General features: G+C 46.6%; 5 protein-coding genes across 11 annotated transcripts in view; 2 read left to right on the forward strand and 3 right to left on the reverse strand.

Moving 5' to 3' along the window:
- Positions 1-1,531: 1,531 nt before the first annotated feature.
- LOC142384912 (protein-glutamine gamma-glutamyltransferase 2-like) lies at positions 1,532-18,404 on the reverse strand. Its single transcript, XM_075471218.1, has 15 exons — positions 18,389-18,404; positions 18,119-18,289; positions 17,170-17,400; positions 14,287-14,405; positions 12,870-12,998; positions 12,584-12,761; positions 9,933-10,059; positions 9,737-9,840; positions 7,389-7,531; positions 7,202-7,301; positions 6,907-7,052; positions 5,338-5,467; positions 4,120-4,280; positions 1,832-1,968; positions 1,532-1,706 (listed from the first exon to the last, which is right to left on the reverse strand). Exons 1-15 carry the CDS (start codon positions 18,402-18,404, stop codon positions 1,532-1,534), a joined length of 2,067 nt encoding a protein of 688 aa, XP_075327333.1.
- Positions 18,405-29,012: 10,608 nt separating this feature from the next.
- cmip (c-Maf inducing protein) lies at positions 29,013-89,507 on the reverse strand. Of its 2 annotated transcripts, XM_075470748.1 has the most exons (21): positions 88,875-89,507; positions 66,613-66,738; positions 63,780-63,830; positions 63,342-63,503; positions 60,806-60,847; positions 60,521-60,583; positions 60,359-60,439; positions 57,830-57,933; positions 57,635-57,739; positions 54,251-54,706; positions 50,055-50,120; positions 41,119-41,145; positions 40,974-41,022; positions 40,780-40,887; positions 37,716-37,832; positions 36,819-36,959; positions 35,523-35,570; positions 35,289-35,435; positions 31,404-31,509; positions 31,253-31,323; positions 29,013-30,229 (listed from the first exon to the last, which is right to left on the reverse strand). In XM_075470748.1, exons 1-21 carry the CDS (start codon positions 89,187-89,189, stop codon positions 30,176-30,178), a joined length of 2,439 nt encoding a protein of 812 aa, XP_075326863.1. In that variant the 5' UTR covers positions 89,190-89,507; the 3' UTR covers positions 29,013-30,175. The 2 variants fall into 2 exon arrangements, with proteins under 2 accessions (XP_075326863.1, XP_075326864.1); XM_075470749.1 differs by lacking the exons at positions 66,613-66,738; positions 88,875-89,507 and adding an exon at positions 64,531-64,779 and having other exon boundaries at positions 29,014-30,229.
- Positions 89,508-95,349: 5,842 nt separating this feature from the next.
- gan (gigaxonin) lies at positions 95,350-115,287 on the reverse strand. 3 transcript variants are annotated; one of them, XM_075470750.1, is made up of 13 exons: positions 115,166-115,287; positions 114,509-114,729; positions 113,104-113,218; positions 112,673-113,023; positions 110,985-111,053; positions 108,830-108,981; positions 108,624-108,745; positions 108,423-108,535; positions 106,868-107,017; positions 104,680-104,816; positions 101,928-102,062; positions 100,085-100,194; positions 95,350-98,052 (listed from the first exon to the last, which is right to left on the reverse strand). In XM_075470750.1, the coding sequence occupies exons 2-13, from the start codon at positions 114,691-114,693 to the stop codon at positions 97,880-97,882; spliced, it is 1,812 nt and encodes a 603-aa protein (XP_075326865.1). In that variant the 5' UTR covers positions 114,694-114,729; positions 115,166-115,287; the 3' UTR covers positions 95,350-97,879. The 3 variants fall into 3 exon arrangements, with proteins under 3 accessions (XP_075326865.1, XP_075326866.1, XP_075326868.1); XM_075470751.1 differs by having other exon boundaries at positions 114,509-114,732; XM_075470753.1 differs by having other exon boundaries at positions 115,152-115,287.
- Positions 115,288-116,037: 750 nt separating this feature from the next.
- On the forward strand, positions 116,038-119,006 carry acd (ACD shelterin complex subunit and telomerase recruitment factor). Of its 4 annotated transcripts, none has more exons than XM_075471136.1 (2): positions 116,038-116,106; positions 117,269-119,006. In XM_075471136.1, exon 2 carries the CDS (start codon positions 117,359-117,361, stop codon positions 118,997-118,999), a length of 1,641 nt encoding a protein of 546 aa, XP_075327251.1. In that variant the 5' UTR covers positions 116,038-116,106; positions 117,269-117,358; the 3' UTR covers positions 119,000-119,006. The 4 variants fall into 4 exon arrangements, with proteins under 4 accessions (XP_075327251.1, XP_075327254.1, XP_075327255.1 ...); XM_075471139.1 differs by having other exon boundaries at positions 116,046-116,069; XM_075471140.1 differs by lacking the exon at positions 116,038-116,106 and adding an exon at positions 116,169-116,189.
- A 23,393-nt stretch (positions 119,007-142,399) lies between these two features.
- The window catches only part of foxl1 (forkhead box L1), a 1,737-nt gene continuing 499 nt past the window's right edge, over positions 142,400-143,637 (forward strand). The window contains exon 1 of the mRNA XM_075471141.1: positions 142,400-143,637. This exon is cut by the window's right edge and continues 499 nt beyond it. Coding sequence (XP_075327256.1) covers positions 142,604-143,637 — 1,034 coding nt within the window. The 5' untranslated portion in view covers positions 142,400-142,603.

Genomic DNA, 143,637 nt, shown 5'->3' on the forward strand with positions numbered 1-143,637 from the left:
AAGCAATAAAATACAACAAAAGATAAAATAAGATGAAAGCGCCATCATACTGGGTATTAAAAGCCATCCTAAATAAGTAGGTTTTTAGCCTAGATTTGGCCTGTGGGGAGTAGCAGGACAGAATGAACTCTGTTTTTACAATGACGAAGGTGTAGCAGCTTTCTCAGATACAGATTAGGATTGGGCCACATACACACAGAATGATATCAAGAGGTTTAAGAAGATCTCACAAGCTAAGGTCATTGGGAATTTCCGTGCGTGCTGAAATGTACATGTCTCTGTGACGGTAATGTTCAATAAATTCCCCATAAGAGGCTGCAAAGGTGAGTCCGACTCCTTTTCTCCACAACAACACCTTCCAGGGTTACAATGCACACAAAAAGTTGGATTTTGCATCTTTACATCGTTTTACTTCTGATGGAAATGAGATTCTGGTGCCTGACTAATGACTGAAATTAAAACCATCAGGGATCTCAGATATAATGTGGCTGTAAAGTCAGTCCAAAGCGAACTGACTGTGGGTTTGACGCACAGTGACGCACAGTGACGCACAGATGGCAGCGTTCGCTCAGTGGGTTCCACATGTGAGGGACCACGTGTGTTCCCCTAATTGTTTGGTCAGAATTGGCCCCATTGTGCCGCCCAGTTTGCTGTGTTTCATTCCCTTTGTGCACTGTTTCTAATCCTATTGGTGAAAATGTTTCAAACATTTTTCCTCAGATTTCATCCTAATATTTATGCATCTTTTTTTCATCGTATTATTGCATCTTTTGATTTAAAAGTGATTTATGAAATAATACTTTCAATAAACGAGCATTTATGTCTGAGTTGTGGTTTGTGTCACCAGCACATTACTTTAAATGCTGACGTTTACTGTATGAGGGAATAATCTGCTCTTTACCGCATTTTAAAATGAGGTAAATCCCAAAAGATGAACAAGAACACTTTATGAACTAAAACTGAGACAAAATGCAGAAGCAGCGTGTGAAAAACTGAGTCCACCCATCTGAAGAAACCACCCACTTCTGGAATAATATCCTTTTGACGGACAGATACACACATATTGGAACTGAAAGTGGACGAACTTCCTGATTCACATAGCAACAGTTCATTCGTTCCCATTAGAGTCTGTGATTCTGTGATGTTCTGTGTGTGCAAATCCCCTCTTTCTTTTTCATTTTTGGTGTAGAATTTCTACATTGAACATGTTAAACTTTGGTTTCAAATCAAATCAAATCAAATTTATTTATATAGCACATTTCATGTACAAACAATTCAAAGTGCTTTACATAAAATAAAAGCATTGCAGCAGGGAGTGGAAGAAGCATTAAAAATACATAAAAGAATATAAAGACAAACAAATAAATTCATTTAAATTTAAATGAATTTAAAAACAAGCAACAGTCAAGTTAAGTTAAAAGATACCATATATACCATATAATAAAACTTCTGCAGTTCTGTGTAAAATCAGACGGACGTCTGCCTTTGGCGTGCTGTTAGACCAGAATCAATGTGGAATCCTGCACTGTATCTAAGCCTGGCTGGAAATGCTTCTTCTTGTCTTCTTGTGAGCGACCACAGTGGCGACTCCCTTCACATCCCCCAGCTGGTCGGAGTCAAAGACCACCAGGAGCTTCCTCACCCCGGCTCGAGTCGGTGTGAAGGACAACTTCACGGACACCTTCTGCTCCGGAGCGACGTCATGACTGAGAAGAAGAACGTGAACATGTCCCGTTAATGAGCGGCGGTTCCTGTCAAACTCCGGTTAGATAGTTTTGATTTACATCAGAATGTCGACAGCAAAGTGTCAGGCTGGAATCTTATTTCTTACTTCACAGGGATCTGAGTGGCAGGCAGCAGGCCGCCCCCCTCCACGGTGAAGACGCCAGCCTTCAGAGGGACGGGCAGCGGATTGGTGAAGGAGATGCAGGCCGTCGCTTTGTCACCTTTAGTGACCTTCCCCGGAATCTGATGAAAAGCAGTTTTATGTTTATATTAGGGCTGGGCGAGTTAACTCCTTATTATTGCGTTAACTCGTTAATTATTTAACGCAGGTTTTATTATTTATTTTATTATTGTAAAATTCTGTTGCTCACAAGCTTTTATTTTGTAAAACTCTGTTGCTCACAGGCTTTTATTTTGTAAAACTCTGTTGCTCACAGGCTTTTATTTTGTAAAAGTCTGTTGCTCACAGGCTTTTATTTTATAAAAGTCTGTTGCTCACAGGCTTTTATTTTGTAAAAGTCTGCTGCTCACAGGCTTTTATTTTGTAAAAGTCTGCTGCTCACAGGCTTTTATTTTGTAAAAGTCTGTTGCTCACAGGCTTTTATTATTGTAAAAGTCTGTTGCTCACAGGCTTTTATTTTGTAAAAGTCTTTTGCTCACAGGCTTTTATTATTGTAGAAGTCTGTCGCTCACAGGCTTTTATTTTGTAAAAGTCTGTTGCTCACAGGCTTTTATTTTGTAAAAGTCTGTCGCTCACAGGCTTTTATTTTGTAAAAGTCTGTTGCTCACAGGCTTTTATTTTGTAAAAGTCTGTTGCTCACAGGCTTTTATTATTGTAAAAGTCTGTCGCTCACAGGCTTTTATTTTGTAAAAGTCTGTTGCTCACAGGCTTTTATTTTGTAAAAGTCTGTCACTCACAGGCTTTTATTTTGTAAAAGTCTGTTGCTCACAGGCTTTTATTTTGTAAAAGTCTGTCGCTCACAGGCTTTTATTTTGTAAAAGTCTGTTGCTCACAGGCTTTTATTTTGTAAAAGTCTGTCGCTCACAGGCTTTTATTTTGTAAAAGTCTGTTGTTCACAGGCTTTTATTTTGTAAAAGTCTGTTGCTCACAGGCTTTTATTTTGTAAAAGTCTGTCGCTCACAGGCTTTTATTTTGTAAAAGTCTGTTGCTCACAGGCTTTTATTTTGTAAAAGTCTGCTGCTGTCTGCTGTGGAACAGGAAAAGAAAGTAATCGGCGGATCCACCAAACATGGAGAAGGGTACGGAACTTTTACTCGGCCATTTTCATGTTAAAGTTCTTCCAGACGGCGGAGTCGACAGAACCAAAGTCATCTGTAAACACTGCCAAGTTGAATTGTCTTCTCAGCGTAGTAGTTCCAGTCTAAAATATCACTTAAAGGCAAAACACACAACTGATAGCAGCAAGTCATTCAAGGAAACAGACAGTGGAGCGAGGCTTCTATATAAAAACTACAGAAAGATGCTGATGTTAAAAGTCTGTTTGCACAACAAATGTTATGGCACTTTCATTCATATGGCAGCACATTTAAAATAAAGCTAAATGCTAAAAGCTATACACTACTTTTGGATTCATTTTGGGATTCTGCGTACAAATGCGATTAATCGTGATTAATCAGGGAAATCATGTGATTAATTAGATTAAACATTTTAATCGTTGCCCAGCCATAAAAGTAATCCTTGGTTTTAATTCTAATCTGTATGGAAAGATGTTATGGTATCACTTAATGCCGATCCTGTTCTGTCTGTGGACGGCTCAGCATCACCAAACACAGCCGCTGGGAAGAATCAAATTTGGTATTAAGGAACAAGTGAGAATTAAGCAGATTATGCTGAAATTTTCGATTTATCGAAAATTGATCAAGTGAAACAAACTGCCAGTGGAGATTAAACTTTCACCAAATGGAGACATTTTTAAATCCAGGTTAAAGACATTTCTGTTCTCATGTGTCTATGCATGAAATCTGCACGATATCTTTGAACTTATCTGGACTGTTGCTTGTTTTTAAATTCATTTAAATGATTTTATTTGTTTCTCTTTATATTCTTTTATGTATTTTTAATGCTTCTTCCACTCCCTGCTGCAATGCTTTTATTTTATGTGAAGCACTTTGAACTGTTTGTACATGAAATGTGCTACAAATAAATTTGATTTGATAATCGCGATTAATCGGGGAAATCATGATTAATTAGATTAAAACTTTTAATCGTTGCCCAGCCCTAGTTTATATGGAAAACGGTTCTGAAAAATATCGGTTTAAAATAAGCCATTTTGCAGCACAAACTCAAACAAACGTCCAAAGGTCCACAGTGTGCATCCTGCTGCTTTCACGTAATTTTTCTTTTTTCCGTGAGTTTCAGGGATGCGTTCCCACCTGTATGAGCAGCTCAGGCATTCTCAGTGGGATGGTGACCACAGTCATGACGGGTTCTGCGGGCCCTGGAACCTCGACCAGTGCTTTCATCCTGATCAGATGATGCTCAGAGACACACTCGGCGTAGTCCTCATAGCGCAGACGCAGCACTTCTTTGTTTTCTGAACACACACAACACAGAATAAGGTAAGCAGTTCATAAAAGTACAATTATTTGAGAATGAAATGGAAGAAGAGTGCAGTGAGACACGGCTGCTGCTCGATAAGATGCCACACTGGAAAAAATCAAAGTCTTACCAAGTATATTTGTCTCTTTTCTAGTAAAAATATCTCATTACACTTAATATAAGACACAACTGCCTAACAAGTTCTATTTCAGCCAGATATAGGGACGTGTTTGAAGACAATACATCTGGAATATCTTGTTAAGGCGAGACACTACAGGTGAATAGGGTAATATTTTAAAATAATAGATATCACCATGAAACTTCCTCAGTTGATTACTTATATAAGTATGAAAAGTAAATGTATTACAAGTTTTAGAAATTTGTATGTTTAATTATGCAAATTAGGCATTATCTCATTAATTATGCGCACATTTGCATATATTTCCGGAAGCTAGATCTGAACATGTGATAAAGCCAGGTGCTTGTTTACACACAAAATGAAAAGAAAGTTACAGAGGGATTTCAGGATATCTGCTTTCATTTCCTAGGAAATCAAAATATACTGCCCATAGCCTAAAAAACATCAATTTTCGCCATATTTTTTTTATTATAATGTCACATAAATCTGGCCAGGAATGATTTATCAACAAATCCTTCTGTAAATATCTTCAGAATACTGCTAAGTGTATAACTGGAAAGTTTGGTGTTAGTAGGTGCTCCATAGACTGAGATATTGATACTGGAAAAATACAAAAAAATGATTTAAATAGAGGAATTCATTTTGGTAAATTTGGGCGAAACGTATTTCCGCGATTAAACAAAATGTGATGAAATAAACATTTTAATTTATGTTTTGAAATAACACATATTGAAGGAGTAGACTGGCCCTAAATCTAAAAATTGACCACTGCATGAAAAATCCCTGTTTTTGCCCGCCGTGTCTCGCCTTAAATGAAAAAGTCTTGAAAACAAATTGTTTTGAGTCACATATCATATGAAACAAGCTTTTTTTTTTTACATTTACAGTTTTTACATTTCTGTGAGATGCTGACCTTGGTGAGCTGGCACCGTCACATCAATCACCTGCCTCTTACACTCCCCCCCGTGGAGAGAGTTGTAGGTTACAGCCATGGCCAGCATGTTCAGCTGAACTTGAACATCTTTGTCGGTGTAATTCTGCAGCTGTGAACAGAGCACATTCACCATCACTCAGACTGTCCGAGCAGCAGCTCCACATTCACTGTGAGTGAATCCGTCAACCTTTATCTGTCCATCAGTCCTTTTGTTCGGTTACAGCAGTGATGCTCACTGTTGTTTTCACAGAGCTAAATCAAGGGAAGAGCCACTTTTACCACAACATACTAAAGTCCCCTTTTGCAAATATGCATTTCTACATATAAAACATCCCACGAAAAAAGAAACAACACAGCCAGTACATTTTCAATTCAAACCACATTTGCCTTAAAATGTGGGGTATGAGATGTTTTCTGGAGCATTTTTTATCATATTGTCTGAAAACCTCCTCACAACCCCATTGCGCCCACTAAAATAGAATGTTTGGGGAAAAATATATATATTTTAGTCCATTGTAGAGGGTGTAGCAAGAGGAAATGTCTGACCAATAGAAGTAATGATGAGAGTTACTTCTATTGGATTCTGACATGCCAATCAACCGTCAGCCCCCCTCACACCTCCCCCCTGCGCGTTCACAGACTCGTGACTCGTTCATGTGTTTTGAAGGCGTGGTATCGAGGGGTGGGCTGAAGGGAGAGGCAAGGTTGTGTATTTTCAAAGATATAGCTTGCAGGAACCGTTTTTCCAAGATCTCAGACCCCACCTTTAATACTGGGATGAGCGGGAGCTGGCGTGCACGTCCTCGACTTTCTTCATGTTGTATTTGTAGTTTGTTGTTGTAATCATAGTGAGACATTCAGGATGAGCATGGTTTTTGTGCTGGTTTTTGCCCTTTTTCAATTAAAAAACTATTCATTGTGCCTGCATCTCGCGCCGGCTAAAGGAGCTAGCGTGCTCTGCAGTCAAGTGTGACGGTGGTTTAAAGGGATAGTTCGCCTCTTTTGACATGAACGGAATGACATCCCATATCAGCTGCGTCCTGTGAGCAGAGTTCCAGCCTCGTTTTGGTGTTGATGAAGGTAGTCCGGCTAGTTGGCTGGGGTTTAAAAAATAAAGCGTTTTGCTTCTCAAAACAATATGCGTTCAACAGAGTAATACATTTGCATCACAAAATGGTTCTCCAGGAAAAAGTCAGACCTCATTTTGTGATGCAAATGTATTACTCTGTTGAACGCATATTGTTTTGAGAAGCAAAACGCTTTATTTTTTAAACCCCAGCCAACTAGCCGGACTACCTTCATCAACACCAAAACGAGGCTGGAACTCTGCTCACAGGACGCAGCAGGGGGTAAGAAGATGTTCAGAAATGATGTTGCTGATATGGGATGTTACACAGCTTCATGTCAGAAGAGGCGAACTGTCCCTTTAATTAATAATTAATAAAAAATACTTAATACTGTGCAGTATTCGCTGTGTTATTTGAATAAATTTATTGTTATTGTTATAGCCACATGAGTATCTCTGGGTTACAGCCTGAGGTCGCCTACCTTTAGGATAATATCAAAGTCCGTTCCGAAGACAGGATGATCATGTTTGACTGAAAGTCTCAGTCGTCCTGGTGCTGCACTCTCATTGGTCGGCTCGGTGACCCGGCGACCCGCCTTCTCATACACTTCTCTCTCCTTCTCTGAGCCTGTGGAGAAAACAACGACCCAAGACTGTCAGCTCCACCTGGAGGTCAGCAGATGGAGGCTTCTCAGCATCAGTAAAGGTGAACCCCGGAGCTAAGAAACGTGATCATCACTGATCCGTCCGCTCCTCCCGCCCTGCCCTCCGGCTGACCTTCAGGATATTTGTACAGCAGAGTCACGTCTTCTCTGACGTCCCCGTAAACACTTTTGGTGCTGATGTTCCTGCCCACGCCTCTCTGATCCACGCTGATCTGTGAGGGGAACCACAGCAGCCTTCATTATTAAAGCTGTTTAACCATCTGAAACACATCAACTTAAAGTGATCCGACGGTGGAAACCTTTTCTCGCTGGCCGTCCGGTCGGACCCTCCAGTGGATGATGTCAGCGTTCACCTCAGCGAAGACAAACTTTGCATCGTACTTGACTCCCAGATTTCCCTCCTTGATGGCCGCCACAGGACACGGACCGCAGCGAAACTCACCTGAGGAGCAAAGATTCTGCCTTTTTAGTTTTTACCACTTTTTATTTGTTTTGTTCAGATGCTTTTTTAATGGATGTTTAATTCCCAATTGCACTAAACTACATAAAGATCTGATTGCTATTTATTTTGAAAGTCTACCATCCAAGCTGAAGCTATTGTTTTTTCTCTCAATTTTAGCTCCTTTATTATTTAATATTTAGTTTTACATTGGAGTTTTAATCCCTAACTGCACTGACTGAACCAGTTACACTTGTTATATTTTTAAGGTTAAGATTGTTTTACTGGTGCACAATTATTAAATAAATAAGTAATTCAGTACATTTATATGTGTTTATTTGTTTTTAAATAAATAGGAAAGAAATTCTTAAGTAAAGGCTGATGTTGCCTTGCACAGAAGAATGATCCACACAATGAAACTTAGCGTTTGAATCCATAATGCTGCGCTGTTTTTCTCTATCGATATCGGTATACTAAACCTCAGATATCGGTGTGGGATGATACTAAACCTCAGATGTCGGTATCGGACGATACTAAACCTCAGATATCGGTGTGGGATGATACTAAACCTCAGATATCGGTATCGGATGATACTAAACCTCAGATATCGGTATCGGCCGATACTAAACCTCAGATATCGGTATCGGACGATACTAAACCTCAGATTTCGGTATCGGACGATACTAAACCTCAGATTTCGGTATCGGACGATACTAAACCTCAGATATCGGTATCGGACGATACTGAACCTCAGATTTCGGTATCGGACGATACTGAACCTCAGATGTCGGTATCGGACTATACTGAACCTCAGATGTCGGTATCGGACGATACTGAACCTCAGATGTCGGTATCGAACGATACTAAACCTCAGATGTCGTATCGGACGATACTGAACCTCAGATTTCGGTATCGGACGATACTGAACCTCAGATGTCGGTATCGGACTATACTGAACCTCAGATGTCGGTATCGAACGATACTAAACCTCAGATGTCGTATCGGACGATACTAAACCTCAGATGTCGGTATCGGACGATTCTAAACCTCAGATGTCGGTATCGGACGATACTAAACCTCAGATGTCGGTATCGGACTATACTGAACCTCAGATGTCGGTATCGGACGATACTGAACCTCAGATGTCGGTATCGAACGATACTAAACCTCAGATGTCGTATCGGACGATACTGAACCTCAGATTTCGGTATCGGACGATACTGAACCTCAGATGTCGGTATCGGACTATACTGAACCTCAGATGTCGGTATCGAACGATACTAAACCTCAGATGTCGTATCGGACGATACTAAACCTCAGATGTCGGTATCGGACGATTCTAAACCTCAGATGTCGGTATCGGACGATACTAAACCTCAGATGTCGGTATCGGACGAGACTAAACCTCAGATGTCGGTATCGGACGATTCTAAACCTCAGATGTCGGTATCGGACGATACTAAACCTCAGATGTCGGTATCGGACGATACTAAACCTCAGATGTCGTATCGGACGATTCTAAACCTCAGATATCGGTATCGGACGATACTAAACCTCAGATGTCGGTATCGGACGATACTAAACCTCAGATATCGGTATCGGACGATTCTAAACCTCAGATGTCGGTATCGGACGATACTAAACCTCAGATGTCGGTATCGGACGATACTAAACCTCAGATATCGGTATTGGACGATACCAAACCTCAGATGTCGGTATCGGACGATACTAAACCTCAGATGTCGGTATCGGATGATAATAAACCTCAGATGTCGGTATCGGATGATACTAAACCTCAGATGTCGGTATCGGACGATACTAAACCTCAGATGTCGTTATCGGACGATACTAAACCTCAGATGTCGGTATCGGACGATTCTAAACCTCAGATGTTGGTATCGGGTGATACTAAACCTCAGATGTTGGTATCGGACGATACTAAACCTCAGATGTCGGTATCGGATGATACTAAACCTCAGATGTCATATCGGCCGATACTAAACCTCAGATGTCGGTATCGGATGATACTAAACCTCAGATGTCGTATCGGCCGATACTAAACCTCAGATATCGAGCGGATTGGTGCATCCCTAATTATCAGGTTAAACCAGCTTCCAGTCCCACTTTTAGATGTCAAGATCAAATGGACGGTGGTCAGAAGAGTCAAAGACGGGATGTGAATGTAAAAGTTAAAAGTCAGGACGGTACCATCACTCCGTTCTTGAGGGGTTGGGTCCAAAACCTGCCAGCCGTCATTTCCTTTTGGGAGATCATCTCTCCTCATCCAGGACTCGACCCAACAGTGGAAGTTCCTAAAAGCAGGAGGAGAGAAAAGACATCATAGAACGTTAAATAATGTGAGGTCTTCTACCAAATAATCATGTGTGTGTGTTTGTGATCTTACCAGCTGCTGTCTCGCTTATCTGTGCCCTCAAAGTTCTCCAGGACGTCCATAGAGAGGTTCCCATCAGTGTCATGGGCTGAAGAGAAGTTGGTGATGAGGCGAGTTGGGATTCCAAGACAGCGCAGCACTATGAGAAGATCACACATCAGACTGGTGGTTCTCTTTCTCTTTGAGTCTCACCTGCTGGTTAAATGTGGCTCCTTCATTGGCTGCAGGCTCCTGTTTTTGTTCAATATGTTTGCGTTTGATATGAATGGTTTAGATTAGTGCTGTCATGAGACTAAAAAAATTGAGAGATTAATTAATTATGAACTGTAACCAATTGATCTAATTAATCTCTTTTTTAATCTTACCTAAAAAATGCAGAGAAAAGCTTTCAATTTGATGTATTTTTAATTTAAACTCATTACATTATTGTAGCAGATCAAAAGATTGATAAATAACAAAAAAGTGGCTTTATAAAGTCATTTATTGTTTCTAACCCTAACCCTACAAATCCTAACCTTACCAACCCTAACCCTACTAACCCAAACCTTACCAACCCTAACCCTACTAACTCCAACCTTACCAACCCTAACCCTACTAACCCTAACCCTACCAACCCTAACCCTAACCCTTCTAACCCTAACCTTACAAACCCTAACCCTACTAACTCCAACCTTACCAACCCTAACCCTACTAACCCTAACCCTACCAACCCTAACCCTAACCCTTCTAACCCTAACCTTACCAACCCTAACCCTACTAACCCTAACCCTACTAACCCTAACCCTAACCCTTCTAACCCTAACCTTACCAACCCTAACCCTACTAACTCCAACCCTACTAACCCTAACCCTACTAACCCTAACCCTAACCCTTCTAACCCTAACCTTACCAACCCTAACCCTTCTAACCCTAACCTTACCAACCCTAACCCTACTAACCCTAACCCTACTAACCCTAACCCTACTAACCCTAACCCTACTAACCCTAACCCTATTAACCCTAACCCTACTAACTCCAACCTTACCAACCCTAACCCTACTAACCCCAACCTTACAAACCCTAACCCTACTAACCCTAACCCTAACCCTACTAACGCTACCAACCCCAACCCTAACCCTACTAACCCTAACCTTACCAAACATAACCCTACTTCCCTAACCCTACTAACCCTAACCCTACCAACCCTAACCCTACCAACCCCAACCCAAACCCTACTTCTCTAACCCTACCAACCCTAACCCTACTAACCCTAACCCTACTTCCCTAACCCTACCAACCCTAACCCTACCAACCCTAACCCTAACCATACCGTAACCCTTACTCCTTCTTACAAAGATCACTTTACATCTATCAATGGTGCCGTTGTGATGGGCGTTTGTGAAATTTTCCATTCATTGGACCGACAACTCTCACATGTTGGGGCGGCCGTGGCTCAGTGGTTAGAGTCGGTCGTCCAATAACCGGAAGGTTGGCGGTTCGATTCCCACTCTCGTCACTCAAAAAAGATTGGTGGAACTGATAGCTGGAGGGGTGTCAGTCCACCTCCTTGTCACGGCTGAGGTGCCCTTGAGCAATGCACTGTGACCCCATGCTACCTGGGGGCTTCATGGCTGCCCACTGCTCCAGTTTGGTATCTGTCTCTGAGTGTGTGACCCTGTGCATGTGCATGTGCATGTGCATATATGTGTGTCAACGATTAATCGCATTTGTACCTCGATGGGTTAAAAGCAGAGGACAAATTTCATGTGTATACATGACCAATAAATCAGATCTTAATGTTCCTCCATTTTCAAGTCTCCTCACCTTGCCCTCCCAAACACAACTGACCATTGCTGCCCACCCCCAACAACTCAAGAACAAGAAGCCCAACGCATAAAAACAGATTTTATAAAACGGCAACTCGCATACAGAAGCAGTAAAGTTAGAGATTAAAAACGAGATTAACGCAATTAAAAAACATAACGCGCTAAATATGACTGCAGTTAATTAATCGCGATAAACGCATTAATTTGACACGCCTAGTTTAGAGTAGTGGACACTTTAAGTGACATGTCTGTAAAGCAGAGTTCCTGTGGACTAACTATGACGGACTGCATGTTACCTTAACCCATAAGAACCCGGACCCATTTCTACTTAAATTAAAAATTAAGGGGGTCATAACACAGACTACCACCCCCCACTGTCACATTGGGCGTTAAGAACCTGGATAATTTCTCCATCAAGGAAAATTATGGGGGACATAAAAGAGACTAAACAGACTATATAGAACAAGTTTCTGACATTTTTCTCAAAATAACACTCCCTAGTGTCAAAGATGTGTCAAAGATGTCAAAGATGTGTCAATGGGTGTTAAATGGTTTAAATCTTTCCTTTAGCAACCAAAAACAAGCAATTTAAATTTAGCTAGCTCTGCCCGTAGCGGTAACCTGGCACACAGACATCTTGGAAATGTTATTATTATGGGAAGACTAAATCACATATAACCTGTCACATGACCCACCAGGATGTTAAGTATGGGTCACTCTGGCAATTCATGAGTTGAAATAAAGGATAAAGTTTTTCATGGAATTTTCCAGAACATTTAAAGGGTGGGTTCTTATGGATTAAAGAACGGTTCAGCCGTCCTCTGAGCGGTGCAGCAGTAAAACCAGAGAGAGTCTCACCTGTGCAAGCGACAGCAGCAAACACCCAGCACTGGCCATATTTCACCGCTCCGGTGCCGGCCTTGCTCCACTCTCGGAGGATCGGCACGCTACCGGTCCATCGATTCGGTGCAACTCCATCAGAGTACGGTGGCTGCCAGCGCCCGGCTAACACACCCCTGTCGCCGTTAGCGTTCACCTGCACAGGTGGAGGAGAGGCTTTAGATGTTCGTGTTACAGACCCAGGCTGTCAAAGTCATTTCCCTCCATAAGTGTCCCTGTGCTGTCAGTAAACTGCTGCCGTCACCATCGCAGTGATCGTCCTGCTGACGTAAACGGGGTCGGATCTGCGCTCCACGTCCATCTTTGAGCTCTTCAGAGCATCTTGGGAGTTGTCCAGAACTTCAAAACAGATGTCCATCACATAATCCTCAAACTGAGAAACAGAAGAAGGGAAAACATGAAAGTAAAGGTTGGGTGTTGACCTTTTAAGTCTTCAATTCCCTTCTGAGCGTTTTGTGTTGCTCTGATGCAGATTATGGTTCATTATATAATGTTAAATAATCAAATAATGTTATTATAATGAGCTCCAGATCGGGAGGACCAACAGTGATGAAAGTCCGTTTTGCAGGTTTTTGACGAATCCTTCTGCTTTAAAAGGCTTTTGGTCGACCTGTTTCCAGTCATGGTCTGAAGATAACTATCATGGTTTATGATGACTGAATCAAAGATTGAAAAGCTGAGGCCATTTTCATGTCAAGCCCCACAAAAAGGGTTCAAATAGGAGGAAATCATCAATAGTTGTCTCGAGGTCATGCAGCAAATCAGAAATGTATGTGTTTGTGGTAAATGTGACATTTGAGGCCAAACCCCTCAGCAAAGCCATTTTCAGTCACGACCTGAACATTTGTGCCTTGAGTTCCTGAAGATGGCATATTTTTAGGGCTGGGCAACGATTAAAGTTTTTAATCTAATTAATCACATGATTTCCCTGATTAATCACGATTAATCGCATTTGTACGCAGAATCCAAAAATGAATTCCAAAGTAGTGTATAGCTTTTAGCATTTAGTTTTATTTTAAATGTGCTGCCATATGAATGAAAGTGCCATAACATTTGTTGTGCAAACACACTTTTGGCCCCGCTCGTAGTGGGTTAAGTAGGCGCCTGTACTTTTGCTGTGCTGCATGTTGTTCCCCCTCTCTCTGCCCCCTGCTTCCTGTCTCTCTGAACTTTCCTATCCATTAAAGGCACAAAAGCCCCCCAAAAAATGTTTTAAAAAAATGTAATTAATTAATTAAAAAATAAATAAATAAACCTGCGTTAATGCGCGATAAAATATTTATCGGCGTTAAATAAGTACCGAGTTAACTCGATAATAACGAGTTAACTCGCCCAGCCCTACATATTTTTAAAAAAAGATTGCTGATGCAGGAAAAAAAAAAGAAGAAGTGATGAGATTTGACTGTATTTCAGATTGTGGAAGTTAAATTGTGCTGCAGATCTGTGTTTGTCTGGTAGTTTGTCTTCCTGTCCGTCCTCCAGCGAGCTGTGAAGGGAGCAGCTCGTGTTTGTGTGGTTTGGTTACATTCTGACACGTCTCATCCAGAGAAGTCTCCACTGTCACACTGCTGTGACACTTCACACGGGTCAGACACTGGGCTGACACGCCCACGTGCACGCCCACGTGCACACACACAGTGCATTCACACAGTAAATGGTACCTGGCCATAATTCCAGGGAATGCTGCGGATGTAATCCCAGGTCCCCATGTAAATGACTCCATCTTCATTCATGATGTACTCCGGGAGCAGACTCTCATCAGGCAGGTACACCACATCATCTGAGAGACGCACACGGAAACACAAAGTACTGACAGAGCTGTAAACATTACACTCACATCCTAATCTCTGCAGAGGCTTCGTGCCCTCGATGCTCACAACAACAAACACAAACAGCATCAGATCTGAAGCAGCTGGTGAGGATTCCTCTAGTTTCTGAAGGTGAAGAAAACAGGAGCTGCATGAACCCGCAGGGTGATGAGAAGCTTTTATAATATTCAGCAATTATGATAGCAAGAACTCTACGATCTTTCTGTGTTTCTTAGATGCCACAAAGGCCTTTGACCGGGTAAACCACAGGAAATTATTTCTGAAATTGAGTCGAGCTGGTGCCTAAATATATAGGCTACCTTTACACAGAAACGATCTGAAACCAAAACGCAAAAGTGGCGTTTCGTTTTCACTTTTAAATCTGCATTTAGACGAGCGTTTTAGGGTGAAACTCTGCGTGCATACGGAAACGCAAAAGTGTGTGATGTTTCATATTTATCGATGCAGTAAACACTTGGTCGTCTACCACTCCATTCATGAAGTTATCCCACCACTGAGAAGTCCTCTCAGGTCTCACCCACAGCTGTCTGGTCGCCTGCTCTCTCTATGAACTTCAAGAATTTCGAGAACGTAGTTCATATTTTTGGTCTGTTCTTTACTACTCTCGCTCATCATTGCTGTTATCTGATGAAATGACTCTTGAACGTCAATTACCGCGCCTTAGGCGAGTTGAAAGTCCGCAGGGACGGACATGTTGATGGCCTACTGATGTGTTTCCCACGGTTTTCTGGCGCTTTATTATGCTTGTCACGTCATTTCTATGTGACGAGAAACGCAGTTTTGCGGTTTCATCCTTTACACGGTGGCGCAACAGTGGAGCGTTTTCAAGATTTCCACTCTGGAGGGCGGTTTCACTTTTTTGCGTTTTCATGCCCCCAAAACGCCGTCACCATCTAAACTATTTAGTGCATCCGCAAAAAGGTTTTGCGTTTTTAACCCGTTTTCGTTTCCGTGTAAAGTGCCCCATAGTGAGATGTCTGTCTTATTGGTGTGCCAATCAAACCATGCAGGTCCAGTGGGACAGCTGTGTGTCTGCACCCTTCCGGGTCAGTAATGGAGTCAGACAGGGAGGCGTCCTCTCCCCTGTACTGTTTTATCTGAATGAGCTTTCTAAGCAGTTAAATCTGTGTAAAACTGGCCGTATGGTTGGACACACAGTTATAAACCACTTGATGTATGCTGATGACTCAGTGGTTTTTAGTCCAAGTTCAGCCGGTCTTCAGAAGTTGCTTAATGTGTGTTCGGTATGCGGTGAACTTCATGATGTTAAATTCAACCCATCAAACAGTGTCATTCTGATATGTCGCACTAAAGAAGACACATATAGGGTTTCCCCTCATTTTAAGCTGTCTGGGATCTGACTGAACATCTCAAATGAAGTAAAATATCTGGCTCATGTGCAGATCAGATGATGAGGACATTTACCGTCAGGTTCCAACGTTATACGCTCAAGCTGATGTTCTGGTTCTGAAATGTGGATATTGCTCTGCTGAAGTTAAACTGAACTTGTTTAGATCATATTGTAGCTCACTGTGTACGGCACACTTATGGTGCCATTATAAAAAAGCCAGCCTTCAGAGATGGAAGGTGGCTTATAATGATGCATTCAGACTTTAGTTAAAGAAGCCCAGATGGAGCAGAGCCGGTGAACTGTTTGTGTCTGTGAATGTCAGCTCTTTGATGGCTGCTTTAAGGAAGCTTATGTGTACATTTATTTACCGGCTAAATGAGTCTAATAATAGAATTATCCTACTGTTGACTAACATGAAATATAGTCCAGTAAGCTACACTTCTGTATATTGGAAACATTGGTATGATTGCCTCCTAAAAGATTAGGAGTGTTTTTATTATTATTTTTTTTCATGAATGTTCTTTTTATGTACTTTTATTATTGATTGTTTTTCTATGTGATCTGGACTACGAGTCTTTAATAAATAAAAAAATCTATCTTTCTGGTTTCCATTATGAAGTGTGTTTGAATGTAAATGAATATGATCGATGTGTCAGTGAACATGTGACGGTTGCTGCTTAGTGAACACAAACATCTGATGTGAAACTCTACACTGAAAAAAGTGACTTTTTGGTGAAGTAAACCATTAGAGTAACTGTCATAATTTCTACCTTGTATTTTTAAGATTCAGTAAGAACTCGAGCTTCTTAAGTCAAATTAAACATTTTATTAACGTAATACATGAATTATGGGGGAAGAGTAAGTTTGACTTTGGTTTCCTCATACAATTTAAATGTTTAATAGTTGTATGTACATAAACCTAGAAATACTACATAAACTTTACTCTGAAAGTGTATCGTTAAAATCTACTAAGTTACTTCATGACAGCAAATACTACAGATATATAACATTTACTTAAAATTTTGAGTAAAATGATGTTCCTGCCTATGAAAAACAAGTAGACTTTACTTAATTTGTTTAAATAAATATAACTTAAAACTTAGATGTAATTAAGTAAATGTTACTTAATATCTTCAAAACTGTTATGTTTTATGGTAAGTAAAATTTACTTGATATTGCAGCATTAAATATTAATTAAATCATTTGAGTGCAGATACTTATAAAGAGTTTTTTAAGTAAATCTTATGAGTTGTTTTTTTCAGTGTACAGAGCTGAGAAAGTGAAACGGTTTCAGTTTGGGACTGAAGTCGGTCCGAACTGTCGGAGGAAGCTGGACTCAGCCAGATGTGGGCTTCATCTCTCACCTCTGCACCAAGGGTTGAACAGCAGGTGGAAGCTGCTTTCATCCTTCTTATCTACAACCTGCCCGTCAGGTGACATCACCAGCACAGCGAGACGGTATTGGCCGATGACGGCGTCCGCTGGACTGTGCAGAGTCAGCAGCAGCTCATCCTGGGCCCCCTGCTGGTGGAGCCACCACCTGTTTCTGGCTCCACGCTCTCCCTGGAGCTGGATCACCACCTTGTCTCTTTTCCCTGAAGGAGCAGAAAGAGTCTGGATGAGAATCAGAAAACTCAACAGCACAAGACGAGCAGCAGGTCTTGATCTTGATTCAGCACTCAGCTGCAGAGATTCACTGAAACATGTTCCAACATGAACATAAACCCAGAATCTGAGGCAGAACCAGAGTTAGTTCAGTTCTGAGCAGCTTTAAAGTGAATATCTGCAGATGTTTCCATGGTAACAGCTGCAGAGATTCACTGAAACATGTTCCAACATGAACATAAACCCAGAATCTGAGGCAGAACCAGAGTTAGTTCAGTTCTGAGCAGCTTTAAAGTGAATATCTGCAGATGTTTCCATGGTAACAGCTGCAGAGATTCACTGAAACATGTTCCAACATGAACATAAACCCAGAATCTGAGGCAGAACCAGAGTTAGTTCAGTTCTGAGCAGCTTTAAGGTGAATATCTGCAGATGTTTCCATGGTAACAGCTGCAGAGATTTAACTTTGACCTGCCTCTCAGTCAGAAGTGCTGAAAATGTCTGAGAATGTGAACATTTCTGTCTTCTTTGGATCAGAAATGTCTCTGCAGCGTGAGTGTGTGTTTTCATAAAACATCCTGATCAGCATCCCTTCATCCAGAAGATGTGCCGACACAAACGAGTTTAAGACTGATGTGATGACCATCTGTTATCATAGAGCTGCGTTCTGCACATTCATCTGTGGGAACACAGTTAAACTGGACTCACCGAGGCGTAGAAGCAGCTCCAGGTGGTGTTCGGGGGGCAGAGGTCCAGAGCACTGCACAGTCATGGAGAAAGGCTGACCCCTGCGCACAATCAAGCGCTCCCCATCGATCTCCCTGGTGCGGTGAGCCGAGTTGTTCTCACGACTTCTGAGATCCACGTCGACAATCAGACCTGCTGAGAAAAGTTAAACTCTGTGAATCTGTTGCTGGAGTCAGGATGTCTTCACAGACACAACAACCTGAACATCTGATATCAAGCATGAGCACTTACTGCTGAGGTGGGCCATGGCTGAGGATGCTTCCAAAATGATGACTTCTTTCAACAGTCTTCTGCCACGATGTCCAACCCAGACCTGCAGTTATACAGGCTGACCGTCCCATGACTCCGCCTCCTGCTGTGACTCCGACACCACCCGCCGACACCCAGCAGGGTGAGAAATATGAACTGATAGTGAACCCAAACCAGTAAAAACGGCATTTCAGGTTTTTTTTCTTCTGAACCCGATGACACAAATAAATTATTTAAATTCAGAGAAAGAGACCGTGTGTCGCAATTTAGGGAAGTGTTTTTCATCTGAAAGAAACAGAAACGAAAGATAGATTTTACATGCACAGGAGCCCCACAAGGAGCCCTAAAAGGAGCCCCACAGGAGCCCCACAAGGAGCCCTAAAATGAGCCCCACAGGAGCCCCACAGGAGCCCCACAGGAGCCCCACAAGGAGCCCCACAAGGAGCCCCACAAGGAGCCCCACAAGGAGCCCCACAAGGAGCCCTAAAAGGAGCCCCACAGGAGCCCCACAGGAGCCCCACAGGAGCCCCACAGGAGCCCCACAGGATACATACGTCATCTGGTATAAGTGATACAATTGGCTATGAATCGCGCGCAAAGCAGCATGGGAAGAACCAGACGCCATTTGATAGAAATTCGTAGCGCCCAATAAACGGCTCTAGGCATTCGTAAACTACGCCTCAAACACGAGAAAATGCACACCTAGTTCCCAGACCACCATCTCATCGAGATGTGAACGCGTCAGCCAGGCTAGGTAAACACAAGAAACTTGTGCTGAAAAAAAATGGACCAAACACAGTGAATAATTCCCTATAATCCCTATAATATAGACCAGTGAGCATTGGGGTCATCAGATGGGAACCTCCTTTCATCAGTGTTTCGTCTAGTTGGGCCCACGACACCTCCAGGAGGCTAGAGAGTGATCAGTGGCGTCCCAGAGTCACCCCCAAAACCTCACGTATCTTTTTCTTTGGTTGTTTCTTTATTGACTAGATAAGACAACACTGCACATACCAGGGGATCCCTTGTGTTATACTTGTGAAGCACATCTTGAACATCTCTACAGCTTCCTGACGGGGGAGGCCACAGGTGGTGAGACTCGGTGACTGCACTTCAGCTACAGTGGTCACAAACACTGGCACTCCCCAGGGTTGTGTGCTCAGCCCCCTCCTGTTCTCCTTGTTCACACATGACTGTGCGTCAACGCACAGTTCCAACCTCATCGTGAAGTTTGCTGATGACACAACCATCGTGGGCCTCATCACTAACAGTGACGAGTCAGCCTACAGAGAGGAGGTTGACACCCTAACAACATGGTGTCAGGAGAATTACCTCTCTGTCAACATCAGCAAAACTAAGGAGATGATCGTGGACTTTAGGAGGCGGCAGGGAGTGGAGCATGCACCCCTTCACATCAACGGATCTGAAGTAGAAAAGGTCAGCTGCTTCAAGTTCCTTGGGGTTAATATCAGCCACCTGGTCTGCCCACACAGACAAGGTGGTCAAAGCTGCCCGGAAACGCCTCTTCTTCCTGAGGAGACTCAAGAAGTTTGGCATGAATCCAGTCACCCTCACCAACTTCTATAGGTGCACCATAGAAAGCATCCTGACTGGCAGCATCTCAGTGTGGTTGGGGAGCTGCACAGCCACGGACCGTAAGGCCCTACGCAGTGCGGTCCGATCTGCTGAGTGCATCATCGGTAGGAAACTCCCAACCCTTCAGGACATCTACCACACAAGATGTCTTCGGAGAGCTGGCAGAATCCTAAAAGACGGCCATCACCCATCCTTCAGACTGTTCACCATTCTGCCTTCTGGTAGGCGGTACAGAAGCCTCCGGTCTCACACCCGCAGAATGGAGAACAGTTTCTATCCTAAGGACATCAGGCTCCTAAATAGACTATAATGCACTCTCATCACTTACACACTCAACACTTACACTTATACTTTACACACTTTATACTTTTCACATGCTTACCTCCTCTGCTGTTTGCACTGCAACCTGCAATATTGCCCAACATTGTATTTTTTATTTTTCCTTATGTTATAGGTTAGTATAGGTCTTAGATTAGCATAGGCTATAATGTGTATTATTTGTTCAGTACAGCTCTTGTAATTAGCGTTAAAATGTATATTGTATATTGTAGTATCCACATTGCCTAACTATCTATTGTTACTGTCTTGTAAATATTTTTGTTAGAGTATTTATGACATGACATGCTACGGCATGTTGTGTCTTGTTATGGTAGCTGCTGTACGGTGTCCTGTCCTAAGAATTTAGAAGAATAACACTGATTGTGATCACCCAAGTACTCTGCCAGAAACGGGTCGGGTATCCACGCTTCAAAGGGTCAAAGGTGGAGCTCTGAACCTTTTCCACTGAACGTGACATTCAGACAGCTGAGCTTAGTCAGAGATATAGAGATATAGAATAAGGAAGTTAGTTTGTCAGCTCATACAGATGCGGTGTTGTGAAAGTGATGACCATGCTGCTGTTTCTTCATGTTTCCAGAGTAAGATCTTACAGTATGTGATCAACACACACACCCCGTGTATAACTGTAGAGCTGCAGAATAGATATGCACAGAATTATAAATATATACAGTTAGGGCTGGGCAACGATTAAAATGTTTAATCTAATTAATCACATGATTTCCCTGATTAATCACGATTAATCTCATTTGTACGCAGAATCCAAAAATGAATCCAAAAGTAGCGTATAGCTTTTAGCATTTAGCTTTATTTTAAATGTGCTGCCATATGAATGAAAGTGCCATAACATTTGTTGTGCAAACACACTTTTAACATCAGCATCTTTCTGTAGTTTTTGAGTGAAGAGAAGAGGTTGAGTGAAGAGAAGAGGTTGTATTCGCAGGCTTTGGGTGCGTCTGTGCATGTTCAGCCAATGGATCGTGCGTGACGCGTAGCGCACAAAATCAGAGTTGGAAGGCAAGATACTGCGGCCCGCACGTCATATTTATCAGCGGGAAGTCGCCCACACATTCTGCCAATCGAAGCCTAGTCGTCATGGACACAAGGAAATTCTCTCAGAGGAGAGTCAGAAGCAACAAGGAGAGCTGAGCATGAAGTGGGGGGAGGTGACAGATTGGTTTTCACTTCTACCTATAGGCCGCTGCCATTTCTCACACCTAATACACAACGTTTGTATTTAGGCTGAAACAGCGTCTGCTTCCATGGCAAACACAATATCTGCCTTTTATAGCCCATTTACTGAACCACCTTAGGCATTATAAATGGGTAAAATGTGGGTAGGCTAGTTTAAAAGGCTACTCAATCAGGGGAATAACTTATCAGACCATATCAGCTGCTCTTAATTTAAGATTCTGAGTTTTTATTTTGCATTATTCCCTCTTGTAGAAGTATTTATTGACCGTGCCGCAGTAAGATGAAAACATGTTCAGTACCTGGACTGAAATATTGTTCATTATTTTGTTGCATCCTGTGTTTTTTTTTTAGTAATATGTCCTCTTATTAAAGGCTGACTTGATTATGTTTGATGAGCTACAGAAGGAGGAATAGAAAAGCTAAATGGCTGAACTCAAAAGCACACTGGAAAAAATGCCCCTCCAAAAATAAGTAAAAAAAACAACAAATAAAAGTCGTTTTTTGCTTGAAATAAGCAAAAAAAATCTGCCAATGGAACTAGTGAAAATCGGCTTGTCAAGATTTCTTGAAATAAAATGTGATATTTTGGACTTTTGAGATAAAAGTGATCTTGAAATTAGCTTAAAAACCGCTTCAAACGTCCAAATAAAGTTGTTTCATATGATATGTGACTCAAAACAATTTGTTTCAAGACTTTTTCATTTAACAAGATATTCCAGATGTATTGTCTTCAAACAAGTCCCTATATCTGGCTGAAATGGTGCTTGTTAGCCAGTTGTGTCTTATAGTAAGTGACATGAGATATTTTGACGAGAAATAAGACAAATATACTTGGTAAGACTTTGATTTTTTCCAGTGTGTCTTTATTTGCTTAGATAGCCTGTAGCTCTGTTAAACCTGTTGAGGTTCGTGCACATTTGAATAAATGTTCTTTAGGCTCATTTTGTGTATATAGTAAGGTGGTGTTGGTGGGGGGGTTCTGGCTGGGGGCCTGTGCCCCCGTACAGCTGCATGCCCAGCAGCGCCCCTGCTCTGTTGCATTTCACTGAGGATCCTCTGCCTCATCTTCATCAGAGATACGACTCTCACAGTCCTACGTTTACAACCCAGCAGTGACCGAACAGCGAGCTTAGAATGTAAGAAAAGGCCCGAGGAGAAATCCAACCGTGCACTGAACAGCTGCTGAAACGGTCCAGTGAACCATTCATCGGACGGATATAAGCTCGCACACTTTTATGTCTTTAAATTTCTTTTATTTCTTTAAACTGAGAGACCAGATGAAGCTGTTTCTCATGCTGCTCAGTCCATCCGTGACACTTCGTCTGCAGTAAAGTGGTCGTGTTGAGACATAAAAGTCACAAAGTCATGAACTCGTTGTGAAATGTGGTCACATCCTGACCTCACTTTCTTTTTCGAGCTAAATTCTTTTGAAATTTCCCCTGATTGGGAAATTTCTCAGCTGCTGGTGTGATTGCTTTAGAATTTCCAGCTGTCGGAGGGTTTAAAGCTGAGCTGTTCGTCTCTGTGTGGCCCTATGATGGACTGGGCACCCATCCAATGTGTACCCCACCTCTCGCCCAATGGCAGCTGGGACAGAGTCCAGCCCCCCCTGCAACCCTGAATTGCATTTATTGGGTACAGAAAATGGGTGGATGGCTGTAAAATCCCACTCTATATGAAAGGTGCACTGGAAAAAATGCCCCTCCAAAAATAAGTAAAAAAACAACAAATAAAAGACGTTTCTGTTTGAAATATGCAAAAAAATCTGCCAATGGAACTAGTCAAAATGGGCTTGTCAAGATTTCTTGAAATAAAATGTGATATTTGGGACTTTTGAGTTAAAAGTGATCTTGAAATTAGCTTAAAAACCTCTTCAAATGTAAAAAAAAAAGGTTGTTTCATATGAAATATGAATCAAAACAATTTGTTTTCAAGACTTTTTCATTTAACAAGATATTCCAGATGTTTTGTCTTCAAACAAGTCCCTATATCTGGCTGAAATGGTACTTGTTAGGCAGTTGTGTCTTATATTAAGTGTAATGAGATACTCAATGAGAAAAATATACTTGGTAAGATTTAGATTTTTTCCAGTGTGGAGGACTGAGGCTTTGGGGTCCTCATCGGGGCTCCAAGCTCGTCCATTTTATCTGCCGGTGACCTCACATTTCCCCTGAAGAAACGCTTTAACTCTCTTTCAACTTTTTCTCTATTTTCTTCCCTTCTTTGTATTCTAGAAAATCTCCTCTTCAGCTTAGCTGCTCCGGCGGGTTAACTCTATCGTTGCCATCGTTACGCAGAATGTCTCAGAAGTCTGTGTTCTGCAGCAGGTTGAATTCATCACAGATATTACAGTTAGGCCTGGGCAACGATTAAAATGTTTAATCTAATTAATCACGATTAATCGCATTTGTACGCAGTTTTTATGTAGAAGCCTCGCTCCACTGTCTGTTTCCTTGAATGACTTGCTGCTATCAGTTGTGTGTTTTACCTTTAAGTGATATTTTAGACTGGAACTACTACGCTGAGAAGACAATTCAACTTGGCTGTGTTTACAGATGACTTTGGTTCTGTCGACTCCGCCGTCTGGAAGAACTTTAACATGAAAATGGCCGAGTAAAAGTTCCGTACCCTTCTCCATGTTTGGTGGATCCGCCGATTACTTTCTTTTCCTGTTCCACAGCAGACAGCAACAGACTTTTACAAAATAAAAGCCTGTGAGCAACTGACTTTTACAAAATAAAAGCCTGTGAGCAGCAGACTTTTACAATAATAAAATAAATAATAAAACAGGGGTGGTCCGTGGCGTAGTGGGCTGAGCAGGCGCCCCATGTACAGAGGCTATAGTCCTCGCTGCAGCTGGTTTGAGTCCCGCATCGGACGGCCCTGTGCTGCGTGTCGTTCCCCCTCTCTCTGCCCCCTGCTTCCTGTCTCTCTGAACTTTCCATTAAAGGCACGAAAGCCCCAATTTTTTTTTTTAAAAACTTGCGTTAATGTGCGATAAAATATTTAACGAGTTAACGCAATAATAACGAGTTAACTCATCCAGCGCTACTTAACATATTAATATCACAGCTGATAGTCTCTGAGTGAGGTTGTTGGATGGATGAGCTGTACTCAGATGTTCGTCTGTACTTTGGATTTTTACGATAATAAAATAAATAATAAACCCTGCAATAATGCGCGATAAAGTATTCATTGGCGTTAAATAATTAATGCGTTAACGCGATAATAACGAGTTAACTTGCCCAGCGCTAATTGTAACATCTAAACTCAATTCAGCTTCTCTGTTATCAACCTTTTGTGTGTTCTGTGATGGTTAAAAATAAATTAGTCTCCTGGAAAGACGTAAAAAAAAAATTAAAAAAAAAAAAAGCACACGAGGACACCCAACTGAAACATATTCACAGACAATTTATTTTTGAATGAAACTATTTCACATCATAGTTGTTATTTTTCCTCTCAAAGATCTTTTGAATTTTTTTTATTACAACAGCCACAGAGCAGCAGCAGCAGCAATAATAATAATAATAATAATAATAATATTAATGATAACAACCCAGCAGGAGAAGCAGATCAATGCGCCTGAAAAAAAGAGAGCAACACGATGGGCACCCCTCCTCCAGCTGCAGACACATTTCACCACAGGGAACGGGACACCTTCCGTCCGTCCGTCTTCAGTCAGCCACAGCTGTCAGGATGTGCCTCATCTGGCTGTTTTCCTTCCATTACAACCACCACAGCTGCACGCGACTCGGACGTTAGCAGAAACTCTTTACAGTTTGCGAAAAAAAGAAAAAAAGAGAGGGAGATGACATACGAGGGGGGAGGAAAGCGCAGTGAGCTCCACAGGATACCGAACAGGAGAGGCGTCTCTACCCAACCATTCTACAGTTACACTAAAACCAGCTCAGGCTCACAGTCTGGACAAGCGGCAGCTCAACATTCTGTAAAGGAATAGTTCTGGAAAATACGCCCGCTTGCTTTAAAAAGCAGGTTAAAAAGAGATCCGACCCCCAATGTCTGCGTGATGAGTAGAAGCTGCAGCCAGCAGCTGGTTAGCTGAGCCATGACAGGTTTAAACTCTACGGTACTGGCCTGAATGTAAGGGGGGGGGGGGGGGGGGGCTGCTCTGTATCAGCCCCTTCCAAGCCTCAGGTGTTTACCAGAGATGGGACCAAGTCACACATGTGCAAGTCTCAAGTCTTAGCTTTCAAGTCCCATGTAATTTTTTCTTGGTAAAGTCAAAGTAAAGTCACCTTATTATTGCAATTTTACCTGCAGAATCTGATCTTAATAAAGTGAAAACACAAAGATATACGTAACTGTCAGTAAACATCATTGGCCAATGTGCCCAACCTGTCCACCCCGTATCATATCAAGCTAATGTTAGCTAACTACCGGCTAGGCTAACAGGATAATATTAGCTAATATGACGAGCACTTACTGGTCAGAATGGATCTTTAAATGAGGAACAAAGTTGGAAGTTATGCTAGCTGCTTAACACTCAAGTCATTCAAGTCATCGTGTCTCAAGTCAAGTGCCGAGTCTTTAACTTCCAAGTCCGAGTCGAGTTTTAAGTCCTTTGTTTTTTGTCAAGTCAAGTCACAAGTCATTAAAACAGCGACTCGAGTCGACTTGAGTCCCCATCTCTGGTGTTTACCTCCACTGAAGCTTGTGGAACTACACCTTTTTGTAGTTTCCTCCCCAGTGGAGAGCGGTTACTTCCATGGGTCTGACTATCTTCATGAGCATTTCCATCCAGCTGATTTTGCAGCAGATTTCTGTCTACTGATTAAAACTCCCATTTAAAAAGGTGAAACTAACAGAAAACTGCTTTTATAGCTCCTCCTCCTCCTCTGACTGGAGAATTAGCTCCGCCCACTGTTGACCCGATGGCACCGGACGGAATCGGGCGTTCACACTTCAGTTGATTTTCTGGCTGAAATTTGCACATTTGGATGGAAACTGGCTGCTGGGAATTTGTCAATCAACACTTTCCACTTTGGTTTGAGGTAAATAAAGACTTCAAATGTGATTTAAAAGTTGTTTGTTGGAGGGTTTTGGATCACAGTTTCTCCCCGTCTTTAAGCTAAGCTAAGCTAACTGGCTGCTGGCTGTACTATAAACAATAAAATGATATTTTAGAATTGCTTTCCTTATCGATAACTCTATAAAAACTAAAGTATATTTCCCAGATGAAAGCTGTTCCTTTAAAACATTCACACTTAAAAAAAAACAAAAAAAACATCGGGGATAAAATGAAACTACAGTAAAGTCAGACATCAGCTCACTGACGTGTGGAACGACCAACTTTATTTAAAAAGGATTATGTCAGTCAGTGTGTTCCACATCTGATATGATTATCTGAACAACATTCTTGAGAAAACAAGAACTATTAGCATTTTCATATAAAAATGGCCACATATAAATGAATAAGTCTCAGCTACAGTCAAAAAGGTGCCAAGTGTGATTGGCTTCTTAGAAAATCAATATCTATCACACCTGAACAGCCTCGACCAATAGGTGCACGGGCAGATCCTGGCATGAAAACTGTTGAATAGGATCTCTCCACTTCAGTCTTTAACCTCGGCGAGATAGTGATCAAACCCTTTATCATATTTCAAAGCTTTTATAAAACAAAAATTACAAAATAAAAAAATATTAGACGACGCAGCGACATGTACGTGCAAAAAAAAGACGAACACAGGAAACACGTCTTCGATTAAACCGATCAAATCAAAGAAACACTGGAAACCGAGAAGATTAGATGCATTGAAAACAGTTTTTTAGATTACAGTGCACTTTGTGTGGAAAGAACCAAAAAAAAACAGAACCACACACACGTTAAGATGAAGGCAACAGCAGCCCGTCGATAAAAGCAGGCTGAGAAACACAAAAAAGGAATAAGAGAGGGCGAATACCGCTATATACACGTGTATGTACATCAGACAGGATATGAAAGAGAGCACGATGTCCTAAAGCGAGACCCGAAGACGGTCGAACATCCCCCGAGTCTGCAGGCCAAACAGAAGCTGTCATGGCACCCAATAAATAGGAAACAAAGCATCTCGTGGACGGCGTCCTGTCCTGTGATTGGACAAAACATCAGGAGCATTCTGCAGGTCGACACCAATAAATTACACAGATGGATGGATGCAGTCGGACTCGTGTTTAAAAGACAAAAATCCACCCAGAGCTTGTGTGGACGGGGAGGAAAAAGCGTCCGACAGGCCTGCAGCGAGTCCGGGCAGTCACTGCAGGGTGGGCAGTGTTGCCGGGGGCAACGCCGAGAGGGAATGTAGCGCACACGCCTCCTCCAATCGTTTGTCCCTTTGTAGCACGTGGAGATGGAACATGTTCATCAATTCTGTCCCATCTGCTGACGAGGATTAAAAAGTCTAAAAAGTGTCCGTTCCGTCCCCGTGTTGTAGCAGAGTATAAACACAGCAGAGCGTCTGAAAACAGGAGGTGTGAGAGTAGAAAGAGGGCGTGTCCACAAGAGGCCCTGCGAGCCGTCACCGGACCCCAGACACACGAACGGCGTCTGCGTTTCTGCACCGGTTGGGACGGAAACGCTTCGTTTCTGCACCAGTTGGGACGGAAACGCTTCGTTTCTGCACCGGTTGGGACGGAAACGCTTCGTTTCTGCACCAGTTGGGACGGAAACGTTGCGTTTCTGCACCGGTTGGGACGGAAACGCTTCGTTTCTGCACCGGTTGGGACAAAAACGCTTCGTTTCTGCACCGGTTGGGACGAAAACGCTTCGTTTCTGCACCGGTTGGGACGGAAACGCTGCGTTTCTGCACCAGTTGGGACGAAAACGCTTCGTTTCTGCACCGGTTGGGACGGAAACGTTGCGTTTCTGCACCAGTTGGGACGGAAACGCTGCGTTTCTGCACCGGTTGGGACGAAAACGCTTCGTTTCTGCACCGGTTGGGACGGAAACGTTGCGTTTCTGCACCAGTTGGGACGGAAACGCTGCGTTTCTGCACCGGTTGGGACGGAAACGCTGCGTTTCTGCACCGGTTGGGACGGAAACGCTGCGTTTCTGCACCGGTTGGGACGGAAACGTTGCGTTTCTGCACCGGTTGGGACGGAAACGCTGCGTTTCTGCACCAGTTGGGACGAAAACGCTGCGTTTCTGAACCGGTTGGGACGGAAACGCTGCGTTTCTGCACCGGTTGGGACGGAAACGTTGCGTTTCTGCACCAGTTGGGACGGAAACGCTGCGTTTCTGCACCGGTTGGGACGAAAACGCTGCGTTTCTGAACCGGTTGGGACGGAAACGCTGCGTTTCTGCACCGGTTGGGACGGAAACGCTGCGTTTCTGCACCGGTTGGGACGGAAACGCTTCGTTTCTGCACCGGTTGGGACGGAAACGTTGCGTTTCTGCACCAGTTGGGACGGAAACGCCGCGTTTCTGCACCGGTTGGGACGGAAACGCTGCGTTTCTGCACCGGTTGGGACGGAAACGCTTCGTTTCTGCACCAGTTGGGACGGATACGCTGCGTTTCTGCACCAGTTGGGATGGAAACGCCGCTCACGCTGGCCGGATGACACACGGTCGATCAACGGTGGAACTCAGCGAGGATGTTTGGCAGGCATCCTCTCTTTGTTTCCAAACGGTCCAAAGCAGAGCCAGAAAAGTAGCGGAGGATATGAAAATATACAACTCTCAGCTGGTGAAGGGGCGTGGCTTACAGGTCGTCGCCATGGCGTCGAACGGAGAACTCCGTAAGTGGCTGTTTGTCCTTGTTGGCATTGCAAAAAAAAAAAAAAAAAAAGGACTCCATCAGTGTGAGGAGAAAATCCAGGAGAGAAAGGAGGCTTGAACATAAATACGAGGCAGTCCCAGACCACCCAGCTGCTGCTACACACCGGTCCTGTTCATGGTGGTGGGAGTCATCGTCAGTATGTACACCCAAAGGAAAGGAAAACGCTGCCATGGCCATTTTACTTCCTCCAAAAATGTCATCAGACAGGGTCGTCTTCATATATGTTTTATATAGAAACACACGTAATATGAAAGCACAGATGTCTGGAAAAATATGTTAATTCAAGTTGATTAAAAACCTTTTTTTTCCTCCTTTTGCGTGCGTTGTGTGTGAGGTGTAGGCACTGTCTTCCTTTCTCAGAGGCGGAGCCTCGTTTTCCCAATGACAGACTTGAAAAGGCTGGAACCTGAAAGCCGGAGCCGAAGGGCTACGTCGTGGATCGGATCAGAGATGATCGGGAATGTGAACTGCTGTATTCAGCCGGCATCTCACCAGGGCAAAAAAAACAGGGAGGAATATTCCTCAGCGATGGGAGGGAAACTCCGGAGAGGCAGGCGGAGATCGGGTGGGAGAAACACCCAGAGCGTGTTTGAACAAGACAGAAAAGGGACCCGGTGCAGTCACAATACAGCAGGTCCGAAATGTTCTCTGACGTTGGTAAAAAGAAGCGAAGGATGAGGTCCGTGGAGCCGAGAAAAGCTCCTCCTCAGAGGGTAACAGGTGAGATGAGGGGGTCCTGAAGCCAGGACGGGGGGTGGCATTCCCGGCCTGATGATGCCGTTGATGCTGGTGTGTGTGTGTGTGTGTGTGTGTGTGTGTGTGTGTGTGTGTGTGTTATCATGCATGAGGGCTGAGGCACCGTGGACGATCACCAGGCCTCCGTGTACCGAACATCAACGTCTTTCAGGTTGGGCAGTTTGGCCTGCACAGAAACACACAGAGAACACGCATGTGAGGCAGCTTTATCTGTGCGGCACAATCCAACAACAAGGTGATTCAAAGTGCTTTAAAACAGTAGAAATAAAAAGCAGGATTTAAATTTTAAACAAAAAAGAAAGAAATAAGTACAATAGATAAAATCTGATAGAATCAGGAGTTAAAATGTGATTAAGTTTTGAAACTCGAGCTTCAGATTTGGAGCTTTATTCAAACAAAGCTGAAAATAGGTGTTTCTTCAACCTGGATACTAGACGCATACTAGATTCTCCTAAATGTTGGGTATGCATCATGAGGTTACTACTCATACTCAAACTACCCAAGATGCAACGTAACGTGACGTCGCCGATCGTCATTTCCTGTCAAAACAGCAGTTTCAAGTTAGCTACAACGAGGGTAGGTTCACTTCCTGTTTTCAAAACAAAAGCACCAATTGTATGGTAATGGCTTTCCCTATGACTTATGTTATTTTATCTTGTATTTTATTGCTTTCACTGTTCTTTTATTGTTTTTACTTTACTTTATTTATTACCTGCTGTAAAGCACTTTGGTACACCGTAAGGATTGTCTGTAAAGGGCTGTAAATAAATAAAGTACGTTTACATCGAAGCCTCATGTTTGTATCTGACTGGATGCTAAAAATAAATTTTTTTTAAAAAGGTTAAAACATTTATTTTCTCATGTGTCTATGCATGAAATCTGCACGATATCTTTGAACTTATCTGGACTGTTGCTTGTTTTTAAATTCATTTAAATGATTTCATTTGTTTCTCTTTATATTCTTTTATGTATTTTTAATGCTTCTTGCACTCCCTGCTGCAATGCTTTTATTTTATGAGAAGCACTTTGAACTGTTTGTACATGAAATGTGCTACAAATAAATTTGATTTGATTTGATAAAACAAGGTAAACTCCTGCGTCTTCTGCTGTGTGATACAAGCTCTAAAAGCTCTAAAAGCTGTAAAAGCTGTAAAAGCTGTAAAAGCTAATCTGGTTCGGTGTACGTTACCTTGAGGTCTTCGTATGTGTCGGCGGTGAGCTTGGTGCTGTTCATGTTCAGACTGCACAGACTCTTCATGGCTGAAACGACACGGTTAGTTACAGCATCATTCATCGGCACTTTATGTGGAGTTCAGCCATGTTTGTGCGTGTGCGCTTACAGCTGAGCGCCAGCAGACCGGCGTCGGTGACGGGGGTCTCACACAAGTTCAGAACCTGCAGACAGGCCAGGTGCTCGGACAACAACCTCAGTCCTGCGTCCCCAAACTGCAGAAGGAGACATGAGCGAGACCCGTGAGAGATCATGTGACCACACATGGGACGCGTTTCTGCACCAGTCGGGACGGAAACGCTTCGTTTCTGAACCAGTCGGGACGGAAACGCCGCGTTTCTGCACCAGTTGGAACGGAAACGCTTCGTTTCTGCACCAGTTGGGACGGAAACGCTTCGTTTCTGCACCAGTTGGGACGGAAACGCCGCGTTTCTGCACCGGTTGGGACGGAAACGCTGCGTTTCTGCACCAGTTGGAACGGAAACGCTTCGTTTCTGCACCAGTTGGGACGGAAACGCTTCGTTTCTGCACCAGTTGGGACGGAAACGCTTCGTTTCTGCACCAGTTGGAACGGAAACGCTTCGTTTCTGAACCAGTTGGGACGGAAACGCTTCGTTTCTGCACCAGTTGGGACAGAAACGCCGCGTTTCTGCACCGGTTGGGACGGAAACGCTTCGTTTCTGCACCGGTTGGGACGGAAACGCTTCGTTTCTGCACCGGTTGGGACGGAAACGCTTCGTTTCTGCACCAGTGGGGACGGAAACGCCGCGTTTCTGCACCAGTTGGGACGGAAACGCTTCGTTTCTGCACCAGTTGGGACGGAAACGCTGCGTTTCTGCACCAGTTGGAACGGAAACGCTTCGTTTCTGCACCGGTTGGAACGGAAACGCTTCGTTTCTGCACCGGTTGGGACGGAAACGCCGCGTTTCTGCACCGGTTGGGACGGAAACGCCGCGTTTCTGCACCGGTTGGGACGGAAACGCCGCGTTTCTGAACCGGTTGGGACGGAAACGCTGCGTTTCTGCACCGGTTGGGACGGAAACGCAGCGTTTCTGCACCGGTTGGGACGGAAACGCCGCGTTTCTGAACCGGTTGGGACGGAAACGCAGCGTTTCTGCACCGGTTGGGACGGAAACGCCGCGTTTCTGAACCAGTTGGGACGGAAACGCTGCGTTTCTGCACCGGTTGGAACGGAAACGCTTCGTTTCTGCACCGGTTGGGACGGAAACGCCGCGTTTCTGCACCGGTTGGGACGGAAACGCCGCGTTTCTGAACCAGTTGGGACGGAAACGCTGCGTTTCTGCACCGGTTGGGACGGAAACGCCGCGTTTCTGCACCGGTTGGGACGGAAACGCCGCGTTTCTGAACCGGTTGGGACGGAAACGCTGAGTTTCTGCACCAGTTGGGACGGAAACGCTGCGTTTCTGCACCAGTTGGAACGGAAACGCTGCGTTTCTGCACCAGTTGGAACGGAAACGCTTAGTTTCTGCACCAGTTGGAACGGAAACGCTTAGTTTCTGCACCGGTTGGGACGGAAACGCCGCGTTTCTGCACCGGTTGGGACGGAAACGCTTCGTTTCTGCACCAGTTGGGACGGAAACGCTTCGTTTCTGCACCAGTTGGGACGGAAACGCCTCGTTTCTGCACCAGTTGGGACGGAAACGCCTCGTTTCTGAACCAGTTGGGACGGAAACGCTTCGTTTCTGCACCAGTTGGGACGGAAACGCTTCGTTTCTGCACCAGTTGGGACGGAAACGCTTCGGTTCTGCACCAGTTGGGACGGAAACGCTTCGTTTCTGAACCGGTTGGGACGGAAACGCTTCGTTTCTGCACCAGTTGGGACGGAAACGCCTCGTTTCTGAACCAGTTGGGACGGAAACGCTTCGTTTCTGCACCAGTTGGGACGGAAACGCTTCGGTTCTGCACCAGTTGGGACGGAAACGCCGTGTTTCTGAACCAGTTGGGACGGAAACGCTTAGTTTCTGCACCAGTTGGGACGGAAACGCTTCGTTTCTGCACCAGTTGGGACGGAAACGCTTCGTTTCTGCACCGGTTGGGACGGAAACGCTTCGTTTCTGCACCAGTTGGGACGGAAACGCTGCGTTTCTGCACCAGTTGGGACGGAAACGCTTAGTTTCTGCACCAGTTGGGACGGAAACGCTTAGTTTCTGCACCAGTTGGGACGGAAACGCTTCGGTTCTGCACCGGTTGGGACGGAAACGCTTCGGTTCTGCACCGGTTGGGACGGAAACGCTTCGTTTCTGCACCGGTTGGGACGGAAACGCTTCGTTTCTGCACCGGTTGGGACGGAAACGCTTCGTTTCTGCACCAGTCGGGACGGAAACGCTTCGTTTCTGCACCAGTTGGGACGGAAACGCCGCGTTTCTGAACCAGTTGGGACGGAAACGCTGCGTTTCTGCACCAGTTGGAACGGAAACGCTTCGTTTCTGCACCGGTTGGGACGGAAACGCCGCGTTTCTGCACCGGTTGGGACGGAAACGCTTCGTTTCTGCACCAGTTGGGACGGAAACGCTTAGTTTCTGCACCAGTTGGGACGGAAACGCTTCGGTTCTGCACCGGTTGGGACGGAAACGCTTAGTTTCTGCACCAGTTGGGACGGAAACGCTGCGTTTCTGCACCGGTTGGGACGGAAACGCTTAGTTTCTGCACCAGTTGGGACGGAAACGCTTCGGTTCTGCACCGGTTGGGACGGAAACGCTTCGTTTCTGCACCAGTTGGGACGGAAACGCTTCGTTTCTGCACCAGTTGGGACGGAAACGCTTCGTTTCTGCACCAGTTGGGACGGAAACGCCGCGTTTCTGCACCAGTTGGGACGGAAACGCTTAGTTTCTGCACCAGTTGGGACGGAAACGCTTCGGTTCTGCACCAGTTGGGACGGAAACGCTTCGTTTCTGCACCGGTTGGGACGGAAACGCTTCGTTTCTGCACCAGTTGGGACGGAAACGCTTCGTTTCTGCACCGGTTGGGACGGAAACGCTTCGTTTCTGCACCAGTTGGGACGGAAACGCTTCGTTTCTGCACCGGTTGGAACGGAAACGCCGCGTTTCTGCACCGGTTGGAACGGAAACGCTTCGTTTCTGCACCGGTTGGGACGGAAACGCTTCGTTTCTGCACCAGTTGGGACGGAAACGCTTCGTTTCTGCACCAGTTGGGACGGAAACGCTTCGTTTCTGCACCGGTTGGGACGGAAACGCTTCGTTTCTGCACCAGTTGGGACGGAAACGCTTCGTTTCTGCACCAGTTGGGACGGAAACGCTTCGTTTCTGCACCGGTTGGGACGGAAACGCTTCGTTTCTGCACCGGTTGGAACGGAAACGCTTCGTTTCTGCACCGGTTGGGACGGAAACGCTTCGTTTCTGCACCGGTTGGGACGGAAACGCTTCGTTTCTGCACCGGTTGGGACGGAAACGCTTCGTTTCTGCACCGGTCGGGACGGAAACGCTTCGTTTCTGCACCGGTCGGGACGGAAACGCTTCGTTTCTGCACCGGTCGGGACGGAAACGCTTCGTTTCTGCACCGGTCGGGACGGAAACGCTTCGTTTCTGCACCGGTTGGGACGGAAACGCTTCGTTTCTGCATCAGTTGGGACGGAAACGCTTCGTTTCTGCACCAGTCGGGACGGAAACGCCGCGTTTCTGCACCAGTCGGGACGGAAACGCCGCGTTTCTGCACCAGTTGAGACGGAAACGCCGCGTTTCTGCACCAGTTGGGATGGAAATGCTGCGTGTCAGCACCAGTCGGGACGGAAACGCCGCGTTTCTTTACCAGTCGGGACGGAAACGCCGCGTTTCTGCACCAGTTGAGACGGAAACGCCGCGTTTCTGCACCAGTTGAGAGGGAAACGCCGCGTTTCTGCACCAGTTGAGACGGAAACGCCGCGTTTCTGCACCAGTTGGGATGGAAATGCTGCGTGTCAGCACCAGTCGGGACGGAAATGCTGCGTTTCTGCACCAGTTGGGTCGGCGCCATTTACCTGCGTGGACCAGAGGTTGAGCTGTTTGAGTGAAGGCAGCTTGATCAGCTGCTCAGCACAGGCACTGGTGACGTTGGTGAAGGCCAGGCTCAGGTTCTCCAGGTTCCCAAAAGAGCCCGAGCTCAACAGGCGGGCCAGATCTGCATCCTACAGCACGGAGGAGAGTTAGTGAAACGCTCGAGTGTTTTTACCCGCCGGCGTGAGGCGGGGCAGAGCGGCGGCGTGTGACCTCACCGTGGACTTGGAGGGCAGGGTCAGCCGGGTGGGGCCTCCTTTTCTTTGCTGGAGAGAAAGCAGAAACAGAAACATGGCGTCTGAGCAGAGGGCCGTGCAGGAAGGGTTTTCTGACACCAGGTGGCGCATGTGAGCAGCTGCAGGGGACATCTTAGACTGAAGTTTAAAGGAGCTTCACTGCACTCATTTAACCAAAGATAATAAGTTGGAAAGAGGTTCTGAACTGCACAGATGCGTATTAATCATTTACTTAACTCCCATCTATACATTCATTAAAGATATGTGCAATGTTATCGCTCCAAATACCAAGAAATTCCTCCAACAATCTGATAAAAACCACATTTATGGACTGGAAAAAAATCAAAGTCTTACCAAGTATATTCTCATTTCTAGTCAAAATATCTCATTACACTTAATATAAGACACAACTGCCTAACAAGCACTATTTCAGCCAGATATAGGGACTTGTTTGAAGACAATACATCTGGAATATCTTGTTAAATGAAAAAGTCTTGAAAACAAATTGTTTTGAGTCACATATCATATGAAACAAGCTTTTTTTTTACATTTGAAGAGGTTTTTAAGCTAATTTCAAGATCACTTTTATCTCAAAAGTCCTAAATATCACATCTTATTTCAAGAAATCTTGAAAAGCCGATTTTTCACTAGTTCCATTGGCAGATTTTTTTGCTTATTTCAAGCAAAAACGTCTTTTTTTCCAGTGTATTTTCTCTCCCTTCGTATTACTGCCTGCTGTGATACGAAGGGAGAGAAAATAGGGCCAAGCAATTGTGAGGTCAGACTTTCTCCTGGAGAACGATTTTGTGATGCAAATGTATTACTCTGTTGAACGCATATTGTTCTGAGAAGCAAAACGCTTTATTTTTTAAACCCCAGCCAACTAGCCGGACTACCTTCATCAACACCAAAACGAGGCTGGAACTCTGCTCACAGGACGCAGCAGGGGGGAAGAAGATGTTCAGAAATGATGTTGCTGATATGGGATGTTACACAGCTTCATGTCAGAAGAGGCGAACTGTCCCTTTAATCAGGAAGTAACAAACTCATCCTTTTGCTAATCAGGGTGAAACTGGTAATATGGGTGTTAAATCCGTAACCTCTGCGGCCACCATCGGAATGTTGGACCCACGCACCGACGATGACTCGCAGCCGGGCCGCATGCGTCAGCCACAGAAGAAGAATTCACTGGTAATGAGAAGCTGGTGACTGGATTTTTCTGCAGGCCTCAGTGTGTGCGATGACGTGACGGACGGGAGCGTTTGAGGAGGAACTCACCAGTTCTTTGAGCTCCCGCTGCCGGTCGCAGAGCTGCTCGTACATGCGGAAGCCCACCTGCGTGCTCTCCAGGGTGGAGATGATCTGCAGCTGGGTGTCTTTGTTCTCGATGATGTTGTACTCCAGCATCAGACACAGGATCTGCACACACGAGCAAACAATCGGCACTTTAAAACAGCCAATAGTTTATCACCCAGACGAGCTCTACGAGTTATATCCGTGACATAAACAGAAAGACCCTTCTGAGCAATCTATCATGGACATGGAACAGTTAAAAAAAAAAACACTGAGTGACCACAAAGTGATCCTAAAGCTCACAGAAAGATCACGAAATGGAAGAAAAATGACCAAAAAACACCACAAAGGGATCCTAAAGGTCACAGAAAATCACGAAATGGAAGAAAAATGACCAAAAAACACCACAAAGGGATCCTAAAGGTCACAGAAAATCACAAAATGGAAGAAAAATGACCAAAAAACACCACAAAGGGATCCTAAAGGTCACAGAAAATCACAAAATGGAAGAAAAATGACCAAAAAACACCACAAAGGGATCCTAAAGGTCACAGAAAAATCACGAAATGGAAGAAAAATGACCAAAAAAACACCACAAAGTGACACTAGATTAAGAAAAAAAGAAAGGAAAATAATAATAAATACAATTGATGCACGATATGATTAAATTAAGATTAAAAGACCACAAAAAGATGCAGACTGAGCAACATAGAACACAAAACTACAACTAATTAAGCAAAAAGTGACACAAAAAGCACTAAAAGTGTTTAACAGAGACTTTAAACAAATCCAAGAAGAGGCAGCGCTGGGGGGCCGCTGCTCCTCTGTAGGGGGGCCAAATAATGACCAAATAAGAGTTGGGAAGCATTAAAGGACACGCACCTCCACCATGGTCTGGTTTCCTCGCAGAGCCAGCAGCATGCAGGGGCCCAGCTTGTTCTCAGCCAGAGAAAGGAGGAACTTCTTGGTTTTATAGCAGGAGCCCATCAGGATGTGAACCTGGTTGGGACGAAGATGAGGGACAAAGATGAGGGTCATCAGCTCCGGTTTACAACGTGTGTGGCTGTGTTCCAAACCGCCTACTTCTCCTACTACTCATACTAACTTTCTGAGTTAGTATGCGAGTTTGAGTAAGCGAGAAGTTCCCGGATGCATACTAGATTCTCCGAAATGTTGGGTATGCATCATGAGGTTACTACTCATACTCAAACTACCCAAGATGCAACGTAACGGGACGTCGCCGATCGTCATTTCCTGTCAAACCGGCAGTTTCAAGCTAGCTACAACGAGGGTAGGTTCACTTCCTGTTTTCAAAACAAAAGCACCAATTGTATGGTAATGGCTTTCCCTATGATAAAAGGCAACGGGTATTTTATTTTGTGAAAATAACAGGAAGTGCGTTGCTCACTGCGGCTAGCTTTAGTAGCGCCGAATTCGTGGGAACAAAATTGTAAACAGCCGGTATTTTGTCAGGTTTTCAACACGTTGGGGATCTAAACGACTACTTTCTCTCCTGAAAATGTTTCAAATGTTGCTAAAGTTTACAGAGTTTAGAGCTTAAGGGAAATCAGCTTCAGGCCGGCTGATTTCGGCTCAGGCAGGAGCGAGATGCATTGTGGGTAAACGCTCTGCATACTGTCTGATCGATGAGTATGCAGTATTGAAGTATGTAGTATGTAGTATGCAGTATGCAGTATGTAGTATGTAGTATGCAGTATGTAGTATGCGGTATGTAGTATGCGGTATGTAGTATGCAGTATGTAATATGTAGTATGCAGTATGTAGTATGCAGTATGTAGTATGCAGTATGTAGTATGCAGTATGCAGTATGCAGTATGTAGTATGCAGTATATAGTATGTAGTATGTAGTATGTAGTATGCAGTATGTAGTATGTAGTATGTAGTACGTAGTATGCAGTATGCAGTATGTAGTATGTAGTATGTAGTATGCAGTATGTAGTATGTAGTATGGAGTATGGAGTATGTAGTACGTAGTATGCAGTATGCAGTATGTAGTATCCACTATTGAAGTATGCAGTATGCAGTATGTAGTATGGAGTATGTAGTATGTAGTATGTAGTATGCAGTATGTAGTATGTAGTATGCAGTATGTAGTATGTTGTATGCAGTATGTAGTATCCACTATTGAAGTATGTAGTATGCAGTATGCAGTATGTAGTATGGAGTATGTAGTATGTAGTATGGAGTATGTAGTATGCAGTATGCAGTATGCAGTATGTAGTATGTAGTATGCAGTATGTAGTATCCACTATTGAAGTATGTAGTATGCAGTATGTAGTATGTAGTATGGAGTATGTAGTATGTAGTATCCAGTATTGAAGTATGTAGTATGTAGTATGCAGTATGTAGTATGCAGTATATAGTATGCAGTGTGCAGTATGCAGTATGTAGTATGCAGTAGGTAGTATGTAGTATGCAGTATGTAGTATGTAGTATGGAGTATGTAGTATCCAGTATTGAAGTATGTAGTATGTAGTATGCAGTATGTAGTACGTAGTATGCAGTATGCAGTATGTAGTATGCAGTAGGTAGTATGTAGTATGTAGTATGCAGTAGGTAGTATGTAGTATGCAGTATGTAGTATGTAGTATGCAGTATGCAGTATGTAGTAGGTAGTATGCAGTATGCAGTATGCAGTATGGAGTATGTAGTATGTAGTATGCAGTATGCAGTATGTAGTAGGTAGAATGCAGTATGGAGTATGTAGTATGTAGTGTGTAGTGTGTAGTATGTAGTATGCAGTATGTAGTATGCAGTATGTAGTGTGCAGTATGCAGTATGCAGTAGGTAGTATGTAGTATGTAGTATGCAGTATGTAGTATGTAGTATGTAGTATGTAGTGTGCAGTATGCAGTATGTAGTATGTAGTATGTAGTGTGCAGTATGCAGTATGTAGTATGTAGTATGTAGTATGTAGTGTGCAGTATGCAGTATGCAGTAGGTAGTATGCAGTATGGAGTATGTAGTATGTAGTATGCAGTATGTAGTAGGTAGTATGCAGTATGGAGTATGTAGTATGTAGTATGCAGTATGTAGTATGTAGTATGTAGTGTGCAGTATGCAGTATGCAGTAGGTAGTATGTAGTATGTAGTATGCAGTATGTAGTATGTAGTGTGCAGTATGCAGTATGTAGTATGTAGTATGTAGTATGTAGTGTGCAGTATGCAGTATGCAGTAGGTAGTATGCAGTATGGAGTATGTAGTATGTAGTATGCAGTATGCAGTAGGTAGTATGCAGTATGGAGTATGTAGTATGCAGTATGTAGTATGTAGTATGTAGTGTGCAGTATGCAGTATGCAGTAGGTAGTATGTAGTATGTAGTGTGCAGTATGCAGTATGTAGTATGCAGTATGTAGTATGTAGTATGTAGTATGTAGTGTGCAGTATGCAGTATGTAGTATGTAGTATGCAGTATGTAGTATGTAGTATGCAGTATGTAGTATGTAGTATGTAGTATGTAGTGTGCAGTATGCAGTATGCAGTATGTAGTATGTAGTATGTAGTATGTAGTGTGCAGTATGCAGTATGTAGTATGTAGTATGTAGTATGCAGTATGTAGTATGTAGTGTGCAGTATGCAGTATGTAGTATGTAGTATGTAGTGTGCAGTATGCAGTATGTAGTATGTAGTATGCAGTATGTAGTATGTAGTATGTAGTGTGCAGTATGCAGTATGCAGTATGTAGTATGTAGTGTGCAGTATGCAGTAGGTAGTATGCAGTATGTAGTATGTAGTGTGCAGTATGCAGTATGTAGTATGTAGTATGTAGTATGTAGTATGTAGTATGTAGTGTGCAGTATGCAGTATGTAGTATGTAGTATGTAGTATGTAGTATGCAGTATGTAGTAGGTAGTATGTAGTATGTAGTATGCAGTATCGAACACAGCCTGCGTGTGCGTGTGTGTGCGTGCGTGCACGCTCACCATGCTGGCGAACAGCTCCCCGTCGTCATCACAGGCCACGCCTCCTGGACTGTAGAGCTGGAACCAGCCGTCTTTACCTGAGCGCACACTGAGGAGGCAGGAGTGCACCTGGACACCACGCAGACGCACACGGGTGTCAGCTTCTCCGTTTCAAGGTGAAATCTTTTTTTATTGTTGAAGTATCGAACACTCACCTCCTGCCTGGGGTCCTCCGCAAACCTCTGGATGACGTATTTCAGCTCCCTGCGGGGGGAAAGAGACGCAGAAACACAGACATCAGGTCACCTCACAAGCCGGCTGCATCAGCGCCGAACGGCTCGTGGCAAATCGGGTACTTACTTTGTGAATTTGGCGTGTGCGAGAGCTCTGCGGGGAGGAGAGACAAACAGATGTGAGACATCAGCCAATCAAAGAGAACAGTTTCTGTGCTTTTCTCATCTGAGAGCTCAGGTCGGAGGTTCCTGAAATCCATTGTGTTTCAGTCTAATGATAAAACAACATCTGGACAGTCGGTCTTCAACATGTTAATATCTTAAAAGCATCATAAACATGTCCAGCAGCAATAAGAAGAAGCTGTGCCACAAACTGCTTCGAACTGACCAAAAAAAAATCAGATGAGTCAACAAAAGGTGCTGAAGTACCAAAGTAGACGATCGATGAGCACAAAGAAAAGGAAAAAGTGACGTAAAGATATAAGAAAATAACACAAAGACACTTAAATGGAAAGAAAATAACTTAATATTAGGGCTGGGCAACGATTAAAATGTTTAATCTAATTAATCACATGATTTCCCTGATTAATCGCGATTAATCGCATTTGTACGCAGAATCCAAAAATGAATCCAAAAGTAGCGTATAGCTTTTAGCATTTAGCTTTATTTTAAATGTGCTGCCATATGAATGAAAGTGCCATAACATTTGTTGTGCAAACACACTTTTAACATCAGCATCTTTCTGTAGTTTTTATGTAGAAGCCTCGCTCCACTGTCTGTTTCCTTGAATGACTTGCTGCTATCAGTTGTGTGTTTTGCCTTTAAGTGATATTTTAGACTGGAACTACTACGCTGAGAAGACAATTCAACTTGGCAGTGTTTACAGATGACTTTGGTTCTGTCGACTCCGCCGTCTGGAAGAACTTTAAAATGAAAATGGCCGAGTAAAAGTTCCGTACCCTTCTCCATGTTTGGTGGATCCGCCGATTACTTTCTTTTCCTGTTCCACAGCAGACAGCAACAGACTTTTACAAAATAAAAGCCTGTGAGCAACAGACTTTTACAAAAACAAAATAAATAATAAAACAGGGGTGGTCCGTGGCGTAGTGGGCTGAGAAGGCGCTCCATGTACAGAGGCTACAGTCCTCGCTGCAGCTGGCCTACGGTTCAAGTCCCGCATCGGACGGCCCTGTGCTGCGTGTTGTTCCCCCTCTCTCTGCCCCCTGCTTCCTGTCTCTCTGAACTTTCCATTAAAAAGGCACAAAAGCCCCCCCAAAAGAAAAAAAAACCTGTGTTAATGTGCGATGAAATATTTATTGGCGTTAAATAATTAACGACTTAACTCGCCCAGCGCTACTTAAGATATTAATATTACAGCTGATAGTCTCTGAGTGAGGTTGTTGGACGGATGAGCTGTACTCAGATGTTCGTCTGTACTTTGGATTTAACACGTTTCATTTAAAATGAGGGAAAACTTTATTTTTTAATTCCGTTGTGTACAATTTGTCTGTTGCATAATGACAATAAAGCTTTCTATTCTATTCTATTAGTAAAATTATTTGCTTTTTATTGGCTTCATTTCCTTCTTCGTGTGAGAGGAAGAGCTGAGCGAAAGGCAAAGTGTGAAAGTGGTTTTTCTAACTTTTTTCACTATCCTTGTTTTCTCAGTTATATGTCTCATTAGTTGTGTTGTTTTTGCGTACTTTGTCTAGTGTGTTATCAGTTTACTTTAGTGTTTTGTCGTGTTTGTTGGGCGTGCTTCTCAGCACTGCTGGGAGGCCGCAATGGCGTCAGGCGGCTTCTCCGCGCTGACCAGGAAGCACGGCATCCGAGTTGGTGCCGGCTCCAGGTGCAGCGCGGAGGAGGTGGCGCTGGCTGTGGGCCAGGTTGTAGGGCACGGGTCGGTTAAATCCGCCGCCCGCATGAACAGCGCGGTTGTATTGTTCCTAGCGAAAGTGGAGCAGGTGCACAGCCTGGTGGAGGCGGGCATCACAGTAAATGGGCAGTTTGAGTCGGTGATGCCGCTAACACAGCCGGCAGTTAAGGTCACACTGTCCAACGTGCCTCCTTTCATAAGCGACGAGTTCCTCATCAAGGAGCTGTCTAAGCACGGTAAGGTGGTGTCACCCATTAGAAAAGTGCTGTCGGGCTGCAAGTCCCCGCTGCTGCGACATGTGCTGTCTCACCGCGGACAGCTGTTCCTCATTCCTCACAACAAGAATGAGGAGCTGGACTATCGCTTCCGTGTCCGTGTGGACGATTTCGAATATATTTTGTTTGTTTCCTCAACCACTGCCAAGTGTTTTGGCTGTGGCATGGAGGGGCATTTAATTAAAACCTGTCCCGGCCGCGCTGGGTCGGCCGCGGGGCCGGCTGCTCCCGCGGTGTCGTGGGCGGCGGTCGCTGCGGGCAGGGCCGGTGCGGCGGAGAAGGAGAGACACACGGGGGCTGCTGCGGAGTTGCGGGCTGATGAGGTGCAGGGCCAGGCTGAGGAAAACAGTGAGGTGAACGGTGAGAGAGAGGAGGTGGGAGGTGAACCGGGTGAGGTGGAAGAGGCAGGTAAGGCGGCGGGTGGGCTCTGCAAAGAGTCCGAGGTCGCTGAAGGCAGGGGTGGGGCAGTGATTTTAAATGTGGGGGTGTTCCAGGGGGGGCACATGAGCGCCACATCAAGCCCAGAGACACGACGCTGAAGTTGGCATCCGATTCGCAAATTAAATGGATAAGCATAAAGGGCCATTTCACTGCATTTTTGCATTTTGATCGTCCTAAACTAGGTCCAGTATGGAAACTACAATAGTTACACTGCTCAAATCTGGATGGAATTATGCTAAAGAAGCTTTAGATTTATTAAAACCTTGTTTAGGAGTTGTGAAACCTTTTTCTGATTTGTGAAAATGCAGAACAGGGCCATTTTACTGCATTTTTTTTTTGTATTCTCATCACCCTAAACTAGATCCTGTATGGAAACTACAATAGTTAGACTGCTCAAATCTGGATGGAATTATTCTAAAGAGGGCACAGAGTCTTTAAAACACATTGTATGTTGGTGCACTATGAGGGTGGGCAAACCGTTAATATAATCCATCCATGGGCCAAACAGGTTTACCTTTGGAAAATGTAGGAGGGGGGGGGGGGTGAAATCATCTTGCTGTAAAAGTGGGGGTGTCAAAACACCCCCATCCCCCACGGGTGCAACTCCCATGGCTGAAGGCCTGTGCGAAGTGGGAGAAATGAGCGAGGTGAGTAAAACGGGTGAGATAAGTGAAACGGGTGGGACACGTAAGGTGTGTGGGACAGGTGAGGTAAGTGAGCCAGGTAAGGTTAGCGAGCCAGGTAAGGTGAGTGAAACAGGTAAGGTGAGTGAAACAGGTAAGGTGAGTGAAACAGGTAAGGTGAGTGAAACAGGTAAGGTGAGTGAGCCAGGTAAGGTGAGTGAAACAGGTAAGGTGAGTGAGCCAGGTGAGGTGAGTGAAACAGGTGAGGTAAGTGAAACAGGTAAGGTAAGTAGGACAGGGGGGGTTAGAGGTGATGGTGAACAAAAGGGGGCTGGCACTGAGGAGAAGATGGAGCAGGAGGCTTCAGGTCCCTCAGCCAGGAGGAGTAAAAGGAAAAATGCTTTAGCGACATGTCGGTTTCCCAAGAGACCAGTGTGGAACCAGGATACCCTGCAGAGGCTGTTCTTTCCTTCCTGCAGCAGACAAAGGGCCTGAGAGGGGTAACGGTCGAGAGCTTTTTCCCCAATCCCCAATCACTTTATTCTTTTATATAGTTTATTGGTGTGTTGGTTTTAGCTTTTTACCCATTATGGATTCTTTTAACATAGCGTCTTTAAATCTTAATGGGGCTAGAGAGGCTATAAAACGTGCACTAATTTAAGAGATGATGAATGGGAAAAGAATAGATGTGCTTTATGTGCAGGAAACCCACTGTGACCAGTTGATTGTAGAGTGGAGGAAAGAATGGAATGGAGAAATTGTGCTGAGCCACGGCACCTCCCAGAGTGCAGGGGTTGGGTTCCTCTTTTCAAGAACATTCACCCCAAACTCTTTAGAAACCGTGCACATCATTCAGGGGAGGTGTCTTCTGGTCAGAGCAAAGTTTGATCATTTTAGCCTGGTTTCTATTAATATTTATGCACCTGTTGCCAATGCAGAGAAAGAGCGTTTTTTAGAACAGATTGGGGAGAAGGTGGGAGATTGTGGGGATGAGGACTATGTTTTTATAGGAGGGGATTTTAACTGCACAGAAAATGAGGTTTTAGACCGCAATCACAGAGAGCCGCATCCAGCAGCTCAGCGTGCTCTGCGGCGGCTGGTCTCGTCTCATGGCCTGGTGGATGTATGGAGGAGGATGCACGCAGGCTCCAGGCAGTACACGTGGTCCCACGTGAAGGAAGGTCGCATTTCACTAGCTCGTCTTGACCGGTTTTATTGTTTTAAACACAATTTTAACGTGTTTAAATCGTGCCAGATTTTACCTGTGGGTTTTACAGATCACTCATTAGTTTTAGGTAGTGTTTTTATTAAAAACATTTTACCTAAAAGCACATACTGGCATTTTAACTCAGCTTTAACTTATGACAGTGGTTTTAAGGAAAATCTGAGTTATTTTTGGACTGGTTTTAGACAACAGAAAGGCGAGTTTACTTGTCTGCAGCAGTAGTGGGACTACGGCAAGGTTCAAATAAAACTGCTGTGTCAGCAGCACACTCTTAATGCTACTCGTGACATTGCCGGGTCTATGAAAGATCTGGAGATGAATATTGTGGAGCTAGAACATCTGAGCGAAACCACAGGAGAACGAGAGCACTTAGAGGCTCTCGGATCTAAAAAGCTTGCATTAGCAAACCTGCTGGAAACCAAAGTGACAGGCGCATTGGTCAGGTCCCGTTTCCTTAACATCAAGGACATGGATGCACCGTCCAGCTTTTTCTTCAACTTGGAGAGGAAGTGTAACCAGAGGAAGATAATCCACTCTGTGGTGTCGGACACGGGGCAACAGCTGAGCGAACCGGGGCAGATCAGGAGGAGGGCTGTGGAATTCTATTCCTCGTTGTTCCAGAGCGAATATAAGAAGAAAGAAGAGTTGGCGAGGGAGTTCCACGATGAACTTCCCACACTCTCTGATAGTGCGAGAGCACAGCTGGAGCACCCTCTGGGGCTGCAAGAGCTCCACACAGCCCTCCAAAGCATGCAAGGCCAAAAGGCCCCTGGACACGACGGGCTCACCGTCGAGTTCTACAAAGCATACTGGGAGATTGTAGCAGGGGACCTGCTGGAAGTCTTTAACAAGAGTCTGACCTCTGGTTCGCTCCCGCTGTCCTGCCGCAGAGCGCCCGTCGCCCTTCTCCCGAAGAAGGGCAACTTGCAAGAGTTGAAGAACTGGCGCCCCGTGTCCCTCCTCTGTACGCACTATAAGATCCTCTCCAAGGCCCTGGCGAACAGGATGAGAGGAGTAATGGAGCAGGTCATCCATAGGGACCAGACCTATTGCGTCCCCAGCAGGTCCATGGTGGATAATATCTACCTGATTCGGGATGTTTTGGAAGTCTCTGGTTCATTGGGTTTGAAAACAGCCTTGATCGCATTAGATCAAGAAAAGGCTTTTGACCGCGTCGAACACGGCTTCCTTTGGGAAACCATGGAGAGGTTTGGGTTCGGCGCTGGTTTTATTGCCAAGATCCAGGTATTGTCCAGTGGCATTGAGAGTGTGCTGAAGATCAACGGTAGCCTGTGTGCTCCTTTTATGGTGCGTAGAGGCGTCCGGCAGGGCTGTGCGCTCTCTGGGATGCTCTACGCACTCTCCCTGGAACCCCTCCTCCAGAAAATACGCTCGAGTGTTTGTGGTCTGGTTTTAGTAACAATATGGTTTTATCTGCCTACGCTGACGATCTCGTTGTTTTTATAAAAGATCAGCAGGATGTCAACGTTTTAACTGAAATCACAGAAAAGTTCTCTGCCCTGTCTGCTGCGAGGGTGAACTGGGAGAAAAGCGAAGCCCTGGCTGTTGGCGAGTGGTCCGCGGGGCTCCCGGTTCTCCCTCAAGGCATGGTATGGAAAAGAGACGGTTTTAAATATCTTGGTGTGTTTTTAGGCAGTCAAACCATTGTAAACAAAAACTGGGAAAACGTGGAGCAGAAAATAACAAATAAATTATCAAAATGGAAGTGGCTGCAATCCCAAATGTCCTATCGGGGCAGGGTGCTGGTTTAAACAACCTGATTGCATCGCAGCTGTGGCACAAACTCGCCGTTATGGACCCACCATCTGGCCTGCTTGTAAAGATACAGTCAGACATGGTGAACTTCTTCTGGAACGGTCTACACTGGGTGCCACAGTCTGTATTGTTTTTACCAAGAGAGGAGGGAGGCCAGGGCCTCGTCCACCTGGCCAGTAAGACAGCAACTTTAAGGTTACACTTTGTACAGAAATATCTGAATGGAGAGACGTGGCCAGCTGCATTTTCAGACGCGTCAATTTTCTGGGGTTGGATGCTGCTCTGTTTTTAACTGATTTGAGTCTTTTAAAGTTAAAAGGGTTGCCTCAGCTTTATCAGGGTGTTTTTAAATCCTGTGCTCTTTTTAAGTTGCAGAGTGCAACAACGCACAATTCTCTGCATTGGCTTTTAGAAGAACCTTTGGTGTGTGGAGCCAGGCTCGATGTAAACGACAACAGTGTCCCAGGCCTGCATGGGGCCTTGGCTGGACGGCTGGGGAGAGGCGGCTCCTGCAGCACGCCACAGAAAGGTGCCAGCCGGACGCGACTGACCCGTTCCCAGACGTTCTCCTGGACGTGGATTTTCAGGAGGAAAGTGGTCCTCTGCTACTTTCCGCAGACCCGAGACTGGATTTATGTAAGACCGGTACAAAAGCAATATACCAACAGTGCACAAAAATCCCGAACAAACGAACACTCCACAACAGACCTTGCAGTGTCTGGAGCGACAAACTTGGAAAACAGAAACCACAGTGGCGGACTCTGTACAAGCCTCCAACAAAGAAACGGACTGGTGACCTTCAGTGGAGGATTCTTCACGGCGCCATCGCTACAAACTCGTTTTTATCGATCATCAGTCCTGGGGTTTTAAACGAGTGTCCTTTTTGTAGTCTGCCAGAGAGTGTTTTTCATGTGTTTATAGAGTGTGTACGTTTAACTGGGTTTTTAGCTTTTTTTAATGAGAATTTTAAGCCTTTTTGGCGTAGTTTTTACCAACGCCAATTTTATCAACAGTGTGCATTACAGTCGAGCCACCAGCGGTAAAGCACGGCTTTTAAATTATTTAATTGCAGAGGCAAAAATGGCCATTTACATCACTCGCAGAGACAGACTGCAGGCTGGACCTCAACTCGACGCCGTGAGTCTGTGGAAATGCAATGTCAAGGCAAGGTTGAGGTTAGAGTTTTTATTCCACAGAGCCACTGGAGATTTAAATAGTTTTGTACAACTGTGGGGTTTTAAGAATGTATTGTGCACCATTTCTAAGCAAGGAGAACTCACTTATAATGAAATAATAATGTGAATATTTATTGTTTTTATGTTTTCTTTTGCTGTGATTGTGAAAAGTTAATGGCAAAAGTTGTGTTAATAAACGTTTTGTTAAAAATCAAAAATCTTCTCCTTCTTCAGTTCCACTTTATTTCACAGATTTTCTGGCGCTAACTTCACTTAACGCAGACTTTAGTTGTTTGTTCCGTTCCATCCGGAGGGAGGAAGGTTGGAATTTACAGATAAACTGACGGGCAATTAACACCTTTAGTAACAGCAGTAACCGGCTTTAATGAGTCGGTGTGCATGTGTTGCACTGATATGACTCATATTTCAGCTGCAGGGGAGTATTGTTGCCTTTCATGATGACGCCTGAAGCATCAACCGGGCAACAGTGGCGCAGGTGAGAGGCAGGTGTGTCCCAGAGTTGGAGCAACAACAAAACGTTAATGAAGCTGTGAATGGGCCGGCGGTAAACAGCTCCGGGTTGCTTGTCCTCACTAACAGAAGGATCTCCGAGGGGAGGCGGGGCCGCCGCCTGTTTGGCGGCCCCTGGGGGGTGAGGTGAGGCGGCTCACCTGTGTCAGAGGCCGGGCCGCCGCCCCCGTTGGAGGCCCCTGGGGGGTGAGGTGAGGCGGCTCACCTGTGTCAGAGGCCGGGCCGCCGGCCCCGTTGGAGGCCCCTGGGGGGTGAGGTGAGGCGGCTCACCTGTGTCAGAGGCCGGGCCGCCGCCCCCGTTGGAGGCCCCTGGGGGGTGAGGTGAGGCGGCTCACCTGTGTCAGAGGCCGGGCCGCTGCCCCCGTTGGAGGCCCCTGGGGGGTGAGGTGAGGCGGCTCACCTGTGTCAGAGGCCGGGCCCCGACGGGACTCGGTTAGGAACATGAGGATCGTGGCTGCATTGTTGTTCTTCCTGATTCCCAAAGCAGCGCAGTAATGGCCAAGCCGCCATTACTTTAACTCCGTTAAAGGAGAAGTTCGACTTTTTAAAGCTGGACCTCATTTCTGCCACGAAACACCTTCATCTGCTCACCGATAACGGATGATATTTAGATCACTGGAGATCGGCGTATATCCATATAACGGGAGAGAACAGGGCAGAGATTGTGAGGTCTGACTTTTTCCTGTTGAACCATTTTGTGATGCAAATGTATTACTCTTTTGAACGCATATTGTTTTGAGAAGCAAAACGCTTTATTTTTTAAACCCCAGCCAACTAGCCGGACTACCTTCATCAGCACCAAAACGAGGCTGGAACTCTGCTCACAGGACGCAGCAGGGGGTAAGAAGATGTTCAGAAATGATGTTGCTGATATGGGATGTTACACAGCTTCATGTCAAAAGAGGTGAACTATCCCTTTAACGACCAATAAATGAATGAATGATCTCCAGTGATCTAAAAATCTTCCGAAGGACGCTGACTTTCACCAAACTGTTATCGGGTGAGAAGATGAACGGATTTCATGCAAGAAATAAAGGTCCACGTTTAAAAAAAAAAAACAACAAAAAAAAACGAACTTCCCCTTTAAATCTGTTCACCTGACTTGCTGAGTGAGAAAAGAAGTGAAGCTGCGTATACTCACTCCTTAGGGAAAGGGATGGGCTGCAACAGGCTGGCCAGGGCAGGTCTCCAATCATCGAAGTCCGACCTAACGCTCCCAAAAAAAGAAAGAAACCAGAGTCAGTTGGACCATGTAAAGAGGACAACAGCAGAAACACAGAAACACGAGCAGAGGATGTAACAGAAGCTTCAGCAGAAACCCTGGCGTGTTACAAATGCTACCAGCCCGCAGACACTGTGCCGACGCCCTGACCGGAGAACACGCCGATGTAAACGCCGCTCCACTTTCCCGCCGTAATCTGCGTTCAACCGGACCCCGATAGGCATCCGTCGCGCACCTTCAGCAACCAGGAGGCTGACAGAGAGCTTCAGGTGTAGATAGGCCTCTCCGGCCACTAAATGTCACCTTTATTGGTGTGTGACTGGAGCTGACCAATCAGAGACGTCGGGGCTTTGTGGGAAGGTGTGCGCGAACATAGCTTATATATATATAAAATATTAAAAAGCAGAAAACTCTATTTAACCAAACCGACTGTTGGACTGAAGTAGCTCCATCGTGCAGATGATGGTTAAAACTGATCACCTGACAGTCACTGACCACAACAAGCTCAAAGAGCCACGATGAGACAGTCAAAAGACCGGGGAAGGACCCTTTCTCTGACTATGGAAGGACCCTTTCTCTGACTATGGAAGGACCCTTTCTCTGACTATGGAAGGACCCTTTCTCTGACTATGGAAGGACCCTTTCTCTGACTATAGAAGGATCCTTTCTCTGACTATGGAAGGACCCTTTCTCTCACTATGGAAGGACCCTTTCTCTGACTGTGGAAGGACCCTTTCTCTGACTATGGAAGGACCCTTTCTCTGACTATGGAAGGACCCTTTCTCTGACTATGGAAGGACCCTTTCTCTGACTATGGAAGGACCCTTTCTCTGACTATGGAAGGACCCTTTCTCTGACTATGGAAGGATCCTTTCTCTGACTATGGAAGGACCCTTTCTCTGACTATGGAAGGACCCTTTCTCTGACTACGGAAGGACCCTTTCTCTGACTACGGAAGGACCCTTTCTCTGACTACGGAAGGACCCTTTCTCTGACTATGGAAGGACCCTTTCTCTGACTGTGGAAGGACCCTTTCTCTGACTGTGGAAGGACCTTTTCTCTGACTATGGAAGGACCTTTTCTCTGACTATGGAAGGACCCTTTCTCTGACTGTGGAAGGACCTTTTCTCTGACTATAGAAGGATCCTTTCTCTGACTATGGAAGGACCCTTTCTCTGACTACGGAAGGACCCTTTCTCTGACTATAGAAGGACCCTTTCTCTGACTACGGAAGGACCCTTTCTCTGACTATGGAAGGACCCTTTCTCTGACTACGGAAGGACCCTTTCTCTGACTACGGAAGGACCCTTTCTCTGACTACGGAAGGACCCTTTCTCTGACTATGGAAGGACCCTTTCTCTGACTATGGAAGGATCCTTTCTCTGACTATGGAAGGACCCTTTCTCTGACTATGGAAGGACCCTTTCTCCCACTATGGAAGGACCCTTTCTCTGACTACGGAAGGACCCTTTCTCTGACTACGGAAGGACCCTTTCTCTGACTACGGAAGGACCCTTTCTCTGACTACGGAAGGACCCTTTCTCCCACTATGGAAGGACCCTTTCTCTGACTATGGAAGGACCCTTTCTCCCACTATGGAAGGACCCTTTCTCTGACTATGGAAGGACCCTTTCTCTGACTATGGAAGGACCCTTTCTCTGACTACGGAAGGACCCTTTCTCTGACTACGGAAGGACCCTTTCTCTGACTACGGAAGGACCCTTTCTCTGACTATGGAAGGACCCTTTCTCTGACTATGGAAGGATCCTTTCTCTGACTATGGAAGGACCCTTTCTCTGACTATGGAAGGACCCTTTCTCCCACTATGGAAGGACCCTTTCTCTGACTACGGAAGGACCCTTTCTCTGACTACGGAAGGACCCTTTCTCTGACTACGGAAGGACCCTTTCTCTGACTACGGAAGGACCCTTTCTCCCACTATGGAAGGACCCTTTCTCTGACTATGGAAGGACCCTTTCTCCCACTATGGAAGGACCCTTTCTCTGACTATGGAAGGACCCTTTCTCTGACTATGGAAGGACCCTTTCTCTGACTATAGAAGGATCCTTTCTCTGACTGCGGAAGGACCCTTTCTCTGACTACGGAAGGACCCTTTCTCTGACTATAGAAGGACCCTTTCTCTGACTATAGAAGGACCCTTTCTCTGACTATGGAAGGACCCTTTCTCTGACTATGGAAGGACCCTTTCTCTGACTATGGAAGGACCCTTTCTCTGACTATGGAAGGACCCTTTCTCTGACTATGGAAGGACCCTTTCTCTGACTACGGAAGGACCCTTTCTCTGACTACGGAAGGATCCTTTCTCTGACTATGGAAGGACCCTTTCTCTGACTATGGAAGGACCCTTTCTCTGACTGTGGAAGGACCTTTTCTCTGACTACGGAAGGACCCTTTCTCTGACTATGGAAGGACCCTTTCTCTGACTATGGAAGGACCCTTTCTCTGACTATGGAAGGACCCTTTCTCTGACTATGGAAGGATCCTTTCTCTGACTGTGGAAGGACCTTTTCTCTGACTACGGAAGGACCCTTTCTCTGACTATGGAAGGACCCTTTCTCTGACTATGGAAGGATCCTTTCTCTGACTATGGAAGGACCCTTTCTCTGACTATGGAAGGACCCTTTCTCTGACTATGGAAGGATCCTTTCTCTGACTATGGAAGGACCCTTTCTCTGACTACGGAAGGACCCTTTCTCTGACTATGGAAGGATCCTTTCTCTGACTATGGAAGGACCCTTTCTCTGACTATGGAAGGACCCTTTCTCTGACTACGGAAGGACCCTTTCTCTGACTACGGAAGGACCCTTTCTCTGACTATGGAAGGACCCTTTCTCTGACTACGGAAGGACCCTTTCTCTGACTACGGAAGGACCCTTTCTCTGACTATGGAAGGACCCTTTCTCTGACTATGGAAGGACCCTTTCTCTGACTGTGGAAGGACCCTTTCTCTGACTACGGAAGGACCCTTTCTCTGACTACGGAAGGACCCTTTCTCTGACTATGGAAGGATCCTTTCTCTGACTATGGAAGGACCCTTTCTCTGACTACGGAAGGACCCTTTCTCTGACTACGGAAGGACCCTTTCTCTGACTACGGAAGGACCCTTTCTCTGACTATGGAAGGACCCTTTCTCTGACTATGGAAGGACCCTTTCTCTGACTACGGAAGGACCCTTTCTCTGACTACGGAAGGACCCTTTCTCTGACTACGGAAGGACCCTTTCTCCCACTATGGAAGGACCCTTTCTCTGACTATGGAAGGACCCTTTCTCCCACTATGGAAGGACCCTTTCTCTGACTATGGAAGGACCCTTTCTCTGACTATGGAAGGACCCTTTCTCTGACTATAGAAGGATCCTTTCTCTGACTGCGGAAGGACCCTTTCTCTGACTACGGAAGGACCCTTTCTCTGACTATAGAAGGACCCTTTCTCTGACTATGGAAGGACCCTTTCTCTGACTATGGAAGGACCCTTTCTCTGACTATGGAAGGACCCTTTCTCTGACTATGGAAGGACCCTTTCTCTGACTATGGAAGGACCCTTTCTCTGACTACGGAAGGACCCTTTCTCTGACTACGGAAGGATCCTTTCTCTGACTATGGAAGGACCCTTTCTCTGACTATGGAAGGACCCTTTCTCTGACTGTGGAAGGACCTTTTCTCTGACTACGGAAGGACCCTTTCTCTGACTATGGAAGGACCCTTTCTCTGACTATGGAAGGACCCTTTCTCTGACTATGGAAGGACCCTTTCTCTGACTATGGAAGGATCCTTTCTCTGACTGTGGAAGGACCTTTTCTCTGACTACGGAAGGACCCTTTCTCTGACTATGGAAGGACCCTTTCTCTGACTATGGAAGGATCCTTTCTCTGACTATGGAAGGACCCTTTCTCTGACTATGGAAGGACCCTTTCTCTGACTATGGAAGGATCCTTTCTCTGACTATGGAAGGACCCTTTCTCTGACTACGGAAGGACCCTTTCTCTGACTGTGGAAGGACCCTTTCTCTGACTATGAAAGGACCCTTTCTCTGACTATGGAAGGACTCTTAGGTCCGACCTGCTGCCGTCTGCACGGCTTCGTGTGTGAACTCACAGCATCTTGAGGATGAGAGCGAAGCAGCCCAGCACTCGGTCCGCCTGTGCCGGCAGCTGGATGGACAGAGTGTTGACCGCCGGGCTGACCAGCAGGCAGTCGATGAGGTTTGGCTCGCTGTCGCCCCCTGCTGGCCCCACCTTCCGCTTGGCGTTGGCGGAGTTGTTGTTCCGCTCCAGCTCCACCCGGATCTCACTGGAGTTGACGATGGAGGGGGGAGGGGAGAGAGGCAGGGAGGGCGTGGGGGAGGAGATGGGGATGGATGGGGCAGCTGGATTTGTTGGGGCAGGCTGAGGTGGCTGAGGAGGACTCTGGGTGGTGGAGAGCGGTAAGAGGGTGGCGGGAGGTGGCGTGGGCGGTTCTGGGCGCAGCAGGCGCAGCGGCATTGGGGGTTTGCGATCATTCTGCTGCTGGCAGCCATTTCTGATCTCCTTCAGACTCGGAGAGTTGTCCCGACTGCAGGAGGGAGAGAGACAAACATCAGTCATCATCATGGGAGGTAATAAAAACTTCCAACAACATCCAAGACAAGTGACAGGAGAGGAACAAGAGGCAGGCCAGCTGGAGACGGGAGAGATCGCTACCAGGGCGACGGGTCCTCTGGGCGCCAAAGTTCTGGAAAGTCAGACCTCTGGGGGGGGGCGGAAGCTACGGGAACAGTGGTAATGGGTTAAAATGGCCCGTGTGGTCGATACAAAGCCTCGATGGAGAACACTAAAAGAACAAATAAATTCCTGGAAAGAGGTCAGTTAGAAGGAAAATATTCTGCTATTTCACTTTAAGTTTCTATAAAACACAGCGAAACATGGTAGTGCATGGATGAGAATGACATTAAGTAGAGAAATATGTCTGAAAGTGTCTGAAATATGTCTGAAAGTGTCTGAAAGTTTCTGAAATATGTCTGAAAGTTTCTGAATGCGTCTGAAATATGTCTGAAAGTGTCTGAAAGTGTCTGAAATATGTCTGAAAGTGTCTGAAATATGTCTGAAAGTGTCTGAAATATGTCTGAAAGTGTCTGAAAGTGTCTGAAAGTTTCTGAAATATGTCTGAAAGTTTCTGAAATATGTCTGAAAGTTTCTGAATGCGTCTGAAATATGTCTGAAAGTGTCTGAAATATGTCTGAAATATGTCTGAAAGTGTCTGAATGTGTCTGAAATATGTTTGAATGCGTCTGAAATATGTCTGAAAGTGTCTGAAAGTGTCTGAAATATGTCTGAATGTGTCTGAAATATTTCTGAAATATGTCTGAAAGTGTCTGAATGCGTCTGAAATATGTCTGAAAGTGTCTGAAATATGTCTGAATGTGTCTGAAAGTGTCTAAAATGTGTCTGAAAGTGTCTAAAATGTGTCTGAAAGTGTCTGAAATATGTCTGAAAGTGTCTGAAATGTGTCTGAAAGTGTCTGAAATATGTCTGAAAGTGTCTAAAATAGTCTGAATGTGTCTGAAAGTGTCTAAAATGTGTCTGAAAGTGTCTGAAATATGTCTGAAAGTGTCTAAAATGTGTCTGAAAGTGTCTGAAATATGTCTGAAAGTGTCTGAAATGTGTCTGAAAGTGTCTGAAATATGTCTGAAAGTGTCTGAAATGTGTCTGAAAGTGTCTGAAATATGTCTGAAAGTGTCTGAAATATGTCTGAAAGTGTCTGAATGTGTCTGAAAGTGTCTAAAATGTGTCTGAAAGTGTCTGAAATATGTCTGAAAGTGTCTGAAAGTGTCTGAAATGTGTCTGAAAGTGTCTGAAATATGTCTGAAAGTGTCTGAAAGTGTCTAAAATGTGTCTGAAAGTGTCTGAAATATGTCTGAAAGTGTCTGAAAGTGTCTGAAAGTGTCTGAATGTGTCTGAAAGTGTCTGAAATATGTCTGAAAGTGTCTGAAAGTGTCTAAAATGTGTCTGAAAGTGTCTGAAATATGTCTGAAAGTGTCTGAAAGTGTCTGAAATGTGTCTGAAAGTGTCTGAAAGTGTCTGAAATATGTCTGAAAGTGTCTGAAAGTGTCTGAAATATGTCTGAAAGTGTCTGAAATGTGTCTGAAAGTGTCTGAAAGTGTCTGAAATATGTCTGAAAGTGTCTGAATGTGTCTGAAAGTACTCCTTTAAACATGTGCTAAGGTTTAAACATGTACTCCTTTAAACAGGTGCTAAGGTTTGATTTTCCTCATGAGCATTAAAATTACATTTGATAATCAGAAAAATATGAAAGGCTGAGACCGTAAATGTGTGTTATTAACCGTGTTAGACTCAAGAAAAAGCAGCGACAGCAGGCCTCACAGGCAGCTTCAGGATACTAAATGAATGCAATCATATCATGTATTTAATTATTTTCCATTTATTGTTTTTCATATGATTGTTTGGGTATTTCTGTGGCACTGTGGGATGCTGCATATTAGTTTAGGGCTATAAATGGCATAATGTGGTCTGAAGACGGATGTGGTTATGATCTGCCTTCCTGGTAACGACTGCAAATGACTGTTTGTACCTTTTCCTTCATATTAGTCCTGCGAGATGTGGGGAATTACCAGTCATGAGTCTGTGGAATCAGTGGAGACGTGGAGGCAAACGGCAGAGTGAGCCGTCCACCATCACAGCTTTGTGGAGAGTCTTAAAGCAAACGTGGAACTTTAGTTCCCCTAAACACGACAAGCGAGTGCGGCCGAAAGACTCCTCTTTATTAAATTTAAATTTGAATCACTGCCGGTAAATGGAGACACACTTCCTGCATCTACAGTTCATGAAAGATCGTACGTACAGATGAGCACAGTTTCATTGCTGCGGAGCCTAAATGTGGAGGCCAGGACTATGAATAGGGATGGGAATTGAAAAGATTTTTACGATTCCAATTCCATTTTTGATTCTTCTTAACGATTCGGTTCTTTATCGGTTCCCTTATCGAATCTCATTTGGAGAAAAAGGACAACAAGCTGGTCGATTGGCATCAACTTTGTTTAGTTTAGAAGTAACACGAGTCATGACCTCACAAACCCAACAACGGTGAGTTTGTGTTTGTTAGTTAGTTACCTGCAGTGTTAGCCGAGGACATGCTAACGTTGCTAACGTTGCTAACGTTGCTGGGTTCAGATTCACCAACGTTAATCATTCATTCATAGTTATTGCATGTTGGTAGTATTTCCTCCCTTTGGTGAAATATTCACTTTGCAAGTTGCCCTGTTGTCGTCTTTTTTAGGGATGTGTAACCAAACTTTTGAGCGTTTGTACCGCTTGGGCGCCATGTTTACTGTTGGCTGCTGGCTGCGCTGGACTCGCCACGCAACGCTGCGTGGTGACGTCATTCGCGCCCACTGGAATCGATAAGGGAATCGTTTGCAAAATCGCCAAACGATTCCAAGGAATTGAAACATTGAATCGATTCCCATCCATAACTGTGACTGACCTGTTGATGAACTCCTCGTAACAGGAATAAATGGCGGCCAGGCACACTGCGACCAGGTTGGGCAGGACGCGTGGGTGAGGGCACTGGCCTGTCGGACCGTGCATGCTGCAACACAAACACAGGAAGGTTCAGCGCTCAGGGTTAGGTCAAAGGTCACGGCGTACAGAGGAACCTGGTTCTGCATGTCGCGCTCACCTGTGGACGAACTTCTTGACGACCTCCATGCCGCCGTTCAGCTCGTTCAGAGCCAGGATGTACTCCTGAGTGAAGAGGCGCAGTCGAGGGCACTTCCCAAAATCCTGCCGGAGAAAAACAGAGAAGAAGAAGCTGAGATGAGCACGAACGGTAAATGTAAATGTACTTTATTTATTCAGCCCTTTACAGACGATCCTTACGGTGTACCAAAGTGCTTTACAGCAGGTAATAAATAAAGAGAAGAAGAAGTAAAAACAAATAAAAACAATAAAAGAACAGTGAAAGCAATAAAATACAACAAAATCGAATAAGATAAAATAAGATATTTAAGGAATAAGGTATTTTTGTCTGTCTGATTGAATGCTTGTGTTAACAAATAAATCAGATGTTACTCAACAAGATAAATTAAGATAAAAGAGTCATCATACTACTGGGTATTAAAGCCATCCTAAATAAGCAGGTTTTTAGCCTGGATCTGAAGAGGCCCAGGTCAGAAATAAGACGCAGCTGGACGGGGGGCTTATTCCAGAGCCTGGGGGCAGCTTTGGGAAAAGGCTCGCTCACCCCAGGGTTTGTATTCTGACCTGGGCACTTCCAGCAGAAACTGATCTGCTGACCTCAGAGCTCTACCAGGACTGTTAAAAGCTCAGATAAATACGACGGGGCGAGGCCGTTAAGAGCTTTAAAAACCAACATTAAGAGTTTAAAATCAGTTCTATAAAGGACAGGAAGCCGATGGAGGGAGTTAAGAACAGGAGTGATGTGCACACGTCTGTTGGTGTTGGTTAAAGACGGGCAGCAGCGTTCTGCACCAGCTGAAGGCGGCTGAGAGAAGACTGGGAGACGCCCACATAAAGAGCATTAAAACAGTCTGACCTTGAACTTATCAGGGCATGGAGGGCTTTCTCAAGGTCACGACGACTTAAAAAACATTTTGACTTTGACCAAAACTAGTCCTGACGACATTGTTCATTTGTTTGTCCGACCTCAGATCAAAGGTCAAAGGTCACTCCCAGATTTCTGACGGTTGAACTGAGCTTTGAAGACGAGGTGCCAAAGCCGGCCGCCACAGTGCCCCCAAACACAATGCGTTCATCATTTAAATGAAGAAACGTTTGGGCCAACCACTGCTTAATATCAGCGATACAATTGGAGCTACAGAACTTATTTTTACAGAGGCCGAAAGAAGCTTCCTCTGGGAAGCATCGGGCTGCAGAGGGTACAGACGGTTTTTATTAAAAGCATCAACAGAGTCCACCCTCTCACTGTGCTTCATCGTATTCAGCTGATCGGTTTTTCTTGGGTTAACACGGCGGCAGCTGCTCCTGGTTCAGCGATCTGAGAGAGTCCATCAACTGGAACAGCGAAAGAAATGCTGTTTCACTCTGACACCTTCAGCAGGAACTGAAAGCACCGAGGGGAATCACCCGAGTATGTAAAAGTAAAGCGCTCTGAAACCACAGCGCAGACACGCCCACCGGATCTGGATCTGGATCTGCAGCTCAGCACCAGGACACTGGATCTGGATCTGGATCTGCAGCTCAGCACCAGGACACTGGATCTGGATCTGGATCTGCAGCTCAGCACCAGGACACTGGATCTGGATCTGGAGCTCAGCACCAGGACACTGGATCTGGATCTGGAGCTCAGCACCAGGACACTGGATCTGGATCTGGATCTGGAGCTCAGCACCAGGACACTGGATCTGGATCTGGAGCTGCAGCTCAGCACCAGGACACTGGATCTGGATCTGGAGCTGCAGCTCAGCACCAGGACACTGGATCTGGATCTGGATCTGCAGCTCAGCACCAGGACACTGGATCTGGAGCTGCAGCTCAGCACCAGGACACTGGATCTGGATCTGGATCTGCAGCTCAGCACCAGGACACTGGATCTGGAGCTGCAGCTCAGCACCAGGACACTGGATCTGGATCTGCAGCTCAGCACCAGGACACTGGATCTGGAGCTTTTAGCCTCACTCCACTGGCTACCTGTCCATTTTAGAATTTATTTTAAAATTCTTTTATTTCAGCTGACCAGAGGGATCTCTCCTGCTCCTGTTGATTTTATGTTCACAGATATTTTATTTGGGGTGGGGTGGACAGTCTATTTATTCATTACGTTTCATTGTATTTATTTTACTGTACAGCACTTTGGAAACCTTTGTGTTTATTTAAAGTGTGTTTTATAAATAAAGTGGATTGGATTGGATCTGGAGCTCAGCACCAGGACACTGGATCTGGATCTGGAGCATTTGCAGCTGATAAAACCAGAAATCCGCCTGCAGGGACCAGATATAAGAAGAGGAAGCACACAAGGTGGAATAAATAGGAAGTAACACTGACTCCTCCCCCTCTGGGAATCTGCAGACCTTAAAAGTTGAATAGTTGAATAAAAAAGGGACCTGAGATTCAGTGTAAATCATGCTAAAACTGCTCAGAAATGCTGCCCGCAGCCGGGCCGGAGCCGGGCCGGAGCCGGGCCGGAGCCGGGCCGGAGCCGGGCCGGAGCCGGGGCGGTCGCTCTCACCATGTTGTGTTTGAGGATTCTCTGGACCACCGGGGTGAACACTTCGATCACGACCATGGACCGCGGCCGCTCCCGACAGTGCTGCGACACACAGGAGGAAGAGCTTAGAAGGCTTCGATCTGCAGACGCTGCAGGCTCAGCGCTGCGCGGCGCATAGCTCACCTTACAGAAGAACTCGCACAGGTCCGGCGGCGGGTGGTTGTTTTCCAGGAGGGGAGCGATGGCCTGCACACACACACACACACACACACACACACACGAACATTTCCACATCCTCTCTGTTATTTGCCCGGGCTGGGAGCTGCTGCAGAAAGCTTGTGCACAGGTGCATCAAAAACAAAGGAAAACCACCAAGAGAATCTTTATTCTTCAGCTAAAACAGCAACGAACAAGCACCTGGCGTGAAAACAAAGACTTAAAGGCGTTGAAGCTGAAACTCAGACTCACCACTATGATGTTCTCGTGATCCTGAGCACTGAGGTTTGAGTTCTGCAGGGAGAGAGAAAAAAGAGAATCTGAAGCGACTGCTGCACAAATCAAAGAAAAGAGAAAGCAGAACGTTTCAGCAGCATTTAGCTGTTATGCTGCAAACAAGTGGAACAAACTGCCAGTGGAGATTAAACTTTCACCAAATGGAGACATTTTTAAATCCAGGTTAAAAACATTTCTGTTCTCATGTGTCTATGCATGAAATCTGCACGATATCTTTGAACTTATCCGGACTGTTGCTTGTTTTTAAATTCATTTAAATTATTTTATTTGTTTCTCTTTATATTCTTTTGTGTATTTTTAATGCTTCTTCCACTCCCTGCTGCAATGCTTTTATTTTATGTAAAGCACTTTGAATTGTTTTGTACATGAAATGTGCTACAAATAAATTTGATTTGATTCAACCGTGTTGAACTGGCTGCAGTTTCACGCACCATAGAAAATAAACCTAAAAATGTGAAAACTTCTGTTCCAGAGAGGTGCTCTGACCCATTTTTATTCTCTTTGGCAGAATACTTTATCAGTTAAAGCCTGACAAACAAGCGTTTCTGCCACGTCAGCTCCAGCAGGACACCCTCCCTGAGTGCTCCGCCCACCGAGGGAACGACGGAGGCGTCAGAGCAAACACAGGGACACATCTGACATGACACCAACCAGCAGCGATCTGCAAGCATTTGAGTGTTTGGGGGAAACAGCCGGAGGTTCTGATTAAAAGACGACGGGACGGTTTCCCCCTGAAGACGCTCCGCAGCTGATCGGTTTCCTGAAGGTCACAGGTTGATCGTTTCAAATCAACATGGACACCAAAAGCTTAGAAGAAAGACAGAAAGTCAATAAAACTATCGTGTTTATCTTCAGGAGGAACAGCAGGTTCAAGACACCTCCCGGTTGCCCTCAGAAGCCAGATGTTTGCAGGTGTTAGAGACTTTTGGGGGGCCTTAGACCTACTTCTGACCATACTTTGGCTGTGTTCCAAACCACATACTTCTCCTACTTCTCATACTAACTTTCTGAGTTAGTTTGCCAGTTTGAGTAAGCAGAAGTTCCCGGATGCATACTAGATTCTCTGAAATGTTGGGTATACATCATGAGGTTACTACTCATACTCAAACTACCCAAGATGCAACGTAACGTGACGTCGCCGATCGTCATTTCCTGTCAAAACGGCAGTTTCAAGCTAGCTACAACGAGGGTAGGTTCACTTCCTGTTTTCAAAACAAAAGCACCAATTGTATGGTAATGGCTTTCCCTATGATAAAAGGCAACGGGTATTTTATTTTGTGAAAATAACAGGAAATGCGTTGCTCACTGCGGCTAGCTTTAGTAGCGCCGAATTTGTGGGAACAAAATTGTAAACAGCCGGTATTTTGTCAGATTTTCAACACGTTGGGGATCTAAACGACTACTTTCTCTCCTGAAAATGTTTCAAATGTTGCTAAAGTTTACAGAGTTTAGAGCTTAAGGGAAATCAGCTTCAGGCCGGCTGATTTCGGCTCGGGCAGGAGCGAAATGCATTGTGGGTAAACGCTCTGCATACTGTCTGATCGATCCGTATGCAGTATGGAAGTATGTAGTATGTAGTATGTAGTATGCAGTATGTAGTATACAGTATGCAGTATGTAGTATACAGTATGTAGTATGCAGTATGTAGTATGCAGTATGTAGTATGCAGTATGCAGTATGCAGTATGTAGTATGCAGTATGTAGTATGTAGTATGCAGTATGCAGTATGTAGTATGCAGTATGTAGTATGTAGTATGCAGTATGCAGTATGTAGTATGTAGTATGCAGTATGCAGTATGTAGTATGTAGTATGTAGTATGCAGTATGTAGTGTGCAGTATGTAGTGTGCAGTATGTAGTATGTAGTATTTAGTGTGCAGTGTGCAGTATGTAGTATGTAGTATGCAGTATGTAGTATGCAGTATGCAGTATGTAGTATGTAGTATGCAGTATGTAGTATGCAGTATGCAGTATGTAGTATGCAGTATGCAGTATGTAGTATGCAGTATGTAGTATGCAGTATGTAGTATGTAGTATGTAGTATGCAGTATATAGTATGCAGTATATAGTATGCAGTATGTAGTATGCAGTATGTAGTATGCAGTATGTAGTATGTAGTATGCAGTATGTAGTATGCAGTATACAGTATGCAGTATGCAGTATGTAGTATGCAGTATGTAGTATGTAGTATGCAGTATACAGTATGCAGTATGTAGTATGTAGTATGCAGTATGCAGTATACAGTATGCAGTATGCAGTATGTAGTATGCAGTATGCAGTATGCAGTATGTAGTATGCAGTATGCAGTATGTAGTATGCAGTATGCAGTATGTAGTATGCAGTATGTAGTATGTAGTATGTAGTATGCAGTATGCAGTATGTAGCATGCAGTTTGGAACACAGCCTGTGACTCAGCTGTGATGCGAGTCTGCAGCTGCTATAACAGTGGAAGGACAACAGAAACGCTCCATGTGCTTTACAGGCGGAGCTACCTCTGCCAGCAGGGTGGAGATGATGTGCAGCGGGGCCTGGTGGATGGACTCGTCCTGCAGGGGCGAGGTCAGGGCCATGTCCACCAGCGCTCGGATCTCCTTCAGCACCACGTCCCAGCGGCTCGGGTTGTTCAGAACCTTACGGTACTTGTAGATCTTTTTCTGCGGGAGACACACGAGTGGAGGTGATGGAACGTTTCTTATTCAAACATCAACAAAGACCGTAGCTGAAAACCATCAATGACCTCTGACATCTTTGCGTTAAAACGCATCGAGGTCAATTTCTAATTCGCAATTTTGAAGCAAAAACACACAAAGAGGAACTCTGTTGTGTAGCCTCCACCTATCGGGACACATTTGTGCACGTGGGAGGGCCACAGCCTCTAACGGGCTGATGAAAGCAATGAATTAATAATTAAAGACAAACGGAAAGCTTACCTTCCACTGGAGGGAGTGAAACCACTGGTCCCTTAGGTAGCTGTTTGCAGCCTGCAGCAACACACACACACACACACACACACACACACACACACATAGAAACAGTTTGTTATGCGATCTCAGCTGCATCACAAAAAACATCTTTATCACTTTTTCTTTTAAAATCAGCATCAAGACATTTGACGTTTACTGCAAACTTTAAGACGGCTTTAAAAACGGATTCAAAGAGCTACAGGATGACGGAAAAAAACGTAGAAAAAGACAAACTGATGACAGTTCAGTTGTGTAAAAAGAGATAAAGTTATGTTCACAACATGTTCAACACCAGGACACAATGAAACACAGCTTCCTCTGTCACTACCGCCTCTCCTCGCTCAATAATTCAACATTTTTACATTTATTACTGCTGCAGTTTGCTGCTCAGTTCCACTTTAAATCACTCAAAAGATTAAAACTGTACAAAAAAAAAAAAGGACAAATGTGACCAAGAAGAGCCACGAAAATGGACTTCAACGTGACCCCTGCACCATAAAGAGACCTGAAACGACCACAAAGACGGAACAAAATGACTCAAAATGACTGCAAACAGATGCCAAAACAATAAAAATAGCACTAATACAAAAGGAAAAACGGCAACATTAAGCCGCTGAGCTTTAAAACAAACCGGACCTCCACTCATCGACAGCCAAGCATCCATAATAGATGAGCGGGTGAGTTCAGCGATACCTGGACGCAGCACGCGTTTCATTACCTGCCGGAGACCTCTGAGCGGAGGAGGAAATAAATCCATGGTCTCTGACCCCCACTAAAGGTTAAACTGTTACAACAACAGCTGCTTTACACATTAACCTCCCGACAAAGGAATCAATCCAGCTTTCCTCCTTCTGCTTCCCGGGTGTTTGCACTCCTCCTCGTGTTTGGTGACAGAGAAACAACTGATCAGCAGCAAAATAAAGGCCAGACGAGGATGGGCGCGGTGTGTGTTTAGAGGAAGAAATGGTCCATGTTACAGACGGGTGAGCGGGAACAGTGTGTTCAGCACAGTGTGTGCCGTCATCAGTGAGATACGGATGCAGAACTCAAGCTGAAAAGGAGCTCAACTCGATTAAAACCGCGTCAGAACAAGCGTTCATCGCTCTGCTTTTGCTCATGTTCAGCGACGACTCCAACGTGCAGCCGACCCGAACTTCAGAGGGTCCTCAAAACCCGCCATAAAGATGCCGAATAGTTGCAAAAAAAAATTAAAATGCTAAATGTCCAAAATAGAAAAAAAAAAAGATCAAAAACAGTACAGTTCAATTTATAAAAAGACAAAGAATAACCACAAGGAGAGAAAAACTACCAAAATACAAAATACCAAGATGAGCACGAAAAGATGCCACATGACCAAAGAAAAATGTATTTAACATGATTTAACATGTAACAAAAAGACAGAAATATCACAGAGATGCAGATTACTGTAAATACACAACAGGGAAAAAGAGAAACTGTGATGTTGGTACGCAAAAGGACAAAAATAAATTGATGAAAACGTGAAAAGAAGCTCAAATGATTGAAGAAGAACAAGGAGAAAAAGTCAATAATGAAGGGGAAAAAGACACAAAATGACGAGATGCAAAACTGATCATCAAATAACCCCAAAAATGTTTAAAAAGAGTTACAGTTCACACAGAAACAGCCACGAAGGGGTGCAGATCGAGAAGAAAGCAACCAAAACAGAACCCTGAAAGAACAAGGAAGCAAAGTCGTTTTACGCCTCTTTGCAGTCGTTTTATGTCTCTTTGCAGTCGTTTTATGTCTCTTTGCAGTTGTTTTACGCCTCTGCAGTCGTTTTACGTCTCTTTGCAGTTGTTTTACGTCTTTTTGCAGTTGTTTTACGTCTCTTTCCAGTCGTTTTATGTCTCTTTGCAGTCGTTTTATGTCTCTTTGCAGTTGTTTTACGTCTTTTTGCAGTTGTTTTACGTCTCTTTCCAGTCGTTTTATGTCTCTTTGCAGTTGTTTTACGTCTTTTTGCAGTTGTTTTACGTCTCTTTGCAGTTGTTTTACGCCTCTGCAGTCGTTTTACGCCTCTTTGCAGTTGTTTTACGTCTTTTTGTAGTCGTTTTACGTCTCTTTGCAGTCGTTTTACGTCTCTTTGCAGTCGTTTTATGTCTTTTTGCAGTTGTTTTACGTCTCTTTGCAGTCGTTTTACGTCTCTTTGCAGTCGTTTTACGTCTCTTTGCAGTCGTTTAACGTCTCTTTGCAGTCGTTTAACGTCTTTTTGCAGTTGTTTTACGTCTCTTTGCAGTTGTTTTACGCCTCTGCAGTCGTTTTACGCCTCTTTGCAGTTGTTTTACGTCTTTTTGCAGTCGTTTTACGTCTCTTTGCAGTCGTTTTACGTCTCTTTGCAGTCGTTTTATGTCTTTTTGCAGTTGTTTTACGTCTCTTTGCAGTCGTTTTACGTCTCTTTGCAGTCGTTTAACGTCTCTTTGCAGTCATTTAACGTCTCTTTGCAGTTGTTTTACGTCTCTTTGCAGTCGTTTTACGTCTCTTTGCAGTTGTTTTACGTCTCTTTGCAGTTGTTTTACGTCTCTTAGTCTCTTTCAGTGTCGTATGCCTTGCTGCAGACTAACATCTCCCTGTGGCCTCTTCCTGTCCTTTTGTTAGTCGTGCGTCCCTCTGTGGGCAGCCTACATCTCCCTGTGTCTCTAAGTTTGATCTGTGTCATTTCATGGATATTCTGTCTCTTTAAAGTCATTCCTTTTGGTCACTTTTTAGAATTCTGTTGAGAATACAGCAGCTGTTTCCTGAAAGTGCAGTGAAAATACCCTTTATTACTCTCTGTGTGAATTACCTGCAGCAGGACGGTCCAACCAGGGAAGCTGAGCTGGATGCAGTACTTGGGGGCGTTGTCCCACGAGAGGAGCTGCAGGTCCTCTATGGAGCTGTAGGACAATGGCGTCTCCATGTAACCAGTGGGCTGGACACCAGAGAGAAGGCAAGAGGGGGTTAGTCTGCAACTGTCTAACATTTACAGCACATGATGAATACTTAAACATTTATTTATGCTGGCAGTCAGCTGGAAAGACTAAAGGAAACATACCCTGGGCTAAGCGAGCAAACACCGGGCCAAACTAAACGCTCTGAAACAGCTGGCAGCAGCTGCTCTGTCCTCTGATAGAATAACAAAATGGATTCAACAAAAGCCATCGATCGCTCAAACACACAAACATCATGTTGGCGGAGCTGCGAGTCAACACGAGCATCTAGGCCAGCGCTGTGAGCCCAGACTCACCGCCAACCGGCTGAGTAACAGGCCACAACCTGTTTGCTCATCTCAACATGATGACACAGACGCTGACAGATTACCACAAGTTTCCGGATTGAAGGAGCAGAGGACTCTTCAGAGAAGTGTGTGTGTGTGTGTGTGTGTGTGAGAGAGAGATAAACAGATAACAGATCAAAATAATGAAAAGGAAGAGAAAGCCACAAGAAAACCGAGTTTTTCCTCCAAACCATAGAAGGAGGTTAAAAAGTTGCAGAAAATGAATCACAGCCGATTTCCCAGACATTAGCGTCACTGCATCATTTAGTAACAATGACTGCTGATGGGAGATTAACTGTCTGTCCTCATAAATGGCTGCAGCAGACGTCATCAGCACAGCTTCTGCAGACAGCCCTGCTTCCACCATTCATTTTCCTGTGGCCGTTTCCACTAGAAACTTTAAAGTTTCTGTCCCCGACTGAGCAGAAGCGAACGCTGCAGCTGTGCTGCTCCGATGCTCTTTGAACGCGTCATCGGAGGGTAGGCAGATATGCTGAAGAGTGATTCACTCTGAGTGATAATAAGAAACAGATAAACCAACAGAGATAACGGAAGATAAACAGAAGAAACGCAACAGGTCAATGTGCTATCACGGGCTTCCATTTTCCATCCAGAGAGCGCATCCAGAGGAACAAAACCTTTTCTCCGCTGCAGTCTGGCCTGCAGACGCACGCTGTGTTCGAAACCGCATACTACATACTTCCATACTACATACTTCCATACTACATACTTCCATACTGCATACGGATCGATCAGACAGTATGCAGAGCGTTTACCCACAATGCATTTCGCTCCTGCCCGAGCCGAAATCAGCCGGCCTGAAGCTGATTTCTCTTAAGCTCTAAACTCTGTAAACTTTAGCAACATTTGAAACATTTTCAGGTGAGAAAGTAGTCGTTTAGATCCCCAACGTGTTGAAAACCTGACAAAATACCGGCTGTTTACAATTTTGTTCCCACGAATTCGGCGCTACTAAAGCTAGCCGCAGTGAGCAACGCACTTCCGGTTATTTTCACAAAATAAAATACCCGTTGCCTTTTATCATAGGGAAAGCCATTACCATACAATTTCTGCTTTTGTTTTGAAAACAGGAAGTGAACCTACCCTCGTTGTAGCTAGCTTGAAACTGCCGTTTTGACAGGAAATGACGATCGGCGACGTCACGTTACGTTGCATCTTGGGTAGTTTGAGTATGAGTAGTAACCTCATGATGCATACCCAACATTTCAGAGAATCTAGTATGCATCCGGGAACTTCTGCTTACTCAAACTCGCATACTAACTCAAAAAGTCAGTATGAGTAGTATGAGAAGTATGCGGTTTCGAACACAGCCAAAGTTTCCATGAAGGAGGTTGGAGTAAAATCTTTTCCTTAAATGTAAAAACCCGAGCGAGCCGTGGGATCCTTAACACCGAATCACACTTTCTGCCTCTGAGCCTCAACATTAACGCATCGTCTGCCGGTTCTGCCGCACTTCACTCATTGGCTCATACTGGTAATGAAGGGTGGTGTCAACACATGCTGCTGTGCTGCTCAGCGGAGGAGCTGAAACATCCGTCTCTCCTCGGCTTATATAATGCTTCCTGCTGCAGGACACACCGTCTGCAGGCAGAAAGTAACAATACGAGCAGTTACAGGAGGGTTTCTGGATGTTTGTGTGCGACACCGAAGCTTCACCGAAGAGCTTTCATATCCTGCACTGTGTGACATTTAAAAAAAAAAGAAGAAGCTTTGTAGGCATTCATGGTTTGTTATTTCCTGGTACATAGCACAAAGAGAAGCAGCTCTGTCCAATCAGAGCAGAGCAGCCTTCTCAGGAGGGGGGGCAGGTAACAGGTAACAGCTCCAGAACAGCTTTAAAACCCGAGACTTGGGTCTGACTGCAGAGTTTATATTTCTACAGGTTTTACACCAGAAACAGCTTATCTGAAAAGGCTTTTTTTTTTTTTTTTTAATGCTGAAACACACACAGATCAAATCCTTTCAGTGTTTACCCTCAGAGCGCCAAAACTAACACTGCAGTTATGATCAGGAACTACCTCCACCTGAGGGGAGAAGCCTGGAAGCAGCAGCAGCGTGAAGCGATGGCGGCACCCTGGAACCTCCGGGGCTCCGGACCGCCACAGAGAATTAGGCCGGTTTGATCCTCTCTGATGGACTGAGTGAGCAGTCAGCCGTCCTCTCCCCTCTGCTGCCTCCTCACAGCTGGTAAACACACGTTTTACAGACAAACCGAGCTGCGCACACAGTTAAAACTATGCCGATAAACACCTGGAGCTGCTGGAGAGTCATCCAAGGAGAGACCGATTAAAGACTTCAACACTGCGCTCAAAAACCAGATGTTAGCAGCTGTTAGCGGGTCGTTATCAAACTACATGATTTTCACTCTTCTACAGACTCCCCGTCAGCAGGCCTCATTACAGCCAGCGAGTCACGAGGAGAGTTTGGTCTGAATGCACATTTTGTGTTGTTTTACGTGTCTTTGCAGTTGTTTTACGTCTCTTTGCAGGCGTTTTACGTCTCTTTGCAGTTGTTTTACGTCTCTTTGCAGTTGTTTTACGTGTCTTTGCAGTTGTTTTACGTCTCTTTGCAGGCGTTTTACGTCTCTTTGCAGGCGTTTTACGTCTCTTTGCAGTTGTTTTACGTCTCTTTGCAGTTGTTTTACGTCTCTTTGCAGGCGTTTTACGTCTCTTTGTAGGCGTTTTACGTCTCTTTGCAGTTGTTTTACGTGTCTTTGCAGTTGTTTTACGTCTCTTTGCAGGCGTTTTACGTCTCTTTGCAGTTGTTTTACGTCTCTTTGCAGTTGTTTTACGTGTCTTTGCAGTTGTTTTACGTCTCTTTGCAGGCGTTTTACGTCTCTTTGTAGGCGTTTTACGTCTCTTTGCAAATGTTTTACGTCTCTTTGCAGATGTTTTAGGTCTCTTTGCAGTTGTTTTATGTCTCTGTCTCTTTCAGTGTCGTATGTCTTGCTGCAGACTAACATCTTTCTGTGGCCACTTCCTGTCCTTTTGTTAGTCGTGTGTCCCTCTGTGGGCAGCCTACATCTCCCTGTGTCTCTAAGTTTGATCTGTGTCATTTCATGGGTATTCTGTCTCTTTAAAGTCATTCCTTTTGGTCACTTTTTAGTCGACTGTGTGTCTTTAAGGTCATCCTGTGATTTCCTTATTTCAAATAAGCCAACCAGTTTTACACCAACGACCTGCTCATGTGACGCGGTGAGGATTCTAAAAACAGGAATTCTCTCTGTTCGGCCCAGATTTGACAGATCTGGACCGAACAGAGCGGGCCTTCCTGTTCTATACTCCACCGCCTTCCCGTTTCTTCTTCTCTGCCGTTTCCAGACAGATAAACGGCGTCAGCGGCTCCACTAAACACAAACACATCTGAGTGGTTGCATGAAGCCTCGGCCTGGCGGCAGGCAGGTGGTTCTCCTCTTTAACTGCATCCATCTCTCCGTCCATCGAGCAAACAGGCAGCTCCCTCCCTCCCTCCCTCCCTCCCTCCCTCCCTCCCTCCCACCCCCGGCTGCAGAACAAACATGCTATTCCTCCATGTTCACCTCCCTCTGCAGCTGATAGACAGAGCTGGCTCTTCTGCCCCCCCCACACACACATAATCCCTGCTGTGAGCTGCAGGCAGACAGGATTTTCATTACAGACAATGTCTACGGCAAATATTGGTTCTGGGAGAGATGTTTCGTTTCTGTGGAAGAGTAAACGCCAGCATCTGTCCGCCTGCACGCTGCAGAACAACGTTGTTGCTTTCTGCACACGACACGCTAACGAGATGAAGAGCAGAGCATGAACCTGCTGAAGGAGATGAATGGGGTCGCGTCTGAATAGGCCGCACAGAATGGAGACCAACAGAAGGGCCTTCAATTTTCTGATAACCAGCCGGGGTTACCATAGATACGCCGCCGACCGCCGTCTCTCATTCCCTCTCTAATTCTTTTCTCAACTCTTTTCTGCTCCCAATCCTCGCGTTCCTCATCTTTCTGCCGTGCTTTTCACGGTGGAGGAGGGCCGGACGAGGCCCCGGCTCCTCTTGTCTTTTCTCTACCGCGTTGCCATAGAAACAAGAGGCTGGAGATGTATGTTGTGTTTTTTTTTTCCTCTGAGGAGCAGACAGAGAGCGATGATGAAGAAAGAAAAGAAAGTAGGACATACAGTAAGACAGAATCCAGACCTCAGCCGTGCACGTGTTTTTGTGACCAAAAGTCATCGATAACAGCGAGAATTCGGGCTCCGCCTCCATGTCTGAATGCAGCTGAAACGGGAGAGACACAAAGGTGACCAGAGGACCCCAGGTCTTCTACATAAGACGTGAAAATGTTTTAATTTCCCACGTTGTCACGTCAGCATTAAGAATCAGATCAGCTGATAAGTAGTTTTATGTTCACAATCACAAAAAAACAATATTTTGAACCTGAATAAAGAAGAAAACGAGCCGTAGCAGGGCCGGGAAACGTGAGCCCGACCTCGGGGAGAAATAAAAACCTCGTTGGAGGCAGAAAGCTCACGGCTCGCCATGAATTAGCCATGCCAGGAGTTCCGTCCCATCTCCAGAAGACACAAACACGGTGCAGATAAAAGACCAACCGTCCTGTTTGAAGCCCTGGCGGACGTTCAAAGAAAACGTGCACGCGTCAGATTATTTCTGCTCTGTATGGAGACAGAGACAGAGCTCCAGTTGGTGTTGGACTGAGATTCTGTTGTTTTACTGAGACCCCTCAGCTTTTCTCAGGTCAAACGTCAGCATCCATTCATGAGTGCGTTCTTTTGGTTTTTATTACGTGAACGTGCAAACGCCTACAAATCGACAGGAAGTTCATGATCAGCTTCACTGAACCACACCACACTGGAAAAAATCAAAGTCTTACCAAGTATATTTGTCTCATTTCTAGTCCAAATATCTCATTACACTTAATATAAGACACAACTGCCTAACAAGCACCATTTCAGCCAGATATAGGGACTTGTTTGAAGACAATACATCTGGAATATCTTGTTAAATGAAAAAGTCTTGAAAACAAATTGTTTTGAGTCATATTTCATATGAAACAAGCTTTTTTTGACATTTGAAGAGGTTTTTAAGCTAATTTCAAGATCACTTTTATCTCAAAAGTCCCAAATATCACATTTTATTTCAAGAAATCTTGACAAGCCGATTTTCACTACTTCCACTGGCAGATTTATTTTGCTTATTTCAAGCAAAAACGTCTTTTATTTGTTGTTTTTTTACTTATTTTTGGAGGGGCATTTTTTTCAGTGTAAAATATGCTTTCTGTTTAAGTGCAAATGATCTTTTTAGAATATATTGCCTATTTAATGTCCTACATGTTCCTAGAGATGTTCTTACTCGTGTAACAAGTAAACATGTGAAGTTAGAAGGATTTAATGGAGAATATTATCTGTGTATCCAGTCTGCTTTTGGTCATTTTGTGCATCTTTCAGGACATTCTGCAGTTTGGACTCACAGGGACGTTACAATAACCCGCCTGTTTGGTGTTTTTAGAGCCGCTTCAGAGCCAGAATCATCCCCACATGTAAACACTGAGTCACCGATCAACAGCTCCACGAGACGGCGTGTGACGCTCGCCGAGCGCCGCGGGACGGGAAAACTTTACGATTGATGAGTCAAAGCAGGAAACGCATCAGAGCCGGAGAGAAAGAAAGAAGAAGAAGAAAGAGAAACTGAAGCAAAAAGTGGAGGAGGGGGAGAAAGAGTTCAACAGCTGACTAAGGTGAAACCGAACTTAGAGCAGAAAAGGTCAGGCGGCCATTTTATAGGTCAGCCCACTGCAGAGCGAACACACCTGCAACAGCTGACCAAGGGTAGAAGCATCACAGAGGATCATTACCCGTTTAACTGGAAGGAAGGAGAAAATCTGCAGCCGTTTTAGGATTCTGAGTACATTTATTTTTCTTCTTCTCCTGCGCCACAAACGCAGTGAGGACACAGAATGAAGTCTGAATGAGCATCTGTGTTTCTTTGCATCGACACAAAACGACGACCGCAAACCTCCAGCAGATAGGAGGACGACACATTTCTTCCTGTTCCTGTCAACATGCAAACGCCACATCACTTCCTGCGCTCCGGCCTTCTGTATTTACCAACACGAGTTGCTCCTGAGAGAAGGCTCAGAGTCGGGCTGCTGTGTTTGCTCAGAGGCCGTCGCTGGCTGGAAGCAGCAGATGGATCACACGCCAACATAAACACAACATAGTCACATGCTCTGTTTTTGGGACGCAGAACTCGTGCAGAGCTGCTGGACCTGAAGCATAATAGAGTCACTTCCTTCAAACATAAACAACAGGACTTCTCCTTTTGCAGAACTCAACTTCTGCTTGTAAAGCGTGAAGCTGCTGCTGGCTTCCACGTCTGGAGCGCTGCGGTTTGACACGGCTGCAGCTTTCTGTGAAAACACTCCGAGAAGCCCTCAGCGCCGAGCCAGGAAATTAGAGACAAATTCAATCAAGAAGTAAAGCTGCGTGACTGCTGCAGGAAGAGGAGGGCGCGTATGGGAAACGCCACTTCACACATGTCGCATGACATGAAAAACAATGGGACGACGCTCATGGTGACTAATGAGTTTTACTTCCTGGTTTCTGAATCAAAATTGTGAGAATGTGTAACATTCAGTAACATGTAAAACCTCAGAGTAGGTGGCCCCCCACGACGTTTGCTGAAGTTTCAACATAGATCCCGTTAAACAAAGAACACGCACATAAACATCGCTTAAATTAGCTCGCCACAACGCTCATTTAAAGGGACAGTTCGCCTCTTTTGGCATGAAGCTGTATGACATCCCATATCAGCAGCATCATTTCTGAACATCTTCTTACCCCCTGCTGCGTCCTGTGAGCAGAGTTCCAGCCTCGTTTTGGTGTTGGTGAAGGTAGTCCGGCTAGTTGGCTGGGGTTTAAAAAATAAAGCGTTTTGCTTCTCAAAACAATATGCGTTCAACAGAGTAATACATTTGCATCATAAAATTGCTCTCCAGGAAAAAGTCAGACCTCACAATCTCTCGGCCCTATTTTCTCTCCCTTCGTATCACTGCCTGCTGCCGCCTGCCGACAGCCGCGCCTGTTACGGTGTTTGCTGCTCGGTCTGCACAGCAGGCAGTGATACGAAGGGAGAGAAAATAGGGCCAAGTGATTGTGAGGTCTGACACCTTCCCGGTTTAGCTCCTTCCTCTCAGAACAACAACATCGCCATTTCTGAAAGAGTTTACTGTGTGCCGGGCAACATTTGGTCAGAATTATTTGCATTTCAACATCAACGAGCTCCAACTCCAACAACAGTCTTTCTCTCTCGGTCGCCATCGTTCGCTGTGAGGAGTGGAACGGAGCCGGAAGGTGAACTACCAATCAGCCACTTTCACCACAGACGTAAGAGATTGGGTCGTTTAACGTAGCGCCGCCTGCTGCTCGGGAGGTGAACTGCCTCGGGTATCCGACATCCCGACGGAGAACTTCGAAAGGTTTAACAGTCTTTCACTACGAGAAGAAGAACTCGAGGCTTTGACCCCTGGAGGATTGAGCTCCAGGCCAAACAAACAAACATGATAAATAAGCGATAAACATGTAAACACGTGTTAACCCCTTAACGCCTGAATTTATATAGCTGTATATAATAAAATGTTTTGTGTGTGTTTTAGCCTTTAAGTAGATGGTAAATAATGCTGAGATTATTATTTTTCACTTTTGCACAAAAAATAAATAAAAATTTTGGTATGTTGCAAATTTGCAACAACAGGCATAATGGACAATAATAAGATAACAACAACACAGTAATATAACAGTGAAAAAACAATGTTTTTTTACTTTGCGGTCCCACTAGAAACAAGTGCTTGTCGAAGGTTCCTAGGTCCGTAGTGAATATGGACTAACCGGCATTGGGGGAATAAAGATGCTATCTCAGCAGGCTGATTGAGTCAAACGGTTTGTAGCATATATGCGACAATAGGCGTTAAGGGGTTAAAGGAGCGCCGTGCAGGACACCTGGTGGTGAAACTGCAGAATGCAGCCAACTGAAAACATTTCTCACTCAATCATTTTACTGAGAAATGCAGAAATCAATCAATCAGAAGACAGTTTAACCAACTGTGACAGATGGAAATGACTCTGAATAATCTTTACATCCAAAATGAATGAGGAGCATCAGCGTGAAGACGGCCAACGAGGTTCAGAGATGACAACAACAGATCCTGGAAAGCTCCGATCGATTCTCAGCTTCTCTGTCATCTTTACAAACAGGAAATGGAATGTGTTCAATACATGTGCTGAAAAACCCGATAAAGCACTAAAGACCCGTGACTCAGGGGTGAAATATCCAGAGATGGTGGAGAAAGGCAACAGGAGGAGCTGAAGATCGGAGCTGAAAGGTGAGGAACAAACGGGAATCAGCAGCAGGAGCAACAGTTGCTGCTGGCAGAGAAACAGCTGGAAAACTGTGAGGAGCTCCACGCCTGGATCCAAATATAACATTATCCAAACAGAACTGTAAATCAGACTCAAGAGGCTCACACACACACACACACATAAAAACCAAAAGGTTGCTGTGGAAAACAGGCTGGAAACTGGGAGAAAGTGTTTCTCTGCTGTTCAGGTACTTTCACAGAAATGTTGAGAATCAGAAGATCTGCAGACTCAGAACTCGAGCTGCACAGCAGGAAGAGTGTAAAGTTCTACTCGTGATGATGTTAAAGGGACAGTTCGCCTCTTTTGACATGAAGCTGTATAACATCCCATATCAGCAACATCATTTCTGAACATCTTCTTACCCCCTGCTGCGTCCTGTGAGCAGAGTTCCAGCCTCGTTTTGGTGTTGATGAAGGTAGTCCGGCTAGTTGGCTGGGGTTTAAAAAATAAAGCGTTTTGCTTCTCAGAACAATATGCGTTCAACAGAGTAATACATTTGCATCACAAAATGGTTCTCAAGGAAAAAGTCAGACCTCACAATCTCTTGGCCCTATTTTCTCTCCCTTCGTATCACTGCCTGCTGTGTAAACTGTGCAGTATTTTGAGAGGAAAGGAGGGAGAAATTAAATAATTCCATTCAGATGTAGCAAAAAGAAATGTTAAAGGTGACATATTGTGTAAAACTCCTCCTTCCTGTTCCTGGGAGCAGATATCAGGGCGTCTGAAGTCACCAGCAGGTGTAAAACTCCCAAAAAAACACAACCCTGGTATTTATTTAGTTCCCCTTTGTTACTCATTTAACGAGCCGTTCTGATTTTCATTCTAAAAAGTTTTCATTCTGCATCTTTCATTCTTCATTTGCATCACAAAATGGTTCTCCAGGAAAAAGTCAGACGTCACAATCACTTGGCCCTATTTTCTCTCCCTTGATATCAATGTTTACAGCCACCTAGCGACAGCCGCGCCTGTTACGATGTTTGCTGCTCGGTCTGCACAGCAGGCAGTGATATGAAGGGAGAGAAAATAGGGCCAAGAGATTGTGAGGTCTGACTTTTTCCTGGAGAACCATTTTGTGATGCAAATGTATTACTCTTTTGAACGCATATTGTTCTGAGAAGCAAAACGCTTTATGTTTTAAACCCCAGCCAACTAGCCGGACTACCTTCATCAACACCAAAACGAGGCTGGAACTCTGCTCACAGGACGCAGCAGGGGGTAAGAAGATGTTCAGAAATGATGTTGCTGATATGGGATGTTACACAGCTTCATGTCAAAAGAGGCGAACTGTCCCTTTAACCCCTGATGGAGGACAGTTTAACTCCCGTTTCACAGCCTGAAGTCGGACTGGATGATGCCAAACGTGCTGAACTGAGCAGGAAACGCAGGGACGGAGTTTCTCACTGTGAATAATGAGTTTGAGCCTCTCTGACTGAACCGACGTGAACTGCAAACAGGAACGCTGAGGTTGCCGCTTGTGACTAAAACCGAAACTTCGACCAAAGTATTGACAAACGATGTCAGACGGCAGCCAATGAGAGGTGACGGAGCGTGACACATGATAATCTGTGGCTCCCTACGATCCGTCTCGAGTTCCCACATGACAGCGGGGCCTGAGCATCTTTCTCATCACTTCACCCTCTCATTTCCAGCTCGACTCCTCCCTCCTCCAGCGGATTAATGAGCTCCTCTGAACCACCACTCGACCTCTGACCCCCTCTCGTTCTTGATCTGTTCTGTCTGCGCACACGATTTATGATCCTTTCATTCCAGTCCCAAACAAAAAAAAAAGCCAACAACCGCTCTGTTCCACTTTGATCTGAAGCTGGAACAAACTAGCAGCAGAACTGAAATCAGTTTTACTTTTAAATCCAGCTTAAAAACATTTCTCTCACACACATGTACATATTACACTTATTATACTTATTCAATTGCTATATATAGATGTCCTTAACTGTTAGTTAAGTAGCCCCCCAACAATTGTGTATTGTTCTGGAATTGTTGTGAGAAAAAACCCAAAAACACTAAAAGGAGGTATACTGTATGCTGTTTTTTTTTACTCATAAAGATGCAGATTATTTTGACTCTATCAATATGTTTGCTCAAACTGACCCTGTGGTGATACAATGCTCAATGTAAACGTGACATTGATTTCTATTCCAATGTGCCTTACCTCCCAATAAAAATATTAAACAAACAAAAAAGAAAAACATTTCTCTTTCCGTGTGCTTATGTTTGATTTTATATTTTTTTCTTTTTCCCCTCTTCTTTGATTGCTTTTAACTGTGTTTTAATTTTTTTTCTCTTTAAATTGCTTGTTTTTATGCTGCTTTATGCTGTTCTTTTAAATGCCTTGTCTTTATGTAAAGCACATCGAGTTGCCTGTGGTATGAAATGCGCTGTATAAATAAAGAAGCCTTGCCTTGAAGCTGGCTGCACAAAGCTGAAGACTAAACAGAGCGCCACATTAACGCCGTCTGAACACGCAGCGGGAGGCGGAGCTTAAGCTCTTCCTGCGTGCGTTATCTGACCACCGCCGTGTGGAAGTCATGCAAACTATCATGCAAAGCTGTGCGCTGTGACGTCAGTGAGAGCTGGCATGCAAAGCGTTTCTGTAGGATGGAAATGTTCTCAGAGGTGGGAGGACAGTGAGCTTCACAGTGTCCAGCGACAGGAATGCTGGGAGCTGCTTCCCACAGCCCGACTCACTGCGGCTCTTCTCAGCAGCGCTCAGTTTCCCTGAAACGCGCCACTAAAAACAGTCTGTTACGTATTGTTTGGTTGCTCCACTTTCCTTCACCGTATCCATCACGAGTCCCGAGTCTTCGTCTCACGGCTGCTTTGTTCCAACAGCGAGGATCCGAGCACGTGCTCAGAGATGGTTATAAGTAGGGCCGGGCAACAATTAAAATGTTTAATCTAATTAATCACACGATTTCCCTGATTAATCACGATTAATCGCATTTGTACGCAGAATCCAAAAGTAGCGTATAGCTTTTAGCATTTAGCTTTATTTTAAATGTGCTGCCATATGAATGAAAGTGCCATAACATTTGTTGTGCAAACACACTTTTAACATCAGCATCTTTCTGTAGTTTTTATGTAGAAGCCTCGCTCCACTGTCTGTTTCCTTGAATGACTTGCTGCTATCAGTTGTGTGTTTTGCCTTTAAGTGATATTTTAGACTGGAACTACTACGCTGAGAAGACAATTCAACTTGGCAGTGTTTACAGATGACTTTGGTTCTGTCGACTCCGCCGTCTGGAAGAACTTTAACATGAAAATGGCCGAGTAAAAGTTCCGTACCCTTCTCCATGTTTGGTGGATCCGCCGATTACTTTCTTTTCCTGTTCCACAGCAGACAGCAGCAGACTTTTACAGAATAAAAGCCTGTGAGCAGCAGACTTTTACAATAATAAAATAAATAATAAAACAGGGGGGGTCCGTGGCGTAGTGGGTTGAGCAGGCGCCCCATGTACAGAGGCTATAGTATATACAGAGGCTTCCCGTCTCTCTGAACTTTCCTATCTAATAAAGGCACAAACCCCCCCCCAAAATTTTATTTTTTAAATTAATTTTGAAAATTAATTTGAAAAACCTGCGTTAATGTGCAATATATAATTATCGGCGTTAAATAATCAATGCGTTAACGCGATAATAACGAGTTAACTCGCCCAGCTCTAAATATTAGTGAAACAACGAGGTCAGTTTCCTGCTTCTGCTTTCAGAGGCATGACCTGAGCATTAACAAATAAAACTGCATTCACAGAAGTATCTGCAATTTGAGAAAAATACAGTTTGACAAACTTTATTCGATAAGATTATGACACGTGGGGCCGTAAGACGCAGAGCTTCCTCTCTTTGTGCAGCCTGAAACCGCTCAAACTGTTGTGCAGGGCCTTGATCAGAGATTGCTGAGATTAGGATTAAGGCCATCTTCAGCGCTGAGGCTGAATGACGCATTATCCGACCACATCAGGAAGCCCGCTTCCCTGTACTTTATGCTCTGACAGCTGGCCTGGAGCTCACAAGTGGGAGGCAGTCGTTCTCGCTGATCTGATTATCTTAGAAGAAGAGAAAAAAAACTCTTCCGCCTGAAAAGTTTAAATCAGAAATAAGCAGATTAGCGCCTCCACCAACCGCACCATGCTGAAGTCGGCATCTGATTCACCCGTTTACGGGAAATACAGAAACGGGTCATTTCACTGCGAAAAAAGCACAAACTGCTGGTCAAATGTGGCTTAGAGACGACCGCACAAAGATGGAGACGCTTCAAAGCACAACTCATGCTTCATGAAGCCTCTTTTCTGTTTTTCTGTCCAGAAAAGGGCCATTTCAAAGCTTTTATAGGCCACTGTGGGGCCTGTTTAAAAGCAGGAAAACCCAGATATGCACGGTGTCACGCTGACCTCTGATTGGCACGGTCCAACCGGCTGATACCTCAGTCTAAGTCGGCTTTGGTGCCAGATCTGAAGGAATTCCTCCGGTTTGCTTTTCATGAACTGCTGGCTTCACCTGCAGCTCCGACCAGCTGATCCAGCCACATTCGCACAACCCTTAAACACAGAAACGGGTCATTTCACTGCGAAAAAGCACAAACTGCTGGTCAAATGTGGCTTAGAGACGACCGCACAAAGATGGAGACGCTTCAACGCACAGCTCATGCTTTATGCACTGGAAAAAATCAAAGTCTTACCAAGTATATTTGTCTCATTTCTAGTCCAAATATCTCATTACACTTAATATAAGACACAACTGCCTAACAAGTACTATTTCAGCCAGATATAGGGACTTGTTTGAAGACAATACATCTGGAATATCTTGTTAAATGAAAAAGTCTTGAAAACAAATTGTTTTGAGTCGTATTTCACATGAAACAAGCTTTTTTTCTTCATTTGAAGAGGTTTTTAAGCTAATTTCAAGATCACTTTTAACTCAAAAGTCCTAAATATCACATCTTATTTCAAGAAATCTTGACAAGCCGATTTTCACTAGTTCCATTGGCAGATTTTTTTGCTTATTTCAAGCAAAAACGTCTTGTATTTGTTGGTTTTTTACTTATTTTTGGAGGGGCATTTTTGCCAGATCTGAAGGAATTCCTCCGGTTTGCTGGCTTCACCTGCAGCTCCCACCAGCTGATCCAGCCACATTCGCACAACCCTTAAACACAGACGCTTACATCTGCTGATGAACATGTCTCAAATGTAGCCGTCACCATGGAAACTCGCCTGGTGCGTCACGCAGTGAGAAACCAGCTCAAACTTGTTGTACAGGAGGATATGAGCAACTGTGCACGCTTCTGAAGCCGAGCGAGGTGAGACAGATTCAGCCGCTCCTCCGCCTCCTTTCACCGTCAAACCGGCACCGAAGACATGAAGGGAACCAAACCATTAAAAACCACACAAACAGAACTGGCATCCCGTTCTTTAGACACCTCAGTGCCTGTAAAACCAGCTTTAATGTGCCGACGTGTTCAGGGCACAGGAAACGCCTTCTGCACGTCGCTGCATTCTTACGTAAATGTGATGGCGGTGAGGTTTCAGGCTGAAGTTGTGGCAGGCACACTCTCAGAAAATAAAGTACAGAATTGTACCTTAAGGGGTACGATGGCTTGTCACTGGGGCAGTACCCTCGGAAGGTATAGTTTTGTACCCTCGTGGTTTGTACCTTACAGAAACCAATCTTGTACCTTTGGTGGCAGTTTTGTACCCTTAAACTGAAGTAGCCTAACACAGACTGTCTATTGTACCCCAGTATGTAGAAAAAAGGGTACATAGATGCACCTTTTACCACTTGAGTACATATATGTACCTTTTGGACCCTCAAAAAAGGTACATAGATGTACCTTTTACCACTTGAGTACATATATGTACCTTTTGGAGCCTCAAAAAAGGGTACATAGATGTACCTTTAGGTCCAATAATTAACCCTAGGGGGTACATTAGTATAGATTGTACCTCAGGGGACCGAAAAGGACTCGTACTGTAGCCCTGTTTCTGAGAGTGCAGGGTTGTTTAAGGGAAGAGGAGTGAGTCACAACTCCTCCTCCATCTGCAGTGACGTCTCACCGACTCGTTTAATGAGCTTTTCCAAATTCAAATTCACAACAAGTCGGAGTCTGCTTTAAGTGAAATAACGCTAGGACATCACCTGTTTTCGTCCCAGTTCCTTACGCACTTATTGGTTTCCTAAATTGTCTTCCCATTTGTCTCGGTACCTAACTTACCGCACTTACTCTAGCACTAGTTCTGCTCTTAGCTGTTTGCTTTTGGAAGGAAATGCACTTATGATTTCTTATGAAAAATGACCATAACGTAATGTCGTTGTAATGTTAATGCCACCATCTTCGTCATGTTCTTTGGCTGTGATAAGCAATGTGTGTGTGTGCGTGTTGTTTCAGGCGTGCATCTACTGCACCAGACCTATCTGTCCTAATGGAGACGCTTTATCTGACCCAGTTATTTTATCCCGCTACGTCATCTTAAAAGTCTTGGACATACATTGCGTTTGTATGAGCAGAGTGTAAACGTACAAACTAGGAACATAGATTATTTAGTGACCTACAGAATATGAATACATAAAGTCTAAGAATAAAGCCAATTTATAACAAATGTGAGCCCTGCATCCTCTCTGTGGTCTGCCGAGTGTGTGGGGGGCAGAGGTGTGACCATGTGTGGGTGGGCAGTTAAAACATAATTCTCAATGGAGGGTTTAAATTCAAGTAGATACTTGGGGCAAGACATCCAGCCAACTCCAGCTTTTTATTACCTTCATTAAGTCTACATTTCAGATCATTATATACAACAAAAACATCCGAAAATGTGAAAATCGCCCTTTTTTTTTTTTTTCAGGGTTAAGGTTAAGGACGGGGGGAAACACGATAACAAAAAAATAAATAAAGCTATAAACTTTGCAGATATATGCTTTTTTTAAATCACCACCTGCATTTATTCTATCAATACAAGACACAAACAGAGATAATAAATCGTGGCCTTTTTTCTGGCCAGTTTTCTTTGGTTGGACAGGGCATTTCTCAGGGGAGCAGTGCCCCCCCCCAGCCCCCCCGTAGCCACGCCCCTGGTGGGGGGGGGCAACGCTGGAAGTCAACATTGTTCTGCTGCCCACACGGAGCAGCACGTTCACACTTTGCTCTGAATGCAACCCTCATATTTCAGCCTTTAACCGAGCCGAGGAGATGTGAGGGCCGGCCGACACGTGATGGCCGCGTGCAGGAATCTGAATAAATCAGCCACACGACTCCGTTAAAAACAAAAGAAGCAGCGCCGGCGTCACCGTTTGAGTTTCCTGCCACCAGAACAAAAGCCCGCCAAGGTGCGTTGAAGTACGCCGTGATGAATTACACCGCTTTGAGTAATGTTCGTGTTTCTGTTACCTTAACAAAAGGTCCGGCACTGAAGGCACTCAGCTGACGGCTTAAAAGCTCCGAGGTGCATTGTTACCTTACAGAAAACCATTTCCATTAGTCTCCCACGATCATTTAGGAGTGAGACAGCCGCCGTAAGCATGTGCTGCGAAGGACTGCGAAGACGGGCGGGAGAAGGGGACGTGTTCAGATCGTGTGGAGCCGTGGAACCAAAAAAAAAAAAAAAAAAAAAAAAAAAAAAAACAGCTTATTGTTCGTTTTACGAGTTTCAAACATGCGAAAGAACAGACGACTCGATCACAAAAAACTAGGGCCGTGCAACGATTAACATACTTGATCTAATTAATCACATGATTTCCCTGATTAATCGCGATTAATCGCATTTGTACGCAGAATCCAAAAATGAATCCAAAAGTAGCGTATAGCTTTTAGCATTTAGCTTTATTTTAAATGTGCTGCCATATGAATGAAAGTGCCATAACATTTGTTGTGCAAACACACTTTTAACATCAGCATCTTTCTGTAGTTTTTATGTAGAAGCCTCGCTCCACTGTCTGTTTCCTTGAATGACTTGCTGCTATCAGTTGTGTGTTTTGCCTTTAAGTGATATTTTAGACTGGAACTACTACGCTGAGAAGACAATTCAACTTGGCAGTGTTTACAGATGACTTTGGTTCTGTCGACTCCGCCGTCTGGAAGAACTTTAACATGAAAATGGCCGAGTAAAAGTTCCGTACCCTTCTCCATGTTTGGTGGATCCGCCGATTACTTTCTTTTCCTGTTCCACAGCAGACAGCAGCAGACTTTTACAAAATAAAAGCCTGTGAGCAACAGACTTTTACAGAATAAAAGCCTGTGAGAAACAGACTTTTACAAAATAAAAGCCTGTGAGCAGGAGACTTTTACAAAATAAAAGCCTGTGAGCAACAGACTTTTACAATAATAAATAAATAATAAAACAGGGGGGGTCCGTGGCGTAGTGGGCTGAGCAGGCGCCCCATGTACAGAGGCTATAGTCCTCGCTGCAGCTGGTTTGAGTCCCGCATCAGACGGCCCTGTGCTGCATGTTGTTCCCCCTCTCTCTGCCCCCTGCTTCCTGTCTCTCTGAACTTTCCTATCCTATAAACGGCACAAAAGCCCCCCAAAATTATTTTTTTAAATAAAATGTTTTTTAAAAAAAACTCGTTAATGTGCGATAAAATAATTATCGGCGTTAAATAATCAATGCGTTAACGCGATAATAACGAGTTAACTCGCCCAGCTCTAAATATTAGTGAAACAACGAGGTCAGTTTCCTGCTTCTGCTTTCAGAGGCATGACCTGAGCATTAACAAATAAAACTGCATTCACAGAAGTATCTGTTATCTTTTTTTCTTTTTAATTTAAAAGCAAAAAAATAAATAAAATTAATAAAATAAAGTCATTGCGCAATAAAATATTTATCAACGTTAAATAATTAACGAGTTAACACGATAATAACGAGTTAACTCGCCCAGCCCTATAAAAAATACAAGTCTGAAGATTTAAAGCCGATTTAAAGATGAACTGATGAACTTTCTCATATTCATCAGCTTTAACTCTGGAGGCGTTTCCAGGAGCTCGGATTAAAAAGAAGCTTCCAAGAAAGCCGACACCTCGAGTGATGATGAGCCCGCAGAAAGCAGCTAAAAAAGAAAAAGATTTAATCTTTCATTTGTCCTGCCACAGACTCGACTTCCTGGCCGTCCTTCAGGGCTGCTGTTGACTGGCCAAAGTTCGAAAGCTGTCGCTGCAACTGCAATCAATAAAGAGTCCCTGACAGCCGCCAGAGCTCAGAACAAACACACACCAGGAAGTGTGCGCGCAGCAAGCTGTCATTTCACCGCTTTAAAGATGGCTTCGGCTGATCAGCAGCCGGCTGGAGTTACCAGTAAGACCTTCCTAAAGTGCAACGCTAGGCTTCGAGTTAGGCTTCGAGTTAGGCTTCGAGTTAGGCTTCGAGTTAGGCTTCGAGTTAGGCTTCGAGTTAGGCTTCGAGTTAGGCTTCGAGTTAGGCTTCGAGTTAGGCTTCGAGTTAGGCTTCGAGTTAGGCTTCGAGTTAGGCTTCGAGTTAGGCTTCGAGTTAGGCTTCGAGTTAGGCTTCGAGTTAGGCTTCGAGTTAGGCTTCGAGTTAGGCTTCGAGTTAGGCTTCGAGTTAGGCTTCGAGTTAGGCTTCGAGTTAGGCTTCGAGTTAGGCTTCGAGTTAGGCTTCGAGTTAGGCTTCGAGTTAGGCTTCGAGTGTCTCTGGGGGCCCAAAGCAAAAAAATCCTAGGGGGCCCTACCGACCAGTGTTCGTCACCAAAACATCTGATACCAATGAAAAATGTATGAAATAAAACCCCTTTTTATTCCAAACATGAAAAACATTGTTATTTTTAAAATATACATGTAAAGAATAAATAAATAACTAAAAAAGACTACGTTGTCTACGTTGGCACTTGATATTCGCCTGTTGCTATTTATCTACCGGGTGTAGCTGGCCATCCAATAATAATTGTGTTCATTTAAAGATTCTTTGTGACAAGTAAAGCTGTTCATGATATCGATTTCATAAGTATGGTTTTTATTTTCCACTAGCCTTGAATTTCCGGCGAACGTTGCCAACAATCGCAAACACTCTGAGGGGCCAGTTCTCCGAACATAGCCTACAGTGGAACTCTACGGGAGTTTGACGAAGTCAACAATGCAATTATGGAATTATAGAATGGCATGTTAACGAGATAATCTTTGACTAAATCATTTAAATTTAACCGTTCAAAGAAAACATGTTCACCACGAACGTTCGCCACTGTTTGAGACAGTTTATAAAGTAACTAGACAATCTTTCATTGAATGCACCTCAGCTCTCGGGGGGCCCCTAGTGGCTCGGGGCTCCAAGCAGTTGCCTGTTGACAAGGTGCGCCTCTGGCTTCGAGTTAAGGCTTCGAGTTAAGGCTTCGAGTTAAGGCTTCGAGTTAAGGCTTTCCTCCAACATGATGCCATAAAGCTTATCTTCAGGCTGGATTACCCATCAGCTGACACAGCCTGCACAGGGCCAAGGTTAGCTGGAACGGAGTCATGACGACCAACTTTTTATTCCCCCCCGACACTCATAAAAATAAAGGGATGAGTCCGTAATTTACAATTAATTGTACAAGGTTAGTTTCCACCCCAGTAGGTCCATTCCCCACCCAGAGAGGATCCAGGTAAATATAAAAGCTGGATTCTTTATCGGCTCCTTTGGTTTGGGAAACTCTGGATCCTCCCGTTTAAATGGATTCAATTCAGAGTGAATCCCAGTTTGTTTTCCAGTCAGGCACCTGTGGCAAAGTCATTCATCCTCTGTGAATGAAGCTGAAAGGAACAGGCTGGCTGACTTATTATGGGATGAGCTCAGAGCCTGTAGGAGACTCGGATGTCCTCGTCTCTTTCCAAACTCCTGTAAACGTTTCCATCTTTCCTCAACTACGACATCGTTGAATGAGGTCGAGGAAATTTTGAGTATTTAACGAAGTCCTGCCCCGGAACAAATAAAGGCTGCGAGCGCGGTGTGGTGCGCAGGTGGAGGCTAACGCCACGTTCCACCTGGCCGTGATGAACGGAGACACAACCGAACCCGCCGGCCACATACGAGCCGAAAACAAAGAAAGTCTTCAGCAATTCTCCTCAACGCAACTGGAAATGTTGTCATCATTATAAAGCTTCATGGTAAATAAACAAGTTTCTTATATATTGATGGTAAATATCTGAATTTTAAACGTTTTCTTTGTGTGTTGCGTAAAGTTAAACGTCTCCAGGATCCAGCAGCTCATAGGCACGCATCCAAAAAGCCTCTGAACCAGGCGTGTAGATAAAACAATGAGCCGGGCTTTGTGGAAAATGTCAGGCTTGTTGATGATATCAGGAGGGGAAATAAAGGCTTTATCATCAGGAATTACTCTGCAGAATTACCAACAATTAGACTTCATGTCGTGGTTAATGAGAACTGGTTTTAATCTGCCCGCCCCCTCCACCACCGGGGCATCGTTTGGCCCCAGAAGCCTTCCATGTGTCAGGTTCTCCATCATTTGATCTAAATGTTCATTCTTCTCTTATTGTGCAGTATAACATATTCAAACCGAGTGTACTTATTATATTTTCATTTATAGATTCATTTTTGGATTCTGCGTACAAATGCGATTAATCGTGATTAATCATGTGATTAATTAGATTAAACATTATAATCGTTTCCCAGCCCTAATTTTGAGTAATTAATTCATAATTTGAACAGTTCTGATCATTTTTTAATGATAAATGTATTTTCTTTTTATTTATTTTCTAAATTCCTAACAGTAAAATGAATATATTTGCTCTAAATTTTCATTCTTCTCTTATTGTGCAGTATAACATAGACAAACCGAGTGTACTTATTATATTTTCATGAATATTTTCTACATGTTAGATGAACTCAGCAGTTATTTTAAACCTTTTAATGAAAGTTGTTTTTTTTTTTTTTTAAAAAAAGAGATCAGATTCCTGCTTTTTTATCTTTTTCTTTTTCATATAAAAAAGAGTTTTTTAACTGGCAGAAGCTCCCGAAGAGGCTCGCTCTCCTGTATTTTCATCTTTTCTGCTCTCACAGCCGTGTTCGGCTGATGATGAGCCCGTTTTATTACAGCTTTTCTTTGTTGCTTCGTATCTTTTTCGGCTCCTTCTGTGTCTCTTGCTCCCGTTTCTCATCTTTCTTTTGGTTGGGTATCACACCTTGTTGCCTGATTTTCCTCATGTGTGGCTGCTTTACTTTAACTTTTCTTTTCGTCTCTTTGCTGTCATTCTGTCCTTCCTGTTGGTCGGTTTTGCATCACCTGTGGTTCTTTTTCTGCTTTTGAATTCTCCCTGCGTCTCTTTTTATTGGTCATCTTCTGTTAGTCACTCTGTTTCTTTGGAACACAGTGTTGCGTCACTGTTGACTTCATTCTACATTTTTATCAAACACAATCTATTACCGCAGTAAGACAAGTTAAAGTTTACAGACTGAAACTGATACGGAAGCCCCCCTGCCCACGTTTAACCTCAGCGAGTCACAGAGAAGTCCACACCTGCTCACACCTCAGCAGAATTACCAACAACTAGACTTCATGTCGTGGTTAATGAGAACCGGGATTCTCTCAGGGTGAAAGGGGAGTTTAGCAGGGAGACCTCAGGCCTGTTTTCATTGGCCGCCTCAGCTGACGGACAGAACCTGATGGACAGAACCTGATGGACAGAACCTGATGGACAGAATCTGATGGACAGAACCTGATGGACAGCATCAACAGAGGAAACAACCTCATGTGACTGATGTTCCACCGTCAGAGCATCTTCTGCCCCTGTTCTCACCCTGTTCTGCCCCCGTTCTCACCCTGTTCTGCCCCCGTTCTCACCCTGTTCTGCCCCTGTTCTGCCCCCGTTCTCACCCTGTTCTGCCCCTGTTCTGCCCCCGTTCTCACCCTGTTCTCACCCTGTTCTGCCCCCGTTCTGCCCCCGTTCTCACCCTGTTCTGCCCCCGTTCTCACCCTGTTCTGCCCCCGTTCTCACCCTGTTCTCACCCTGTTCTGCCCCCGTTCTCACCCTGTTCTGCCCCATTTTCCTCCAACAGGCAGGAAGAAACAGCCAAACACACACCTGAACGGCCCCTCGACCCGCAGAGGCTCACAGGAGGACACCTGTGCTGTAAATGATGGAGAACCTGACACCTGAAGGGCTTCTGGGGCCAAACGATGCCCCGGTGGTGGTAGGGGGCCAGATTAAACCCGGGGGGGGGGGGGGGGGGGGGGCAGATTAAAAGCAGCTACTCTACCCTGTAAAAATGCGTCATCAGCAGACTGCGCGTAATCTCAGCGCGCGCGTCCAGACAAGAAAAGACAAACAGAAAAGCTGCCTGAGGAATGTGGAACTGGGCATTTTGATGCTCTCACACACGCACGTGCACACACGCACAGTTTACAGAGCAGGCGGGGGGGGTAACTCACGGTGGCGGAGGTCAGGCTGCTGTCGGTGAGCGCGAGGTGGTGCGGCTCCCACCGCCGCAGGAACTTGGAGGTGAGGATCTTGCTGAGGAAGGTGCGCGGGTGCTTGACCACGCACACCTGGATGTCCCCCTCGTGCAGCAGCTTGTAGCGCATCCCGCTGCTGCTGCAGAGGTGCAGGCTCCTCTTGCAGGGCCCCGCGCCCAGCTTGGTGTTGTTGTTGCCCTCCGACATCTCCCCCAGGAGCGGCTTGCTCTCCTCGCAGGGGTAAAACTGGTTGTTGTGCAGCTCTCCGCCGCCGCCGCCGTTAAAATCCATTTCTCAGTAATCCCACAGTTTATTGTTCCCAAAGGTTTCTCTCGGGGCGCGGAGGCCAATCAGGAGAATAACAGGAATATCAGACAAACGGAGCCGGATAAGGTGGTCGGGATCGGGCTGGAGGGGGTTACCTACCTACCGATCCGACAACACGACCTCAGTTCCCGCAGAGCCGCCGCGGATCCGCGTCTCACGGCAGGAAATCCAGAGCTGGGAAGCTTTTTATCACACTCTGCAAATTATCCACCATTTTCCTCCCCGCACAATGCCCCATGAATTGTCTCCACGGTGCGCGTCTCGCCTCCCCCCACCCCCCCACCGACAAAACGAGCTACTCAATATGTTAGGGCCATGGCCTTATCCATTCCGTCCGCCCGGTGCCAAAGCCAGTAATCCACCGCGAGGAGCGGCCGGGAATCAGCGGGACGCGCGGGGATCTCCTCCGGCGGCGGCTCTACTGTCCTCCGCGGGCTCTGGGGGCCATTCCGGGCTAAATGTTTGGCTTTTAGTCGCTGTGTTCCTCGGTCTCGGTGTTCGGAGGAGCCAGCACTCTCCGGCAGCGCAGCGCCGATTGGTCTCTGCTCGTTCATGTGATACCGGACTGACGTCAATGGGGAGGCGAGCGGATGAGACGTGTGTCTTTTGTGCTCGAGTGTCTGCCGAGGGCGCACGCTCAACTCTCCCCTCCCTCCCTCCCCCCGTGTGCGCGCAGAGAAATGGAGGAGGACCTCCGCTGAGTCCTCCCTCTTCCTCCTGCTCTGGAAATGATTCAGACTCAAACAATCACATCATTTTCCAGAGAAACAGCAGAGTTTAGGATTCAAAAGCTCAAACATATATTTATTTCTAACATTTAATGCTTATTTTTCAATCTATTTATTACCTTAAATATTTCTTATTGGTTGTTTCTTATCACTAGTGTCATTTTTTTTTCTTATTTTGAGTAGGGCTGGGCGAGTTAACTCGTTATTATCGCGTTAACGCATTAATTATTTAAGGCAGTTAAATATTTTTATCGCACATTAACGCATGTTTTCTTTTTTTTTAATTTTAAATCTATTTTTATTTATGGAAAAAAACATTTTGAGGGCTTTAGTACGATGGAGTATTGCATTCACTATATAATAAAAAATTCACCACATTATCTCATAATTATGAGATAATTATCTCGTAATTACAAGATAACCTGGGAATTTTTTTATTTTTGAGTGAATGCAATACTCCATCGTACTTTAGTGCCTTTAATGGAAAGTTCAGAGAGACAGAAGTTAAAGTTTACAGCGACTGGAACTGATACGAGAGCCCACCTGCCCACGTTTTCTCTGAGTTACAGAGAAGTCCACACCTGGTCACACCTTAGCAGAGATTCATTGTGCTTGTCATGGATGTTTCAGCCAGACAGGTACCCTGCAGTCATACCTTCCACTTGGGCAACATCTAATGGAAAAATGATTCATGGAGTTGGTCCTAAATGACTCCCAGGGCCGTGTTTCCGCTGAACGTTACAGTCATCCTCCTGTTAGACGCCTCCATTCATCCGTACTTTTTAGAAAGAGACACTTAGTTTGTAGGTTTTCACGCACCAACAGCCGCATGTGTTTGCACCACCTTTGAGATACCGACACCATCACATTCCTGAGGGCAACTAAGTGCTTTTATGCCCTCCAGCCCCAATAAAAGAATGAAAAATATAAACATATTCCTGTAAATAATTTAGTTAAAGCACTCATCTGTACCAACAGTTGGTCAGTCAAGCTTAAAGGGACAGTTCGCCTCTTTTGACATGAAGCTGTGTAACATCCCATATTAGCAACATCATTTCTGAACATCTTCTTACCCCCTGCTGCGTCCTGTGAGCAGAGTTCCAGCCTCGTTTTGGTGTTGATGAAGGTAGTCCGGCTAGTTGGCTGGGGTTTAAAAAATAAAGCGTTTTGCTTCTCAGAACAATATGCGTTCAACAGAGTAATACATTTGCATCACAAAATGGTTCTCCAGGAAAAAGTCAGACCTCACAATCGCTTGGCCCTATTTTCTCTCCCTTCGTATCACTGCCTGCTGCTGCCTGCCGACAGCCGCGCCTGCTACGGTGTTTGCTGCTCGGTCTGCACAGCAGGCAGTGATACAAATTTAATTTATTATTTAATAAATTATTTATTATTTAATATTTTTTTATAATTTAATAAATAATAATAATGAAATGATCATAATAATGTCAATCATAATAATATTATTATGATTCAAATAATATAATATTTTATCTAATTATCTAAAAATATAATATTTTTATAAAATATAAAATATATTTTATTCATGGCGCTAGCCGGAGAGAAAATAGGGCCAAGAGATTGTGAGGTCTGACTTTTTCCTGGAGAACCATTTTGTGATGCAAATGTATTACTCTGTTGAACGCATATTGTTCTGAGAAGCAAAACGCTTTATTTTTTAAACCCCAGCCAACTAGCCGGACTACCTTCATCAACACCAAAACGAGGCTGGAACTCTGCTCACAGGACGCAGCAGGGGGTAAGAAGATGTTCAGAAATGATGTTGCTGATATGGGATGTCATACAGCTTCATGTCAAAAGAGGCGAACTGTCCCTTTAATAACTCATGGAAAACAAGAGATACAATTTCTCCCTAAAGAGACACTTCAGAGCAGTTCAAACTGTTGGAAAATATCAGAGCAACTTCTGATCAAGCCGGCTGTTCATATAAAAACGTGAGACTCACAGGAGACTCAAACACGCGGAAAAGTGTACTGCAGGTCCAAATGGGGCCAGATTCTCACAGGGCTGATGTGATCATCTGCGCAGTGAGGCTGGGAAGCTTCCTCATGGCAACACTGTTCAGGAGCTGTTGGACGGCGCGGCCTGAGGGAGCTGCAGAGACGCGCACACGCACGGATGGCGTCCCATCTCATGGGTCCAGCTCACAACAACAACCAGCATCGCCTCCAAACTTTCCACACAGACCCGCCGGGGAATCCCAGCTTTCTGCCACAGACACCGTCAGCGCTGCAGCAGGAGATGTGCTGCAACACCTCCGGCCGCCCCCCCTGAAACGCGCTCCAACACGCCGGGCAGCGGTGTCATCAGCCGGGGAGCGGAGGAGGGAGACGGGCCCGTGTCATGAAGCCAGGCGGAAGGTTTCATTGTGAAACAGTGGAAATTAAAACATCAGATGACATTAAGCATTTCCACACTTTGTCTTGTTGTGAAGTCCTCTGACTGACTCGGTTTTCTTTGTAATTTGTGACATTTTTGTGACTGTTTCTTTTGCGTCTTTCCTGGACTGCAGATGAAAGTTACCCCTCTGGCTGATTGGGTACATTTATATTAGCGCTGGGCGAGTTAACTCGTTATTATCGCGTTAATTAATTATTTAACACCCGATAAATATAATATATAATATTTTATCGCACATTAACGCATGTTTTTTTTAAAAATTATTATTAAAAAAAATATTTTTGAGGGTTTTTGTGCCTTTATTGGATAGGAAAGTTCAGAGAGAGAGGAAGCAGGGGGCAGAGAGAGGGGGAACAACATGCAGCACAGGGCCATACTACGCTGGACGCAGGACTATAGCCTCTGTACATGGGGCGCCTGCTCAACCCACTACGCCAAAAACCACCCCTGTTTTATTATTTATTTTATTATTGTAAAAGTCTGTTGCTCACAGGCTTTTATTTTGTAAAAGTCTGTTGCTCACAGGCTTTTATTTTGTAAAAGTCTGTTGCTCACAGGCTTTTATTTTGTAAAAGTCTGTTGCTCACAGGCTTTTATTCTGTAAAAGTCTGTTGCTCACAGGCTTTTATTTTGTAAAAGTCTGTTGCTCACAGGCTTTTATTTTGTAAAAGTCTGCTGCTGTCTGCTGTGGAACAGGAAAAGAAAGTAATCGGCGGATCCACCAAACATGGAGAAGGGTACGGAACTTTTACTCGGCCATTTTCATGTTAAAGTTCTTCCAGACGGCGGAGTCGACACAACCAAAGTCATCTGTAAACACTGCCAAGTTGAATTGTCTTCTCAGCGTAGTAGTTCCAGTCTAAAATATCACTTAAAGGCAAAACACACAACTGATAGCAGCAAGTCATTCAAGGAAACAGACAGTGGAGCGAGGCTTCTACATAAAAACTACAGAAAGATGCTGATGTTAAAAGTGTGTTTGCACAACAAATGTTATGGCACTTTCATTCATATGGCAGCACATTTAAAATAAAGCTAAATGCTAAAGGCTATACGCTACTTTTGAATTAATTTTTGGATTCTGCGTACAAATGCGATTAATCAGGGAAATCGTGATTAATTAGATTAAACATTTTAATCATTGCCCAGCCCTAATTTATATTAAACTTGCTTGTATTTTAATGAATGTAAAATTAGATATTTAGTGGGTTTTCCTTGTTTTCTGTTTTTTATCGTCCATCTCTGCACAGTTTTCTTTGAGCTCATTGCTGCATCCTTTGTGCTTCTGTTCGAGCCGTTTAATTTCTTCTTGCGTCTTCTTCTAGTTTTTTCTACATCTCAGCTGCTGGTTTGGGACGTCTTTAAAAGTGAGAGCTGGTCTCAGTGTCCAGGGGTTATTCACTCTGATATGGATCAGTGTTCAGACTCCCATCCTTCACCATCAGGGAGTGAGAAAGGTGGAAAATGTGTTTGGATGGATCTGAACTTTTTGCTTTTCATAGCTGCGAATCGTTTTGATTAAACAAACCGAATCGTTTATCTATGATGGAGTCACTTTTCCTCCTCTGTGGCAGTGTTTCTGCATACCTCAGCGGGGTCCTCTCCGGCCCACATCAGTCACAGGACGCCGGTCAGCTGGTTTCTGGCAGCAGTCATGAGAAGGTGCTCGCTTTAACGCGGTTACCTCGGTCCCATAGCGTGGAGCCGGCTAATCCTTTTCCCTTAATCACTCCTCAGACTGATCCTGACCCGTGCACACACTCACGTTATCCTGCTTTCACACACTGAAGCCTAAACATGCTTTCACACACAGTCAGCTCTGTGGAAACACAGTAAAAACAACTCAAATGATTTAATATCCATCATGAGAAAGACACCCGATGCTGTTTAAATCAATTAAACACCAGCTGAAACTGAAGTTTCTCAGAAAAATATTAAGAATAATAACCAAAAATATGTCTGTAAATGAAAGCATTTTAACTTCTGTCATCGTTTGAAGTTTAAACCATGTGTACGCCACATTTAGCAGACATTTATATTCCCAACCTGCAGTTCAGTTAGCTTTACTTTTCATTCTTTACGTTAAAGAAAGCAGGAAGCCACACTAGTATCACTGCCTGCTGTGCAGACCGAAGCGCAGACCGAGCAGGAAACAGCGTAACAGGCGCGGCTGTCGGCAGGCGGCAGCAGGCAGTGATACGAAGGGAGAGAAAATAGGGCCGAGTGATTGTGAGCTCTGACTTTTTCCTGGAGAACGATTTTGTGATGCAAATGAAGAATGAAAGATGCAGAATGAAAACTTTTTAGAATGAAAATCAGAACGGCTCGTCAAATGAGTAACAAAGGGGAACTAAATAAATACCAGGGTTGTGTTTTTGGGGAGTTTTACACCTGCTGGTGACCTCAGACGCCCTGATATCTGCTCCCAGGAACAGGAAGAAGGAGTTTTACACAATATGTCACCTTTAACATTTCTTTTTGCTACATCTGAATGGAATTATTTAATTTCTCCCTCCTTTCCTCTCTTCGTTCTGCACATCAGGCAGTGATACGAAGGGAGAGAAAATAGGGCCAAGAGATTGTGAGGTCTGACTTTTTCCTGGAGAACCATTTTGTGATGCAAATGTATTACTCTGTTGAACGCATATTGTTTTGAGAAGCAAAACGCTTTATTTTTTAAACCCCAGCCAACTAGCCGGACTACCTTCATCAGCACCAAAACGAGGCTGGAACTCTGCTCACAGGACGCAGCAGGGGGTAAGAAGATGTTCAGAAATGATGCTGCTGATATGGGATGTTACACAGCTTCATGTCAGAAGAGGCGAACTGTCCCTTTAATGCATGCAGCGTATTTGAACTTGTTGTGATTGAAATGTTTGCACCAAAGATGAAGCGGCTGCTTCTCCTCCTCAGAAGCAGAACTGACAGTTTGGACTCAGCCTTTCACAGAAACGGGAACAGAAAGGAACTGGACGTTTGTTTCATCACTTTGGTGCTTTAATCCCTCTGACGTCAGCGAAACACACTTATTATCACCGTCTCATTACAAAACATCCGAAAAAGTACAAACTGAAAGCAGTCTGTCACTGTTTTTGTTTCCATCCTTTAAAAGTGTGTCCCCAGCGCAGAGTCAGGAGGTGTTATCAGTAAACCCGGCAGGTCGCCCCGTGTTTACTGTAAATGAGGGAATGTGAAAGAAAAACACAACAAACATCAGGTGTCGTGCACGGGCCCAGCTGGTGTGCACGTGCAGCGTGGCGTCCGTGTCCTCTGTGCTCACCAAGTCATTCATTTCAAATAATGAGGAAAGAAACACGTCAGCTGATCGTCAGTCATGACATCAGCTTGCACTCTGGATTCAAGAAACATTTCAGAACATTTCAGCCTGATCAGTTTAACCTGCTTTGATGTGTTTAACTGACAGAAGAGGAGCTCAGTCCCAGGCAGAACCCGACCCGACGATGCTGACCTGAGGGAAGCGTCACAAAGTGGGAGAAGCCTCGCTGTCCCGGCTGTTTTCTGATGTGCTGCAGGGCTGAAAGGTAACTATGATGTTCATGAGGAAAGGACACGAAGGCCGAAAGGTAAAAGAAGCTGGGATCAAATTAAGTAAATGTAATAAGCTGCATTTTGGGTCGTATTTAGCTTTAATAAATAGGTTTTGTTCCATGATTATCAGAGAAGTGAGAAATATGAATGATTTCAAACTGAACCAAAGGTAAGATCAGCAATGTGTTTAAAGATTAAATGAGATTGTCAAATTGCTCGAGCAGTGTTGCCCTGAATCTGCCCACCGAAAACCAGCAGGCTAAAAAAACAGCTAGCTAAAAAACCAGCTAGCTTAAAACCAGCTAGCTTAAAACCCAGCTGGCTAAAAAACCAGCTGGCTTAAAACCCAGCTGGCTTAAAACCAGCTGGCTAAAAAACCAGCTGGCTAAAAAACCAGCTGGCTAAAAAACCAGCTGGCTAAAAAAACCAGCTGGCTTAAAACCAGCTAGCTAAAAAAACCAGCTGGCTTAAAAAACCAGCTGGCTTAAAACCAGCTAGCTTAAAACCAGCTAGCTTAAAACCCAGCTAGCTTAAAACCCAGCTATCTTAAAACCCAGCTATCTTAAAACCAGCTAGCTAAAAAACCAGCTGGCTTAAAACCAGCTGGCTTAAAACCAGCTATCTTAAAACCAGCTATCTTAAAACCAGCTATCTTAAAACCAGCTATCTTAAAACCAGCTATCTTAAAACCAGCTAGCTAAAAAACCAGCTGGCTTAAAACCAGCTGGCTTAAAACCAGCTGGCTTAAAACCAGCTAGCTTAAAACCCAGCTGTCTTAAAACCAGCTGGCTTAAAACCAGCTGGCTTAAAACCAGCTAGCTAAAAACCAGGACACGAGCAGCTTTAACTGCTCAGCGTCTAACTGCGTCCAGTCGGCAGCTCGGTCCTGAAATAACTGAGTGACAGACGTGAGAAGGATAGAGCCGTCTTCTGTGTGGAATTTTCAGTTTGTTCAGTTTGTGCTGATCTCTGAAGTTAAAGAAGATGCACGTGTCGATGGGGAAACGTTTCTAAAATGGCGTCCAAGTGGATCCCTGAAGTCAGACTGAAATGTTTGAAATGAATCATGTGAGATTTAAGAGTTTTCTGTCCTGATAAACAAAAGGTAAACAAGAGTCGGAGCCACAGCAGCTCGTTAATGTGTAAAACATGAGAATAAAAGAATAAAAGTCCCACCTGATTAATCCCAGAAAGCAAAAACACAAATAATATTGTTCAGAAATACAGTGTGCGCCACAACTCCTCACGCTATAATATCTTAGTGTCGATCCTCTCACCCAACGAACCGTTATATATTACAACTTCCTTTCAAAATAAAACAGAAAAGATGTCACCGTTTAACATTACAACTTCCTTTCAAAATAAAACAGAAAAGATGCCACCGTTAAACATTACAACTTCAAAATAAAACAGAAAAGATGTCACCGTTAAACCTTACAACTTCAGGTGTGCCTTTCAAAATAAAACAGAAAAGATGTCACCGTTAAACATTACAGCTTCAAAATAAAACAGAAAAGATGCCACCGTTAAACATTACAGCTTCAGGTGTGCCTTTCAAAATAAAACCGAAAAGATGTCACCGTTAAACATTATAACTTCCTTTCAAAATAAAACAGAAAAGATGTCACCGTTTAACATTACAACTTCCTTTCAAAATAAAACAGAAAAGATGTCACCGTTAAACATTACAACTTCCTTTCAAAATAAAACAGAAAAGATGTCACCGTTTAACATTACAACTTCCTTTCAAAATAAAACAGAAAAGGTGTGGCAGTTCATAAAAAACACCACAGACTCTACAGTAGAATGACAACAAGCGTTCAGATGGGCTTTCATCCTGCTAAGGTTTTAGAGCAAACAGAGGTGAGAGGACAATCTAAACAGCTAGTGACGATTATACCTTAGTGTTTGTGTATCCCTTAAACCCGAAGCTACAGCAGTGTGAGGACGCTGGGGTCACACCCTGATCCGGAACATTCCCTGGCTCAGCTGCAGGCGGAACAGTCGACAGTTGGCGATGCGCAGGGCGGCGCAGGCCGATTTGGAGGGGTCGCTGGTCAGCATGGGCTTCGTGCGGTGCCACGTCCCCGTGCTGCGGCGGAACTCTCGGATGTAGTCGAAGCTCGTACCTGCACACAGCAAACGCCAGTCAAACGCCAGTCAAACGCCAGCCAAACGCCAGTCAAACGCCAGCCAAACGCCAGCCAAACGCCGGCCAAACGCCGACCAGCCGGAAACCCCATCAGTAGCCTGTAGGGCTGCAGCGATGCACTAATCTCACCATACGATACACGATATTCAGCCAACGATACGATTCGATACAATTCGATATGATTCGATGCAATTCGATACGATTCGATTCAATACAATTCCATACGATTCGATACGATTCGATACAATTCAATATGATTCGATTTGATACAATTCAATATGATTTGATTTGATACGATTTGATACGATACAATTCCATACGATTCGATACAATTCGATATGATTCGATTCCATACGATTCGATTCAATTCAATACCATTCCATACGATTCGATACAATTCGATATGATTCGATACGATATGATTCGATACAATTCCATACGACTCGATACGATTCGATACAATTCAAAATGATTCGATTTGATACAATTCAATATGATTCGATTTGATACGATTTGATACGATACAATTCCATACGATTCGATACAATTCGATATGATTCGATGCAATTCGATACGATTCGATTCAATACAATTCCATACGATTCGATATGATTCGATACGATATGATTCGATACAATTCCATACGATTCGATACAATTCAATATGATTCGATTTGATACAATTCAATATGATTCGATTTGATACGATACAATTCCATACAATTCGATATGATTCGATTCAATTCAATACCATTCCATTCGATACGATGCGATTCCATACGATACAATTCAATATGATTCGATTTGATACAATTCAATATGATTCGATTTGATACGATACAATTCGATATGATTCGATACAATTCCATACGATTCGATACAATTCAATTCGATACCATTCCCTACCATTCCATTCGATACGATACAATTCCATACGATTCGAAACAATTCGATATGATTCAATGCAATTCGATACGATTCGATTCAATACAATTCCATACGATTCGATATGATTCGATACGATATGATTCGATACAATTCCATACGATTCGATACAATTCAATATGATTCGATTTGATACAATTCAATATGATTCGATTTGATACGATACAATTCCATACGATTCGATACAATTCGATATGATTCGATTCCATACGATTCGATTCAATTCAATACCATTCCATTCGATACGATGCGATTCCATACGATACAATTCGATATGATTCGATTTGATACAATTCAATATGATTCGATTTGATACAATTCAATATGATTCGATTTGATACGATTTGATACGATACAATTCGATATGATTCGATACAATTCCATACGATTCGATACAATTCAATACCATTCCCTACCATTCCATTCGATACGATACAATTCCATACGATTCGAAACAATTCGATACGATTCGATACCATTCCCTACCATTCCATACGATACGATACCATTCAATTCGATACGATTCGAAACAATTCGATACGATTCGATACAATTCGATACAATTCCATTCGATACCATTCCATTCAATACCATTCCATTCGATACGATACGATACTATTCAATACGATATGATACCATTCAATTCGATACGATACGATGCGATTCGATACAATTCGATACACTTACATAATTTTCTGGGGTAAAAAAGGGACAGTGTGATTTGACATGAATCGTTGCCGATTGGACCGGTGGTCCGATCTTTGAACCGGAAGAACAACACCGCCAGACAAACAGAAACAAACGAGAGAGCTGTGCACTTTATACAACATTTTTATGAACTAATTTATCACTGTTTTGTATAATGTGACTCCCTGGCATTGTATTGTATCACCTTAATGTTCTGTGTTTTCACTAAATGTAACGTCTGACTTTTCAATAAAGTTTGCTTTAAAAAATAAAAAAATTAAATAAAAAATTGATACTTTATCGGGAGACAAAATATCGATATATATGGCAGTATCTATGAAATTGCTCAGCCCTAGCAGCCTGGGGACTGTTACGCACCCGTGTCCAGGTCTCCCACCACGTAGATGCTGGCGCCAATGGGCACCGCTCCGTAGACGAAGGATGAGCTGGCCTGGATACACAGGTTCTGGTCATCCAGGAACATCCACCTGCACCAGAACACAGTGTGTCAGTAACCACGGTCAACCTGTAGAGACCCTTTCAGATGATTCCTGAAGACTTTTACAACAAAAAGGAGGAACTCTGGAATTCCATTTGTGTCGGGTTAAGGTCGGTGCTCCAGGTTTCTTTCCAAAACCAGAACCGTTCTGTTTGACCCTCAGAAACTCCCAGACCTCCTGGTTGGGGCGAGTCTCCGTCCATCTGCTCAACTTCTAATCTCAGATTTATGCCCTAATGCAACAAAGTAAAACTTTTCTATCCACACGGGATTGTTTCAGAAGGGTTGTGGAGCATCCAGATGGCGCTCAGGGGCACTTCAGACCTACGTCATGGTTTATTTCCAGAGAACGTCACCTCTGAGGTGACTTCAGAGGTGGAATACAGTCAAGGAAAGTAACCCGAAGCCTATTTTAGAGTTTGTGATTTCTTGGAAAACAGTAAAAATAACTCGTCTCGCACTCGGAGGCAGTTAATAAACCTTTTTATGAGTTTACATTTAAGCAGATTTGGAATGAAGGGAGACAGCTGCACCTAACACATAACAGAGCTGTAAGATTGATTGATAAACTCAACACGCTTTGTTACTTTCTACTGTCTATCGGGTCGAGAACCTTTCAATCAGCTGATCGGTGCCAGACGATTATTCAATCAAATAACAGTTCTAATTTTCAAAATGATCAAATATACAACCACTATAACCCATTATAGATGTACTTTAGTTTATTAGAACTTTCCTTATAATAACTTTTCTTTATAATAATTTTGTCAATAATACATTTTCTTTATAACTTTTGTTAATAATTTTAACTTTTCTTTATAATAACTTTTCTTTATAATAACTTTTCTTTATAATAACTTCTTTATAACTTTTCTTTATAAATCACTTTTCTTAATAATATTTTTTGTTAATAATAAATTTTCTTTGTAATAACTTTTCTTGATAATTTTTTCTCTTTATAATAACTTTTGTTAATAACTTTTCTTTGTAATAACTTTTTGTTAATAATAACTTTTCTTGATAATATTTTTCCTTTATAATAACTGTTTTATTATAATAAATTTTCTTTATATTAACTATTCTTCATAATAACTTTTCTTTATAAAAACCTTTGTTAATAATAAATTTTCTTTATGATAAATTTTGTTAATAACTTTTCTTTATAATAACTTTTTTACTATAATAACTTTTCTCTATAATAACTTTTGTTACATCCACCGTTGACACCACAAACTGTAAACTTGTTTAATGTTTAACTCTCTTCTGAAACTAAACTTTCCCGTTTACTGGCTGTCATCTCTTCGGACTTCTGAGCTGCTTTATCGCTCTGATTTTGTTGCGAAAGCAGCAGAAAGATGCAGCTTAGTTGCTGCTGAAGTTGTCGGCTGTACTTTGTTTAACATGAAGAAGAAAGGAAATACAGCCGGTCCCATCTTCAGTGAAGGCGAGTGTTGCAACAGCCAACGCGATGGAAGCTGGATTTTAACTACAAGCTGAATCCAGAGGTGGTCAGAGCTCTGCCGGCTCTCTAATGGAGCAGCAGAACACTTTCCGATGACTCACGGGAATCCACCGGAGAATTTTTAGAAACATTTCAAACTCCGTCTGATGAGGGTCAGCCTCCAGCCTCCAGGGTGGAGAACGACCTTTTAGGCCGAATCCCAACTGGGAAACTAAAAATATCCCCAAATATAAAGAGTGGAGTAAAAGCTTGAAACGGACCTCCTCATCTCGTCGTGGTAGAACTCAGACTTGCAGGTCATCATTTGTCTTTGTTCGGGGTTTTCATTCTCTTGGCTTCTGACTCCGCCGAACACGTAGAGCTCCTGACCGATGCCGCACGCCACCGACCCGAACCTGAGCGGCACCACAGAAGAAGAGTTCAACAGAAAGGTCAAATTATTCTGTGAAAATAAAAAATATGGAAGTCAGAAGTGGAAAATTCTGGCAAATCATTTGGGAAAATGTTACAAAAACTGAACACAGATTAGATTCAGCGAGGACTCGCGTAATGAAGGGTTAGGGTTAGCTAGGTTTAGGCTAGGTTAGGGTTAGGGTTAGCTAGGTTTAGGCTGGGTTAGTGTTAGCTAGGTTAAGGTTAGCTAGGTTTAGGCTAGGGTTAGCTAGGTTTAGGCTAGGTTAGGGTTAGCTAGGTTTAGGCTGGGTTAGTGTTAGCTAGGTTAAGGTTAGCTAGGTTTAGGCTCGGTTAGTGTTAGGGTTAGCTAGGTTTAGGCTAGGTTAGGGTTAGCTAGGTTTAGGCTCGTTTAGGGTTAGGGTTAGCTAGGTTCAGGCTGGGTTAGTGTTAGCTAGGTTAAGGTAGGGTTAGCTAGGTTTAGGCTAGATTAGGGTTAGCTAGGTTTAGGCTCGTTTAGGGTTAGGGTTAGCTAGGTTCAGGCTGGGTTAGTGTTAGCTAGGTTAAGGTAGGGTTAGCTAGGTTTAGGCTAGATTAGGGTTAGCTAGGTTTAGGCTGGGTTAGTGTTAGCTAGGTTAAGGTTAGCTAGGTTTAGGCTCGGTTAGTGTTAGGGTTAGCTAGGTTTAGGCTAGGTTAGGGTTAGCTAGGTTCAGGCTGGGTTAGTGTTAGCTAGGTTAAGGTAGGGTTAGCTAGGTTTAGGCTAGGTTAGGGTTAGCTAGGTTTAGATTGGGTTAGTGTTAGCTAGGTTAGGGTTAGCTAGGTTCAGGCTGGGTTAGTGTTAGCTAGGTTAAGGTAGGGTTAGCTAGGTTTAGGCTAGATTAGGGTTAGCTAGGTTTAGGCTCGTTTAGGGTTAGGGTTAGCTAGGTTCAGGCTGGGTTAGTGTTAGCTAGGTTAAGGTAGGGTTAGCTAGGTTTAGGCTAGATTAGGGTTAGCTAGGTTTAGGCTAGGTTAGGGTTAGCCTAATTAACCCTAACCCCATCACGCTGAAGCCAAAGCTTTGGCTTGTCTAACAGTCACTGTGCGACTCTGGTTTCTCTGATTCGTTGCTTAAAAATGAAACGTCAGTAACTTCCTGCTCATAAAAATCTGATAAAAATCTTTAGCTTTTTTCCAGCTGCGGATAAAATCCAGACGAATATTCTGGACGTTTGGAATGAACGTGAAAAGAATAAATTACGACTGAAGCAGGATTCTTTGATTCATTCACAAACCACAATGCTTTAGGAAATTACTTTTTTATTAACCAGCAAAAGAGGAAAGAACATGGCAGAAAAATGCTAAAACAAAAGCAAACATGGTCATATAAATGATTACCTGAGCAGCATCTCACAATAACTGCAGCCTTTTTTTGGTTGAAGCGAATCGAAAGCAAACAGGTTAGATTATAAATCACTAAAGATAAAACGGGCTATAAAAGCTTTCGGTCTGGATCCAGCAAAACAACAACCTTTGACGAGTTAAACGGGAGTTACCCGTTTATCTGTGTTAGCAAAGTTAGCATTGGTTAGCATTGTTACTGCCGGACAGCGATGGAGGCAGATACAGATTTGGGTCAAAAGATTAATATGAAACTGTGTTGGGTTCAATCCAATTTCTCCCCCTGCTTTTATATGTTGGGCTTTCTGTCTCAAGTAAAACAAGCAGTGAAGACCGAAGCATCTAAAACAGCAGTGAACTTTTATATAAGAACCACAGGAACCAATGAGAGGATATAAGTGCATCAGGAGCAGCTGAAAGCAGCAGGAAACACCTCCGCAGCAGTTATTAGGTGCAGGAAGTGCACGGCCACAAAGACCACTCTGTGCACATCCTCTCATTGAAAAATAAAATGTCTGAAGGAGCTGTGCAGTTAGCCACAATAAAAAGGGGGGGGGGGGGTCAAACCTTTAAAAACAGCTAACGTGTTCACGTCGGACCAACTGCAGCATCATAACAATGACAAATTGCACAACTGCTCATTTTGCACTAATAACATTTGCACAAATATCATCATAGTACAATATAATGTAAGTTATCCATACATCCCATATTTCATATTGGTTCAGTCTGCTCAGTTAAATTTATTTTTACCTTTATTGTTAAATGTACAAATCTGTTTTTATTTAGTTTACTGATGTTTATTATTATTATTATTTACCCTACTCTTCATACTATAGGTTTGTTTATAGCTGATGTTTATTCTCTATTTATATTCTATTCTATTTGCTTGTTTTTCCTTTAATTGTTTAAATATCTTTTATCTTTTATACTGTACGCTGCTGCAACACAATAATTTCCCAAATTGGGATGAAAAAAGTACTTCTCTATCTATCTATCTATCTATCTATCTATCTATCTATCTTGTGTTTCTACTGCCGTGACCGAGCGACTGTTTGAGTGTGAATGTGCTCCAACTCCAGCCAAACTGAAACCAAAACCAACAGATCCAGGATTGAGACTCTTTTCCTGTTGTGCAACACATGCAGGTTAAATGTGCAGCGAGACCTCGAATTACAAGAGAAAAGAGAGGGCAGCAGTGTGAGAAAGCCTGTCACCTGATCAGATGTTGGAGGCTGCGCTTACCTTCTCTCTTTCAGAGGACAGAGGCCCGTCCACTGCTGGGTTTTAGGGTCGAAGCATTCAACAGAGTCAAACAGCTTCCCGTAGCACCCCCCACCGATGGCGTAGATCTTCTTATTCATGGCAGCATAGCAGCCGACCTGAAGGGAGGAGGAACACGTCGGACACATTTTCATTCCAACTCCTCATTTCTTCCAGACTTCTCTGTGACCTTTAAAGTGTCCTGATCAGCAGTTCTGCAGCTTCCTGAAGCTCTTTGACAGTTTTCCTGCTTCTTTCCTCATCTTCAGTCCAGTCCTTGTACCTGAGCATCTTCAGAGGAATGTGTTTTCTCTTTGTTAAGCCACTTAACTCTGAGCTGTGAAGCATTCAGGCAGGAAAAAGGCTCCTAACTCAAGGGATGAACCAGTGTTGTGTCCAACTGAGCAAAGAAGCTGTTTTAAACTGGATCTTTAGGCACTTTGTTCCCAGCAGCCTGTCACAGAGACACATCATTTGTTCCCATTTCTTTAGCTGCATCTGTGAAAAACAGCTTCATAGTTTCAACTTTGTTGTACATTTACGTTAAAACTGCTTTCAGTTACCAAAAGAGTCAAATTAATATAAGAAATTCAGTTTAAAAAAAATCCTAATTCCAAAAAAATGAATGTTATCACGTCTAAAAGTAGAAAAGTAGGAAAAAAACAGACAATAATAAGAATTATATGTTAAAAAACATCAAGAAAAAGTAAATAAGATTCAATTTAAAGCTTAAAAAAGGAATATGAGATATAATCTAATGACTAATTATGGAACAATTAATATAAATTAAATGATTAAACTGTTTTAAGCCACCAGAAATGAATAATCTAGAAGCTCTTTGTGGGTTTTAGGCTGGAATTAAGATTTGTTCCCATTTCTTTAGCTGCATGTGTGAAAAACAGCAAAGATAACACAGTGTGACAGCTGATCCATCTGCTGTTGGCCCAAGCCTCATCAGAAATGGGCTCCATGGAAGGGTGGCTGTCAGGAAGCCGTTCTTAAGGAAGGGAAACAGGGAGAAAAGGCTGAGCTGTGCCAAAGGACACAAGAAGTGGGCTGAAAATCAGTGGCAGCAGGTCTGATGGAGGGATGAATCCTCCCCAGAGCCCGGAGCTCAACATTACTGAAGCAGTGTGGGATCATGTTGGCAGAGAACGCAACAAAAGGCAGCCCACATCCAAAGAAGAGCTTTGGGATGTCCTTCAAGAAGCCTGGAGAACTATTCCTGAAGACTCCTTAAAGAAAGGACAGAAAGCTGTCTGAGAGGGTTCAGGCTGTGCTGGAGGAGAAAGCAGCTCAGAGCAGATATTCACTTTAAAGCTGCTCAGAACTGAACAAACTCTGGTTCTGCCTCAGATTCTGGGTTTATGTTCATGTTGGAACACGTTTCAGTGAATCTCAGTGACACTAATTCATCATGGCTCTCACAGAGAAGTCTGCAGAACACTAAAAAACGGCATCTGAGAATCCTACAGGCTCCAGTCTGACTTTCTGAGAGTGTCACTGTGCAGGATGATGAAATGGGTCCATTGTGTCTCATTTTATTTGCAGTCATTTCTACTCAGAAAGGAGCTTCAGTTATGTGTGCTGCGAGCAGGCAACAACTAAATAACACGGCTGGAAATGTGCTGTTTTATTTCCACATTTGTCCCGTAAAGCTTTCAGGCTCTCGGACCTTTCCTGTCTTCTCCTAACAGACTTTAAAGGAGCCGTTTAAACGCTGGCTTTACGCAGGTTTACGCAGGTTGTCTCAGCTTTTTAAAAAGGACCATGAATGTTTTTTTTTTTTTTTAAATAATATGAAAATAAAATGTAGAACTGACTATAAGACTAATAAAAAAAAGTGTATTTGTTGGGTTTGTGGGGGACTTGCTGTTAAAATGTGCACTAAAGATACTTTGACTTTCAGGTGACCTGAGTCCTGGTCTCTGATTGGTTCATCACTGGTGGAAACAGAAGAAGTGATGCTTTAGCACCACCTGCTGGTGACACGTGGGAGTAACACTATCTATACATATAACTATAAAACATACCATTTATTGTGTATTTAAAAACTGTGGATTTTTCCTACACCCGTCATCTATTTCTAAGCCTTTTAAATATCATATGTCATAATGTTCCATTTAAAAACATGATCATCTGTATTTTGTGTGTGTGAGTGTGTGGTCACCTTTCGGATCATGGTCATACTCGTCTGTATTTTCCAGGTGCTGAAGTGAGGATCGAACACCTCCACAGTGATCAGCTCCGTGTCGTCACTCTCTCCGCCCAGAACATAGATCAGACCGTCCAGTTCCGCCACGCCAAAGTTCTGGCGAGCCTGAGAACATCAGAGAGGCCACACTTAAAAGGTGGAGGTTAGCACCGTCACCTCACAGCAGGAGGGTTCCTGGTTCCGAGGCCCCCGGCTGGGCCTATGCGTGGGTTCTCTCCGGGTACTCCAGCTTCCTCTCACCGCATGTTACGTTAATCGGTGATTCTAAATTGTCCCGAGGAATGAGCGCGAGCACGTGTCTCTGATGGACTGGCGACCTCTCCAGGGTGACTCGTCCCCCCCACTGAACCAAAATCCATACTGAATAAAACCAGAAAGCTGAACTCACGTCTTCCTGTGACTGAATGTTTCAGATATTCTCTAAAAATTAGGGCTGGGCAACGATTAAAATGTTTAATCTGATTAATCACATGATTTCCCTGATTAATCACGATTAATCACATTTGTACGCAGAATCCAAAAATGAATCCAAAAGTAGCGTATAGCTTTTAGCATTTAGCTTTATTTTAAATGTGCTGCCATATGAATGAAAGTGCCATAACATTTGTTGTGCAAACACACTTTTAACATCAGCATCTTTCTGTAGTTTTTATGTAGAAGCCTCGCTCCACTGTCTGTTTCCTTGAATGACTTGCTGCTATCAGTTGTGTGTTTTGCCTTTAAGTGATATTTTAGACTGGAACTACTACGCTGAGAAGACAATTCAACTTGGCTGTAAATGCAGGAGTATTTTTTTTAATTTATTTTGAAATACGTGCTTTTATGTTGAAACAAGTAAAACAGGAAGTAGCGCCGGTTAGCAGGCTGTGTTCGAAACCGCATACTGCATATTACCATACTCATCGATCAGACAGTATTTAGAGCGTTTACCCACAATGCACTTCGCTCCTGCCCGAGCCGAAATCAGCCGGCCTGAAGCTGATTTCTCTAAAGCTCTAAACTCTGTAAACTTTAGCAACATTTGAAACATTTTCAGGCGAGAAAGTAGTCGTTTAGATCCCCAACGTGTTGAAAACCTGACAAAATACCGGCTGTTTACCATTTTGTTCCCACGAATTCGGCGCTACTAAAGCTAGCCGCAGTGAGCAACGCACTTCCGGTTATTTTCACAAAATAAAATACCTGTTGCCTGTTATCATAGGGAAAGCCATTACCATACAATTGGTGCTTTTGTTTTGAAAACAGGAAGTGAACCTACCCTCGTTGTAGCTAGCTTGAAACTGCCGTTTGACAGGAAATGACGATCGGCGACGTCACGTTACGTTGCATCTTGGGTAGTTTGAGTATGAGTAGTAACCTCATGATGCATACCCAACATTTCGGAGAATCTAGTATGCATCCGGGAACTTAACGCGATAATAACGAGTTAGCTCGCCCAGCCCTACTAAAAACATGTACTGTTACTTTAAATACAGGTGTGTGTGTGCAGGCCAGAGAGGGGAGTGCGTACCTGAAGCATCGGGGGAATCGGGCTCCAGGAGTTGGAATCGGGGTCATATTTCTCTCCACTGTCCAGGACTGCGTTGTGTTCATCCGTCCCACCCATCACCAGCAGGAAACCCTCTGACAGGAGAGACACAGTCACATTAATCCCCGACCTGCTGGTCTGTTCCACACGTTTCTGCTTCTGAGCTCCGAACGCCGCACTGACCAGCAGCGACCACGCCGTGGCCGAGGCGGGCGGCGCTCATCGGCTGCAGCTCGATCCAGGCCTGCCGGTTGGTGTCGTACAGCGGACACATGCAGCGCGTCACGGCGGTCGGCTTCCTGGTTCTGAAACCATCAGAGCAGACGTGAGGTGAGAGGAAGACGGGATGAAAAAGATGGGATCCCAAACGTCTGGCAGACGCGACTCACTTGCGATCTTCTCCTCCCGCGATGACGATGCACTCAGAGTAACCTCTGGGTTTGAAGGCGTCCAGCAACGCCTCGCCCTGCAGCGCCCCCTCCGTCAGCACCTTCTGACAGTACTCTCGGATCACCTCCCTCATCAGCGGCTCCCCCATGGCCTGATGGAATAATACGGCAAAAACAGCCACATCAGCAGCTGAAGCAACAAAAAAATTTAAGGCTCAAAATTAGGGGTTAACTCGTTATTTATTTAACATCGATAAATATTATATCGCGCATTAACGGAGATTTTATTATTTATTTTATTATTGTAAAAGTCTGTCGCTCACAGGCTTTTATTTTGTAAAAGTCTGTTGCTCAAAGGCTTTTATTTTGTAAAAGTCTGTCGCTCCCAGGCTTTTATTTTGTAAAAGTATGTTGCTCAAAGGCTTTTATTTTGTAAAAGTCTGTTGCTCACAGGCTTTTATTTTGTAAAAGTCTGTTGCTGTCTGCTGTGGAACAGGAAAAGAAAGTAATCGGCGGATCCACCAAACATGGAGAAGGGTACGGAACTTTTACTCGGCCATTTTCATGTTAAAGTTCTTCCAGACGGCGGAGTCGACAGAACCAAAGTCATCTGTAAACTCTGCCAAGTTGAATTGTCTTCTCAGCGTAGTAGTTCCAGTCTAAAATATCACTTAAAGGCAAAACACACAACTGATAGCAGCAAGTCATTCAAGGAAACAGACAGTGGAGCGAGGCTTCTACATAAAAACTACAGAAAGATGCTGATGTTAAAAGTGTGTTTGCACAACAAATGTTATGGCACTTTCATTCATATGGCAGCACATTTAAAATAAAGCTAAATGCTAAAAGCTATACGCTACTTTTGAAATCATTTTTGGATTCTGCGTACAAATGAGATTAATCGTGATTAATCAGGGAAATCATGCGATTAATTAGATTAAACATGTTAATCGTTGCCCAGCCCTAGTGTTTTACATCATCCCACCTATCTGAATCCCACGGTGTTAATATCTCATAATCCTCCTTATTATCTAACAGACAAATGGGCCCTGAACAGGCAGGTTTTTGGTTGCTTCTTCTTTAACTGGGCGGGAAATGTGATTCAGAAGCATCGTTTTCTGATGGGGACATACGATATGTGTGGGTGTCTGAAGTGATGACCAACTGAAAACACCCCCCCCCCCCCCCCCCCCACCCCCCCCCCCCGTCTCTGTGTTAGGAGTCTGAAAATCTGTCATTCGGGGATCCATTCGGACCTGCAGGGTTCTGTTATGTCACAGTTTCAGGTTTCCACTCATTTCCTTTTTGCTTTGCTGCTGCTAACAGCAAATTCTCATCGGCAGTTATAAAGTTCACCAATTTAATCAAGAAATAAGCAAATTGTAGGAGCTATTTGTAGAGTTAGTTTTTTTTTTTATTCAAGTTGTAAATTTAATTAGCTAATTATGAGTAACTTTATTTGATTCATTTCAGAGCTTTATTTAGATTAGATTTTTCTTGCTAATATTCTTTCATAGCTATTTGTTTAGAATATTTTTGCTAATTGGGTCACACTGGGCACCTGGAGTCCCAGCATGCACCTGGGTGGGCCGATGGTTTTTATCAGGGAAAAGGAGAGAGCAGCAGGTTTTCTTTGTTCTTTTGTTTGTTTTATTGTTTGGAAATAAATCATCAGAAAACGCAAGAATTCATTTTGGACATTCATCTTCTTTTGCCTGCGTTAAACCACATCCCCCATGATGCATCAGTGGCCTTTTGATTTTGTTTGGTTTACGTTTAATTTGTTTTTTTAATGGACAAATGGCCACTACACAAATAATATTAAATTAGTCCCATTTTTATATCCCGACAAAGATATCTTTGTTAAAAGATATAGCTTTGTCTTTATTTAAACTGTGCTTTATAAATAAAGTGGATTGGATATCTGACTTCTTGATGACGTTTCCTTTAGTTTGTTGATCAGTCAGAACGACTTTTATGTGCAGTTAGTTTCTGAAAGCAGCAACAATACTGGAACCTGGAACTTAAACACGTATATATTCAATTACTGTGTCAAATCAAAGGATATCAGTGAATGACTCATAGCTTCCCTCTCACATATGTATAAGGTAAAGATGTTCACACATTCTCACACATGCACTTCCTGTTACTCCACCTGCTCTCTCAGGTAGCTCACGTCCAATCCCTGCTGCCACACGGCAGACATCACCTCCTTCATGTGCACCTGCAGAACAAATCAAACGTGCATGGTTGATAAGACTCAGATCTGACTTTCAGCAGCTTTTTAACACCTCAGAAACATCAACAGAATTAAAGGTTTCCAGGAGAAACTCATCCATGCATCCATCTCCAGCAGACTCCATCACTGTAACGCTCTTTTAACTGGACTTCCCACAAGGAGCATTAAACATCTGCAGCTCATCCAGAACACTGCTGCTGGAGTTTTAACCCGGACTAAGAGATCTGAACACATCACAGCAGCTTTAAAATCTTTACTCTGGCTTCCAGTCAGTCACAGAATAGATTTTAAAAGCCTGCTGATGGTTTACAATCTGTGATCTGTTCAGAGAATATAAAGCCAGCAAAGATCTGAGATCCAAGGACTCAGAAATGTCCTGTCCATCCAAAGAAAACTGGCCAGAAAAAAGGCCACGATTTATTATCTCTGTTTGTGTCTTGTATTGATAGAATAAATGCAGGTGGTGATTTTAAAAAAAGCATATATCTGCAAAGTTTATAGCTTTATTAATTTTTTTTGTTATCGTGCCCCCCCCCCCCACCCCCCTCTGTAACCTTAACCCTTTGCTGCTGAAAAAAAAAGGCGATTTTCACATTTTCGGATGTTTTTGTTGTATACAATGATCTGAAATGTAGACTTAATGAAGGTAATAAAAAGCTGGAGTTGGCTGGATGTCTTAAAGTCCTAATATCATAATGTGTACAATGGGCTATGTTTCTGTTCTAGCTCTCCTGTAGTAATCATATGTTGTATACCTTTGATTTTATTGATAGCTTGCTGCTGGTTGCATGCATCATACAAGTTCTACATTTCTTTACAAAAACAAACAAACAAACAAACAAACAAAAAACTTCATAATAAAATTCCACACTGTTAACAAAATTGACGGTCATGATCTATGCTAGTGTGACCATATTTTCATTACCGAATTGAATTATTATTATTATTATTATTATTATGATGCTTGAAGTTGTAGCAGTAGTTTTCCACCGATTTTTTTCAGGTATTGTTTTCTGCCCCCCCCCCCCCCCCCAGATGAGCTAATGGCGCTTTTCCACTAGCTCGGCACGGCTCGGTTTGGTTGCGTTTCCATTACACTTCGTGCCTCCTCGACGTGGGCGGGGTCGTCGTAACACGGCTGCGCGTGTTGCTGCTCACCCTGCGGCTTTTTGTCGCACAGAAGGCAAGAGAAGAGAGCCAGAGAAGACTCCTGGCCGCCAGACAAAACTAAAGTACCAAAAAGTACCAAAAAGTACCGGAGAGTTTTGTTACGAGCTTCAAAAAGACGACGTTTGAAGGTAAGCTAACGGCTGCTAACGCTAGCTTTTATTATCCGCGTTATGACGCTTCCAGTGACGACACCCATCGCCCAATCAGTGGAAGGCAGTCGGCTGACGTCACGTTTTAGTAACGCTTCGGCCCGCTTGGAACCGGGGCTGAGGTGGTACGGAAAATCGTGCCGGTTGCAGGTACGGCGTGCTAGTGGAAACACGCAAAACGCGCCGAGCCGAAGCGAGCTAGTGGAAAAGCCCCATAACTGCCCACCCACATGCCATTCTGGACACACCTCTGTTTCACCCACTTCCACACTGAGCGTTACCCACCCTGCGGTCATCGGGGTCGTGCGCATACCACCGCACCACAGCCTCCAGCACGTGCTTCTCGTTGCCCACGTTGAGCTTCTCCATGGCCAGCAGCTCGCAGAGACGGTCGGGGGGCAGCTCCCTGAACTCCTCGGTGAGCGCCACGTCGCGAAAATGCGTCTGCAGGAACTCGGTGGCGACGTAGTGAACATGGTGGAGGCAGTAGTGCAGAGAGAAGAGCCGGATGCCGATGCAGTTCTCCGCGGTGATGCAGCTCTCTAAGAACTGGCAGCACAGATTCTTCAGGTCGGTCATGAGGAGCAGGTCGGACGCCTGCACCATGTCCTGGATGGTTTCTTCACTCAGGGCAATCTGAGAGTGGCAAACGCAAAAAAAATGAAGACCAAAACACAGAGCCTATCAGGATCCAAGCATAAGGCGCCAACACTCACTTCCCCGCTGAAGATGTAGTCCAGGATTTGTTTCATGATGGCCATGGAGACCCCCTGCAGCTCGATTCTGTATGTGGACCCATCTTCTTTGGGAGGATTGTAGTTCAGCTTGGTTCTAACCATAAAATATTAGATTAGATTAGATTCAACTTTGTTGTCAAGTACAGGTACAAGCCAATGAAATGCAGTTAGCATCCAACCAGAAGTGCAAAGGTGTGCGTTTTATATATACAGAATAAATAATATGCACATAATATACAGAGAATATATACAGCAGCCGCGGCTATTCAGAGACGACACGGGAAGCCGGGCAGCCTCTCCCATTCTCTGGCGAAATTGCTACATCTTCAATGTTAAATTGACGATAAAACAGTTATTCACAAAACACAAGCTATGCCCAATACTGCATTTACTTTCATAACCACAACATGTTGTCCTGTAGCTTAATGAAGGGATTTGTTCTGAAATCGTTCACTGAGGAAATCATGTTATGAAGCCGCCACTAACAGCCGGGCTTCCGAGCCGAGGGCTGCCCGGCTTCAGGAGGGGGCGGGAGAGTCGAGTTTTTTCTACAATTCTAGGTCCTCATTGGCTAAATCGACAAAAACTCATCACTTCCGAGGCTGCCCGGCGTCTCTGGGGGTAGATTAGACGTGGGCGTGTCAATATGAGGCGCTGTGTCGGGATGATTGGAGTTAGTGTTTGTCCATCATGAGAGATCTTGTGGCAGCCGAATTTTTAAGCGGGGAGAAGCACGCTGGAACTTCAGTCCCAAAGCGGATACCAAAGACACTGGCTGTCTGTGAAAGTGCTGTCAGAGTTTCACTCATTTCCATCCTCACACACATACACTTTTGTAAATATTACACTGTAAATAAGAAACACATCCTTGTTGTTTAGAAATTTTGTCAATCATATTCCTGTTGTGCATTTGTTTGTCGTGTTAGCTAGTAGTTTTGTCACAATGCTCCATCAAACTCTAAGTATTCATTATGACAGGGAAAAATGCTCCACAGATTCTGATCCAGCCATTTACAGGCCTTAAATTCCATCATACTTGATTTTGGCCTTGCTGTGGGAATTTTCAAAGTCTCTACCTTCTTTCTGTGTATTTGCTGGGCATAGTTGTCATACTAGACACAGCTATGTTATAACTAATTCTTTTGAACTTTGCTATCTTCTGCTTTGGGATGGCACGAGCCACTACAACCCTGAACGCGTAATACGGGCTTCCCCTGTTTTAAAAGTCAGCAGCCGCCACTGGTATACAGAAAATATATTAAGACAAGAACATGTCAAAGCATGACAAGAAAATCTGGAATCATTGAGTGAAAGTGGGCACACCCATGCTATTGTGGACAGATAAATGCGTGATCATATCTGGGACCGCCTCTGAAATCCTAACCTGATGTAAGGGCTGGCAGCAGCCAGGATGTTTTTCTGGACTGGAAGCTCTTCTCCATCAACCACCAGCAGTGCATCGTGGAAACTTTGCTCTTGCCAGAAGGTGCGAAGAACTCTGAGGAGTTTCTGGGAGTGTTGCGGGTCCGAAACCTTCGAACCGGCTTCATCGGGTGCAGAGTTGGGCATGTCTCGGTTGGGGCCAGCCCCAAAGCGTGCTGTTCTCTGTTGTCAACAGGAAACAACAACCTGACTGTTTTTGCTCAGCCGATCATTTCAGCGCCGAATAACGTGTGAAAACCTGCTTTTTCACAAGAAGTGTGACTCATCCTCAATAAGTAGCTTAATCTAATCATACCGAGTAGAAACTCCTTAAATTAGCAAATTTCTAAATGGGGTTTGGCAAGAATAGCTAGGCTAGTAGCAAAACAACAGACGTGCAAATAAAAAGCCCAACTGACAACAACATAATGTTGCGATTAATTCTAATAATTTTAGAATTAGAGATGTTTCGTTAGCTAACAATGGCCTTTATTTGGTCAAATGTTGCCAAACGGGTAAAGTAATAATCAGGCTAATGCTCCAAACCTGTATGTTGACATTGGATAAAAGTCGTTATCTGTTATTGCATTTGAACAACGACTCACTTTAAGTATATTACCTTAAGACAGCGAAGGAATCTGGTCTGTTTTTTGGGGCATAGGAAGCGGCGAACTCCACTTAGAGCAACATGAATCACTTCGGGCGAGAATGTTGCAAGTGGACGTTACGGAACGCGTGCAAACGGGTAGTGAACCAATCGGCTTTCAGCAACCTTTACGTAGAGATAATGTGAATTAATGTATTTTTTTTAAATCAGATATTGTTTTGATCTATATGCAAATATATAAAAGTTAATCCCATTTAGATATTAAAAATAAATAATATTTGTGTATATAGATTCTACGCGGTTTTTTTTCTTGAAAAAAATAAAACCCAAAATCTAAACGGAATGCAGCCATTATGTAATTAGTTCACCATCACCGGAGAGTATTTCCTGTGTCAATAAAAGCTTCTTGACATAGATGTAAAATTGTATCTTGACTCAATCTCGAATTCAATTAACAAAAAGGCTATAGAAACAATAAGTATTTGGAAAGACTATAACTTATTTTTGTAACTCGCATTTAATTGTGTAATTTTTTTTTCTCTCTTCTGTTCTAACAGTTTTCTATCGTTGTATTTTTTAACTATGTTCTTCTTTCATTTTATGTCCTTTGTTCATTATTGTACACTATTTCTTTCATGACTACTGTTACTGTGATATTGTGAAGATAAATAAAGTTTATTAAAAAAAATAATAATAATAAATAAATAAAAGCTTCTTGACATGAGCATCTAACCGGTGAAAAGTTTGAATCCGCTCTAAACACATAATTTCTTTTTTTTTTTTAGAATGATCGGCATATTGATTGAAAAAAAAATATATAAATATAATTCCTAACCTTTATCGAAACAGTCTTTGAAAGTTACTGACGTCCGTGCTTTTAAGTTGAAGCTGTCGTCATATCCGGTTTGGTCTGGAGGTAATTTTCGCTGCCGCCGCCATAACTTCGACCAAACGTAAATAGTCTCGTTATTCTTTGAGCTGTGTGACTGTAAGGTGTGGTCTTCGGTTGTTTTTAATCAAGTAAAAGTTTTATCAAGTTGAGTAAATTAAACTGAATAACCAGGCTGGGAAGAAGTTGAAGCGAACGCGCTCGCGCTCCACCATACGTTTAAATTTGAACTTTTCTAACGGCTCTGAGGAAAAACGGAATCGTCCCGTATTTAGAAACGACAGCACCAGTCCCGTATTGAGCTGAATTGGGACGCACTTTGCCCCGTATTACTGTGAGAGTCTAAAAATAGTCAGTATCATGCCAATGGAAATGAATAACAGGGGTCTTTATATGAAAATGTACGGTAAACGTTTTCCCAGGCCCTGTCCTGCTCGGTGACCAATGAGCTGACAGCATATTCACACACGAGAATACGCTGTCATCCCATTGGTCGAGGAGTTACTGAGAAGATAGCGGAAGACAACAAAGCAGCATACATGGCAGTTACGCAGACGCCGACACTACTTTAAGCAGTGGGAGACAAAGTACTCAACTCTAATACTAAAGTATTGATACTCATGGTCAAATCTTACTCAACTACAAGTAAAAGTCGCTCAAAATTTTACTCAAGTTAAAGTACTGAAGAACTTACTTTTAAAAGTACAAACTACATTTTCTAATATCAGTACATTGCTGTATTGTTTTCTGAATGCTTTTACAGAACCATGTAACTCTCTGAAACCACTTAATGTAGACTTTTTGCACCACTCTGCTACAAAATAACAACAACACAGCAGCTCTGAGCTAACAGTGCAATAGTACTTTTACTCAAACGGGGAGAAAAACATTTTTTCATTCATTCGTCTTAAAGTATTGGTGAAATAAAGACACAGGTCCAGGTTTAAAAAAAAAAAACGAACTTCTCCTTTAAGAAAGATACTTATTTTATTCTGTTAATTTTGTTATTTTATATTAAAGTGAATTGCTGGATGATAATTTGTTTTCCAGGTGTTCATGTCACTCAAAAATATGCATCTAATTCAAATTGGGTTCAAGTCAAATAGTTAAAAAATTGTTTCACTCACAAAAAAAGGGGCTAAAAAAAAATTCACCAGGCTAGGAAAGGGGAAGGCAATCGGTTTCGGCCGGCCCTTCTAATGAGGTGTTCCTTATTTATTTTTCAGGGAGTTGGCAACCCTACTCTGAGGTGACGTTGTGATGGAGGAACCACCGACCATCGTGAGATTTACCGACGGAAGCTAACTGGTGGAAACATGTCTCGAGCTGCCCGGAACAGACTGACTCCCTGGATAGAGAGTCTGATCCTGAGTTACGGCGGCCGTGAGGAGGGAGAGGGCGGCGGCGCCGGTGAGCGGCTGAAGGCTCATGTTATCGGGGTGGGTCAGATGTCCCTGTCCCAGGTCCGGGGCTCCGACGGCCCCACAGGGCTGCTGTTTCTGTCCGACGGGGTGCTCCAGATCCCGGCCGTCCTCACCGCGGCCGCCTGGGAGCATCTCCAGGAGCAGGAGGACCGCGAGTGCTTCACCAGCCTGCTCAACACCACCGTGTTCGTCCAGGACTCCCGGCTGCGGTTTCACATGGCCCAGGAGCAGACCAGGTGCAGGTTCTTCTTATCGGTGGGAGAGCTGGCGACGACCGCGGCTGGGCCGGTGAGGGAGAAGACCCCCTGCTGCACCACGCTGCCCTCCGTCAGGATGAAGATCTGCAGGACGTGGAGGGCCCTGCTGGACCAGGAGGGCTCCCAGAGGAGCCAGTGTGAGTTTGATCTGTCGGAGCTGCTGGGCGAGTGGCAGCACGACTGCCTGCAGGCTGTGCTGGAGGACGTCAGGCAGAGGCTGGTGGCAGCCTCCACCCACAGCCCGCAGCCCTGCACCTCCACCCACAGCCCACCTGTGACCCGGCCCCTGACCAGCTGGGATGTGGACAGGGTCAGATACAAGGGGGAGAAGCCTTTCAGCGTCCCTGTGAAGTTTCTTCTGATGCCTGAGGAAGATTCTCGGCCCACGCAGACGGTGGCCGGGGCTGGAAGAGGGACGCAGACGGCTGGAAGCGGGACGCAGACGGCTGGAAGCGGGACGCAGACGAGGACAGAGTCCACGCAGCCTCCCGTTGATGCGCCGTGCAGCCAGATGTCCACGCCGGCAGGTGCAGAGACGGTGTGGGAAGGTGTTGGGAGCTCACCCGTCCTGGTGGAGGACGCCATGATCTCAGGAGTGATTGACATGCCTTTGTCCAACCCCTGGGACATCTACCCCCCTCCGTGCGTCACCTTCTCATCCTCCGATTCGTCCCGGGAAGCGACACCTCCGCACAGCCCCGCCTCCTCCAAACCTGACTCTGTCACCATGGAAACCAGCACGCAGCTTCCCGTCCACAGTTCAAAAGAGTCGGGCTACTTCCCCCCGTACCAGAGACAGCCAGCCGGCCTGTCAGCCACAGCCTCTGCGTCTCTGACCCCCTCAGACAGACCGCCGGCCTCAGCCAGACCGCCGGCCTCAGACAGACCGCCGGCCTCAGCCCAGCTGAACCGGGGCCGCGAGCACGTGGACGATGGCGTTCAGGAGAACTACAGGAAGCCAAAGAGGAAGAGATGCGAGGCCACGCCAGAAGTAACGGAGGAGGAGGAGCCCAGCGGGAGCCCCCCATCGTGGCTCTTTGAGTCTCAGGCTGGAGCCTTCGGGGTCGAGGAGGGCAGCGGCCCCAAACTGCCCGGGGGCGGCCCGAGACGGACGCCCAACACTCACAGCGACGGGAAGCCGCTCACTTACTCCTACAAAGTGTCAGGACAGAACCTGCAGGATTTCAGCCGATTCAGAGTCGCTGCAGCGCTGCTGCACTGGGCCGTCAGGTACCTGCTGGCTCCCAGGAGGACGGACCGTCCTGAGGGGTCCTGAGGGGACCTTAGGGGACCTGAGGGGACCTGGAGGGGTCCTGAGGGGTCCTTAGGGTGACCTGAGGGGGTCCTGAGGGGTCCTGAGGGGACCTGGAGGGGTCCTGAGGGGACCTGAGGGGTCCTGAGGGGGTCCTTAGGGGACCTGAGGGGGACCTGAGGGGTCCTTAGGGGTCCTGAGGGTGTCCTGAGGGGTCCTGAGGGGACCTGGAGGGGTCCTGAAGGGTCCTGAGGGGACCTGAGGGGTCCTGAGGGGGTCCTTAGGGGACCTGAGGGGGTCCTGAGGGGACCTGAGGGGTCCTGAGGGGTCCTTAGGGGACCTGAGGGGACCTGGAGGGGTCCTGAGGGAGTCCTGAGGGGGTCCTTAGGGGACCTGAGGGGTCTTTAGGGGGACCTGAGGTGGACCTGAATAGAGCAACACCTGATCAGCAGGATATCTGTCAGAAACCGTTTTGATTGTCATCTTTGTTACTTTTCAGTAAAATATATAATTGTTTTTAGCCTCTCAGGCATGAAGATCCGGAGCCTTTATTTAGACTTCAGTAAACACGGTGGATAATCTTCTTAAATGTTTGTTGGTTTCATCTTTGAGGACTGAGGCTTTGAGACTTTGTGGCAGTAAAATCTGGGTTTGAACCTGTTGAACCATTTATTTGTGGGGCAAACATTCAGGCTTCGGGTGAAGCCGTGAGACCGGTCGTCAGCTCCAGCAGCTGTTTTAATTGTTCACCTCAGAAAAATAATAAATAAATAAATCAATATTCTGCAGCTTCGATTCCACTTTCTAAGCATCAGCGGCATTATTTAAACCCTCATGCTGCGTGTACACCAAGAGCGACCTACGCTACCTGAGCGCCGGAAATCATTGTTTCTCTATGGAGGGTGAGAGAACTGCGCTACCAGAGCGGATTCCAGCGATTAAACTCAAGCTAACATTATGGTAATGAGCTATGACGCGGTTCGGCGAAAACCAATGACAATCCACAGATTGTAAGGGTCCGACAGTCCGCGGCGTTGCGGAAACAGACGTGTAAACTTTGGTTCCTAGGTCCTACTTCCTTTAAACATGGCTACTGAAAAATTAATCGCAGCGGTGTAACCCCACGCATACCTTTCTCACTGCAATTAAGTTTTATTTTGGATTTATTTTATTGTCACAGCTGCCTCTATTCCTGCTCTTCTCAGGTGTACCTAATGTAGTTTTACATCATTTGTAACGTGATGTATATCTTGTATAACAAATTGTAAATAACAACTCGTTTATTCGTGTCCCTGCCCTCTCTTTCCTCCTTTGTTCTTTTCTGCGGGGGTGCTGCACAGCCGCGGGGCCGTAGGTCGCCCTTGGTGTACACGCAGCATAAGACATGTTCATAAAACCTTCACCTCTTTAGTTTTTGTTCTCTCTTTAGGTTTTGTTTTCAGAAGTCAAACATACTTATTTTCATAGAAGTTGCAGCGGGGGATCTTTGGTTACAACACACACGTTTCATGGCATCGTTTAAGAGAGCGTTAATCGCTCTCCAACATCTTGTGTTGGTGATAAATAGTCAAACTGCTGCATAAAGTCTCCTCCAGCACATCCCAAAGTGGGAAAACGAGGCCTCGAGTTTTTAAGATGGCCGTCATCGACTGTTCAGATAACATTTCATTCATTATTCGAGGATAAAAGCCTTCCAGCCTCTAAAATAAAAACAGTTCTGGCTCATATTTTGCTGTTGAAAAAGATATTTATTCATCTCATACCAGCAGATGTGGAACTAAACAATATTTAGTGTATTTAAATACAGATGCAGGGTGATGTGAGGGAGAGAAGCAGTTCTCTGTTTGTCCAGCAGGTGTCACTAAACACCACACACCGTAAAACCCGGGATGAGACGCATCAAGGTGATTATTCCAAAGTTAACCTCAACAAACAGACCGAAAAACAGATTGTAAAGTATTCTAAAAGAATCCTCAGATAAACACTTGCTGGTGGAGAGTCAATCCACAGAGAATTGTTTGTTTACTGTTGTTTTTCTGCCGGGACTTTCAGGATAAACACGAATAAACTGAAACGATAAAAGCAAATAAGGGGGAAACTCGAAGAAGTTTGAGATTTCCAGGAACTCGATAAGTTCACTGCAGCACAGATTGTACTTATAAATGTATTAAGGGGAAGGAAACAGGAAACACCAGGTTTGTTAGTTTTAAGGTGCCAAGTAAATCAGAGTTGGGGATGTTTCTACACAAGGTGGGATTACAGGACGTTCAACTGGAAAAAAGATGTGAAACCCCTGCAAACACTTACCAAAAGACAGACTAACACACACAAACAGAGAGGTAAAACTCAGAGAGAGCAAGAAAAGGACCTGAGATGCAAAGAAACGCAACACAAACAGATTCAACACACTGAAAACTGATGAGACACAAGCTGCTAAAAGGCCTGAAAGACAAAAGAACACCCTGAGTCGACTGCAAAGTTATCACAAATAGATCAAATCTCTACAAAATCACTGGAATGACACACTATAGGTTCAAAGCAGCTGCAAAAAGACACAAACTGAGGCAAAAACTGTACATGAAGTCAGAAAAGGGACTGAAAATGACCTCAAAGAGAGTCTCAGAGCTGATAGTTTCACTTCTGTAGATCTGAGAAAGGCTCTCAGTACCTCTGCTCACCCTACTTTACCTCTTCATCATCTCAGGTGAGGGTCCCACTTAGGGTTCTTCGCATGGCACCACCTACAGCCTCAGAAAGGTGGGGTCAGACAGCCTGGTGTTTCCCCCAGAGACGGTTGGAGGGGCTGTGCAGACGTTATGAAGAGCTGATGAAGTGAGAAGCCAAGCGTGAGGAGAAGTTAGCCGGCTGTTTCAGCTGCTGCAGCAGTGGCTGAAACATCAGAATGATGATGTGTTTGCTTCCTAACTCTTTCAGCAGGATCAGAAATGCCACACACACACACTCGCCCGTTGTTTAAGGAAGTCAGCAGCTGTTTGGCCAACCGGGACAAGCTAACAGGAGCTGGTCTGATTTATCAAATCAAATCAAATTTATTTGTAGCACATTTCATGTCCAAAACAATTCAAAGTGCTTCACATAAAATAAAAGCATTGCAGCAGGGAGTGGAAGAAGCATTAAAATACATAAAAGAATATAAAGAGAAACAAATAAAATAATTTAAATGAATTTAAAAACAAGCAACAGTCCAGATAAGTTCAAAGATATCGTGCAGATTTCATGCATAGACACATGAGAACAGAAATGTCTTTAACCTGGATTTAAAAATGTCTCCATTGGGTGAAAGTTTAATCTCCACTGGCAGTTTGTTCCACTTGTTTGCAGCATAACAGCTAAATGCTGCTTCTCCATGTTTAGTCTGGACTCTGGACTGGACCAGCTAACCTGAGTCCTTGGATCTAAGAGCTCTGCTGGCTTTATATTCTCTGAACAGATCACAGATGGATTCTGGGCCTAAACCGTTTAAGCCAGCAACCACCTCACAACCTCGGCTGAAAGTGATGGAAAGCTCATAAAGGTCTATTCTGATTCCTCCACTTTCATGTGATCTTCCTCTTCATGGTAATCTTTCTTCGATTCAAACATGCAGCCGTGGCTAAACTACTCTAAAAATGATTCACTAAGTCAGCATGGCAGCAGAGACCCATGGCAGCAGAGACCCACGGCAGCAGAGACCCATGGCAGCAGAGACCCATAGCAGCAGAGACCCATAGCAGCAGAGACCAATGGCAGCAGAGACCCATGGCAGCAGAGACCCATAGCAGCAGAGACCCATAGCAGCAGAGACCCATGGCAGCAGAGACCCACGGCAGCAGAGACCCATGGCAGCAGAGACCCATAGCAGCAGAGACCCATAGCAGCAGAGACCCATGGCAGCAGAGACCATGGCAGCAAAGACCCATAGCAGCAGAGACCCATAGCAGCAGAGACCCATGGCAGCAGAGACCCATAGCAGCAGAGACCCATAGCAGCAGAGACCCATGGCAGCAGAGACCCATGGCAGCAGAGACCCATGGCAGCAGAGACCCATGGCAGCAGAGAAAACGGCAGCAGAGACCCATGGCAGCAGAGAAAACGGCAGCAGAGTCCACGGCAGCAGAGACCACAGCAGCAGAGACCCATAGCAGCAGAGAAAACGGCAGCAGAGACCCATGGCAGCAGAGAAAACGGCAGCAGAGACCCATGGCAGCAGAGACCCATGGCAGCAGAGACCCACGGCAGCAGAGACCACGGCAGCAGAGACCACAGCAGCAGAGACCCATGGCAGCAGAGACCCATAGCAGCAGAGACCCATAGCAGCAGAGACCCATGGCAGCAGAGACCCATAGCAGCAGAGACCCATAGCAGCAGAGACCCATAGCAGCAGAGACCCATGGCAGCAGAGACCCATGGCAGCAGAGACCCATGGCAGCAGAGAAAACGGCAGCAGAGACCCATGGCAGCAGAGAAAACGGCAGCAGAGACCACGGCAGAAGAGAAAACGGCAGCAGAGACCACGGCAGCAGAGACCACAGCAGCAGAGACCCATAGCAGCAGAGAAAACGGCAGCAGAGACCCATGGCAGCAGAGAAAACGGCAGCAGAGACCCATGGCAGCAGAGAAAACGGCAGCAGAGACCCATAGCAGCAGAGACCACGGCAGCAGAGACCACAGCAGCAGAGACCCATAGCAGCAGAGAAAACGGCAGCAGAGACCACAGCAGCAGAGACCCATAGCAGCAGAGACCCATAGCAGCAGAGACCCATAGCAGCAGAGAAAACGGCAGCAGAGACCCACGGCAGCAGAGACCACAGCAGCAGAGACCCATAGCAGCAGAGAAAACGGCAGCAGAGACCCACGGCAGCAGAGACCACAGCAGCAGAGACCCATGGCAGCAGAGACCACGGCAGTAGAGACCACGGCAGCAGAGACCACAGCAGCAGAGACCCATAGCAGCAGAGACCCATAGCAGCAGAGACCACGGCAGCAGAGACCACAGCAGCAGAGACCCATAGCAGCAGAGACCCATAGCAGCAGAGACCCATAGCAGCAGAGACCCATAGCAGCAGAGACCCATGGCAGCAGAGACCCATGGCAGCAGAGAAAACAGCAGCACAGACCCATAGCAGCAGAGACCACGGCAGCAGAGACCCATGGCAGCAGAGAAAACGGCAGCAGAGACCCACGGCAGCAGAGACCACGGCAGCAGAGACCCATGGCAGCAGAGACCACGGCAGCAGAGACCCATGGCAGCAGAGAAAACGGCAGCAGAGACCACGGCAGCAGAGACCATAGCAGCAGAGACCCATGGCAGCAGAGACCACGGCAGCAGAGACCCATGGCAGCAGAGAAAACGGCAGCAGAGACCACGGCAGCAGAGACCACAGCAGCAGAGACCCATGGCAGCAGAGAAAACGGCAGCAGAGACCCACGGCAGCAGAGACCACAGCAGCAGAGACCCATAGCAGCAGAGAAAACGGCAGCAGAGACCCATAGCAGCAGAGAAAACGGCAGCAGAGACCCACGGCAGCAGAGACCACAGCAGCAGAGACCCATGGCAGCAGAGACCATGGCAGCAGAGACCCATGGCAGCAGAGAAAACGGCAGCAGAGACCACGGCAGCAGAGACCACAGCAGCAGAGACCCATGGCAGCAGAGAAAACGGCAGCAGAGACCCACGGCAGCAGAGACCACAGCAGCAGAGACCCATAGCAGCAGAGACCCATAGCAGCAGAGACCCATAGCAGCAGAGACCCATAGCAGCAGAGACCCATGGCAGCAGAGAAAACGGCAGCAGAGACCCATGGCAGCAGAGACCACGGCAGCAGAGACCACGGCAGCAGAGACCCATGGCAGCAGAGACCCATGGCAGCAGAGACCACGGCAGCAGAGACCACGGCAGCAGAGACCCATGGCAGCAGAGACCCATGGCAGCAGAGACCACGGCAGCAGAGACCCACGGCAGCAGAGACCACGGCAGCAGAGACCCATAGCAGCAGAGACCACGGCAGCAGTGACCACGGCAGCAGAGAACCACGGCAGCAGAGACCACGGCAGCAGAGACCCATGGCAGCAGAGACCATGGCAGCAGAGAAAACGGCAGCAGAGACCACGGCAGCAGAGACCCACGGCAGCAGAGACCCATGGCAGCAGAGACCATGGCAGCAGAGACCCATGGCAGCAGAGACCCACGGCAGCAGAGACCCATGGTAGCAGAGACCCACGGCAGCAGAGACCCACGGCAGCAGAGACCCATGGCAGCAGAGACCATGGCAGCAGAGACCCATGGCAGCAGAGACCCCTGGCAGCAGAGACCCATGGCACCAGAGAAAACGGCAGCAGAGACCACAGCAGCAGAGACCCACGGCAGCAGAGACCCATGGCAGCAGAGACCCACGGCAGCAGAGACCCACGGCAGCAGAGACCCATGGCAGCAGAGACCCATGGCAGCAGAGAAAACGGCAGCAGAGACCCATAATAGCAGAGACCCATGGCAGCAGAGACCACGGCAGCAGAGACCCATGGCAGCAGAGACCACGGCAGCAGAGACCCATGGCAGCAGAGAAAACGGCAGCAGAGACCACGGCAGCAGAGACCATAGCAGCAGAGACCCATGGCAGCAGAGACCACAGCAGCAGAGACCCATGGCAGTAGAGAAAACGGCAGCAGAGACCACGGCAGCAGAGACCACAGCAGCAGAGACCCATGGCAGCAGAGAAAACGGCAGCAGAGACCCACGGCAGCAGAGACCACAGCAGCAGAGACCCATAGCAGCAGAGAAAACGGCAGCAGAGACCCATAGCAGCAGAGAAAACGGCAGCAGAGACCACGGCAGCAGAGACCCATGGCAGCAGAGACCCATGGCAGCAGAGACCACGGCAGCAGAGACCCACGGCAGCAGAGACCACGGCAGCAGAGACCCATAGCAGCAGAGACCACGGCAGCAGTGACCACGGCAGCAGAGAACCACGGCAGCAGAGACCACGGCAGCAGAGACCCATGGCAGCAGAGACCATGGCAGCAGAGAAAACGGCAGCAGAGACCACGGCAGCAGAGACCCACGGCAGCAGAGACCCATGGCAGCAGAGACCATGGCAGCAGAGACCCATGGCAGCAGAGACCCACGGCAGCAGAGACCCATGGTAGCAGAGACCCACGGCAGCAGAGACCCACGGCAGCAGAGACCCATGGCAGCAGAGACCATGGCAGCAGAGACCCATGGCAGCAGAGACCCCTGGCAGCAGAGACCCATGGCACCAGAGAAAACGGCAGCAGAGACCACAGCAGCAGAGACCCACGGCAGCAGAGACCCATGGCAGCAGAGACCCACGGCAGCAGAGACCCACGGCAGCAGAGACCCACGGCAGCAGAGACCCACGGCAGCAGAGACCCATGGCAGCAGAGAAAACGGCAGCAGAGACCCATAATAGCAGAGACCCATGGCAGCAGAGACCACGGCAGCAGAGACCCATGGCAGCAGAGACCACGGCAGCAGAGACCCATGGCAGCAGAGAAAACGGCAGCAGAGACCACGGCAGCAGAGACCATAGCAGCAGAGACCCATGGCAGCAGAGACCACAGCAGCAGAGACCCATGGCAGCAGAGAAAACGGCAGCAGAGACCCACGGCAGCAGAGACCCATGGCAGCAGAGACCCATAGCAGCAGAGACCCATAGCAGCAGAGACCCATGGCAGCAGAGACCCATGGCAGCAGAGACCCATAGCAGCAGAGACCCATAGCAGCAGAGACCCATGGCAGCAGAGACCCACGGCAGCAGAGACCCATGGCAGCAGAGACCCATAGCAGCAGAGACCCATAGCAGCAGAGACCCATGGCAGCAGAGACCATGGCAGCAAAGACCCATAGCAGCAGAGACCCATAGCAGCAGAGACCCATGGCAGCAGAGACCCATAGCAGCAGAGACCCATAGCAGCAGAGACCCATGGCAGCAGAGACCCATGGCAGCAGAGACCCATGGCAGCAGAGACCCATGGCAGCAGAGAAAACGGCAGCAGAGACCCATGGCAGCAGAGAAAACGGCAGCAGAGTCCACGGCAGCAGAGACCACAGCAGCAGAGACCCATAGCAGCAGAGAAAACGGCAGCAGAGACCCATGGCAGCAGAGAAAACGGCAGCAGAGACCCATGGCAGCAGAGACCCATGGCAGCAGAGACCCACGGCAGCAGAGACCACGGCAGCAGAGACCACAGCAGCAGAGACCCATGGCAGCAGAGACCCATAGCAGCAGAGACCCATAGCAGCAGAGACCCATGGCAGCAGAGACCCATAGCAGCAGAGACCCATAGCAGCAGAGACCCATAGCAGCAGAGACCCATGGCAGCAGAGACCCATGGCAGCAGAGACCCATGGCAGCAGAGAAAACGGCAGCAGAGACCCATGGCAGCAGAGAAAACGGCAGCAGAGACCACGGCAGAAGAGAAAACGGCAGCAGAGACCACGGCAGCAGAGACCACAGCAGCAGAGACCCATAGCAGCAGAGAAAACGGCAGCAGAGACCCATGGCAGCAGAGAAAACGGCAGCAGAGACCCATGGCAGCAGAGAAAACGGCAGCAGAGACCCATAGCAGCAGAGACCACGGCAGCAGAGACCACAGCAGCAGAGACCCATAGCAGCAGAGAAAACGGCAGCAGAGACCCACGGCAGCAGAGACCACAGCAGCAGAGACCCATAGCAGCAGAGACCCATAGCAGCAGAGACCCATAGCAGCAGAGAAAACGGCAGCAGAGACCCACGGCAGCAGAGACCACAGCAGCAGAGACCCATAGCAGCAGAGAAAACGGCAGCAGAGACCCACGGCAGCAGAGACCACAGCAGCAGAGACCCATGGCAGCAGAGACCACGGCAGTAGAGACCACGGCAGCAGAGACCACAGCAGCAGAGACCCATAGCAGCAGAGACCCATAGCAGCAGAGACCACGGCAGCAGAGACCACAGCAGCAGAGACCCATAGCAGCAGAGACCCATAGCAGCAGAGACCCATAGCAGCAGAGACCCATAGCAGCAGAGACCCATGGCAGCAGAGACCCATGGCAGCAGAGAAAACAGCAGCACAGACCCATAGCAGCAGAGACCACGGCAGCAGAGACCCATGGCAGCAGAGAAAACGGCAGCAGAGACCCACGGCAGCAGAGACCACGGCAGCAGAGACCCATGGCAGCAGAGACCACGGCAGCAGAGACCCATGGCAGCAGAGAAAACGGCAGCAGAGACCACGGCAGCAGAGACCATAGCAGCAGAGACCCATGGCAGCAGAGACCACGGCAGCAGAGACCCATGGCAGCAGAGAAAACGGCAGCAGAGACCACGGCAGCAGAGACCACAGCAGCAGAGACCCATGGCAGCAGAGAAAACGGCAGCAGAGACCCACGGCAGCAGAGACCACAGCAGCAGAGACCCATAGCAGCAGAGAAAACGGCAGCAGAGACCCATAGCAGCAGAGAAAACGGCAGCAGAGACCCACGGCAGCAGAGACCACAGCAGCAGAGACCCATGGCAGCAGAGACCATGGCAGCAGAGACCCATGGCAGCAGAGAAAACGGCAGCAGAGACCACGGCAGCAGAGACCACAGCAGCAGAGACCCATGGCAGCAGAGAAAACGGCAGCAGAGACCCACGGCAGCAGAGACCACAGCAGCAGAGACCCATAGCAGCAGAGACCCATAGCAGCAGAGACCCATAGCAGCAGAGACCCATGGCAGCAGAGAAAACGGCAGCAGAGACCCATGGCAGCAGAGACCACGGCAGCAGAGACCACGGCAGCAGAGACCCATGGCAGCAGAGACCCATGGCAGCAGAGACCACGGCAGCAGAGACCACGGCAGCAGAGACCCATGGCAGCAGAGACCCATGGCAGCAGAGACCACGGCAGCAGAGACCCACGGCAGCAGAGACCACGGCAGCAGAGACCCATAGCAGCAGAGACCACGGCAGCAGTGACCACGGCAGCAGAGAACCACGGCAGCAGAGACCACGGCAGCAGAGACCCATGGCAGCAGAGACCATGGCAGCAGAGAAAACGGCAGCAGAGACCACGGCAGCAGAGACCCACGGCAGCAGAGACCCATGGCAGCAGAGACCATGGCAGCAGAGACCCATGGCAGCAGAGACCCACGGCAGCAGAGACCCATGGTAGCAGAGACCCACGGCAGCAGAGACCCACGGCAGCAGAGACCCATGGCAGCAGAGACCATGGCAGCAGAGACCCATGGCAGCAGAGACCCCTGGCAGCAGAGACCCATGGCACCAGAGAAAACGGCAGCAGAGACCACAGCAGCAGAGACCCACGGCAGCAGAGACCCATGGCAGCAGAGACCCACGGCAGCAGAGACCCACGGCAGCAGAGACCCATGGCAGCAGAGACCCATGGCAGCAGAGAAAACGGCAGCAGAGACCCATAATAGCAGAGACCCATGGCAGCAGAGACCACGGCAGCAGAGACCCATGGCAGCAGAGACCACGGCAGCAGAGACCCATGGCAGCAGAGAAAACGGCAGCAGAGACCACGGCAGCAGAGACCATAGCAGCAGAGACCCATGGCAGCAGAGACCACAGCAGCAGAGACCCATGGCAGTAGAGAAAACGGCAGCAGAGACCACGGCAGCAGAGACCACAGCAGCAGAGACCCATGGCAGCAGAGAAAACGGCAGCAGAGACCCACGGCAGCAGAGACCACAGCAGCAGAGACCCATAGCAGCAGAGAAAACGGCAGCAGAGACCCATAGCAGCAGAGAAAACGGCAGCAGAGACCACGGCAGCAGAGACCCATGGCAGCAGAGACCCATGGCAGCAGAGACCACGGCAGCAGAGACCCACGGCAGCAGAGACCACGGCAGCAGAGACCCATAGCAGCAGAGACCACGGCAGCAGTGACCACGGCAGCAGAGAACCACGGCAGCAGAGACCACGGCAGCAGAGACCCATGGCAGCAGAGACCATGGCAGCAGAGAAAACGGCAGCAGAGACCACGGCAGCAGAGACCCACGGCAGCAGAGACCCATGGCAGCAGAGACCATGGCAGCAGAGACCCATGGCAGCAGAGACCCACGGCAGCAGAGACCCATGGTAGCAGAGACCCACGGCAGCAGAGACCCACGGCAGCAGAGACCCATGGCAGCAGAGACCATGGCAGCAGAGACCCATGGCAGCAGAGACCCCTGGCAGCAGAGACCCATGGCACCAGAGAAAACGGCAGCAGAGACCACAGCAGCAGAGACCCACGGCAGCAGAGACCCATGGCAGCAGAGACCCACGGCAGCAGAGACCCACGGCAGCAGAGACCCACGGCAGCAGAGACCCACGGCAGCAGAGACCCATGGCAGCAGAGAAAACGGCAGCAGAGACCCATAATAGCAGAGACCCATGGCAGCAGAGACCACGGCAGCAGAGACCCATGGCAGCAGAGACCACGGCAGCAGAGACCCATGGCAGCAGAGAAAACGGCAGCAGAGACCACGGCAGCAGAGACCATAGCAGCAGAGACCCATGGCAGCAGAGACCACAGCAGCAGAGACCCATGGCAGCAGAGAAAACGGCAGCAGAGACCACGGCAGCAGAGACCACAGCAGCAGAGACCCATGGCAGCAGAGAAAACGGCAGCAGAGACTCACGGCAGCAGAGACCACAGCAGCAGAGACCCATAGCAGCAGAGAAAACGGCAGCAGAGACCCATAGCAGCAGAGAAAACGGCAGCAGAGACCCACGGCAGCAGAGACCACAGCAGCAGAGACCCATGGCAGCAGAGACCATGGCAGCAGAGACCCATGGCAGCAGAGAAAACGGCAGCAGAGACCACAGCAGCAGAGACCACAGCAGCAGAGACCCATGGCAGCAGAGAAAACGGCAGCAGAGACCCACGGCAGCAGAGACCACAGCAGCAGAGACCCATAGCAGCAGAGACCCATAGCAGCAGAGACCCATAGCAGCAGAGACCCATGGCAGCAGAGAAAACGGCAGCAGAGACCCATGGCAGCAGAGACCACGGCAGCAGAGACCCACGGCAGCAGAGACCACGGCAGCAGAGACCCATAGCAGCAGAGACCACGGCAGCAGTGACCACGGCAGCAGAGAACCACGGCAGCAGAGACCACGGCAGCAGAGACCCATGGCAGCAGAGACCATGGCAGCAGAGAAAACGGCAGCAGAGACCATGGCAGCAGAGACCCACGGCAGCAGAGACCCAAGGCAGCAGAGACCATGGCAGCAGAGACCCATGGCAGCAGAGACCCACGGCAGCAGAGACCCATGGTAGCAGAGACCCACGGCAGCAGAGACCCACGGCAGCAGAGACCCATGGCAGCAGAGACCATGGCAGCAGAGACCCATGGCAGCAGAGACCCCTGGCAGCAGAGACCCATGGCACCAGAGAAAACGGCAGCAGAGACCACAGCAGCAGAGACCCACGGCAGCAGAGACCCATGGCAGCAGAGACCCACGGCAGCAGAGACCCATGGCAGCAGAGACCCACGGCAGCAGAGACCCATGGCAGCAGAGACCCACGGCAGCAGAGACCCACGGCAGCAGAGACCCACGGCAGCAGAGACCATGGCAGCAGAGACCCATGGCAGCAGAGACCCATGGCAGCAGAGAAAACGGCAGCAGAGACCCATAATAGCAGAGACCCATGGCAGCAGAGACCACGGCAGCAGAGACCCATGGCAGCAGAGACCATGGCAGCAGAGACCCACGGCAGCAGAGACCCACGGCAGCAGAGACCCACGGCAGCAGAGACCCATGGCAGCAGAGACCCACGGCAGCAGAGAAAACGGCAGCAGAGACCACGGCAGCAGAGACCACAGCAGCAGAGACCCATGGCAGCAGAGAAAACGGCAGCAGAGACCCACGGCAGCAGAGACCCACGGCAGCAGAGACCCACAGCAGCAGAGACCCACGGCAGCAGAGACCACAGCAGCAGAGACCCATAGCAGCAGAGACCCATAGCAGCAGAGACCCATAGCAGCAGAGACCCATGGCAGCAGAGAAAACGGCAGCAGAGACCCATGGCAGCAGAGACCACAGCAGCAGAGACCCATGGCAGCAGAGACCACGGCAGCAGAGACCCATGGCAGCAGAGACCACGGCAGCAGAGACCCATAGCAGCAGAGACCACGGCAGCAGTGACCACGGCAGCAGAGAACCACGGCAGCAGAGACCACGGCAGCAGAGACCCATGGCAGCAGAGACCATGGCAGCAGAGAAAACGGCAGCAGAGACCACAGCAGCAGAGACCCACAGCAGCAGAGACCCATGGCAGCAGAGACCATGGCAGCAGAGACCCACGGCAGCAGAGACCCACGGCAGCAGAGACCCATGGCAGCAGAGACAATGGCAGCAGAGACCCATGGCAGCAGAGACCCCTGGCAGCAGAGACCCATGGCACCAGAGAAAACGGCAGCAGAGACCACGGCAGCAGAGACCCACGGCAGCAGAGACCAATGGCAGCAGAGACCCACGGCAGCAGAGACCATGGCAGCAGAGACCATGGCAGCAGAGACCATGGCAGCAGAGACCCATGGCAGCAGAGACCCACGGCAGCAGAGACCCACGGCAGCAGAGACCCACGGCAGCAGAGACCCATGGCAGCAGAGACCCACGGCAGCAGAGACCACGGCAGCAGAGACCCACGGCAGCAGAGACCCACGGCAGCAGAGACCCATGGCAGCAGAGACCCATGGCAGCAGAGACCATGGCAGCAGAGACCCATGGCAGCAGAGACCCCTGGCAGCAGAGACCCATGGCACCAGAGAAAACGGCAGCAGAGACCACGGCAGCAGAGACCCACGGCAGCAGAGACCCATGGCAGCAGAGACCCACGGCAGCAGAGACCCACGGCAGCAGAGACCATGGCAGCAGAGACCCATGGCAGCAGAGACCCATGGCAGCAGAGAAAACGGCAGCAGAGACCCATAATAGCAGAGACCCATGGCAGCAGAGACCACGGCAGCAGAGACCCATGGCAGCAGAGACCCACGGCAGCAGAGACCCACGGCAGCAGAGAAAACGGCAGCAGAGACCACGGCAGCAGAGACCACAGCAGCAGAGACCCATGGCAGCAGAGAAAACGGCAGCAGAGACCCACGGCAGCAGAGACCCACGGCAGCAGAGACCCACGGCAGCAGAGACCCATGGCAGCAGAGAAAACGGCAGCAGAGACCCACGGCAGCAGAGACCACAGCAGCAGAGACCCATAGCAGCAGAGACCCATAGCAGCAGAGACCCATAGCAGCAGAGACCCATGGCAGCAGAGAAAACGGCAGCAGAGACCCATGGCAGCAGAGACCACAGCAGCAGAGACCCATGGCAGCAGAGACCACGGCAGCAGAGACCCACGGCAGCAGAGACCACGGCAGCAGAGACCCATAGCAGCAGAGACCACGGCAGCAGTGACCACGGCAGCAGAGAACCACGGCAGCAGAGACCACGGCAGCAGAGACCCATGGCAGCAGAGACCATGGCAGCAGAGAAAACGGCAGCAGAGACCATGGCAGCAGAGACCCACGGCAGCAGAGACCCATGGCAGCAGAGACCATGGCAGCAGAGACCCATGGCAGCAGAGACCCACGGCAGCAGAGACCCATGGTAGCAGAGACCCACGGCAGCAGAGACCCACGGCAGCAGAGACCCATGGCAGCAGAGACCATGGCAGCAGAGACCCATGGCAGCAGAGACCCCTGGCAGCAGAGACCCATGGCACCAGAGAAAACGGCAGCAGAGACCACAGCAGCAGAGACCCACGGCAGCAGAGACCCATGGCAGCAGAGACCCACGGCAGCAGAGACCCATGGCAGCAGAGACCCACGGCAGCAGAGACCCATGGCAGCAGAGACCCATGGCAGCAGAGACCCACGGCAGCAGAGACCCACGGCAGCAGAGACCATGGCAGCAGAGACCCATGGCAGCAGAGACCCATGGCAGCAGAGAAAACGGCAGCAGAGACCCATAATAGCAGAGACCCATGGCAGCAGAGACCACGGCAGCAGAGACCCATGGCAGCAGAGACCATGGCAGCAGAGACCCACGGCAGCAGAGACCCACGGCAGCAGAGACCCATGGCAGCAGAGACCCACGGCAGCAGAGAAAACGGCAGCAGAGACCACGGCAGCAGAGACCACAGCAGCAGAGACCCATGGCAGCAGAGAAAACGGCAGCAGAGACCCACGGCAGCAGAGACCCACGGCAGCAGAGACCCACAGCAGCAGAGACCCACGGCAGCAGAGACCACAGCAGCAGAGACCCATAGCAGCAGAGACCCATAGCAGCAGAGACCCATAGCAGCAGAGACCCATGGCAGCAGAGAAAACGGCAGCAGAGACCCATGGCAGCAGAGACCACAGCAGCAGAGACCCATGGCAGCAGAGACCACGGCAGCAGAGACCCATGGCAGCAGAGACCACGGCAGCAGAGACCCATAGCAGCAGAGACCACGGCAGCAGTGACCACGGCAGCAGAGAACCACGGCAGCAGAGACCACGGCAGCAGAGACCCATGGCAGCAGAGACCATGGCAGCAGAGAAAACGGCAGCAGAGACCACGGCAGCAGAGACCCACAGCAGCAGAGACCCATGGCAGCAGAGACCATGGCAGCAGAGACCCATGGCAGCAGAGACCCACGGCAGCAGAGACCCATGGTAGCAGAGACCCACGGCAGCAGAGACCCACGGCAGCAGAGACCCATGGCAGCAGAGACCATGGCAGCAGAGACCCATGGCAGCAGAGACCCCTGGCAGCAGAGACCCATGGCACCAGAGAAAACGGCAGCAGAGACCACGGCAGCAGAGACCCACGGCAGCAGAGACCCATGGCAGCAGAGACCCACGGCAGCAGAGACCATGGCAGCAGAGACCATGGCAGCAGAGACCATGGCAGCAGAGACCCATGGCAGCAGAGACCATGGCAGCAGAGACCCACGGCAGCAGAGACCCACGGCAGCAGAGACCCACGGCAGCAGAGACCCACGGCAGCAGAGACCCATGGCAGCAGAGACCCACGGCAGCAGAGACCCACGGCAGCAGAGACCCACGGCAGCAGAGACCCACGGCAGCAGAGACCCATGGCAGCAGAGACCCATGGCAGCAGAGACCATGGCAGCAGAGACCCATGGCAGCAGAGACCCCTGGCAGCAGAGACCCATGGCACCAGAGAAAACGGCAGCAGAGACCACGGCAGCAGAGACCCACGGCAGCAGAGACCCATGGCAGCAGAGACCCACGGCAGCAGAGACCCACGGCAGCAGAGACCATGGCAGCAGAGACCCATGGCAGCAGAGACCCATGGCAGCAGAGAAAACGGCAGCAGAGACCCATAATAGCAGAGACCCATGGCAGCAGAGACCACGGCAGCAGAGACCCATGGCAGCAGAGACCATGGCAGCAGAGACCCACGGCAGCAGAGACCCACGGCAGCAGAGACCCACGGCAGCAGAGACCCATAGCAGCAGAGACCCACGGCAGCAGAGACCCACAGCAGCAGAGACCCACGGCAGCAGAGAAAACGGCAGCAGAGACCACGGCAGCAGAGACCACAGCAGCAGAGACCCATGGCAGCAGAGAAAACGGCAGCAGAGACCCACGGCAGCAGAGACCCATGGCAGCAGAGAAAACGGCAGCAGAGACCCACGGCAGCAGAGACCACAGCAGCAGAGACCCATAGCAGCAGAGACCCATAGCAGCAGAGACCCATAGCAGCAGAGACCCATGGCAGCAGAGAAAACGGCAGCAGAGACCCATGGCAGCAGAGACCACAGCAGCAGAGACCCATGGCAGCAGAGACCACGGCAGCAGAGACCCACGGCAGCAGAGACCACGGCAGCAGAGACCCATAGCAGCAGAGACCACGGCAGCAGTGACCACGGCAGCAGAGAACCACGGCAGCAGAGACCACGGCAGCAGAGACCCATGGCAGCAGAGACCATGGCAGCAGAGAAAACGGCAGCAGAGACCACGGCAGCAGAGACCCACGGCAGCAGAGACCCATGGCAGCAGAGACCATGGCAGCAGAGACCCATGGCAGCAGAGACCCACGGCAGCAGAGACCCATGGTAGCAGAGACCCACGGCAGCAGAGACCCACGGCAGCAGAGACCCATGGCAGCAGAGACCATGGCAGCAGAGACCCATGGCAGCAGAGACCCATGGCAGCAGAGACCCCTGGCAGCAGAGACCCATGGCACCAGAGAAAACGGCAGCAGAGACCACGGCAGCAGAGACCCACGGCAGCAGAGACCCATGGCAGCAGAGACCCACGGCAGCAGAGACCCACGGCAGCAGAGACCATGGCAGCAGAGACCCATGGCAGCAGAGACCCATGGCAGCAGAGAAAACGGCAGCAGAGACCCACGGCAGCAGAGACCCGCGGCAGCAGAGACCATGGCAGCAGAGACCCATGGCAGCAGAGACCATGGCAGCAGAGACCATGGCAGCAGAGACCATGGCAGCAGAGACCCATGGCAGCAGAGACCATGGCAGCAGAGACCCACGGCAGCAGAGACCCACGGCAGCAGAGACCCACGGCAGCAGAGACCCATGGCAGCAGAGACCCACGGCAGCAGAGACCACGGCAGCAGAGACCCACAGCAGCAGAGACCCACAGCAGCAGAGACCCACGGCAGCAGAGACCACGGCAGCAGAGACCACGGCAGCAGAGACCCACGGCAGCAGAGACCCACGGCAGCAGAGACCACGGCAGCAGAGACCCACGGCAGCAGAGACCACGGCAGCAGAGAAAACGGCAGCAGAGACCCACGGCAGCAGAGACCCACGGCAGCAGAGACCCACGGCAGCAGAGACCACAGCAGCAGAGACCCATAGCAGCAGAGAAAACGGCAGCAGAGACCCATAGCAGCAGAGAAAACGGCAGCAGAGACCCACGGCAGCAGAGACCACAGCAGCAGAGACCCATGTTAGCAGAGACCATGGCAGCAGAGACCCATGGCAGCAGAGAAAACGGCAGCAGAGACCACGGCAGCAGAGACCACAGCAGCAGAGACCCATGGCAGCAGAGAAAACGGCAGCAGAGACCCACGGCAGCAGAGACCACAGCAGCAGAGACCCATAGCAGCAGAGACCCATAGCAGCAGAGACCCATAGCAGCAGAGACCCATGGCAGCAGAGAAAACGGCAGCAGAGACCCATGGCAGCAGAGACCACGGCAGCAGAGACCCACGGCAGCAGAGACCACGGCAGCAGAGACCCATAGCAGCAGAGACCACGGCAGCAGTGACCACGGCAGCAGAGAACCACGGCAGCAGAGACCACGGCAGCAGAGACCCATGGCAGCAGAGACCATGGCAGCAGAGAAAACGGCAGCAGAGACCATGGCAGCAGAGACCCACGGCAGCAGAGACCCATGGCAGCAGAGACCATGGCAGCAGAGACCCATGGCAGCAGAGACCCACGGCAGCAGAGACCCATGGTAGCAGAGACCCACGGCAGCAGAGACCCACGGCAGCAGAGACCCATGGCAGCAGAGACCATGGCAGCAGAGACCCATGGCAGCAGAGACCCCTGGCAGCAGAGACCCATGGCACCAGAGAAAACGGCAGCAGAGACCACAGCAGCAGAGACCCACGGCAGCAGAGACCCATGGCAGCAGAGACCCACGGCAGCAGAGACCCATGGCAGCAGAGACCCACGGCAGCAGAGACCCATGGCAGCAGAGACCCATGGCAGCAGAGACCCACGGCAGCAGAGACCCACGGCAGCAGAGACCATGGCAGCAGAGACCCATGGCAGCAGAGACCCATGGCAGCAGAGAAAACGGCAGCAGAGACCCATAATAGCAGAGACCCATGGCAGCAGAGACCACGGCAGCAGAGACCCATGGCAGCAGAGACCATGGCAGCAGAGACCCACGGCAGCAGAGACCCATGGCAGCAGAGACCCATGGCAGCAGAGACCCATGGCAGCAGAGACCCACGGCAGCAGAGAAAACGGCAGCAGAGACCACGGCAGCAGAGACCACAGCAGCAGAGACCCATGGCAGCAGAGAAAACGGCAGCAGAGACCCACGGCAGCAGAGACCCACGGCAGCAGAGACCCACAGCAGCAGAGACCCACGGCAGCAGAGACCACAGCAGCAGAGACCCATAGCAGCAGAGACCCATAGCAGCAGAGACCCATAGCAGCAGAGACCCATGGCAGCAGAGAAAACGGCAGCAGAGACCCATGGCAGCAGAGACCACAGCAGCAGAGACCCATGGCAGCAGAGACCACGGCAGCAGAGACCCATGGCAGCAGAGACCACGGCAGCAGAGACCCATAGCAGCAGAGACCACGGCAGCAGTGACCACGGCAGCAGAGAACCACGGCAGCAGAGACCACGGCAGCAGAGACCCATGGCAGCAGAGACCATGGCAGCAGAGAAAACGGCAGCAGAGACCACGGCAGCAGAGACCCACGGCAGCAGAGACCCATGGCAGCAGAGACCATGGCAGCAGAGACCCATGGCAGCAGAGACCCACGGCAGCAGAGACCCATGGTAGCAGAGACCCACGGCAGCAGAGACCCACGGCAGCAGAGACCCATGGCAGCAGAGACCATGGCAGCAGAGACCCATGGCAGCAGAGACCCCTGGCAGCAGAGACCCATGGCACCAGAGAAAACGGCAGCAGAGACCACGGCAGCAGAGACCCACGGCAGCAGAGACCCATGGCAGCAGAGACCCACGGCAGCAGAGACCATGGCAGCAGAGACCATGGCAGCAGAGACCATGGCAGCAGAGACCCATGGCAGCAGAGACCATGGCAGCAGAGACCCACGGCAGCAGAGACCCACGGCAGCAGAGACCCACGGCAGCAGAGACCCATGGCAGCAGAGACCCACGGCAGCAGAGACCACGGCAGCAGAGACCCACGGCAGCAGAGACCCACGGCAGCAGAGACCCATGGCAGCAGAGACCCATGGCAGCAGAGACCATGGCAGCAGAGACCCATGGCAGCAGAGACCCCTGGCAGCAGAGACCCATGGCACCAGAGAAAACGGCAGCAGAGACCACGGCAGCAGAGACCCACGGCAGCAGAGACCCATGGCAGCAGAGACCCACGGCAGCAGAGACCCACGGCAGCAGAGACCATGGCAGCAGAGACCCATGGCAGCAGAGACCCATGGCAGCAGAGAAAACGGCAGCAGAGACCCATAATAGCAGAGACCCATGGCAGCAGAGACCACGGCAGCAGAGACCCATGGCAGCAGAGACCATGGCAGCAGAGACCCACGGCAGCAGAGACCCACGGCAGCAGAGACCCATAGCAGCAGAGACCCACGGCAGCAGAGACCCACAGCAGCAGAGACCCACGGCAGCAGAGAAAACGGCAGCAGAGACCACGGCAGCAGAGACCACAGCAGCAGAGACCCATGGCAGCAGAGAAAACGGCAGCAGAGACCCACGGCAGCAGAGACCCACGGCAGCAGAGACCCACGGCAGCAGAGACCCATGGCAGCAGAGAAAACGGCAGCAGAGACCCACGGCAGCAGAGACCACAGCAGCAGAGACCCATAGCAGCAGAGACCCATAGCAGCAGAGACCCATAGCAGCAGAGACCCATGGCAGCAGAGAAAACGGCAGCAGAGACCCATGGCAGCAGAGACCACAGCAGCAGAGACCCATGGCAGCAGAGACCACGGCAGCAGAGACCCACGGCAGCAGAGACCACGGCAGCAGAGACCCATAGCAGCAGAGACCACGGCAGCAGTGACCACGGCAGCAGAGAACCACGGCAGCAGAGACCACGGCAGCAGAGACCCATGGCAGCAGAGACCATGGCAGCAGAGAAAACGGCAGCAGAGACCACGGCAGCAGAGACCCACGGCAGCAGAGACCCATGGCAGCAGAGACCATGGCAGCAGAGACCCATGGCAGCAGAGACCCACGGCAGCAGAGACCCATGGTAGCAGAGACCCACGGCAGCAGAGACCCACGGCAGCAGAGACCCATGGCAGCAGAGACCATGGCAGCAGAGACCCATGGCAGCAGAGACCCATGGCAGCAGAGACCCCTGGCAGCAGAGACCCATGGCACCAGAGAAAACGGCAGCAGAGACCACGGCAGCAGAGACCCACGGCAGCAGAGACCCATGGCAGCAGAGACCCACGGCAGCAGAGACCCACGGCAGCAGAGACCATGGCAGCAGAGACCCATGGCAGCAGAGACCCATGGCAGCAGAGAAAACGGCAGCAGAGACCCATGGCAGCAGAGACCCACGGCAGCAGAGACCCGCGGCAGCAGAGACCATGGCAGCAGAGACCCATGGCAGCAGAGACCATGGCAGCAGAGACCATGGCAGCAGAGACCATGGCAGCAGAGACCCATGGCAGCAGAGACCATGGCAGCAGAGACCCACGGCAGCAGAGACCCACGGCAGCAGAGACCCACGGCAGCAGAGACCCATGGCAGCAGAGACCCACGGCAGCAGAGACCCACGGCAGCAGAGACCCACGGCAGCAGAGACCCACGGCAGCAGAGACCACGGCAGCAGAGACCACGGCAGCAGAGACCCACGGCAGCAGAGACCCACGGCAGCAGAGACCACGGCAGCAGAGACCCACGGCAGCAGAGACCACGGCAGCAGAGAAAACGGCAGCAGAGACCCACGGCAGCAGAGACCCACGGCAGCAGAGACCCACGGCAGCAGAGACCACGGCAGCAGAGACCCACGGCAGCAGAGAATCACGGCAGCAGAGACCACGGCAGCAGAGACCAAGGCCGGAAGTCAAAGGAGACGATATTCCTGTTGTTGTCGCCGTCAGAAAGAAACAAACAACGCGATGGAGAATGCTCCGTTGGGCATCGAGTTTGTGCAACAAGCAGCTCATCACAGACCAAATGTAGAGGGACGTAGCTTCATCTGGCTCTGCGTTCTCCATCTTTCTCCAATGCCTGAGTTCTATCCGATTCATTCACCGCCATTGATCCAAGGATAATTACCCTTGCTCAACTCATTCTTATTGTATTTTAGCCTTTCAGTGCCATGTAACCCCACTGCTTTGAGACAAACTGTTTGGATCTGGCCTCTTTTTCCTCATATGTTTGGATGTTTTTTAATCACTCATTACTCAGAGTCATCTTCCTCTCTTCTTTGCGCACGTTGTTTATCGTTTCATCTGACTCACGTGGTTGATTTCTTTCATTCTTCTTAGTTAAGGAAAGAGCTTTGCTCTCGTGATAACTGGGTCTTACTGCTCTGTAGGAGTCACCTTTAAGAGGACCCATCCTTTACGGGATGCCGGTCCTGTCAGCTCGCTGCATCTCAAAGATGGCAGCCGTGTGAAAGCATCTTCTTTAAAACGTGACGTCTCAAACAGCATGTGTGGTGCAGCAGCTGACATACGCATGCATATAGATCAATGTGTTCTGCTGTGAGGATGGAAAGAATTTCCACTGAAACTGCCGGATCCTGCCGGATCCTGCCTCCTGCACACGTCACATGTTGGTTTAGTTTAATTTGTTAATGAATCACCGTCTGCTGAGAGAGAAACAGGGAAAACTTCTGAGTTTATTCAGGGAAAAACTCTGAATCCCTAATGTAAGCAGCAGCCAGCTGTGTGCACTTGTAAAGTTGTTATAATCCTCCTCCGACCTATAAACAGGAAAATACATAATATAAAGCATCATGCTCACATCTACAAATAATACACGGCCCATGTTGTCCTTGTAAGGAAATACAGTCCTGCAGCTTCTCCAAAAACAGTTAAATCAGAGGAGTTCTGCAGCAGCACACATCGCTGCCGTGATGCTTCATATCAACAGCTGCAAGCTTGAAACTGCAGGCAGAAGTTAAATTTGTCACACATTTATCTATTATTTCTTTATATTTCAGGTGAACTGGAACTCTCACTGATTAATGAGGGATTTTTCTCATTAAGACAAATAAAAAATGATCAGAAAATATAATTAAATTAATCAAATATATATACAACAGCTGTGGTTGCTATTTTTCACTAATTCTACAAGTTTTATTGCTGTATAATCAAACACTTTACACCTGTGTTATTGTGATTATTGTTGTAATAGCACCAGTCATCCGTCATTAAAGCGAGATTCTCTGAACTGACGGTTTTTGTTGGACCTGAGTTGGACGCGAGTCTAAAGAAACTGTTGAAGTTATTTTCGCTTTTACACTTTGTTTTGATTTGAGTGAGCCCACAGCAACTCCCCGAAATGTTTGCTTGTTCTCTCTGTGTGAGCAACTCGCAGCGTCAGGGGTGGACGTGATATTTCAAACAGCACATCAGCGCGTTTATGTATTGGGTGCCCGGAAATTTTTCCAAATAAACACAGCTTGATTCGACCTGGGTGGGCAGACTTATCAAGCGACTAATTCTGTAAACAGATGAGGGAATAAGCCGCCACCTGATTGGCTCTTGGGCGGAGGAGGGGAGCGCGAGGGAGTTTCAGCGCAATGAAATTTTAATTAATGTGGGTGGGCTGAGAACACCGCCGACTGTTTATGATGGACAATTTATTTCCCAGCGCAAAGTCAACATAACACAGCAAACCTACAACAATTATTAACATTTTTTCTGGGGCCCTCATGAGGCTGGAGACTCAGTCAGTGGAGGAGAGGAGCTCCGGGAGCAGACCCAACTTCCCCCGCGACACGCTGCAGCTTCCCCGGCACCATGGCTCTCTACCACGGCCGGCTGCCGCCACTCGGGATGACATCCTCGGCTCTGAGCCTCTCCGGACCCCCGCTGATCTACTTGTACGGAGGGGACAGCGGAGGGGTGGTGCCCGCCGCGCTGGGCTTCGTGCCGGCCCGCCAGGAGCCCCCGCAGAAGCCCCCCTACAGTTACATCGCGCTCATCGCCATGGCCATCAAGAGCGCGCCGGGGCAGCGCGCCACGCTCAGCGGCATCTACCAGTTCATCATGGACCGGTTCCCCTTTTACCACGACAACAAGCAGGGGTGGCAGAACTCCATTCGTCACAACTTGTCCCTCAACGACTGCTTCATCAAGGTGCCCCGGGAGAAGGGGCGGCCGGGGAAAGGCAGCTACTGGACGCTGGACACCAAGTGTCTGGATATGTTTGAGAACGGAAACTACCGGCGGAGAAAAAGGAAGACCAAGAACCAGCAAGAGGTTCCGGACTCTAAAGCAGCTGGACACCAGCGCAGCAAGGCTTCCAGGGACCCTCAAAACCCTCTGAGACATCCGCCTGACTCCAGAACAACCCGGATGCAAGCCGGTGAGGAGGCGAAGGACGCACAAGCAGACAATAAGCTGGTGCTTGTTGAGTTAAACCACGCGGAGCAGCAGCAGAGACTCAAAGTGTCCCCCGGCCAGGACGCGCTTCTGCCCGCGGAGAAGAGCCTGGGCGACCCGCAGCCTGAGCCCTATCCCGTTCCGAGGCACGCTCCGCTGTGGGTGGGGGGCGCGCATCCCCCGGGTGCGTTCCTGCACCGGGAGCCGGAGGACAGGAGGCCGGCGGCCGGCGGCAGAGAGAGAGCTCCGCTGTGCACGAACTTGGCCCAAACTCTTTCACAGGAAAGGCCGAAAAGAAACGTTCCGCGAATGGCGAAATCCAAAGGCTTCACCATCGACAGCATCTTATCGAAAAGCGAAGAGGAAACGCGCAACAGCATCCTGGATGTGTCCGCGGAGAATCCGGCGTTCAGCTCGTCCGTGGTGCTGAGCGCGCGTCCGCACCAGCT

The sequence above is a fragment of the Odontesthes bonariensis genome, chromosome 7 (genome assembly GCF_027942865.1).
Source record: "Odontesthes bonariensis isolate fOdoBon6 chromosome 7, fOdoBon6.hap1, whole genome shotgun sequence".
Classification (NCBI taxonomy): Eukaryota; Metazoa; Chordata; class Actinopteri; order Atheriniformes; family Atherinopsidae; genus Odontesthes; species Odontesthes bonariensis.

Bases quoted from the DNA above. Each gene is read 5' to 3' on its own strand.
- LOC142384912 (XM_075471218.1), bottom strand. The intron at 7,302-7,388 runs GTTTCCACCGTC...TTCCCCTCACAG, and splicing joins CGGACGGCCAGCGAGAAAAG to ATCAGCGTGGATCAGAGAGG. The intron at 5,468-6,906 runs GTAGGCGACCTC...CTCTGTTCACAG, and splicing joins ACTTTGATATTATCCTAAAG to CTGCAGAATTACACCGACAA.
- cmip (XM_075470748.1), bottom strand. From the start codon at position 89,189: ATGGATTTTAACGGCGGCGGCGGCGGAGAGCTGCACAACAACCAGTTT. The intron at 57,740-57,829 runs GTGAGCGCGACA...TTTGTGTTGCAG, and splicing joins GTCAAGAAGTTCGTCCACAG to CATGCACGGTCCGACAGGCC. The intron at 37,833-40,779 runs GTGAGCGTGCAC...CGTCCCAACCAG, and splicing joins GGGAGCTGTTCGCCAGCATG to GTTCACATCCTGATGGGCTC.
- gan (XM_075470750.1), bottom strand. From the start codon at position 114,693: ATGCCCAACTCTGCACCCGATGAAGCCGGTTCGAAGGTTTCGGACCCG. The intron at 108,536-108,623 runs GTCAGTGCGGCG...CTCTCCTGTCAG, and splicing joins CCACGGCGTGGTCGCTGCTG to AGGGTTTCCTGCTGGTGATG. The intron at 102,063-104,679 runs GTAAGCGCAGCC...GGTGCCGCTCAG, and splicing joins TGTCCTCTGAAAGAGAGAAG to GTTCGGGTCGGTGGCGTGCG.
- acd (XM_075471136.1), top strand. From the start codon at position 117,359: ATGTCTCGAGCTGCCCGGAACAGACTGACTCCCTGGATAGAGAGTCTG.